The 144,179-nt window shown below is 39.1% G+C and overlaps 1 long non-coding RNA gene across 2 annotated transcripts; it reads left to right on the top strand.

Annotated features, from left to right (window-relative positions):
- The first annotated feature begins 35,662 nt into the window (after nucleotides 1–35,662).
- On the top strand, nucleotides 35,663–112,118 carry LOC103464986 (uncharacterized). 2 transcript variants are annotated; one of them, XR_014087626.1, is made up of 7 exons: nucleotides 35,663–36,054; nucleotides 42,704–42,773; nucleotides 43,764–43,897; nucleotides 106,361–106,417; nucleotides 107,648–107,973; nucleotides 109,560–109,775; nucleotides 111,939–112,118. It is a non-coding gene; the product is annotated as an uncharacterized LOC103464986 (long non-coding RNA). The 2 variants fall into 2 exon arrangements; XR_014087625.1 differs by lacking the exon at nucleotides 111,939–112,118 and having other exon boundaries at nucleotides 109,560–109,938.
- The last annotated feature ends 32,061 nt before the right edge of the window (nucleotides 112,119–144,179 follow it).

Here is a 144,179-nt window from a genome sequence, read left to right as displayed (position 1 = left end):
CATGATATATCAAGTATTCAAACTGCACAACTGCAAACCTCTGTGGACGTCCACCTACATCAGTGTTTCTCAAACCTTTTCAGCCCGAGGATCATTTGCCCCATTTAACAAACACTCATGGAGCACATAACTTGAAATTTCTACAACATCTTGGCATATACAACCTGAAATTAAAATATCAGTTCCTTAACACATTGTCTTTGTTCCGCCTAAAGTGAAGGGTGACGTTTTGTAAATGTGACTGGTCACGTTAAAACCATTAATACGTCTACTTGGGGCGTTTCGAGTTATTTACAGATTCTGAAAGTGTGGCTTATAAGCTTTGCAATGATAGAAAACACATGGAAATCAATAAAGTTATTTACTAATAATGTTTCAGGGCTATTTGTAATTTAGAAGCAAAGAAAAATAGACTTGCGTTGGCAAAAACAAACCTTTTCTTTCAGCCAGTAGGTAGCTCAACCTGAATCATTTTATTTTAGCTGTTAAGATGCAGTTAGCCGGCGTGGGGCACAGCGCTGTTCACCACCTCGTCACCGCCTCGTCACCGTCATACCATATTCAGCACAACCCCCTTTATATGTTTTTTTACACATTAATGTTTTTAAACACAATCCTGTGGTAAGCTAACTGTAACATTTTCGCTCACGTCACGGCAAAAAAACGGTTATTTACATGCATCCCATTGACAATTACAAAGCCCATTGTTTCGGTTCTAATGCATAAAATTCACTCTTCAGTTTGTCGTCGTGTCCTAACAAAATACAACAAACGTTTAAGGAGTATGAATACTTTTTGCAAAGCAACGCATCAGGAACTTTTCTCCTAATATTTTGTGATGTTTCATGAATAATCAACGACTCTCCATCTGTCACATGGTGGAGGATTTTATTGCTGTCACAAAATTGGGCTAAAATCAAACTCTGCATTACATTTACCCAGAATGCCCGAGAAGGTCCTGGAGGGGATTTATCTGCCAACCAGTGATAGCTCATCAAGATTTTTCAAACCGCTGCAGGGAAAGAGATGTTTGAAGCAATAAGAAATTAGACAGTGAAATAGAATGACTCAGATGCACAGCAGATAAACTGTATGAGCCGAGCTTTTCTCATTAATTCCAACTATTGGCTCCTCCGCTGCATTGATCATATCTTCTGTTTATTCCTGTACGTTTTAAAGGATTGAGTGATTTGAAATAAAGATGACACCGCCGCTCTGTTCCCGCACGGCACCAAAGCGACAATAAATAGCTACATTAACAACAATATATGGCATGCGACGCTCACCACATCATCCATATTTATCTCTGCCACGAGCCTGGGTGGTGTGAAATCACTTACACGAGTTGTTCCCGCTCGCATCACTTCTAATCAAGTTGGAAAGGTGTAAACGGTGAGGGTGGAGCCTATGAGAATCCGTGCCTAAACATGTCCACTGTGATCAGGGCTGAGCCTGAGAGTAATGAATGCAGGCGAAGGGCTGATGATATGGAAGTGGAGCACAGCAGAGTCAGCCTTCACAAACTTAATAGAAAGTTATGAGTATATCAAGATATGGCTGATGTGAGTCCAGCAAGGGAGAAGTCAATATTCATTCAGTGCTGATGACAGCAATCAGAAGGCAAGCACTCCCAGCGTGCTGGGAGATTTTGGTAATGGTCTTGAAACATGTATCAAAAACCAGTGGGGGGGGGGTTTATGTGGTTTAGTACACTCTACTGTTAGTCTCCACAGAAATAAGCTCATATTTTAAATTTCTAAAACAAAGGCAATTTGACAAGGAGCCTGGATTACACTGCAAATCACAATGCGTTGCATGCTTTTGGATACAACGTACTGCACTGGGTCTACATCCTTGGTTTTAGATTTTAATTATCGTCTTTTGTGGTGAAAAAATGACATGAAAATATTTATTCACGCTCTACATATTTTTTGGAGTTCTTCAACGTCCCTGACTGAACGGCTGCTAAAATTCTCAGCAGTTTCTGAATTTTCCACGTTTTTGTGTGTCTGTTTAATCATGCAAGCATAAAAAGTTCACATTCGCTAATTAATTAATTAATCGGATTATCTGCTCAAAGCTCGCTAACTAAGGAGAGTGACGTTGCTACTTTGGTTTTCAAACATTGCTGAGTGGAAACAATCCCAAACAGGTAAATCTGACTTCCTTCAAAGCAATGGAAAACCTTCCAAACTTTCTTTCAGACAGCTGACGAGCAGCGTTCACTGATGTGTTGATGCTCCACACGGCTTTTACTGCAGGGTGAGTTTTCATGCTTTGATAAATGAAAGCATGATTTGAAAACAACATTTTAATTGCTGTTGTATGGAGCATTACTTCAAAAGCTTCTTTTTTATTATTACTATTGAATACCGCGTGTGTGTTTGAGTGAACAGTGAATCAATTCATAGCAGACATTCAAGGAATCAGTTTATTTTTGCAAATTACAAAAATCCATACAGCACAAGAAAGCTCAGCTTGTTTTTACTGATGACCTAGTACAGACCTCCGAAACCATTTATTTAAAATAAATCATGCATTCATCACTGCCTCTTCATACAATAATTTTTTGTTTTCCAGCCTCAACATTTTGACCTATTTTTGCTCTTCCTTTTGAAAGGTGCTCTCTCGCATGTTTGTCTTGAACAAGCCGACTGTTTTTCGCTTGCGTGAATGCCTCGGTTGCGAAAGAGCACGGCATTGAGTGCTGATAATTAATTTTGCTGCTATTCACTCACGGTAAATCAAGCTATTCACTGCTCATGCAGTGTGAACATCAACGACATATTAGCCCATTTTGGCAAAAGTAAATCCAGTAGTGTGGAAGTGCGTTAGCGGCTGCCAAAGCGCTCTGATGGATGCAGCTCCCAGCTAAGCACTTTCTCCTTAAGGAAAAGTTTGGTACATTTGGTCTTTCGCTCGCCTAGGAGTGATTAGATGAACAAGTTAATTGCATGCGGTAAATAATATCAACAAGCTGTGAACATGAGGCTCTTTGCTGCAAGAATAATCCTGTGGGGTGTTTTTTTTTTTCTTTTTCTTTTTCTTAGATTAAATTAATCCTTTTTGCAGACATTCTTCGCGGTCAAAAATTGTTTACCGAGCTTCTCGACGCATCTGGTAATGAAGGAAGCGATCTGATTGAGCGGGTGAACATCAGCAGCAGGCCTGATGTGACTCATTTTTAAAGAAAACTTCAGACTTGTCTCCCGTGGCTTCCTAAAATACAGGAAATTTCAATGTATTTTATTAGGATGTTATGTGATGCATCAACATGGAGTTTAGAATTATGAAGTAAAAATAAAAAAGACAAATAGCTTCGCAACTGTCCAGCCCCTAATACTCTGGTGCCACTGAATAAAATCCAGTGATGCCAACTTCCTTCAGAAGTCCCCTGATTAGTATAAAAGGACCAGCTGTGTGTGATGTGATGTCTGCAAACAGGAAGCTGTTCTGCTTTGCTAGAAAGCTTTATTGAACATACAGTACACATAAAGACCAAGGAGCGCAGCAGCACAGATATCAGAGAGAAAGTCATGAAGTTTAAAGTTGTGTCATAAGAAAATCCAAACATATAAAAGTCGCTCAGAGCTTTCTAATCTGTCACTCCAAAATGAAAGGAGCACGGCACAAGTGGAGACGTTTTGTTTAAAGTTTTGAGGGTAAAACTCCCAAAACTTTAAAATGTAATTGCAGCAAAGGAGGATTCTGCAAAGTGCTGACTGAGTTCAAGTACACTCCACATTTTCATATGTTTAATTGTGAAACAAATATATATATTTCCATTGTCTTCAGCACACATTGAAGCGTCTGGTTAGTAACATGACCAATCTGGAGAAATTCTACTTGTGCAAGTCCCAGTAAGTTTGTTTTAGATTTTCAGCTAAAAATGTCCTCTATTTGATTTCATTCATGCAGAATACTGAAAAACTGAATGCGAATTTATCACTTGGGAAAAAATGGCAGTTCACAAAGGTTCAGATGGTGGGTTGAAGACACTGATAATAACCTGCCAAACTCATAAAAAGACAGATTCGAGAGGGGGTGGGGTAAAAAAAGTTCATGTGGGGAAAATAACACTTGAAATCTGAATGTTCAGTTGTGTAGCAACTGTATGCTGGATAGTGTACCACTAATGAGCTCATGAGATGAAGAGGAAATGAGTCGGAGAGAAACGAGAAGCAACCAAACAGTAATAAAAGACAATAGTCGGAGGACCTTTCCCCCTATATGGTGTTTTCACTTTGGGAAATCCAATTTCTGACTTAACCGAGTTGGGTTTTCTGCTTCAGTGGCATGAACAGGCATGGCCACTCACCTGCAGTGTAATTAAAGAAAAACAAACTCCATCAATCAGCTGCCATTACTGCAAAGAGGAAGGAAGGACAGAGGTGGGGGAGGGAAACGAGAGGCAGGATGGATTCAGACACAATATTGTTAGAGAGAGAGAGAGAGAGTGAAGGAGAAGAGGAAAAAGAAGATGGAGGGCAGACATGCGAGATGAGAGGAAAGAGAGGGAGGAATGAGGGGCAGGAGCCAGGAAACAGAAAACGAAACAATCTGGCCAAATCAGGTTTGGAGTGGAGGGTAGTGAGCAGAGTGATTACAGCAACTAGACTGACTCACCCAGAGAGAGGGCCCCGGGGAGCTGACTAGGTGTACACAGTCGCACACACACCGACGCGGAGAGAGCGAACAGCGCACATTCTGTAGATAACAAACCCCGGTCACATACGCTCTCTGTAAAATTCACAAAACACTCTATTAATGTCAGAGGCGTTTTACATTTGTAGCACCAGTGTTTCAGTGTTGCAGGCTTTGTACCGGGCATTCTAAACACAAACACACACACACGCACACATTGTTTTGTTCAGTTTAGTGTGTGTTTGATATTTTCGGCTCTCCCCTCGGTGCATCTGCTGTCGATGCAATGTGGGGGTGTCACAAACTCTGTCAGCAGTCCAAGCCTCGTCTCCCTCTGAAGTGTCAAGCCTCATCTGTGCTCAGGTGTTCCACAGTTTATCTTCTGGCTCTCCTCAGCACCCCACTGATAGATGCTATCTTCACTGTTATTGCCCCTCCAGTAATAAAACAACACTTCTCTTCCTGTTTCGGGGTGTCAGAGTCTCCTTCCCTACAGGGTTTCTTCAGCTTTTCTTTCTTTCTCTCTCTCTCTCTCTTTTTTTTTTCTATCAGCAGTTGAGTGACGCAAATTTGCAAAAGCAGATACCATCGGAAGCACAGGTTTTGCAGTAAGATCTAGTTCAGAGTTAAGAAGATGGACCATTTTTTTGCAACTCATTTGAATATCATATTTCACTTAAATTACATTTGGTCAGGTCAACATAACGTGTATGTTTCAAGACTTCTGGAGGACTAAAGTAGTCGGCTTAAGATTCTGAATGTTGTTATGAGTCGTTTTTGACTCAAGTTTCTGTGTCTTTAGTTAGGGGTTGGATATTGATTTTGTTCTCTGAAACAGAAAGGGAACTCTTGATAACTTTACAGTAATATTCTTTCTTCATTTATGGCCTAATATAAATGTGATTACTGGAAAGCTGTCTTCCCAGTTATTGTGCTAAAAATGGAAACTATCAAGCAGATACAATCTACAAAAAAATCATACATACGATTATAGTCTCTCTAATAGCCCATGGGAGAGTAATAAGAGGCTGCTGCAAACCCCTAAAATAAGTTTGTTTACAACCCATATTATGTATTCACAGCACCAGAGTAAATAGAGCAGGAGCAGCAGATTTACTTATGGTTTGTTCTTGTGATGCGTAATGCATTCCTTCGCAGCGGGCCCCAATATGTTTGCATTTGTTTAAGTGCAACTAGTGAAGAAAAGAGCATTTAAATTAATTAATCTGCGTGGTACATAAAGATTCTCCTCGGCCAATTTGCTGTTTAATGTGCCATCATTCGAAGTTAAAACGAGAACGTCTTCATTTATTTACTTGGCTGATGCGGAAGTTGTTAGGCATTTCCTGGAAAAAGAGAAGAACCGAGAATGTTTTTGATTTCCCGTTGTCACGACTCTGGCATTGAGGGTGTCAACAGAAATGAGGGACATGAATGTGAACGTTAAGTTACATTAAGCAGGTGAAATTTCATAACATTCTAAGCTGCAGGACTTGCAGTAAGAGAACTGACTCCAATCAGTTCTCTTCTCCCTTCAGTGCTCCCTCTGGGATTTCCGCCATTGAAGGCGTCGATTTTCTGCTTATCCCAGACCTGCGGGTTGAAGTTTGGGAATGGCAGCAGAGGAAGTGAACAAAACCAGTGAGTCCATGTTGGCCACACTTCCAAATATTGAGCAATTAAAGCTGGAGCAAGAGGAACTCTGGCAAAGATGTTGTCGCCCTACAGGGGGTCGTTTACAGCGGCGAGCTTCATCACGCTGGCAAAGTACATACATCACAGCCAAACATTAGAGATTGAGTAAAATCAAATATAGTTGTTGAAGACTTCAAATGAGTCCACGCATCCAGCAAGCGATCGCTCCACAGCCAGATCAACTAATCGAAGCAAAGTGCAGAACAAGAGGCTGGTTTATACCAGGCTAACTATTCATCTGGTCACTGATAGAACTACGTCCTTTTCGAAGAACCAGATCTGTTTAATTGTGACTCAGTGTTGGGTTCCCACTAACACTGAGTTAGCGGAACCTATAGTTAGAGAGGTGCATTGCAAGTATTTATACTCTGTTTTATTAGGACATCATCCAATAGAACAACACAAAGTAATATGAAGGAAAAGGTAAAGAATAAATTGTTTTTTTTTTTAAGAAAAGGATCTTTTGGCTTTTACTTATTAGTAGCGTGACAGGAAGAAGGGCAGAGGGAGAGGGGAAGGCTATGCAGTAAACAGCCCGGGGCCAAGAATCCAACCTGGGACAGCTGCTTTGAGAACTGTGGCCCCTGTATGCGGTGCGCTTTCCCTACCACTGAGCCACCTGGTGCCCCCGTCTTATTTTCTTCTACTAATAAAAATCAAAAAGTGTGGCATGCACTTCAGAATATTCTATATATATATATATATATATATATATATATATATATATATATATATATATATATATATATATATATATATATATATATATATATATATATTTTTTTAGAAACAAAATGTTGCCGCAGTTGCAGCTGCAAATCTTTTCCTAATTTTCCTCCTAAAATGTCTCAGGCTCAGTCAGACAGGAAAGAAAGCATCTGTGGAAAGCAACTTTCAACTTAAATTTTTAATTGGATTTCAGTCTGTTTGGCAGGTTATTTAGGAATCTGTTGCTTCTCTGGCTTAATGTTTGGGATTGTTGTCCTGTTGCAATACTGAACAGCTTTTTGAAAGGATATCTGGCTAAATAAAAACTTCCCCATATCACGATGTTGCCATCTCTGTCTTTCACAGTAGGGATGGTTTTGCAGTGATAGTTTTCCGTGAAACGTACAGAGATCAAAAAGTTTTGTTCTCATCCAAACAGAGAACATTCTTCCTAACTTGACATCTAATACTTTCCAAAAAACAAATAATCTTTCTTAATTGGACTTATACTGAGAATGAATTGCACAAAACATGAATTCTGTTTGCAAAGACAATTATTTGCAATGTAATTTAGTGGCATCAGATAAAAGTGTCACACAATATTTATATTTTCATTTGCAGAGTAAAATTATGCAGTAGATTTTTGTGTCAATCTATTTTTAAAAATCCCCAGTAGAATACATTTAAGTTTTATGTTATGAAATGTAAATCTAAATGTCTGAGGGATATAAAAAATGTTTGCAAGTTGATGTAAATGGTACATGTGAAAGACAATTATTGTTATTTTTTGCACTAGATAAGTGAAGAAAAATGTCCATTTGCTCAGGGCGGACATGCTGAACATTATGGATTTAAATGACCTCTAATACATCTCGATGCTGTTGGTAAATTTTGGATAACTTTGTTCGATAACAAACAAAAACCTACCATCGATCTTAATGGGACGTGAAAGTAAAAACATCAGTCATGAAGTTGCTGAAGCTAAATTGAAAGCAGACGGTTTGCAACCGTTTTCCTTTGCGGTGCATCCGTTTCAAAACATGTTGACTTCTCACAGAGTGCAGCTCGGTGTGTCGGATATGTAGGTGAGAAGATGGATGCTATGTTTGTACTAAGAACAAACCCGGCTCGTCAGGACATGGGGACAGTGACGCTAGCATTCTGGGCCGGGTGACAGCCAGCCTTGACGGCTTGCCGTAATGACCTGAGCTCCTGTGCTCTCGGCAGGGTGAGGCTTACGGGGAGGGAGAGCGGACGGGAGGATTGTAACTGTGGGTGAGATGGAAAAAGAAAAAAAAAAAAAAAGGGGGACAGATGCCAGCTGAAACTGTGGGAGGGGAACGAGTTTCTCTCCAGCCCTCGGGCGGCTAACACTCAAACTACATTACTGTCATACAGGAGTCCTGCTCTGGCCAAACATTGGCCCATCACCCGCTTTGACTCCCTGCTGTCGGTTCAGTCAGACAGTGACAGAAACCAAACAGCGTCCACTAGGGGCACTTTTCCCAGACTTAAACTCTTTGCCACTGCGTTCGGCTCTAATACGGCTTTCATTGTTTGCACGTTTTTTCGCCGCTCTTGATCAAGAGCAACGGAGAGAAAAGTGCATATCCATTAAAAACGCCCTTGAGTTGCAGAGGCTCACACAAAGTGACAGAGAAACAAAGTGAGAGGAGGGGATGTGAGCAGTTTAGAAAAAAAGAACAATTAAATAAATAAATAAAATAAAAGAGCAGGATGTAGACCAAAGAAGCTGCACAGGGAAAATGAGGGGAGAGAAGAATCAATGATGGAGCACCTGATAGATGCTGTCTATGGGGTCATTATTGGCCATTGTGTGTCTTTGGCACAGAATGGGAGAAAATGTGACAGATAATTAGAAGGTGGTGATTTAAAGGGAGAAAAATCCCCATGGCTATGGGGAAACACAGTCAATGGACAGAACAAATAAGTCAATAGAATAAACACAGCAGCCGTGCTCAGTGTACATATGCACCACTAACTTAGCAGCACAGCATGCGAGGGGTTATCCGCGTGTTGCATGCTCCAACTGTTTCTACATTACACATATTGAACTATGTCACTGATATGTGTGCATGTTTTGTATTCATAACAAACTTTTCTGTTGATTTAATCAGTTGCCAAGATAGTAGTGGAGTTTTTTTTTTAAAGCCTAATACAGTAGAACATTGCGGAGGATGAACAGATGCTTAAATGTCTTCAGATTAACGGAACATAACACTCTTGTAAGTTTGAAATGTCGATAATTTCCATTGTTTTTTTTAGGGCAGGGAAGTGATTACAACACTCACCTTTCAAACACAAACAGGACTTTTTGAATCAGACCCTCTAAACACATAAATGGATGATGACAAAGCATCTGCAATAGGACTGAACTAGATCTTGTCTTCCTCTATCCCTGTAGACAGAAATTGATTCTTTTTGTAACTGGATTGATGTTTTTAGGCCTAAAAGCAATGTACAGAGTGTTTTAGCTGTGCAGATCATCTGTGCAGAAAAGGGTGAACATCGAAGAGAATTAACAAACCAAAGGTAAGGAAAAGGATGCAGATCATGCCCTGACTAAAACAAACAGCCCCGACCACCAGGATGTTGTTTAAGCATAAAGACTATCAGGAAACAAAATGCATGGTTTTATGTTTCCTCAGTCATTACAAAATGGCAGCTGATGTCAACATGCCATGTTAAATAAGTAACCTCTTTCCCAAAGCAATGCTCCTGTGCGTTTATTCGCAATAGTCAGTGGTAGGTTAAAAAAAATTTTCTTTGTGTCTGAGCCAAATAAAAGGAGAAAAGATTTGACTTCAGCTGCCTTCTGAGGATTTTTACTTCTCCCTAAATGGGAAGTAGCAACTTGAAGGAACTTTTCGGGGCCAAACCTCGTGATGTTGTTGAGTAAAAAACTGGGCCTATAGCAGCCTAGTAGAGTAACAGATGGTGTCTTTCGGATAGGGTTTTTTTCTTTTTTTTTTTTACTACATTAATGTAGTGCAGTTAAAGTTTCACATGTGAAACACAAAATGATTATGCGGAGAAAAGTGAGATTTCAACAATCTACTCGTGTCTGTAAAATACAGCTGTCAAACTCAAGGCTCACAGGCCAAATCTGGCCAGCCACAACCTTTAACGTGGCCCTCTAAATACTAGAGGGGCTTGAGGGCCATATATAACGAATTTAAGACAACAGTTGTGTGCTTAAATATTATTTTGTAAGTCAAATCAGTTCAGTGTTCATTTGAATAGGACTACATTATACCAATGTGAAAAAATGTCAAGAATTGTTACTGAAAGCAGAGAAAACTACACATATATCTGACCTTGATTCAGCCCGAAATGAAAAGGTGTTTGATACCAGTTCTCTAAAATAAAGTGATGCTATACAGTGACACTGAACAGACGAGCTTGTGAACATCAGAGTAACAATGCTGGTCATAACCTGAGCAGAGACTGGAATATCTAACCAGAATGTTGCAAGATTTGTAGTGTTTTGAATTTAAGGCTTTTGTTAGAAGCTTTCATTGCCGACTTCATAAACTACAGACAAACTGGGTCCAGCACAGAGCGCTTTTAAATTCCTCCCTGGGGTGCTTGTTTGTTAGATTTTCAAGACATTTCTCCTGACTTCCTCCTCTCTCTAACTAAATAAATGTACATATAAATCTTTACTTTACTAACTCACAGCAATTAGACTGACATTTCAGAAGAGAACTTCTCACATTTCCAGAATGCAGCAGTGTACAGTACACAGCAGAATAAATTTGTATACAAAAACAGAGTGCAAACAATGTAAAGGTGGGAATGGGTGACTGCCTGTCATTTCAGATCAGCCACTTCCCATATCTGCCCAAGTGCAGGTTTGGGATGTGTCTGTCTGTCTGCTTATCTGTCTGTGTGACTGTCTTTTTCCTCCATCCAAACAGACCTGGCACGTTGCCTGTCCTCTGCCACATGATTGGCCTGGAAGCGTCTGGGGTAAAAATTGATTTGAAGTGGCTTCAAAGCAAATGAAAGATTGATGCTTCGCATCATCTGCAGGCACTTCAGTAGCCCCTTTCCTACATCTTGAATGTCTCTCTTGTTCTTGCTCTGGTACAAACATCCAGATTTGAACAAAGACAAAATACTTTTTTTTTTTTTTTAAACAACAAAGGATAAAGCAATAAAACGTTCATTTTAAGAAACAAACACACTAATAACAGGATTTACTTTGCCAAATCCTGAAGATGTATTTAAAATATCACACAGGTTCACATCCACCTTTTTGGGGGGGGATTCTTAAATATTCCACCTGCCTTATTATGTAGTCAATTTCAGAAGCAGTGTTGGAAGCAGCCTTTGGCACATACATATTCATGAGAAATCAACACAATTAAAATAACTCTCTTGTCTGTATAATTAAATCAGTTGCATCTGACTTTCTTCTTGCAAAAGAACATAGCAACAAATATTCTATCATTTCTCCTCAGTGAGATATAAAGCAAATATGGTGAGTTAAACCTGAAACAATGTGGTTTTTTATGTACATACATATATATGCATACCTACATATATATGTATGCATAATTTATTCAATGCTGAGGATATAGACTTTGCAGTTTGTGGTGTTTTAAAATAAAAATGTATAAAATAAAAATGTATGCAAACATATTGAATCTGAAATAAAAATAAAAATACTGAGGTGACATTTAGGAGCAACGCTCCACTATCAGGAAGTACATTAACGTTAAGAAGGGCAGTGTTCTGTATTTTCCAGGCAAATAGTGCTATTTTATTGCACAATCAAGTAAAAATAAAATGCTGTATATATATATATATATATATATATATATATATATATATATATATATATATATATATATATATATATATATATATATATATCAAACACGACTTTAAAGAAATTTGACTGCATCTGCATCACTGAAGACTCTCAATGGTGGAGGGCTTTCCCTCCTATAAACACAGTCAGTGGTGCGACATGTAATAGTCCAAGTTGTTTTTAACAGGGCCCTATTCTGAGTAACACTAAACCTCGACTCTCCAATGTAATACATGGAATATGTCTGGGCTGCTGTTCCACACAATCTTATTTCAAAAAGTTAAACTATTCTTTCAATCTCCAACCTGAGTTGTTTGAACATTTAACTATTTCTTTGTTCTAAAGGATCTTCCCTGTAGCACAAACACAAACAGCTGTAGAGCAGAAATAATAAAATAAAAAATGAGTGTGAAGAAAAAGAGGAGGTTTTTTTCACAAGGATAAGAACATTTGGAAAATGTCAGCTCACACAGGTGCATCTTAAGAAATAAAAAAATAAAAAATCGTAATCAAAATCAAGCTATTTACCCAACTGATCTACTAAACACAAAGTAATATATTATAAGGTCTTAATTTTTAGCTCATGATGATTCAGGGCAGCAGCTAAATAAAATCCCTAGGTTCAGTATTTGAGAAATTTAAAATATTACCCCAAAAAGTAGTTTTTTTAAAATACAGAAGTGTTAAATTATAGTCTACATTGGGGATGTCAAACTACTACAACACACCTAAAAAGTATGGCTTAAATACTTATTCACCTTTCAGTCTATCAATTAAGGTAATTGTGCGTATGTGTATTTTTATTTTTTTTATAATTTAAATATATGACTATGCTTAGTACGTGTTTATTTAAGTTACATTAAACAACTGGGTGAGGTTTAGGAGACAAATTCTAAAAGTTTATTTATTAATCTAATTTGCACAAGTGTCTTTGCAGAGTTCCATAAAACACGTAGAAATGATAAATATTTCATTTTACTCTTTTTCTTAAACACCCAGGCAACTCTCTGGGTATCTTTGTCAAAGATTTCCCATTAATGTCTGTGTGATTATTGCCAGAGGAAAATTCACACTCTTCTTTTTTTTTCTTCTTCTTCTTCACCACAATGCAATCAGAGCCACTTAAAAATGACATTTGGGGCCCAGGCCTCAATCTTTGCCTAAATCATCTCACCTCAAATACACCAATCAGTGCGTCTTGTTCAATGCCGACTAATGGGACTCAGGCAAATTATCTCCAAGGAAATTAGACTAGGAATTGCAAAAGACAAAAATAAACAAATGAAAAAAACAAAAAAAAAAATGTTTGCTAGTTTTGACGAGGACACTGATTGTGCCAATTTGCCAAATGTAACAATGCCTGTCAAAACTCAGATTGGAGCCGGCAAAAAAAACAAAACAAAACAAAACAAAAAAAAACTAAGAAAATAGTTAGTTTTTGTTGGAGCGTTCGAGGAGCAATTTGCTGTGACACTTAAAACTGTCTTTCCATTAGCCAAAGAAATGCCCTTCACTGGAACTTTGAAGATAATTAAACACATAATGGATATCACTGTCACTCTCTGACTTGTTTGCTCATTTGTCTGAGTGTGGCTGCTGCAATTCAGACCCTATTAAAAGGGAATAAATCGCCTGGTTACTAAGTCATTTCACCATCTAGGAAATAAGGCATGTGTGTGTGTGTAAGCGTATATCTCGCTATCACGTATTAAGTAGCTCTCTGTATCATGAATAATTAATTCCCTTTCTTCTTCTGCAGTTGCTGTTTGGACAAGTTGCTAAAATGCCCATTTGATTTGACAAGCCTAAACAGAGTGCGAGCCTCTATTATTCATTCTCCGAATTTCTTTTATAAAATCTGTCATCGCAGTTTTGTTGCCGTACCAACATCTGTGCTCCGTGTCCATCAGGATTTACTGTTGCCGGCGTCCTGCGCTCTGTCATCACCTCTCACGGTTTATGTTTTATGTCTTGCTTCCCGTTTTGTCCCCCCTCCCCCACCTGTTTGCGTAGCCTGGCAATCAGTCATTTTCAGTTTCTTCACTTCACTCTGTCTTTTGTCCTCCATCTATAGAATACCGGCGACTGTCAACGTCATTTCTCAGAAGCTAATGGAAGAAATAAATCCTCTGGTCGCTCCACAGGCAAACCGTATTTGCTGTGTCTGAGTGAGTAGCGAATGCTTTTGTATATTTTACAAGGGCATTTTTTATGACTCCTCTGCTCATTTGTTTAACATATAACTGACAAGGAGACACTTTGTGCTCAAAGTAATGATCTCAGGGCCAACTTGTAAAACTTTACTACTGCCATTATGTGCACTTAAACAAAGGATGGGGCCGCTGCTTGTAGTTTACAGAAGGCGGTTTGAACCGGTTGGGGGGAAAGCAGCCGGTGAGTCTTCCTAATTGGCTTTCGAATGCAGAGCCACTATTTGGAAATAATACTTTGCATTCATCGCTCTGTTTAGTCATCGGGCTTAATGCGCTGAGAGAACTCAGATGATGCAGAGTGGGTTGCTATTAATAAACCTAATTTAGTCTCTTTTTTTCCCCCCCAATATTTGATCATCTGAAAGACAGCGTTATAAAAAATGGAAAATGAATGCGTGCGGTTGGCTGGAAGGTGAATTTGGAGCTACTCATATTTGCAGAATAATTATGTACCCGGTTCGTGTCCATATGTAGCAGGATAAAAGTAGCAGCGTCGTTTGAGTGTCTTTAATAAAAACTCATATCCAGCTTGTTAAACCCATGAATCCTGAGGAAACTGTCCCTCATATACAAGTACGGTATGTAATCCTGTGAGAAAGTTTTCTGCTATAAAAAAGTAAAATGAGTTTTTGCATTGGTTTTTCCTTGTGAATTATTGCTAGTAATATTTTGGAAATTTAAAGGTGAGTCACTTTTGATAATTCCTTCTTTAATTCATATTTAAAATTAATTTAGTTGAGCTCTAAATATGAAAACGTACCGCCTCCTTTCTTATGAACTATTCAAACCTTTGCATTTCGCAACGTCGCAATAACATCCAATGTATAAAATAAGAATTTTATGGGATGAATCTCATCAAAAGGCTGTGTTTTTGTCTGACAGTGTGAGCTGGGGACAAACACGTAGATAATGTGAGCATTTATAGCTAATGAATAATAAAAATAAAGTTTGCGTTTTGTGGAAATGTAATTGTATAAAAGTGACTATATTCAGTTTATCTTAGGAATTATACAAACTGAATTAAGCTCGCAAAGAAAGACCTGGGAAATAATCTTTTATTCACAACCACAAGTCAAAGTTATCATATGCAAACATTACCAAAGTATTGCTGATTATTACTATTATTATATGTCAGTTTTGGAGATTTTTTATATGTACATAGAGCTGAGAAAAAGCACAAATCCGGTTTGACTTCCACCAGGTAATGTTTGCTGTCTCTGTGTCCCCACCATTAAATCCATATTAATATCCAGTTCTCTTCTCTGCCCACAACATAACCCCATCCTTCTTTGTTCTTCCTACCAAACGTGTTATCGCAACGATGCAGCCAAACGGCCTTGGGATTTTGTTTTCAAGAATTTGTCACTCCTTCTTTTCATCACTTTCATCTCACCTTCCTCCTTAGCACCCAGCCCCCTTCTCCTCCCTGCCATATCCCCCTCTCCCCCGCACTCCCTCCCTGGTTTTGGCCTTCTATGGTTGGACGAACAGCGTGAAGCTGCACTGGCCTCAATGCGGCTCACTGATTATTGTAATTCATACACTTTAATTAGCTGCACAAACCATTAGCCACAATTAGAATATTACAGAACGTTTTGTGGCAGGAGCCAGCCCCGAGATTGGCTTTATCTCCTGAAGGAGAGGAGGATGAAAATGGAGAGAGAGTGAGAGAGAGAGAGAGAGAGAGAGAGAGAACGTGGCAAGAGGGCAAACTGAATTTAGATTTTAGTGTTCGTGTGTGTTTACATCAGCGTCATTTTCATCCAGTGAGATTTCAAAAATAGTGAAACTAGATGGGGTTTTTTCTTTAAATGTCCAACACAGTTAGAATGACCAAAGCTATTTGCATTTGCTAACTGCCTGATTGTTTGCTGTAATTTTAATTCATTCCTCCTGACAGAACTGCTGAGTCATTTTTAAAGAGAAAATGTGGGATCGGGTCATGGGACCGCATCGTCCAAGCAAAAAAATAAAACGATTCACATTGGGGAAGTAGAGAACATTTTTGATATCAATTGATAGACAATAAGTTGGACAAAGCCTTTGCTGATTCAGATGTTCTAGGACAAGTCCCATAGAAATATCTCTGTGTGAGCAAAGACGGCCCTTAAGGTAATAGCAGACGTGACTCATTGGATCGTCATTGGAGTCTGACAATGTCGAGTTGTATGGCTGGGACTTTGAAACCGTTACGGCACGCCTGACACACCAACTTGATCTCGCAGTAAAGACGGCAAAATGTGTGCATCACCGACATGAGGGCTGACATTACATGGCTGGATGGACCGTAGAGATGAGAAGAAAATACCGTTCAATGATTTTTTTTTATTTTTATGAAGCCTATTATGTTGGGGCGACAATGCGCAGGTGATTATGCAGCGGTGTTGATGTATATATTGGAGTGTTAATAACGTTGCAGCCATTTCTTAAGGCTACACTTGAATTCAGACGTAAATTGGATGTGCAAATGCTTTATTTTCCAATCACTCTCTTTATAAATCTGGATCATCATTCCAATTAATCATTCTTTGCGATTGCACAATTGTTCATTCAATATCGCATGCTTCCTTTATACACTAACAATCTTACATCACATACTTAGGTATATGCCATGTTATGAAGGCTGTAAATAATACCACAATGGTCGGACTGATGGCCATTAGATACAGTGAAGCTAATAAGCTCTGTCATGTGAGAGGCAGCAGCATGGCTCAGTGCCACCTCATTGGCTCTGTGCTGTACGTCTTAAAAAGGGCAGAAATCCTCAGGGATAAAATAACAATACTAATCGGATTTAAAGCAGCACTCCACTTCATTAAAAGTAGATCATGTAAACAAGACGATTGATCTGTAAAAGTGTAACTGCATGGCGTTTTTCACTTTCTTTCTTTCCTTACATTGAGAAAAAATAAATACATAAAGACTTTTTTTGTTCTAATACCTTAAAAGATTGCTCTTTTGACTTTGGGTTTTTCATCATTCCAACTGTTGGGTAAGTTACTTTTAAAAAGTAATTAGTTATAGTTTCCAGCTATTTAAAAAAAAATCTGAGTTAGTTTTGGGTCTCCTCTTAATGAAGGAGACCCAAAACTTAAAAAACATGATTCAAATGTTTAATATATATATGATTAAAGCTATAGTATGTAACTTTTACAACAACAAAAAAAGTTTTTTACACAAAGCTGTCACCGTGTCGTAACGATATGGTATGAGACATATAACCTGAAAAAAAATCAAACCCCTCCTGTTGCCTTCTGCAGAAATGCACCAATCCTGGTCAGAAACAACCGCTGGGAAGAGTTGGAGGTGATTGATTTGTTTCACAGATATCTGTCTCATACTATGCTGTCACGGCAGAGTGACAGTTTAAACAAACATGTAAGTAAGAAACAGATTAAAAAAAAAAAAAGTTACATTCTGCAGCTTTAAATAGATGGAATTAAAACAGGAAACACTACACTGATCTAAACTATTCAAAGGCCACTTTCTACATACATATTTGTGGATCAATGAAACGCAATAGAGGTTTTAAAACCTTTGATATTTTTTGCACATCAAGAGGTTGAAATTTCCTATCAAAGGAGCATGAAATGAAATTATACTTGTCAAGCAACGTAGTGGAAATGAAATAAGTCGAGATATAACTTCAGATCCCTGTGGTTGCATAGGTATTGTCTTCCACACAAACGTAAACAGCTGAAGCGGTTTCTATGTAATGCAGAGAAGTACGTCAAATGTACAACAAAACAGAGATAAAATGTAAGTAGGTAATAAGAAATGTAAAATCAATGACTATCTTTAGCCACTAAATTTATCTAAATGCACATACTAACTGTTCTCACAGTAGAGGCCTACCTGTGCTTTATTTTCCTCTTCTTATAATTAAATATGAAGCCATATTTCATATTTATTATGGCTTCATCAAACTTTACCTTCATTCATCCAACCAAGCAATTAGAACAATGATCGTATTTGGGTTATGTTACAAAATTGGCATGTTTGAGCTTTATATCACGTTATAATATCATTCCCTCCTCAAAAAAAAAAAAAATATAGATTGTTGATTTGATTCATTCATGCATACTTGAGAATTAATCTCTAGTGGCAGCCAATCAGAAAGCTGTCCAAACCCAAGACTGTTTGTACCGTCTGCTTTACAAACAAAGCTTTTGTTAGCACCCGCTAGCATCAACGTTGTCATTTAAACTTCTCGATAACTTTCTCCTTGACCTGACTACAATGTCCTTGATCTTCAACTTTTCATTCGTATTTCAATGTTTACTCAACAGTGCACATGGCACAGATACACTTATTGGGCATTTTCTGAATCAGTCTAATACATCAATGCCTTCAACACACCCTGCACTTTTATTCAGCTAATTAACGGCCGTCATGATGCTGTTTGTTCACAAATACATTTCTAACCAACTGAAGAGGCCGTTATGCTAGCTTCTGCCAATGTCCCTCCTGCAAATGAGATCTGGATCTCTATGGGGTTTTACCTGGTTAAATAAAGGAAAGAAAGGAACATTTCTGATTTCCGAGATTACATTTCTCGCAAGTGGACTCTTGATTTCTGCATATTTTGAAGGTAATAGGCTCCACTGGACTTTATTCAGGTATTATAAAAGAAAATTTAGTTTGCAGATTTAAAAAAAAAATTGTATTAGTAAAAACTTATTTCCTTCCTCTTCATAAATATGTGTTATCTGTCCCAGGAATTCCAAATGAAAGACTTTGAAGTTTGGGGTTTTAATGTGACAAAATGTGGAAAAAGTGGGCATGAATACTTTTTGCCAGACACTGTAGCTCATCGATCATTCTCGCTGATTAATGTTCACCTACAAACCCCCGTCATTGATGCATGCAGCGCACATGTTCAGACACATGGGTTAAATGTAATTTTAGCAGCAAGGAGCATCCCCACAGCAGGCGTTTCAGGACCTTTGTGGAGACTTTGTACGTGTTTGTCCAGCCCTCGGCACAGTGTCTTCCCCTATCAAAACTGTTGGGTTTTCTATGAGCCGTCAGCAAAAGTGACTCCATCTCGCCCCGTTCTCACATGGCTACATTGCAATTGTCTGCTCCAGTGAAGCCTTTTGCCATGTGGGAAAGGTCTGCTCTTTTCATGGACACACACATGCACACGCACTTACACACATACTTCTGCATCTGGTTGATTCACTTTGCCGGAGCCTACAGACCTCCAACTGCACGATTTATCTTAGCCAGCAAGTCAGAGCATTCAGAGTTGTTGTAAAATCATTTCAGCTTTTCCAGTCAAGAATCTTTAAGTTATTTTTTTTTTCGTCCCAGAAGACATCAGCATTTTAAGCTTAGTGAATGTTGTTTATTTTATTTTCTTTTTTTGAGATGACAGATTTTTAGAAACAGTTTTAAACGATGAAGACGATGTAACAACATTTAGATTAAATGCTCAATTATTTTCATGCAGTTGAGCATTGTGATAAAAACAACTTTTGTGGACATCCGAATATCCTGTGCATGATTTACCTTCACAGTATTAAAATGCAGCATTTAGATTTATCGTATTGGTGTCAGCAGAATAGTTTCAGTGTACCACCTCTTCATTTCACCTATTTAAGAAAATATTTGCATTGAGCAAATTCAACTGTTCAACTTCTTTTGATTGCTTCGAAAAGTCTGTGTGGAATAAAATTAAAACTTTAACCTAAGACACGTCTTCCAACCCTGCATACATGCAGAAAAATCTACATGTGGAAACTTCAGGGTGGACTTCTATATTTCACCTCACAACTTGAAATTACCACACAACTACATATTATGGAGCGTCCTGGCTCCATAATATCACTAGAATCTGCAGCTTGGGAGTATTACAGTTTTCCAAAACCTGCTAAGATGAAGAAAAAAAGGTGGATCAAACAAAACCTTTTTGTTGGCATTGTTCAGTATTATCAAAGTAGGTAGCTGACTCTGTTTAATTGCTGTTTTGAAGCATCTCTAGTCGAATGGACAAAAAAGTTGAATGATGAATAAACAAACCACAGTGAACATCCTCCTGCCTGCTGCGTTCAAACGTTCCTTCACTAACACTCCAGACCAGGTCAAAGCCACAGCAAATACGTTTAACAATTAACTAATAAAACAGCTGGTGATTAGCCCTGACTGGTCTGATTGGAAACTCCAAAATCCAATTCTTTTCAGACCAGTGAAGGTGTTATGCCTAGCCTTTTGAAAATATCAAGTTTAATGTAAGAGTTTAAATTCTTTAGGGAATGCACAGCAAGACTGCTGCTTCAGTGATGTTAATCATGCTAACTGCCAATATATGACACTAAAAATGGTTTGACTCCATGATTATTTTCTTTGTTATCAAAGCTTCCCAATAGCATTTGCAGGTCAAAGCTCTGCGAAATAAAACATGGAAATCAGTCAAAAGAAATTCTGATTTGCAAACAAAGTAAATCTGTAAATCCGATTCTGAATAAAGTGTAGACTGATGGGATAAAAACACAAACAAACACATTTAAATAATTACAGTGCAGGTTTGCAAATTTAGGTATAAGTGAGCATAATGAAGACTGCTAGACAGCAAGAAAGTGCTTCTGATATCGTCCTTTGTACAGAGTATGAATATGCATCAGCGGGCAGCAGTGTGAGATGTCTGACCCCTCAGATGTGTGGTGGTTTGAGGTCAATTTACAGCAGTAGCCCGTGAGAAGTTGCAGCAGCCGACAGGTTACAAAGTTCCTTCTCATCAACTTTTTAGCCAAAAAATTATGCAAAGGACATTTAAAATGGGTGCTTTGCCTTCACCCTGACTATTTATTGTCAGGCTAATTTGAATACCAGAGCTGTGTTGCTAAGTTGTGGGTCAAATTGTGAAAGTGCACTTGAATGGTTTAAATTATTTTCTGAATTTGCTTGGTAACATTTGTTTTCGGACTATTTTTCACTTGTTGAGGCTTTTTATCCATGGATCCTTCACGGCAACAGCCACTGCTTTAGCCACCCACCTGGTTTTGTGGCACAGTTGATCACAACATTTCTCTGCACCTCCACATTGCCTTGACAGTTCCCCTGTCTTTGAGTTGATATTTTGCTCTGTGCAGCCAGTGAAGCCGCCTAGGGGAGTTTGTTGGGACCTACGTGAAAGCTGCGTACTGCTTCACTGCTTCTTAAACATAATTCGGCCTCCGGTCTTGAGCAAAAACAGTGGTCACTCTAACAACTGCAACACCTCCTCTGGTCTTTGCTGCCCGATGGGCTCAACAAGGCAGGCCGGAGCTGAGCTGCAGAAGGAGCTGGTTATTTCTGGTACGTGTCTAAGAGTCAGAACTGTCACATGTGTTATTATTTGTGAGATTTAAACTAAGTTGAAATCTTTGCATCACCTTGAAGTCTCCATCACCAGACATCAGGGAAATTTCATAGATTGAGCTTTGGTTTTCAACACAATGGTGGGCTTGCCACACATTATCTATGCGGTCGTGTGAAGGGCAGATGCTACTGAAGGGGAGATAATTGGTGGCAAACTGTCTGAAATGTATAATTAGAAAGGACAAGACACTCCCCCTCTTTTCTTTTCTTCCCAGCATCTTTCCCTTTTCGGTGGGTGATCTGAGTGCCCAAGTGAGCTTTGATCTGGGCTAAGGTTTTCTGAACCCTGTTAGATTGGATCAATTTGCTCCAACACGCATCACTCTTTTGGTTTCTTATCTGGCACAGCGCTGCTGTTTGCAATACATCGGATCGCGTGCAAAGCCGCGGGAGATGTTGCTCGTCTTAATTCGTGCCTCCAGCTTTTCCGTCTCATGACTCTTTCAAAGGTGTGATGTCTTTGTAGTCTCTGAACTGCGTCATGAGTGATCTTCACTTAGCGTCATTATTATTCCAGAGCTCACCAGGACATATGTGTTCTGTCAAGACGCTCCTTGACTTGTCTGTTTTGCGTTTGTAGCTTTATCCTTTTCACGGTTTCAGGCCACAGCAAATGCAGAACTTCATTCAGCTCACTTGAATGCTAACAATCGTTTATTGGTCATTAAAAATGCAGTCTTGCTCATTGCTTCTCAGTTTTAAACATGGTGGTGAGTTTGATATTGGCAGATGTTTTTTTTTGTTTTTTTTATCAGCTGGGCTCACAAGGGGTTGATGTGAGAGCCTAATGTCATCGGTTGCACCTCTTGTGCCACGCCACATTACCATCTCAGCCTCTCCTCAGTCCAATAACCTGCTGCTTGACTGTAATAAAGGAGGGTTAGGAGAAGTGGAGGTCATTTTGCCTATTACTGGTGGTTACAACAACACATAAGGGACCAGAATAAGGAGACACAAATCCCGCAGTAACCGAGTTTGTAGTAAAATCTTATAGGAATCACTTGGGGCTCACGGCTCCTAGACAGAACGACTGTTTGTTCTGCAATAACCCTGTCACACTGCTGCGTCTCTGTTTTGCATTTTAATTATGTTGGAGAATAATGCTGTAAGAAACGGTCGTCTTTGGCCATCCGAAATGTCTGTCTCATTCGTGCCAAAGCTCTCACACACTTTGTATTCTGTTTAACTGCAACCTAAACACGCGGCTGCAAAGATCGAATAAAATCACTGAGTCATACGCCATGCACACGATTTGTTCACCTCAACATGCCGGGTGCTTAAAACTAAAACTGAAATTATTTTCTTGTCTACTTAATCGCACTTGGGGGCACCCGTAGAGCAGTGAATTCCTAGGCAGTCAGATGATTCTTTAAGATAAAACTAAATAAAATGCAAGATGGCATCATCTCAGCAAAAGTAAAGTTCTCGGTTCAGAAACAACAGAACAGTTTAAATCTCAAGCATATCAACACAGAATAACATGGCAAACTAAGTGGGGAGAACTTGATGCTGCAAAGACTCCAGGAATCCACAGAACCTGATTATGTAGTGAGAAAAGTTACCCTGGATCTGACTCTCAGATGAAAATAAAACCATTACTCTGAATTTGATAGGCGTGCTATCATGTTTGATTATTGTAAAGGTTTTCAAAGTGTAAAAAATCTTCAATTTTTTTTTTAAGAAATGCTACTCCTGTAAGCTTTAAGCAAGTGTGACTGAAATGTTGCATCCATGAACTGGTAATGACATTACTTAATGTCATGAAACATTTGCAGACACTCACCTCAGAGTGCTGATTGCTTGACGCTGCTCCAACAGGAGTCAGACATATTTTCTGATTAATAGTATTGAAAATAATTTTTTGACCACTTAGGGCCCCAACTCATTTTGCACTGAACCTTCATCCAACGACCATCAGGTGTATATTAGTACCTTAACAAATATCCAGAAAAAAACAGCGTACAAATCTCTTCTCTTCTCTTCTGTCAGCAGGGTTCTGTTACAATTTCACACTTAAATCTAAAAAAGGGTGTGGCAGTGTATATTTTACTTTTTATTAGTGTACCAATCAAAAATCGTAGTGATGCTGATTATGAGCAAAGGTTTTACATTTGAGTTCAGTTTATTAAAAATACCTTTCTAGGAATAACCAATGGTTCTTTTTGGATCCTTCACTGTTTCTGGGGGAGCTTTTAGATTTAAATATAAAACTTAATGCCTTGAAGGAAAGTGTCACAATAATATTTTTGTTACAGTTGTCTTTATTTGTGCATCTCTTGAAAATGCTAACCGAGTCCTACGTGATTTTTTATTCTTCATCAGCGTCAATGAAACGCCGCCTCTCTAAACTGTTAGTCGTACAGTAAGCCGACAGTTTCGGCCCATACATTTATTATGAGCCTCTGAAAAAAGGAACTATTTCACCACCCTCCCCTGCCTCGCTCCCCTCTCTCCATCTGTTCCTGGGATGAGGCAGGGTAAGGAGCCAGGGAGGGCTGCGAGCTGGAACAAGTCTATCTGCAGCAGCAGGCCTGGCCTCAGCAGCCACAGAGGGACTCAAACTGAATGCAAGAGCCCACTTTTCGTCCGTCCAGATGCAGATGACTTCGCTTTTCCTCTGCCTCTCCACCGCACAATAATACCCTTTTGTAGCACAAGGGCAGAATCCAAGCTTTGTCCAGTCAACCTTAATTTATGGCACACATATTTTCCAGACGCACATATTGTTGCGCGAGCTACAAAGGCATAAGCTTTCAAAGAGGTGGAGAGGAAGTGCTGGCAGGAAGATTCTAGCAGTTTCTTTGTTTGAGAAATGGTATAAATCATTCACCAGAACATGCAATTCCCAGATTCAACAGTGCATTGATTTTCAGAACTTCAAAGATGTGAAGGGAGTCGGAGGTGATTTCCTCCCACCCCCCAGACCCCCAAACCACCATCGTCTTATTACATTTCTATAACGCTGTATTTTACCTGAGGGGCCACTGCTGATCATGTTTTGTGTGGCCGTATGTTATGGTGACCTTGATTTATTGAACTTTGTAGAACATAACATTTGATGTAGATTTATGGAGGTTTATTTGAGAGGCTGGGCTGATGATTCCTTATCGCGAAACATGTTTTCACGTGAAACCAGGTGTTTACATACAGTGTCTTAGAGACGAATCTTATTTTTTACTGTCTGATATTAAATCAGACACACTTTCTTATTTTCAGTGAGTAAGAATCACAAAAATGAATTGAAAAGTTAATTTTTTAGATACTTTTTAAAAAAAACTTTATTGGAAAATCACATAAAATCAGGAAAAACACCCCCAACAGAAGTGCGGACCTTGACATGGAACAATTTTCAAATGCTTGAAGATGCCACATTCATCTGTTCCAGCAATTGTAACTAAATATGAAAATCCTGGGACTTTTCAGGCATCATAATGTTTAAGTAGGAGGTGATTACCCACAGATGTGTTTTGGTGTTGAAAATTTGTTTCAGACCCACAACAAAACTGAAAAACCTTGTAAATACTTTTGTCAGAAATCCTTACAGGGTTGACTAAAAACATCAGTCAACAAGTAAAGGTATAAAGGGAAATTTCAAAACGAACAGTAAGCCTAAGATTGTTTAAGGCTACCAAAAATGTTTGAATCAATTGATAATTTAGAGGCAGTTCTGCTTATTATTCTACTTTCTATCACCAAAGAATGCAAAACATCCCTTAAAAATTCACTCTCTCATTGTTTTAGCATTTAGAAAATAGGAATAATTTTGATTACGTGACATAAATCGGGAACATTTAGTATCAACTGATGTCGGTGAGAAAAAAATAACTTATCTGGATTTTAATAGTATACATAAACATCTTTAGTATACATATTGTTATCCATTTAAAGTTCACACATCTTTCCCCATGGCCTGTTTTGATTTATTTTTTTTTTCAGATATATTTATCTCAGTCACCTGAAGTCAACCAGAACTGTGTTCTTCTGTTCTATTTGACCTGCCATCCGTGGTCTAATCAGAAGTGACTGGTCGCCCTCTATGCAGAAAACATCCACCAAGACCTTTTCGATTTCTGCTTGAACACAAAGTCAAACAAAAGGCTCCTGGAGGGGGGAAACCCATACCCAATAATGAACTGCTGGGCATGAGCTGTCATTCCTGCAGAGATATCTTACTGAAGAAACTTCACCCAAAACTACGATTTCTGAAGAACAGCCTTTGAATACATTTACGCCCCGGTTTGGATTAGAGGCTGTGACTGAAACAAAGCTGGACACGACCACTTCGATGTGTTTTATGTTGTTTACTGCATAATCCCTAGCAACACTTTTAACTGTGTTACTGAACTACATCAGTTATTTGCGCTAAAAGTCATGTTGAGATAAAACCTTGACATAAGCACAGATAGATTCGAGATTTTTGGTTCAGTAGAATATTGTCTCGCTTTTAAGTAATTAAGTTTGACTGCCTACGTAGCAAATCAAATATAAAAACAAAACAATAATAAAAACAAAACAATAATAAAAGCTGAGCCCTCCTGCAGTAAGCAGTAAGCAAGAGGGCTCAGTCACAATCTGTTCTGATGAGGCTCGTTTGTCAGAATAAAAGCACCTTTAGAAAATAAAAAACTTTTAGGCATGTATTAAGCATATTCTTCATGAAGCCCACTTTTCTGTGTTAAAATGATTTTTTTTTATTGCTGTGTTCTAATATTCCAATTGTGAATGTTTGCAATAAGTGTAAGAAGGAAATTTATTCTAATTAACAGGAAAATAATTATAGTAAAGGCTTGAAAACATCAGTTGCTGTGTAATTAACACGTATAATGTGGTAACTTAATGAATTAGCTTAGTGAAATATCATCTAATTCATTGAACATATCCATAAAATTCAAATTAATTTGTACATATGTTCTGTTTTCTGATTGTTTATTCACCCACAAGATGCCAGGATGTTGATCCCTCCCCCTCAGCTTTTTGCTGTCATGATCCCCATACAATTACATTACATTCAGTAATTACACTAACCTGTGTTCAGTACCACTTCTCTCAGTATATATACTCTTCTGGTCGGCCCATCTTTGCTGGATTCCTCCATTGTACTGTTAAGTTGCATTTTTTCTGTGTTCCTCCGATGAGATTTTTGTACGTTTTCTCTTCCGTTATTCAGTAACTCCAGTAAGTTTGCCTTCATTGTGGCTGCAATCAGGTTCTGCTACTTTACACTCTAGCTAATTTTTAGCAAAATATTGAAAAACTATTTTACAACCATGTATCCATCCATTTTCCATACCAGCTTAATCAACAAAGCACTGATTTGGCGTTTGCCGTTCTGCTTGGCTGTGTTTAAACCAGACAAAGCGTCTTTCATCCTATAGACTTTAAAACTGACTCTTAATACCGTGCCATATGAAATTTGATTGCCAGCTAATCCAAGTTGCTATGGATTTATGAACATGGACAAAAAAAGGGTGGCATGAGTTCCACAACTTGGACGTGGCACATCCACCAGCGCCTCACAGAGCTGCCGCTACAAAATGTATGTATGCTTTCTTCAACTGCAGGCCTCGAGGGCCAGTGTCCTGCAACTTTTAGATGTGTCTCTTCTTCAACACGTCTGAGTCAAATAATCAGGTCATTAGCAGGACTCTGGAGAACTCGACGGCACACAGAGTGGGTAATCCAGCTTTGTGATTCAGGTGTGTGGGCCCAGGAAGGGACACATCCAATAGTTGCAGGACACCGGCCCTCGAGGTTTGGATTTGAAGATCTCTGGTACGGTCAACTCAAGAAGGACAGGTGATCATTAATTATTACAAAACATATTTCATCTTTATGTGCTAGCACAGGGAATTATAAGCAGCACCTACTGTGTTCTTCATGGACTTGCATCTGAAATGTTTTACAAAATGTGTTTAGTTTCTTCACATTTCAGCCTGCTTGCAGTGTTTCTTTAGAAACGTGCACATTATAACAATTTGCAGTCGTCATAGCAATACCAAAATTTGCATTCAAATGGACTGCTTGGGTGGAATATTTGGTCAGATATTATATTTCAAGTTACATGCAAGCAAATTGCGTGTTGTAATATACTATATCTGGTCTTTAACCACACAGAGTGGTGTAACACTGTGACGAAGGGTGGAAAGAAAAGAGTTGGGGAAATTTAGGTTTATTGTAGTTGATTGAGCAACAACTTTGCAGTTCAACATTTTCGAAAAATGTTGCAAACTGAACACCAACATATAGACGGCCGGACAGAAAACAGTGCAGCAGCAGACTTACTGATGAAAGGTTCAGAAGCAAAAAAAAGAAAAAATATCTACTTACCTGTAGCTTGCAAAAATGTACAATGGTAGATTTTTGTAGGGTGCTGACTACTTTGACCCTTAAGCTTTAATACAATTTAAACAGCCAAAGCACTTAAAGATTTACAAGAAGGACTTTTCATTTCAGGAACCCTCCGTGACACAGTCCCCAAGGTTAGACGCATTCCCAGATTTATGTACGAAAGCAGAATGTCATACGGGTTGTTTTTATAAAGGGCAGAGAAGACTAACAAGGTTTACAAGGAGAATTTGGTCTGACAGCCGGAGCAGACACAGTATTCAACATTAAACACTACCCAAGAGCAGTGCATTAAGTATGTGGGTTGGTTGCGCTGGTGCGTCTCGGCGCAACTCACCGAGTTTCACTTTCAATCACATATTGGCCTTTTGCTGGAAACTTAAAAATCAATGTTAGCCTTCAAACCAAAGTGCATACATTAAATGATTCATGTTGGATCAAATAGCTCTGTCAGAGAGAGCTGTGAAAATATGCTTTTAGCTGAGCAAAAAAACATATTGGCTTACCGTACCTGTGGAGACCGTTATTCTGAAAGTCACTCGGGGAACATTACTTTTATCTGGCAGACAGCTTCATCCAGATAACCATCTGGAATAGGCTAATACATACTGATGCATACTCAACATAATCCAATTTCACCAAATAACAGTATGAAGTTCCAACAAATTTTGTTTGTGGCCACAGGTGTATGTAATTGTGACATTCCTTTGAAACAACTTTGCTAAACTTGGAACCAAAGTCCTCATCTCACTGTTTCGAGTCATTAATTTGATGAGATAACTGCAGAAACACTTTCCAGACTGGAATTTGAAGAGATAAATAACATGTGAATAACACCATGAGTTATTATTTCATCTCCATAGTGATCTAATGGCTACCTAGCATTAATAAAGGGAGGGAATTATACTGGAGCAGATGGTGAGGGTACATCACTGGCTCAGGAGCTATTTATTAAATGCATTATCAATTATTTTCAACATGATGGGCTCAGCTGGCCTCCTTCTGGATCTACTGCACCAAAGAGTTCTCTAACCTCCAGCGTCATTAGGCAAGTCTGAACACAAACCATCACCGACCTGCTGTCAGGGTATCAAGAAGGCTATGTGTTGCACTTAAGGTTTTAGCTTTTTTTTTGTTACAAAAAAAGCCTTTCCAGGAGCAGTTGCCAGGTGACAACCAGGCATCCGTATATTAAAAAGCTGATTTCCTAGCTGTGATGTTACAGTGTGGGTCTGAGAGATGTGGCCCATTGCACTGGAAGAAGCTAATGTGCTATAAAATGCTGTGAGCACACAGTATCATGGACTCTGAAGCACAAGTTAATAGTAACACATTTCTCAGCTGGCACATATCTGAGCATGACTTCAAAAAGAGGAAAAACAAACAAAAGCACCTTCCCACACCCAGCAGTAGCTCACGTTTTGCTGCTCTCACGTGGCTTGATGTCGTGGATATCAGTCGGGTTGAAGGTCACAATATTTTCATCTGAGGAGCTTTTTGTTACACCCATAGTCCTTGATTAACAAACATGGAAATGCCTTAGCAAATCAGAAAGATGACGTGATTTTGTTGCTTCCTCAGACAATGTCATTTAAATGTCGCATGTTTTGCTTACAGTTATTGTGTCGCCACATGATATTTCTGGTGGTGGGATCGTGCTAGTTTTGGAAATCCTTTTTTTCAGCTGCGACAGAGAAAATGTTCAGAAGAAATGGGACGATAGGAGAATCTAAACAAAGAAAATTCTTTGAAAAAAGTTAGAAACAAGAAATGGTTCAGATCAACTAAATACTACAACACACACGCTCTGATCCCGGGTCAAGACAATCCAACATGTTAAAGATAAATACATTCCATTAAGAACCAAGATTGAGATTTAAGAAAAGTTATTTATATGTTTAAGTTATTTTTTTATATTTTTATTAAATTGATTTTTGGTTTCTTTCTACTGCAGCTCTTAATGGTCAGGTGGGAATAATATCTCATGCTGTAAGTCCCACAAAATTTCTGGTAGCCTATGTCCTAAATGGTTCTTATGAATAAAATGTGCAAAACCTACAGTTAAGGGTGCTGTACCAGTATTTTTCAACCAAATGTACAACATCATTTTAAAAGAATGGGGGACATCAGCATTGTGAGTGATGTTGGGAGACTGTATGATTTAGGGTAAATAAAGGTTTACATGTTGAGATTTTTTTTTCTCTGAACACTTAATATAAATTATATAGGCCAAGTCACATACACAATTTGCAAAAACACCAATTCAATAAAAACATCCTTCACTTTCATTCACCTTTTCTTATCATGACTGTATTTGTTGTTTCTTTTTTATGAACATGTCATTGTTTAAATTCTGAACCTGCTTGTGACATTCTGATGGCTTTGGAGGTGAAACATAAGAGGATCTTCAAGAGAAAGAAAAACAACATCAAATTAATATTCTGCACCAAAGTCATTTAATGAAAGTATTTAACACTTATTTCTGTGCATGCATATGCCTAGCATAATTACATAAAACAATGTATTTTTTAACATTTTAGTTCTGAATTCAGCACTGGTTAGTGTTGGTCTGCTACCCAAGTAGCTATTAAAACTCATTTAAGTTCCTGGCTATACATGAACTAGATTTAAACCACTTCAGTGTTTAGTTCAACAGATTCTTTTTTTGCGAGACATTGCAGTGAACAGATCCTTCTGTTATTATACATTCAAGACTATAGAGATATTCATGCATTGTGGATGTACCACTCTGTACTAATAAAACGTAGCTATTCTGGATTTTGAAATAAATCAGAACGCTTCTTCCCTGAACAACAGCATCAGAGTTTGGGGACGGTTTCGCTTGCAATTGTGGGACAAAAACAACAGTTATGGAGCAAAAAGGCTGGACTGACAAATGATCAAATAGGGTGATGAATACTGAACACATCTCCTCAGTGATTCCTCCTCCATCCCTCTCTGTCTTCCCTCTCACTCTCTCTTGTTCCCCTCTCCCAGTCATGGCCTGAACTGGAGTTGAACCGAGTCTCCTGGGTTCTTTAGTTGGACAGATCGTTAGTTGCATGACCCATCAGGAAAGACGAAAAGAAGCTAAGGGTTAGCGTGGAGAAAACAAGCAATAAAGGGAGCAACGGCAAGGGGGGGTGGGAGGTGGGGGTGGATGGAGATGCGCCATGCAGTCAGTAGTGCACAGTGTTGGTGGTACTGCATGCCAATTTACTTACCCAGGCACAGAGCAAGCTGTGACCCCCCTGATGCATGCAGACTACAGCGTAATAAAATTCTCTCAACTCGCTCTGTGCCTCACCTCATTTCTTTCCTGCCCTGCACTTCTTCCAACTCATAAATAAATAGCTGATTGTTTGGGATCGCCAAAGCCTTTACAGCCTTTGTGCATATACACCTGCTTCCAGACACCGTGGTGTAATCATGATCAGATTACACAAATAGCACAATTATTAGGATTCTTAAGCCAGCATGACACTGAGAGACACTGAATTGATAAATTTGCTACACAGGCATCTTGCAATCAGTCAGATCTGCCTTTAATTTGTACTTCAGCAGGAATGCAGCAAAGGGTCTGGCAACGAGACCACACCGTCCACTTAAACTAGAAGGTACCAAACTAGTCCTCGGAGCATAACGGCTTGTGTTGCCTGATGATCTTTTTTTTTTTCCAGAGATGCTTTTCCAAGCTCGTCAGAGAAAGCTGTATTTCCTCACTGCTGCTATAATGAGCATAAAAAAGCAAATCTCAAATTTAAAAAAGTCTTTGTGTGTGTGTACTTGTTTTGCTCTCCTATTTAGAGCCATTTCTGGCATATTTGGGGCGATGAGGGGGCCAAAGCCCCGTCCTAACACGGTGGACCGACTTCTTTAGGATGAGGAGTCTTAAACTTTAGCTGTGAAATAGCTTTTGGTTAAGATTAGGGTTAGAAATGACTAGAGGTAGGGGAAATGTCTGGGTTAGGCATGAATGCAGTTACTAAAATGAGTGGAAGATGATACAAAGTTGTAATATGGGTAGAAATACATACCTGTGTGTGTGTGTGTGTGTGTGTGTGTGTGTGTGTGTGTGTGTGTGTGTGTGTGTGTGTGTGTGTGTGTGTGTGTGTGTGTGTGTGTGCGTGTGTGTGTGTGTGTGTATGTCTGTCTGTCGATGGACCTCTTCAACCAATATTGTTCCAATATTCTGTCTGCTTAAGGAAGAGAGTTTCCTTTTGGTTTTGGAGTAAGGACAACTGTCACCAGACCAACCAAAACTGACCAGTTTCTAAACCTACATACAAAGTTGCATAAATGTAACTTTATATTGTGCTGATAAATTCAAAAGAATACTTTAAGTGAAACGCAACATTGGATTATCTTATTTTTACCCTGATTGTATCAGCAAGTGTTTCATGCACCCCGGAATGGCTGGAGGCCCAACAACTCTTTGCCATTTTCTCTAACATTTTATTGAAAGAACTTCAAACCATTGGAAAGGTATGACCAATGGTTTTGTATCAGCAACATTTTGAAACCATTGAATACCTGAAGACTGGAAACAATCTCAGCTAATTTCTCTGTTTTGAAAACCATGGCTCTTGCAGCTTGGAAACTGGTTTGAGGACATTTGAAGCCGACTAAGACAGAGTGGAACCTCAACATATGAGCCAATCAACATCTCAGTATTTTGAAATACGAGGCGTCGTTCTGTCAATATTTTTGTCTGAAATAGGAGCTATGAGTGTTATGAGTTATGAGTGGAGCTTCTGGATGCCACTGGGGCAGCATCAACTGATACCGTTGCTTGCTGATCCACACAAAGAAAAGGATGATGTTTATTGAACAGAACCAGGAATTCCAGTTGGTGACAATAAAAATCTTAAGAGAATTTTAAAAAAACCTAAAAGAGGAAGAAGAAATGTAGGTTGGAGATGTTTTACAAAACTGGAACGGATTAAATTTATTTGAGTTATTTTAAATGGAGAAAATTAATTTGAAACTTGAGCAGATTAGCTTGTGAACTTGGTCACGGAACGAATTAAGCTCATGTCTCAAGGTTCCACTGTATTAAACAGGTGTCTCCGAGCTGACCTCTATTCTATCTTTAAAATGGCCATCGTCAGTCGTGCTCTGTTTTAGATGGATAATGAAAAGAGATTTATGTGTTAAGGTGGAACTGTAGCAGTCACGTCGTAAGTGGGCACTCTGAAAATTTCTGAAACAAAAAGTTTCATTAATTTAATTAACAATGAGGCGTGTGTGGCAAACATAGATCATGTTTCTAACTTCTTCGTAATTTCTCCTCAAGTCAGACTTTCTTTCCCTGCATCATCACAGGTGGCAGAGTCAACGCCATGTTATTATGTCTACTGTAATTTACAAAGAAAACTTAGTAAAGTGCAGACATACATCCTCCTTAGTGTCAAGCAACTTCTTTCAAAGTAATTGACCAGTTTAAAAACAGAACTGTAATTTTCTTCCAGCTGCGCCCACTTATGACTAAATCTATACACTGCATTACTGACGGCTTTCTTGCGCAAGTGAAAAGTAGCGTTCTGATAATTATCAAACTAGAAAAGAACTAACTGGCATTAGAGCTGTACTCCTGTGTGGTAGACATAAAAAAACATTTTGTCATGGTCTTTAATTAGTATGTTTGGTTAATTTTCTCTTGCAGATTTGTCTTGTAATCTAATTGAAAATTAAAAAAAGCAAACAAAATGAGCTAGCTATGTAATGTCACCATCTTTTTGTCCCCTCTGGAATATAGAGAATTATTTTTACCTTTTCCAGAGTAAATAAGTGCAGGTTAATGTTAATATTTTCTGATCCCGTTGCTCTTTCCTCTGCCCTTTAGAGGCACAGATCTGGGAAAGGAACCAGCCAACAGAGCGTCATGGTGAATGTTCCAGGAAATGGCTGTGGGCGATGCTTTTCCTCTGATGTGACAGTTCTAGGCTTCAATCTGGGAAAGCCTACTGTTGCCTTTCTTACCATATTAACTGGAAAGTCATGTTGCTCCTACACTGAGAACTTGAAGTCACGAAGGCATTTTGATGCCTGGTGTGCACCAGTATTCCTCCAAACTGCATCAAGTGAAACTCTGAAAGATACTTCCGTTAGACTGATACGTGTTATTTAAAGATGGGTTTTGAGATAAGATGCTGAAATATCTGCTGAAACTGAGTCAAAATGTGTGTGCACGCTAACAGAAGTTTTCTTTAAATTTTTGAAATTACTGCAGAAAAATATTTAGCTAGTTGTCATGTGCATGTTCCAGAACACGATTCTTCTGATTTGACAGTGTGGTAAAAAGCTTCATTCCTTCTTTAGCCCAGCTTGTATTTATTTCAACTGGGGCTGTTGTAAGAGAATATTTTAGTAATTGAGTACTCTATCGATTATTTTTATGATTAATTGAGTAACCAGAGAATTTGAAAGTAAGAGCATTCTCTGCTTGCTTTCTTCCGCCTTCTCTGTACAGTAACTCTGTTACCTCTTTCTGACTTCCTTGCATAGTGCCATTTTTCCCCCTACCCCTTTCCCTGGCAGAGCGCTTGGGGAACACAGTCCTCCTCTGTCAGCCCCCCACACCACCATCTTCTGCTTCACAGGTAATTAAATGGATTTCCTGTCTTGTAGTCGGTGAAAGAACATGACCCTGCACTCTGCCAGAGCGTGTCCAAAGGCACTCCAGGGCCGGCTCCCTGCACCATCTGCATCTCAGTGTCCAAGCAGAGCACTGGCCCTAAACAAACACACTCCACCCTGGGGACTGCCAAGCCACGGGCTCCCCAACTAAACACACTCCACAGATACAGTGAGCAGTAATGAACTTGGGGAAAATTGAGCTGTAAGCACCAATACCTAAACTACAGCACAAGTGTGGTGTTTGAAAGAAATAACTGCAGGTTTTGTCCAGGTGACAACAGACAAACAAGATGCATATTTAGTCTTAAAACTAAATGAAGCAGTGTTTGCAAAAATATGTCGGACGGTCGGACATCACCAACATAATTCGATGATGTGAGACAAAAAAACTTAAAGTTGTTGGACGTGTTGATCGACACGATTCTCCTCTAATCTTGCAAGTATATTTCAATCAAAAAAAAATCTTGAAAACCGCAGAGCTGTACAGTGTGACAGATATTGCATATGCAATGAAAAAAACTGTTTGTGTAGAGTGTATAAATAATTTTCCACTAGGTACCCAATGGGTGTTAAAGCTTTGGACGATGGAGCCCTCCCAGATGGTTAAACCAATCCACCAAGTTAAAGGCGGAAATTATGTGGAGGAGCTGGAGATCTGCCTTGGTTTTTCTCCTGGACCTGTCACCGCCAAGACCCAATCCATCCATCTTGATGGCTGGATAGAAAAATATACTAATATGTTTCTTCATGACATGCATTTTCTGTCAGGACCTGTGCAACCAGTAAGTACAAGTCCTGATATGAAATATGCACAAAGTGTCGATTGTGCATATTTCAATATAGGATATAACTTGATTTTGAAATATCTCGTTTTATTTTTTGATTCCCTCAGAAAAAGCAAGAGACTGCTGTCAAAGCTGGTGGCTCCCAGGAGCAGCATCTTATTGTCTTGCCTCACGCTGTGATGTACTCATCCCATTAGTAGGGCCTGAGTTCGCTTCCAATATGGGACCAAAGATTATCAGCATGAGCAGATATTTTTCTTTTCTCTGCTCTACTTCAAACATCTTCGAGATAACACTTCAAAGTTATGCCATTAGAATTACCCCTGACAGTCTACTTATATGCATGGGAAAATATGTAGGTGTGTTGGAGTCTGTCGAAATGAATGCAGTCGTTGAAAAAGCATGACGTGTGTTGTGTCGTGCTAAATCACCCCAGGCCACTAGGTGAAGCTGCCGACCAGGAGCAAATGAGAAACGGTAAAAAGAGTGAGAAAAATGACGATGTTGAAGAATACATTTAAGGTACTGTGCGCCTTCGTTTAGTTCGTGTCTCATGTACTTACGTTAAATTAATGTACCGAAGTTATTCAAGAACGTGCCTTATTTTTCGTGGGGGGTTTTTTTTCTGCCGACGTTTTTTTTCTTCCTGCTGAATTAGCATGGCTGCTAACGTCCATCCACCGCCCTTGTTTTTACCGTGACCAGGAGAACCTCCTCCTTCAACACCTGGATGTCCAACTTGCTGGTGATTAATTAAACAGGGAACACTTGGCCTGACGCACAAGAGCCGAAGGATAACGAACTTTCTACTCCTTAAACACAGGTGACACGTTTTTATTCTGCGTTTGCTGTTCTGGAAAAACACTGTTCACACCATTACAATGTCTAGTAAATAGCACTGAAAGTTTATTTCTACTCCAGTTAAAACAGAAATGTGTCAGATATTTTTTTCTTGTAAAACCAATAAAACAAAAAATTTCCTCATGTTTAGAGAAACCCAAAGACTGTGTACTCGGTACTTCGCTATATAAGTAAAGTTGAATTAGTTGGGCATCAAGTTAGTCAATTATACATTCATTCTTATGAGTTCTTCAATTAAATTATACGTCAGTTCCTCATGTAACATCTAGCAAATGACTCCATCACAGTACTGCAAAGTATCATGACAATGCCTTAAAATAAAAACGTCCAGAAATCAAAGGCGGCTTTATTTTGTGAGGCTAAAACGTGACTAATTTGTGGAGTAATAACTATAGTAATAATACATTTTGCAAATAGGTGCCATTCATGACACTTCAGGAAACTTTGCTACATTACAAAACAATACAAGGAACATGTGTGTTAAGTTTACAGACAGTGTGAGGTGGAGTCATTAGTGTGTACATTCATGCTGATGAGAAACACCTGTTACCTGTTAAACATTATCTAGCTTAAAGGACTGGTGGCTCCAGTCACACCTCATTAGTTCACTAGCTTAATTATTATCAGTGGTAAAGTATTTAAATAAAGTCAGTTTAATTTTGTGTAACATTTGCAAGATCAACACATTTTTGTCTCTCAAGAACAGATGATCGTTCCACCTCAAGTTTGTCAAAAAAATCAAGGATTCTGTCCTGCAGTCTGTGTCGAACAGACTGGTAATTATTAAACTATAAGTGACTGTCGTGATAGACGTTTGTCTTCCATCGGGTTTGGGTTTGTATTAATTTTAAGTCACAATGCTCAAAATAATTTTTATTTATACATATACCAAAATGCATTCATATTTTCATGAGGTTTTAACTCCTTAAGATGCCTTAGCATGTGCTTTGATCAGGAAGGTTCAGATGAACTTAAAGTCCCAACAACACTGGAAAGTGTGTATTCCCTTTACCTGATGAACTTATTGAATCAAAGCACTAAAGCCAGGCTTTGAAGCACCTTGCTTGTTTGCGATCAGTGGGTTTCACTGTCTGTACTGTCAGCAGGTGAAATACAAAAAAAGAAACATCCAACATCTGAACAGTTAACTGATCAAAGTGTCAGCTTGCAGTAACCACCCCAAGAGACTGGACGTGGACTTTGCTATTTCCCTGGCCTAACGACCCTGCTATTAACAGGCAATTGAGATGAACCAATAGAAATCAGAGCTCGTGCTCAGAATTCATTAGCCGCAAGAGCGTGACGAGTCACAAGAAGCACAGTAATGTGAAGCAGGGTAGCACTGCTTGGCGTTTCTTTTTCTTTGCCTCCCCCCCCCCAACTCCTTCACCATGTCTGGTGAACATAAATCAGACAACGAGACGGTGTCATCGAGACAGAGCACCCCTGGAGTCTTTGTACTAGTCAGAAAAAGAGTATGCAAATGAAGACCTTGACCCAAATCAAATTCCAGAGCCCGTTCGTTAATTGCAAATTACAGACCTCGGCACCCCAATCAACGGCCTTTTAAGGAAATGATTTCAGACTCATTTTGGCAATCCTCAGAAAAATATGAAAGGGCAAGAATAAAATGCAAATGTCCCAGTTATGTGTAGCATACACCAATGTAAATGGAGCCTCTTTTGGAAGATCCAGTTTGTCTGTGCAACAAGTAGAATGGACGAAATCATTTATTTTTGACAAATCATGATCTTTTTCCAGCTTCCCACGATGCATCTGAGACAAGAGTCAGCTAATCTAAAGGGAAGGTTGTGAAGCTGACAAAGCTAGTGGAAAAGATGGATTATCTTACCTGGGATGGGGGTCAGTCTCTGCATAAAGCAAAGAAGTTGAAACTGTGCCTGGTGCCTGGTTCAAGAGTGACAGTTAGATGTTACAGATGCACAGATGGCTTTTGGTCTCGTCTTTGGCAATGTGGGCATTGCTTTGCTTGGCTGCACTGAAAAAAGAGCAGGACCAATAAGTACATCTACTGGTCTATGTTCTGACCATTGGCTGTGGTTAACAGATGCGACTCATGACAGAAGAACCACATCCCAAGTGCAAGCAGCTGAAACAAGCTTCGCTGGAGAGCCACTCCTGCTCCACATTAATGGAATTAGATGAGGCGATTCAGAAAGATGATCAAAATGCCCCTTTCGAGATTTTCTAGCCAAGTCCCAATGGGAGTATTTACCTTTCCCTTCTGACCTGGGGATGCCTTTGGACCCCCTAGAATGATCTGCAGAGTGAGCCTGGAAAGAAGCATGTGTGTGTTTCCCTCCTGGACCTGGATAAGAGGACGACAATGACGAAGAACACCAGTGGAAGTGTTCTCGGCTGCATTTCCAACCAGCTGAAATCTTCTGACCCGTCGTCCTCCTTCATAGTTAAACCCCGACGTTTTGTGTAAGCAGTCATGTTATATTGCATGAAAAGAGACAATATCATGACAATCCTCCGTTAGATTTAATATATTATGACAAACTAGGAGACATCACTTTGTTAAATGCAAATCACTGCTGTGTTTCTCTATGTCTCCATCAGTGTTTTGTCAACTGCCCTGCAGGCCCAAAGACGGCAAATCACTCCCAATTCCTCTTTTCCTTTCTTGGTTTTTTTTACACCTCAGCTGTTTTCTAACAAGCAGCAAATAAGGGAATACAATATACACAATTTACACAGTAAATGTAAATGTAAGGAGAGGCAATTTGCTTCTTTTAATTTGGGATGTGGGACTTAAGTGATTGTGGCAGGTATTTTCCATGTATTATACTGTATCTATTACCTGTTAGCTTGGTTTAGATCCTCTTAGGTAACAATTAGGACAAAGAGTATTGTGTTGGAAAGCATTCAACTAGTTTTTAGCCGTAATAAACCTCTGAAGCAGTGATACACAAACAATAAAATGCATCAGTTTCCTTCTGGTTTTCACTGTGCACTACTGGATCCCTCCCAATGATCAGCAGTAATTATAGTCATTAGAATTACGCTTATTTTTGTGACACAATAGGGAATGCAATAGTCTTAACATAATCTACCGAAACTTATAAGTTGAAGATGTAAGCAGTTCTTTATTGGAGTTTAGAAATACAAGGGGAAAGAAAGATTTTTTTTCATGTAAAATACAATTTCAACAGTGAATTTTAAATACAACAGAATCACATAGCAAATAAAAAGGAACACAGTAAGTAAATTTGCCAGATTTATTTATTTATGTATATATATTTCCCACAAGGATGCTGCAAGTGGTATGGACTGAAAAACGTGACTTAATTTATATATTTACCACAAAGAGACTAAACACAAATCCCTCAATAATATTTTAAAATAGATCTTAATCATATTCACAACTTATAACTACATAACAAACAATGAAAAAAGTCCTACTTTAAACCAATTCTAAATACTTTATAAGAAAAAAAATATTGTCTTATACACTTTTGAGTTAACAGTGAGGAGAATGATATATTATTTGTAAGATATATTCTTAATTTTATATATGCAGCCATGAAAAGGAGATTTATTTTGTGATTATTGAGAAAGGAGCAGATTTTTATAAGGTTTTTCTTCGTCCTGCTCCCTTTCACTCATGTAGATGAGAAGACGATGTTTTTGTACGCTGGTGATGAAATGTGTTTTGTTTAGGGCTGTTGTAAACGATTATTTTAGTAATCGAGTAATCTATAGATTTTTCTTACGATTAATCGAGTAATCGGATAAAAACAATTATGAAATGAAATATTGGTAAATCTTCCATAATACCAATGTTACTATCGGATATCAACATCAGTCTATTTTTTCCACATTTGAGCTTCCCTACCAGTTACTTTTTTGTAGACTGGGGGAGCAATACGGGATATTTACGGCTCCTCCGTTCAGAAACTCATCTACCAGCCATGTTCCGCCTCCCGTTTGTTCAGACCGGGATGATATACGTTTATTGTGCGGTTCGTAAAGCTGCTCTTACCCTGTAAGCATCAACCCTCAGCCGCCCGCCGTGTTCAGTCTCTCCGCTCACCTGTATAAATCCTCCTCAGCTTCTTCCCGCCGTTCAACCAGCAGCTCCGGAGCAGAAAGGCTGCCGAACTCCCGGCATCGCGCCGGTCATTTTAAGGATGTTTATTGGTCCCACAAAAACTATGAAAACCCGGAATTATCCCCAATCAGTAAAATCCCCGCGGGCCGAACTTGAAGATTGGACGTTATGCCGCTAACACGTAGCTTCCGTCAACAACTCGGAGGCGGAAGTCAGAGCTCCGCGCAATGCAAATAATGTTCCGGCTGAAACACGGTGCGCTAAATGATAAAACATAAATTAACGAAGCTTCGAGGCAGGTCAATTTTCCTCGAGGAATTTTAATAATCGAGGTACTCGAATCACTCGAGGAATCGTTTTAGCCCTAGTTTTGTTGTGTGAATAAACTTATTGATTGATTGATTAATGGAAAGCAGAGGAAGCTATGTGTTCACACAAGGAGCATAGAGAACACAACTTCAATCCCATAACTTTAAAAAGAGCTATTCATTAAAAAATTTAATTCACACATTTATAATGCAACATAGACAGTGGGGTAAAATACATTTTTAACTCGTACACTAAATACCTCAATGAAATGCATTTAGATTTGTTTTTGTGTTGTGATACAATGTGAAAAAATGTACAAAACCTTTGCAAGGCATTGTAATCGTTCCCTATTGCATTTGGCCACCAAACTTTTTTGTGTCATCCTCCTGAGCAGAGACCTCACACAAACAGATTTATTCTGACACACACACACACACACACACACGCACACACACATCCACTTCTCTACAAATGCTTTTACTTCCCTGTGAACAAATGCCCAACATACACACCAACACATACATTGCTGAAAACCAGGCAGTTGGAAGCTGTGAATGAAGCGATATTGTAACCTCAACCTATGCGGCACTTCCCCACTGTGGGTTCAGCCAATGAATTATCCCCTCCAATAAATCCTGTTTGGAGGATAATCCCTTTCCCATCTTCCGGACAGACACTTTCTGTAATGAAATGGCCCTGGGTCCTTCCCTGTAACCCAGTCCCATACCGGTCCTCTAACTCTGTCTGTCTCAGGGGGGAAAGAAGGGCTTACAGTGTGGCTTCAACCCCACTCAACCCCTGCTCAGCTTCAATGGCTTTGTCACCACCCACCTGCCCCCACAGCTAACCCAGCTTCGTGTCGCTCCTTCCTCCCTTCGTTCCCAATGCAACTTCATTTCCTGCAGAATCCCGAGTACAGTAGAGGCTTTACCTCTGCTGCACATCTCTCCTGGTTCAGCAGCTCATCCCTCTAATTCATCCAAGAATTGCTTTCTTCCTCCATTTTTTCCCGATCCTGTTCTGGCAAAAAAAAAGAGAGAAAAAAAACGGAATCAAGAACAAATCTCTTCTTGTCTGATGACATGAGTGAAGGCAAACAGCAGCAAAAAGTCTTCTACTGCTGTAATGAGATGTCTCGCTGTGTCATATACTTCGTCTCTATTTCCTAGTAGCCCAGTTTTACTTGTGGATGGCGTGCTCTTGATCAGCAGGGGGTAGCTGTAGTTGGCAGCGTGCAGCAGAGGGAAGGCAGACTAAGCCAGGGCGGAAGATGGAGGTGTAAATGACACCGGTGGAGAGCGGAGAGGAAACTCTCCAGGGCCCGAGACGGATGCAGGATGCGGGGCAGAACTTGGGGGGGGAAACTAAGCCAGGGTTTTACTCAGTAATTGGGTTGGGGTGAGTGGCTGGCAAGCTGAGAAAGAAAAGATTTGTAAACAACGCTGCCCACTAGAGCATGGAAGCACCAGTGGAAGTGTTCTTTGTGTAAATTTTTACAGGGTTTATGTCAAACTAGATCACTGAGAAACTGGAACGTCAAAACTGAATGACATGTTTGACAAGCATTCTGCAAAATATCTTTTTAATATGACATGTCAGGGCTGCATTTTCATTAAGAAAACAACAAGTGTGTCATGTTTTTTAGTTTATCTGTCCGAGACTCGAGCAAAGAGAACAACGCTACAACAAAACCAGCTGCACCATGATTTCTGGACTACTGAGTTCACCTGACTAGAAGTCATACCCACTAACCAAAGTATTTAACTTTTATTAACAAATATTAACTTTTGATTAAATACGTTTCAGTAAAATACACAAATATGTACCATAAATGCTTTTTCTGACCAGCACATATAAGGCAGCTGCTTAAAAAGGAAAGAAAATACTATCGTCTACCAGGAATGCCATCGATTGCTATCTTCCTCCTCTGCACTACCAAAACCAAAGTCGTCTTTTTCAGTATCGGAACTGAACAGCCTCACACACACTTCCTGTGTCTCTTTTGTTGCTGCTCTCAATGTTGTTTTGCTTTGGTGTGTGTGCTATCCTCTTCTTCCAGCCTTTCAAAACCTTTTCTTTAAAAACCCAAATATTAACCACATTGCAGTTTTCAAAGCGTGTGAAGTAGCACCTTATCGTCCAGACGTTATGATGTATAAGTTGATTTATTTATTTATTTTTGTTAACAGAGGATATAATGACTTATAATTTACTTGTCACACAGAGTTTTCTGAGAAGAACTGAAGGAAGTGAAGCTGTTCTACAAGTCCTGGCCCACAGACAAATGGAGTGAGGTATGAGAAAATAAATTTCTCTAAAAATAATGATCTCTAAAGAGTGAGTGCCATATTTCCTGCTGTAGCTGAACTTGGCTGGGTGCAACATGGTGCCAGAATTTACTTGGAGATTTTTCCCAATATATCCTTTGGTGGGTGTGTGAGGGGAGGAGGGCAGATGTCCAGGTGTGTGACAGTCCAGGAAAATGATGGAAGGAGCAGTGAGGTAGACGGGAGAAGCTTGCTTTTCTTTTGATGTATCTAAAAAACCTCCCACCATCTAACACGTAACACTGCTTTTGAACCAGTGAAGGGGTTTTTCAAGATGGTTAAGCAAAAGGAAAACACTAGACATGAATAGCAGCACAATTGCACAAATATCAGGGTTGCTATGTGATTCAAAGACATTATTCTCAGCAAGGTGGCAATATAAAGGTAATGCAAGTAGACACGTGCACATGTGAAGCAACTATTCCACATGGCATGCATGACACACCACAGAAATACAAGCTGCGTAAGTTGGTCGAAGAAAGCTATGCAGAAAGAGCTACACATTGAAGTCTGATAGATGTTAACAGTTGAAATGGATGCAGAAAGAAAAACTACATTCTTTTCTATTTGTGTGCAGAGTTTTATGTGCATATGATTATCAAAAGAATTTCCATCCATCCATCCATCCATCCATCCATCCATCCATCCATCCATCCATCCATCCATCCATCCATCCATCCATCCATCCATCCATCCATCCATCCATCCATCCATCCATCCATCCATCCATCCATCCATCCATCCATCCATCCATCCATCCATCCATCCATCCATCCATCCATCCATTTTCTTTACACCCTTGTTTGTCCCTTAGTGGGGTCGGGAGAGGTGCTGGTGACTTGAATTTCAGACTACAAAAAAACTGCTCATCTTGCTTTGGTACATGCTGTCTTCTTCTCCCACCCACACACCCTCTCTAACTCCATCACCTCACCCCACTCCAATCTTCCCACCCAGCCTGCCTTGCTCACCCTCCTCACAGTATCTCCTTCGTGGACACCTGGCTGATATGGACGCTTAGAGGCAGGAAGCGTCCCTCACTTATTATCATCTCTGTCTGGCAGGCAGGAGCCACACCCACAAGCCTAAGAGTGAGTATGCCCTTTTGATTCCCTTTCTCTGCCTCTGGAACACTGTCTATGCATGTGGAATGAGAAAGGTGTGCATAATAATTAAGGGTAATCTCTGAGAAAGTTATGCAGCCTTGAAAGTTGGCTCTAAAAGGGGACAGGCAATTTAAATTCAGATTTGTGACAAATCCTAAAATTCAAAGTTAATTCAAAGTGTAGTAAAACTTACATTCACACATTCTATCCCAAAGTTTTAAACATCAATGTGGAACATTTCCCTTGTTTGTTTAAAGATATTAGAAAGATAACGTGACACAATCTGGACTGCTTGTCTCCTCCACTCCTAAGCAGTGCATTTACATTCTCTTGCAAGTCATCTGTTGTCTTTGATTATATCTGTGTGGTTTCTAATTCCACCCTCTGTTTAACCCATGTTTCCTGCTAATCACCAGAATCCACACTGTGCACCAATTGTTTAGGCTTTGATATCTACGCTAAAGCCTAACACCTTCCCCTCTCTCCTCCCTCCCGTTGCTTCATTTACCAAGGAATGTTAATCTTTGAGATGCACGAATGTTTCCAATTAATAGGTGTCATTAGTGAAACGGTCGATCTCTGGTGCAGAGAGACATGATAAATGGGCAGGTGGAAGGGCGCATGCAAGTAAAAGTGAACCCTTGTAGCGCGGCATGTGGATGCACGCCAGAGCATGCTGGGTAACATTATTCTGTGTTTACCAAAGCTTGATGTTTAATGTATTTGGCATCTACAGATCAGAGGTGTCTTTGTCAAAATTGGACACAGATTTAGGGAGAGAATTAAATCTGTTGACAATGGTTTCCTTCACCAAATGTTGCTCATACATATTTAATTTGAGGGAAAAATACAAACAATACCTTTAACACATAAATGGAAAAAAAAAAGTCATCTTTTGAACAAAACAGGCATGACTCATTTATCCCCCTCACTTTTGTTCGTTTTTCATTTTGTGAAAAATGTTTTCAGGTATGAAACGGGGCTGCACATTGGCACAGTTGGTAGAGCTGTTGCCTTGCAGCAAAAAGGTTCTGGGTTCGATTCCCAGCCCCGGTATTTCTGCATGGAGTTTGCATGTTCTCCCTGTGCATGCGTGGGTTTTCTCCAGGTACTCCGGTTTCCTCCCACAGTCCAAAAACATGACTGTCAGGTTAATTGGCCTCTCCAAATTGCCCCTAGGTGTGAGTGTGTGTGTGCATGGTGGTTTGTCCTGTGTGTCTCTTTGTTGCCCTGCAACTGACTGGCGACCTGTCCAGGGCGTACCCCGCCCCTCACCCGGTACGCTAGCTGGGAATAGGCACCAGCAACCCTCCCGACCCCACTGAGAGACAAGGGTGTAAGAAAATTGATAGATGGATGGTATGAAACGGAGCTACTGGATTTTTCATTCTTCGCTTGTTTTATTTTTTATCTGGCTGTTTTACAGTACAATATGAAAGCAACTCTCATCAGACTTAATCAGAATTGATCAGTCTATGGCCTTGAAGTGACCTGTATGTGCAGATGAAGATGTGATGAAGATGGCATCTTCACCACCATCTTGTTTTCAGAGGCAAAAAAGTCTGACTACAAGTCAATCTATGATGTTTTTTCTCCCTATCATTTTTAAATCACTTCAACTTTCAAATCCCATAAAGCTTGATGCTCGTACTAAGTAAAATCCTTATTTTGTTTATCTCTTTCATGTTTTTATGTACCGCCATCTGTCAAAATCCCTACTGTTGGGGTGATTACCATTAGCCGAGGATGTCAGCTAATGGCAGACGAGAACTCTTCACATTGAGATCAACTTTGGAAAACTTTCAAACATAATGCTGATGTGTAGACATTTGTAGCAAAGTTGATCGTGCACAAAATAAGTAGAAACGATGTAGGAGCGTCGAACTTCTGAAAACTTAACTTTTGTTGGACAAATAGCATCCCTGTGTAGACTACATGGTGTAGAAAATAGCAAAATGCAGAAAGTGAACAACACAGCAGACTACTGAGGCCATCGAAAGTCTGGTCAGCTCTTAATTCTGCTCAGCAGTGTTTATAATATGGTCCTCACTTCCTTCTTCTTTTAGATTATATGAATAGCCTTGCCAAAAGATTGATCAGCTGATCTTACAAAGACACACACTGGGTGTCATAAAACAGTGGGAGATGGATCCTTGAAGCTCAGGACTAATCTTTGTGTGATGTTCTCGACCCATAACTTAACCAGGATTGGCTGTTCTCTTTAAGATCAAATGCAGCACCCGTTTCTTCACAAAAGGGAAGACCATCTGTGCTGAGCTCCACAAAATCATTGGTGCATAGCAAGTCGCAACTTCACACCTGTAGCTCCATCAAGTCTTTCTTCGCTCTGTTGGGAAACACCCACAAATACCTGCTGTCAGAAGATCTACTGACCAGAACCTATAAAAGACGACCAGAACAAACTGTTACCACTTAGTGCAGACTTGACTCCTTGGACTGTAATTTTGTTCTCAACATGGAAGGTTTTACATTTGCTACTTCTTCTCATCAAGAAAAAATATACTCTTGTTAAGGAATATTTTTTTCACATCGCTAGTCACAAGAGTTTTACTTCAACCCATTGGGTTTGTCAGCATGAATGATGAAATTAATGTATTGTGTGCTTTAAAAAGTTCCTAAAACATTATGTCTAATTTAAAAAATGCAATCTACATCAGTATCTTGACTTTGTCCCAGAATTATTTAAGTACTTTTTTTTTTTTACAAAGTCCCCATCAAGTATCAACTCTCCACTGAAACATGAAATGTATGTCATGTAGTCTGTCTAGTGATGTGAGATAGAAGTTTAATCCGGCACCTTTTTCCTTTGGGCCTAATTTGCCACATGAATATTTAACAATTACAGCCTGATCTTAATCCATTGTTAACATTTAATTCAACACGCAGTTTTAAGTTCCTTTATATCATTTTGAAAATTGATAAAAGTGCAATATTTATCCCATTAGAAATATAAACAGACATTCACGCTAATTAAAGTAAAACCTGTTACAGTTGACTTTCTGAAAGATTCAAACAAAGAGCTTTCTTGTAATGAATTAGTTAACAGCTTTTAATCTCTGTGCACATATTACAACTCCTGCACTAAATACTGCAGTGTTTCTGCAGGGTTTCCCAGAATGGTTTGAATACATTACCAAAAAAGGTTTTCTGCTTCTGATCTCTTGTCTGGCTTCTCCTGCTTGTAAACTTTGCTGTCATGTGGGGAAATCACAGAAAACGCATCAGTCTCCCTTCCCTGTAAATATCTTCGTAAAGAATCTGTAACATGTACATGGTACCTTAAATAATCACGGTAATGAGTACGGTCATTATACAGGTTTGCAAGCAAAGCTCAGGAAACTTGTGTAAACGGCAGACCACCACCAAAAGGGGACATGAGCTGACCCCATTTAGGGATTATTAATATTATTATGATGATTTAGAAACACCATATCCAATCAGATGTTTGTTGTCAACATACTTTTAAAGTTTCCAAAATCAAATAAATGCACAAGTAAATATAATTTTTTTCACAATGAAGTATTAAACTCCCATAGTCTCTGACAGACACATTTTCACAGTATGATAATAAATAGATCACTTTTAGATGCGAAGCCCTGATTAAATAATGTAGTTGTTAAAAAATAATGTGTATACAAGCTAAAACTCTGAATCAGAACAAATGTTTAAAAAAATACCAAAATTAATTAGTAGTTAATATCATTTAATTATATAGGAATGCACAGTGAAATTGCAGAGCCTCCCTGTTGATTTTCATTCATATTAATGATTTACCAATTATTTATCTATTGATATTTATGCATGAGGAAGATTATTCATGAAAGAAATGTCAGAATTAAATAGAAATCTTTTTTTCCACTTCCATTTGACATGGGGAATGTTTTGACAGTCCCTGTCCCGTCTAGAGATACTTAAAGAAAAGAGCAGACGTCTCATGAATATTGACATTCTGTCAGTGTGGAAAATGAGCAATTTATGACTAATTATTTCGCCCCATCAACTATTTACGTTGGAACTGATGAAGCCAAAAAGATTGTCCAATACTCAAGAAGGTCTTTCTGCTCAAAACACGACTATACTTTGCTGTGATTTTTATAAAACAGATGGTTCTCCTTATCAAACGCCGTCTACTTGTTCTATTTGCGCATCTCACTTCAAATTAAAAACCCGCAGAGGGTGTACTTGCAAAAAACAAAAAACGTTCTATTATTTATGTGTTTCTATCTCAGCACCTTTGTGTTAGGAGGGACCCACGAAATACCCTGAAGCTGCCTCATAAATACACATTTTGATCCAGTTAGGCGTCTCATCGCAGTACGAGATGAGGGCATATTGTAATTAATCTCCGATGTGCTACCTGGTTGTTGGATCTTTCCTGGCTAATGTTGTCCTGCTGGTCTGATTGGAGGGAGCATCAGATGTTTTGTTTTGAAATGTATCATGCATGAAGAAGCCATTAGCATCTAAGACCTGTCGACTGCCCTCTGGCACACTGTTGCACTTTGCTGCTACGTCTTTGAAATCCTTCCTCTCTGTGTTTTCAATATTGAACAATTGAAAATGGACAGAAGTATACAGATGAATAAATACCCGAAAGTTCTCTGTTTTTTGGATGAGAATAAGTATTTTCTAAACTCGAAACAGGCTGAGCATGAGTAAAAACACGTCAACATCCAGAGATGGAAATAATACAGCTTGATCAAGCTTATATTATGAGATGACACCCAAAATATTTTTTCTGTTGGAGAAAGGGTTTATGTATTTAATGTTTAAATGTTTCAAATTAATACAACTTAAGCCAATAGTCGCTAGCATCACTTTCCTTATTAAACATGTAATCTGATATGAGATGCACAGCAATAGTCTCTCATTTTTGTATAAAATCCACATGCCTGCGTATTTGTGCATCAGTGGGAATGTGCTTTTTGTTTTCTAGCCAACAAATGAGCTTACCTCAGTCCTCCAAACCAGGAAAAGACTTCCTAAAGTGTTTATTATCCAAGTGTCATCACCACCCAGGGTAACTGTGGGCCACATTTGTAGTTTCTTTACTCATCTTTCCTTCACCGTAGGCTATTAGCTACATAGAATCCCTCAGGGACCCACTGTGGGTGTCCATGTGGTAAAATATGATTCAAGCAGGACGATATCTCACCTTTCTAAAAGAAAATTATTTAATAAGAATTGGGTGAGAAGGCCCAATGAGGATAAAAAAGTGAGGCAATTATTTTTTTAGAATCGAAGCTAAGAATAATACCTCTCCATTTTACCATCTACATCAAATTCAGAGCATTAAAAGGACACTTCAGGGCAAGACCATAATTTCTGTGTGTGTGGCGCCCACAGTCTACATCTGTGTAATGGTCTCGACTGGCAACTGGTGAGTGGAAGGCTGCACTGGTGTGTATCTGAGAATGGGGGAAAAATAAAGCAGAAGTAAGAGTGAAAAAGCAAAAAAAACAAAAACAAAGTTTCTTTCCAGCATTTATAAAGTGACTTTCTAGTCCTCCCATGTCCATGATGTGCTTGTTGCTCTTTTCCGATGTGTGTAGCCTTGGGGGAAGCACAAGACAAGGACGGTGCTGGGGCGGCTGCTGATGCTTTGGCAGGGGAGATACATCTTGTAACACAGCATGGTAAATGACAAAATGATATCTCATCAGAGGGCCCCCCATTTATATGTGTGTGTGTGTTTGTGTGTGAGTGTGAGAGAGAGAGCTGCGTCCCTAGATATCACGATGTGTTTTGCTCTTGTGGAGGAGTGTTGCAGCCTGCTGTCTGTAGAGTAAACTTTGAAACAGAGTGTCGAGTTCCGCTGGCAAAGTGAAGATATTGCAAGATATTTGCACCGTGGCGACGAACTGTCACACACTTCAACGTCTGGATAGGTGCTAAAATGTGTTTTAGAACACATTATCACTATTTATGCCTCTGTTACTGTAAACTTTTACAATGTGTAAAATCGAACTCATCTAACACCGGATATTACATATTTAATTAAATGAGCGAGACAGAAAGCATTACTTTTGCATTGTAACTATAAACTTTCCATTTTATTGGGACTTTGGGTGGTAGACCAACAAGAGACAAAGTAAAATAAAAATCTGAAAGGTGTTTCCAACACTGTAATTCACTTCATCTTCAAGTTGTTTATCTATTTCACACCAATTTGTATTAAGTCGTGCACTTAGGCATGCAGAGTGCTTGTGCAAACATTTTCCACAGAATTGATTGTTTGAAGGCATTTAGGCAATTTCAACATGGTACCATGATAAACTATTATCTTCTTGCAATAAGTCCAAATCTCAAAATTAATATCTTCTTGTTGCAGGGATAGAAGCTGACCATACTGAGATATTTTGACCAATTTCTAGTGGGAACAGTTTTTCTTTTTCAATATGGATGTGAAAGTTTTGTAAGGAAAGACTTGACTTCTGACCTAAACCAAGGAATAGTTCAGATTGTTATGGATTCTGTGTTTTCCCCTCTTTTATGTGCTTACACACACATATCACTGCTGCTTACATAACCATATCACATAAGACTGGCGACAGTCACACATAAACAAAATGAAACTGATTACACCACCGTCTAGGGAGGGAACAGAATGAGGACAAGAATAAAAGCTAAACTCATGCTACAATCTTTGCTTCACTTGGTGTCTCTTCTAATGTGAGCTGAGTGAAGCCCAATGCTGGACGGTGAATGTCACTCTGTACCTGTTCCATTTGTATGAACATTTAATCATTTTTGGCATTGATCAAATCTCATTATGTCTCAAGGTAAGGACACTGAGGGGTTCTGGTCGGGTCCCGGAACTGGTAAACAAACCTGGGGGATTTATAGAAGGAAAAATGAATAAACTACAACAAGAATATGAGCCAACCTTTTTTGTCCTCCATCACTGTTGGTTCAGAAACGTCCCTTTGAAAATATTGTGAAACATTACGATGCTGCCACCCCAAAAGAGTCGGAGCTACACAGGTTGGGTGAAACATCACAATGAACCGCAATACACTGAAGTCTTTGTCTGTAACATAACAGTGAATGCTTTTTCAAGGCCTTGCATGCGATGTGAAATTCCACATCGACTGTCTTTTTCAGCATGTGCCGCTGATTACACCGCCCGCCCAACTGTGAGGGTGGTTTTTGTGAAAAGACCAGAAACACCTTTTTTGTGACACCTGAAAGCTCCACAGAGCAGCCAGGGCAAAGGTACTTGTGGGGCGGACAAAGCCCAAATAAAGCTTTTAATGCGCAGGCTATTGATCCCCTCACTGAAATAAACTCGGGAGTATTGGCAGGCCCAGAATCCCACTTTGAAGGGACTCCATAATGAAGCTGGTCAATGCTAAGCTGTCCGCAATCAATCCCCCACATAACAGTTAATTACAAGTGAGGCTGCCATCAAACAAGGAGAGAAAGAAGGAGAGAAGCAGGCTGAAGCCAAAGAAAAGGTAGAGCGGAGGGGTGTGGAATGGACTGCAAGGCAAGAGAGATTGAGCGGTTAAGAGCAGGAGATATGAAATTAAAAGCAATACAAGCTGAAGATGCTTACATATGCATGCAGGTGATATTTTTCCTCATATAGACTCCTACTTATTAGACCTTTCACAGTTTCTGTTTTTAATAACACTAAGATGTGCACAGCAACCTGCTGTATGTTAGTCTGCTCCCCTTACCACACATTCAGTCACCTGTTAATGAAGTGAGACCAAAATCCTGCTTGTTGTAAGTTTGTTTATATCTTGGGTCATTTAAGTGATAGATGCACGGCATAGGAAAGACACTGAAGAGTCTTGACGTCTTACTGAGCAGAAAAGAGATGCAGCTTGCAAGTTGCAAAAAATATTTTTTAAAGAGTAATGTAGCATAAAACTGTGGGACTGGAGTAAATGAGACTTATTTGATGTATTGCTGAGGATTTAGTGGACTGAAGCGGTTAAATTCTAGCTTTTGGCCTTCATTAAAGCAGGTTTTTTATTGTTGTGCTAGGAAATCTTTTGTATATTGTGCCTTATTAAAAACAAGTGCAATTATGCTGTATGCTCCACTTATGCCAAATGTTAGTGTAATCACCTCATAATGCGTTCCGATCAGACAATGTAAACAGTTGATGTATCCATAAGACCAATTGAGAGCTATCTAGGAAACCAGGGGTCCAAACACTGAGAGATCCTCTAATGGCTGCATGTGTTGTGTGGGTCTCCCAGGCTAATGGATTTACTGGAGATGGCGTCAAGTATTTATTACCATGTGTAATTGAATGCAATGATTATCGTTGTTGTGTAATGTGATTTTAATGTGGCAGCAATGGTTATGTATAAGGCCTAATGACTTTGCCTCCAAGGGGGTATGGTTCCCAATTAAAAAAAATCTAAATAAAAATGGGAGCAAAAATGAATCTGAGATTTTAATTCCCCTTCTCAGTCTTCTCTCTCTCTCTCTTTTTTTTTTTCCTTAGGACAAATAAATCTAATCATTTAATCAGCGCGCCACTCATTTAATCAAAGTGTCTCCTCAGTAACGAGCTTGCCCTTTTTCAGTCTTTGTTTACATGGGCAGTCATTAAGTCAAAGACCTGTGCACACTCCAGTGTTTGGAGTTTAAAGGTACAAAACTCACATCAAGCCAACTTCATGGATTATAATTAAATATTTTGCATAAACTGATTTATTTATTTATTTTTTTTATCTGATAGTTTATAACACGTAATTGCAGCAACCTTAGTGGTATAAATTCCAGTTTGACCTTTTCATAACATTTATAACAGAGCACAATCACTCCGAACTTTACTGGATTGCAGCAATCCTGGATAACCTTATTCCAACGTAAAAGAAATCACATGAGATGGGGCGCATGTGAACGGAGCCTTGTGTCAGGCTTCCACGTTTATTTTTTGCATATTTTAGTTCGTCATCCGGGAGTTTCTTTGCCCAAACATAAAAAGCAGAGAAATACTCCAAGCAATTGTGGGGGCAGATTGGTACAGTGTGGCTTATGTAAGATAAGTGGAAGTAACAAAGAAGTAGAGAGATGACATACGACTGTATTTAATGTCAGCGTCCAAATACTTTGATTCATGTTCTTGTGTTTCTGTATGAGAATGATTACAGCTTCCTCACTCTTGTGTGAAACTTTTAGTTATTTTCTGAAATCAAAGATGTGTGTCACAGCCAGCTAACTTACGAGTCGAATTGAAAGCTTGAGGGCAGTTTGACAAGTTCAGAAATGGACAGAAGTATTGATGCTGTTTTGAGAGGAGTTATTTTATTCCTCATCAAATCCTTTTAAAAACGTTTTGATGTCTAACGTGTAGTCATTAAGGTGTCTGCACGTAACTGAGACATTGGGTGAGAAGAGAATAGAAGCATTTATAAAGCAAGACAAAGAAAAATATTTCTCTCATGCAGAATTAATGAGCAATGTTCAGAAGTAAGTGAAGAGTCAATATAGACTTTCTGAATTTAATACATTTGCTTCCAAATAATTTTCATAATAATTTGTTGATAAACTTACTTAACATAAGAAGAAGTTTTGAACAATTGTACTTTCCCAAAAAAAAGATAATTCATGCTTTAAACTAAGGCAATAGTTGCATCTTTGTAGCCTGTTTATCTTTTCGTTCTCTTTTCAGGAGTCTTAATTAATGACTTTGTGTGGGGTCATTTAATCTTTGGGATTCAATCTGTGGACAGGTACATTTTCACACCGTTTCCAAAAGCTCCATATTGTTACATGTTCCACTGTAACACCCACAATGTGTCTCAGACATTTTTCATTCTAAGTCCCATTGCTAAGTCAGTGGTGAAACGAACACAAAGTAGACCTACTCTTTCATATTCCGACCAACACAGGACCACCACTCCCTCACACGACCACTCGGAGACAGAGGAGAGGCCAGTTGACTTCCACTCCCCTCCACTGGTCCATTAAAATAAATTACATGAAGACAGCACAAATGCATCTCATTCCCAGGTTTAAGCGTTTTTGACAGTTGCTTAAGTAGACTAGACAAATCAGTTGCGTCCAGTTCCCCATAGAGGAGGCTCATTTAAATACATCCATGCAATGCGAGAGTTTGCGAGAACCCAAACTGCTACTGTGATCTTCTGTGTTATTAAGCACTTAGTTATCTTCTACAATCCACTGACTCAATCAAAAAACTCTAATAAAAACCTCAAGTTGTTAATCAAACGCCATGCGCAGCCATGGCAGCGCTGCACAGGCTCTTACTCTTTCTGCTCACTGTCACCTGATTCTAAAGCTTTTGTTTTACACACAAGCCCACCCACCTGCACACATGTTTATGCATCATGGAGTTTATGCACGGCACAGAGCTGAGCTTTGCCTGACATTATTAGTTTTGCATTTGGGCCCCCTGCCCAGAGTAACAGTATGGATTTTTGCCTTGGTTTCCTATAATTGGATGAGTTAAATTTCTCCATTCATTACATGTGCATCTGACCTCTGGACCTCGGTAGCTCCAGTGTTTTATTAGCACTCTCATCCCCTGATAATAGGGAAGCCTTTCTCTCACACACATTCCCCGCTCCCCGACAAATTAGCTCTTTGTGTTGAGCGTTCACGTGAAAGGCAAAAAAGATATGCAAACACGGAAACAAAGTAATTTATTTAATGCTTTTATGTTCTTGTTATTCAGAGGTAAATATTGAGCTCTGCAGAGTAAACAATCCTGTGAATCATGGAAGTTTTATTTAGTTGTTGCCCTTGTTGTTGAGTGTCATTCACAGCACTTTGCCTTGTTTTCTCATGGTTTTTTGACACATTACTAAACCAAACATCAGTGACTTTTATTGGGATGTTATTTACAACCAACACAAACTCTATGTTTAGTTACTTGAAGGTAGATGTGTACCCCAATTTCAGTTTTTTCTAATGAAGAAAAAAGCATCTCCACAGCATGATGCTGCCTCTCAGTGTCTTCTGACTTCTGAAGGAACTTTTACTATATTTGAGTTAGTGAAACGCCCAGTAATTAAAATTTTCCTACACTGCAATGTGTCTGTGCAAATGGCAATACATTCTATTCTACAGCGAGGCTGAACACACGTTTCAGATTCATATAGTCCGATTTGGCCTTGTGCAACTTCGCTGCGATAATTTTGCTTGAGAGAAGATGAAACGTGGTCAGATATGATCACCGTGGTTCAGTGGGACGCGTGTGAATTACATCTTCAGGTAACTAATCCGTCCGGCTACAGCGACAGGCTTTGCATGCCTACTCTGGTCATGTATATTTCATAGGAGCATGTATTTTTAACACCGCCATCTATACCATATGTGGATATGATGTATGGGTACTGGCAACAGTCCTTGACATTATATGCACAATTACTCTTTGGCCCTGCAGTAAATTCTCAGGTTCAGTGGTAGTAAACAAAAAAAGGAAAAAAAAAAGAGAGGAATGTGTCTGAAGGGACTCGAGTTTGGCACAAGGTCAAAGCCATTGTGGACTTAATCTGTGACTTTATACAAATAGCCCAGACTGAGAATCCATTTGTCAATGAATAATTTACAAAGATAATGTATGCAGCAACAAATGTCCCCACACAGCAGAGCAAGGCGCCTGAATCAGAAGACAAGAAGGCTTTTTTTTTCTTCTTCTCCTGAAATCCTGGCTTTCACATTCAGATCTTCCCCATCCCTAAGTGACCAGGTGACACCTTCTTGATCACAACCATCTTTCACAGCCAAGAACTTAAAGCCTCACGTGGCAATTTCAACGACCTTTGGAGACAGTAATGTCGTTAGCAACGGTTCTCTGAGGACCCGATGAACAAGTATCCGTCTGGTTGCAGGCTTTTGGATAAGAGTTTCTGACAGCTGCAGAACAATGCTAATGTCCGCTCTTTTGCTGGAGCTAATGTGTAATCAGCTCAGCACTCGGCTGTTAAAACTTTACTACAGTAATGCATGCAAACATGAATTCCATTTATTCCCCCACCAGGTCCCAACAGGCAGGCTTTAAAGCTGCAAACTGTCTTACATCACAAATTACTCTGCAGGCACCTAATGCATTTTATATCACTCATAATCCTGGTGTTCCACACTAATTAGCCGGACTTGCCAGCGTGCATATTTCTGCCATTATTTGGTAGCATCAAACTCTTTTTTTTTTTCCCTTTCTTTTATTTTTTTCATGAGACAAATGTGCGACCACAAACTCCTCACGGGTGGCTGAGATTGCCCCAAACCTACCCTGAGCTTGCAGTTTTTCCCACAGAGCAGGTGAAGCAATTTGAAGGTTTTGGATCACAAAAGCTGTAAAAGAGTTTCATAAGTAATTAAATTCCTTTCAAGCTGAACCAAACTAATCAGAATTTCACAAGCCCTCTGTACTTTTGTCATTAAAACAACGGTGCCTCTAAGGATTGTTATAAATCTGAATAAAGATAATACATGGAACTAAAAGTCTCCCTGTTTGCCAAGAATAAAACCACAGGTAGTGCTGTAAATATGTAATGTCCCCCCTATTGTCTGTAAATAATGTTTTGGATTTCTTCCTGGATACATTATAATTAAAGTTAATCCCACAATGAGAGAAATGTTATAAATTGTGCTGTGCAAAAGCATTTTGCACTGGAAAATGCAACCACAAAACTCTTATTTGGCTGGGATACATGATGCGAAACTGGTTTTGCATTTTTTATTTTTGACAAAAATAAAAAAGTACATTTGTAAAACCCAGACCCTAACCCTTTTGATAAAACTACTTTTTAACAAATTGTTAATATATTAACAAATCGCTGCCACAGTAATACACAAACGGCAACAAATCTGATTGATAAAACAATATTCTGCACCCTGTTGTTGTTTTGAAGGTTCTTTTTGAGAGGCCCCTTGCAGCCTAGAGAGCCACATAAAAAAGTTATGACAGGGTGTATTTGGCCGACAAGCCTCGAGTTTAGAGGTTTGCTAGAGAGCATTAGCAGAAAACTCCTGGGTTAAGCTGTAGAGGGGTTGAAAGCAGGGTTAGATTATAAAACAATATATCAAGCTACATTCACCTAATGGAGTACTGCTTGATCCATCATCTAGAAATGGAAGGAGCATGGAGCAACTGCAGAGTTACCAAAATATCCACCTAAACCAATAGACTGGGCAAAGACAACATGGATCAGAGACGTAGAGCATCCTGGTTAAGCTAGAGGAGGGATCGGTGTAAAGTCCACACATCTCACCTAGGAGTCTAACATCTGGTCATTGTTTAAAGAAATAACCAGATGTTAGATCTAAGAACTACTGACTCAGGAGGGGATACATGCATTTAAATGCCACATTTTGAGATTTCTTTCCTCGCAAACAAGGTTTTGAAGACGGTATTTTACTATCCTACCAATTCACCGCGATGTGCTTTGTCTTGATCCATCACAAGAAAACTTCGCAAGACTCATAAGTTTGTTTTTGTAATGTAACAAAATGCGAACATTTTCAGTATATGTGAATACTTTTGCAAGGTATTGCACGGTTCATAGTTTATTTTATAGAGTACCTGCGAGAGATTGCTTTCATCTCTCTACAGAGCTTACTGTTTCCTGTCAAAATAAACGTTGAAAATGTGCAGAACATCTAGTTTTCTGCATTCTTCACTGATTCTAATCTGAAATAAATCACTGCTTCAAGAACAGTATTCCCCTATATAGTAAATAGTAAAAAAAAAAAAAAAAAACATTTGAAAGACATTGCCTGTGAACTTAAAATGGTACCTGTGAAGCTTTGTAGTTTACTCCATCAGAAACTTTAATGTCAGTTGCTGTAAATCTCATTAGTTCCGGTGGATTACAGTTGTGTCAAATTGTCATAGCATAAATACATCAACACCTCCATAATATTTTTGGCAAAACAAAACTGAGGAATTTATGCTCAGCTCTGAGCTCGTGATTCTGTCAAGCACATTTGGGTCAGGTTGGGCTAGAAACAAAGCAGTTCTTGCTGTAATAATAATAATAGTTTTCTCTCTTCCCACTTTGACCACATGCACTGGATTTGGGTAAAACACATGAGTACAGTTAAAGCACTTAGTTCATATCTTGGATATATTGGATAGCAAACAGATTTTTTGTGATTATTGCTATTCACAGTGGCTTTTTGTTGCAACAGATTTCCTAAGCTTTTTTTTTTTTTTTTACCTTTATGAGTTTTGAACCCTCTAAGAGATCAGGCTGAAATCCTTAAATATTTTCAAAACGCTCCTTGGTCAGATGCTTCTCTGACAACTGAGACGGCCAACAACCAAGTATAATTATTGTTTCAATTACACCTTGTTTGACTGACAGAAACAAGAAGCCGAAGGATGTAATGGATCTTCACTGAAAAAGAAGAAAAAAAACATGGCTGATGGATTCACTGTGTGAGAAATCAAGAGCTGAATCAGATGCTGACCTTGGAGATGCAGCAGATGTCAGGATGTCTCGCGAATCCTCATTCGCATTCATCTTATACCACCAACAGCACACACGTGATATGTGATGAGAATGGAATAAACACAATATCGATAACTGAAATATGCCTCGGTGTGTGAGTGTGTGCGTGTGTGTTTGAATCTGCTTATTTGAATTAATGGCTGCACATGCTACACTGCAGTAAATACAGAAATACTTTGAACTGTTTTCTGGGAGAGATACCGCTAGTGCAAACAAAACAGTCTAAAAGCAAGAGCATATTTTCAGCCATAAAAATCTCTAATAAAAGTAATACGATTATCTTGTTTGTGTAAACACTCAAGAAGGATATGAAGAAAAGTCATTTCAATTGTTGACAGCTACGGAGATACTTCAACTATGTTTTTTAATTAATTTCATTAAAAAGAAATGTTACTTGGTTTATTGTTACTTTCAAGTTAGTTGACTTAATTTTGTTCAGTTAATAGACTCGACATCAAAACCCAAAACTAATTACCTTATCACAGTCTTGCGTATCTAGGATACTGACATGCAACTTGCATCTCAGTCGCTCCAGTGTCACCTTTTCATGAAAATATGCCCAAATCTTTATTTTTGGACAGTTAAAAAAATTTGACACTAAATATCAAACTTTGACAGGTGTAAGCTGTGCTACTTGTTCATTTGTTTAAAGTAAAATATTTTAATTAATTCTAATACTGGCAAGAGAAACCGATGGAGAAAAGTCAAATAAGGCAGGTTTTGATCATATTTACATGCTCTGGTTATAGTAGCCTCAGTTAATCATGTTTTGCTATGCAGTCTCTCAATCTGCACAGTGGAAGATTCCGTCACCTCTGCATGCCAGGTGCTTGCACATTGATGTCACGGCAAAAAGAAATGGAGTGTGCCCATAGAGGCTGCTGGATGTTTTCCAACCTTCATTCTAAGATGAATGCATAAACAGGGAGATGTCAACACATGTACTTCATAGGTATAACTTGACTTACTGTTTTCCAACAATAATTTTTTTTAATTTAAGGTTCAATCAGCTTCTTAAATATGTTAATTTAAATGGCAGCATATAGCAGGAAATGTATATTATATTTACTTTTTTCTTTTAAAATGCTTGGACTAATTGTGTGTCTGGATAATCAATTTTTTTTTTTTTGATACGATTATGAATAGGACAGTAACTTGAGAAACTGAAAGAAGAAGTTTGCAAGTTCTTGATTCGTTTTCTACTTTCTCATTCTGCCACAGTCTGACGAATAAGTGAAGGGCAGCTAAGGGCAGAGAGCCCTTGTAGGCAACAGCTTACATTTGAGAGAAACTACCCAGTTTCTTTGACAGATCTGAATTTACCTCATGACATATGTGACTCAGAAACAGACCAGAATTGGAACCTAAATGTCTTGACATTTAATTGCCACTTGTAGGTCACTGGCAATCCAAAAATCCTGCAGTAGATCAGCTCATCAGAGGGCTGACAGATTCCCAGCTTCTCTCCCCTCACCAGCTTGTCTCTCTTTCTCCTGGCACCTGATGTCGGTGCGAGGTTGCTGTGCAGGCAGTGATGACCTGGTCAATAATCAGTAATAAAGATGGTGTGCTGAGCATGATTGTAGAATGATTGGTCTGTCGATAGTGTATCGAGCCGACACACCGAGAGCCAGACAGATGCACATTTTGGAAGCAACTGAAAGGCAGCACAGCATGGGCTAAAATATGGTAGCAGTATTAGGACAATAACAACACCAAAGCACTCAAGGGTTGAGCTTATAGACCAGGGGTCTGTACACATTACATTTAGACTATTGGCACAAAAAGTAAAAATACAACAGTTGCAGTATAATGGATTTGTTGTTTTGCTACCTTAAGTGCTGGGGAATACACATGTTTATCTTATGGTTGGTTTGATAGAGAATAATCAATTAACCCCTGAAATATTTAGTCTGTTTTGATTACAAATTCATCATTCAGCTACTTTCAATACATGATGAAGACATGCTGTGTAATACAAACTGCAGTTTTCAACAGTTATCAAACACTGGAGACATTTTTGGTAAAACGCTCTTTTTATTAAAGTTGTTGTAATCCAACTGCATTGGATATTTTTTTTTATCAAAGACTTTTTTATAGTCTTGACACAACATCTCAGTTTGATATAAGCTCCTGACTTTGACTAGGACTATATTAAAACAGAAGGCAAATATGACCCAAAACCGATTAAAATTTTATTTTTTTTATCCCATATACTTGACATTCTGTCGGTCGTTGCATGAACATGTGTCATTCTCATGTCTGATCCATATTCGACTTCTTTATGGCACTGAACAGACAATTATAATCTTTTCACCCCCCATACGCATATTTGATCATTTTAAGAGTCTGCAGTCAAACTGTTTTGTCATATTTTAGCCATGTTTTGCACCATTGACATGAGGCATGCGTAGTTCTTTACCAGAAGAAGCCAGATGTAATCATTTTGGATGAAAACAATGGCAGAAGTCAAAGGTGTGCCGTGACATCCTAAAATTACAAAATGAGTTTGTCAGTGAAACGAATCACAGAAGTTGCAGTCAATGCTCCACTAAAGGCCTACTGCTGCTAGCTGTGTTTGTTCCTTATTTGCTTCCTTCTTGTTCTTGTGCTCTTTTTTCAGCACAGTCTGCATTTTTGGGATTGGTCATGTCAGTACATGACAGCTTATATGTCATGTACTGTTGAAACACTGACACTATCTGAACCTCTCACCTCAACACATTTGTTTTCATTGATCATTCTCTAGCGAGTGGATCCTCTCTCTGGTTTTTCTTGTTCTTCTTCCTCTTTGCAATTGCAGATTCAACAGGCCGACATTTTACATGCGCACAAAATCGTGTGAACAGTTGGATTGCATCCGAGTATCAGATTTTACAGTGTGCATGATTTGTGAGCTGTGGATCACTGAACCCCGCAACGTAACCGTGCAGTTTGAGCTGGAGCAGAATAGAACGATAGTAAATATTGTCCAGTGTTTGCCCAGTATTGTGTGTATCAGGACAATGTCTAACTTTAAATTATGTGTTAAAAAATAAGCCACCAGAATTTTGTAAACTAAATAAATACTTTTTCCATGAATAAGAGATAGATAAGTGTCACTTTGGTTCAGCTCAGACAGTCAGCAGGACAACTTTAATGGCAATCAAACCAAGAACACAGACACCTCATCCTGACGGCGAATTACTATTCAGCTGCCAATAAAATGAGTCACCCTGCCATCTGGGTTTTATACGTCACTGAGAACGAGAGATGTACATGAACATTAATTCAAACTAATCTAACCTATCCAGTTAAAGCTTTTATAGAAGCATAAGCTGTAGATTAAATTTAAATAATTAAAAATGGCTGTTTCCATCATAAGAGTAAACGCAACCTTGTACATGCTTTCATTTCATTGGCAGTCTTCACAAAAGTTAATGTTTTCACATTTGACCACTGTTATCTTCAATCAGCATTCAATACACATCTAAAACTGACTTACCAAACAGTCAAATGTTATGTTTATCTTCAGCTAAGATTTTAAACCACTCGCAAAATTGGACATCAGTGCAATGATTTTATAACATTGCAGAAAATAATTTATGGGCTTTTTGTGTTCTTATGTGTGAACTAGTCTGATAAAATATATAAATATAGAAACATTGCCTGTTTCTATAAAGTGTTGTCATCTTGCATCATCTGACAACATGTTGAAACATTTTTTTGTCTGAAATATCTTCAGAGAAATAAGGCAATAGAAATATAAATTGTTTTGAAGCAGGTCTTGGGTTACCATGACGTGATCATTAGTCAAGCTTGAACAGAACCACCCCAGTGATATTGAAAACTCATTATTAACATAGCCAAACATTTCTTTTCTTGCCAGAATAGTAGAAACAAAATAAATTTCAAAAAGTTTTTCAATCACTTAAAAACAAGAATGAGCAAAAGAACTGGGAAGGAGCTGAAGGGCAGGTAATAAGTGTGCTGTGAGGGTTCGAACCAATGACAATCCACAGGAAGCGAGACTAGCCCACTTCATTTCAGATTAGTTTTCAAATTTTTTTTTCTAAAAATGCACATGCACTCACCTTATTCCCACCTTAAATTGCTACTCAGGGTTTTAAAGTGTGTTTCCTCTGTTTAAACCTCAGATTGAAAGATCTTACCAGTGTATTAGTCTAATATAGAAATAATTTAAGCTCAGCCATTGTAAAATAGTCTACAAGTGGATGACATTCAAAATGCTGACTTCATTTCCTAATCTGGCCTTGCAAGTAAGTCCATCCTAAAAGCAGATTGTGTGATGCTAAAAACAGTCTCTAAAAGCCCTAAAATGCAATCATGGGCTGCTGGGACGATGGGCATTAGTGGCCTTTTTCCATTTTTTTTTGAACGTAGAAGATTCATTCATTGGAGAGCATAATACAGGAATCATTTGCGCTCTTAGCAAAATATGGAGATCAGAGTAAAAATGTTCAGACATTGAAGAAGGCAAGGAGCCAGGAATCTGGAATAAATTTACTTGGACAGATGTCTAAAACAGAATTATGTGGACATCAAAACAGGAGACATGGCATCAACCAAATACAGTCATCCAAAAAGATCCAAAAAGACCCTCACATGAGTGAATCATGGAGGTAGACGTGTCATGCTTTGGTGGGTGACCATCATTGAATCCAGCATTCTTTTTTTAAATTTATCAGTGGGTACATGAGGAAAAGGTGAGACTATCTGTAAAAGATGAAAGCTGAAGCATAACAATACGACAGTGACCAAAACATAGCAATAAATCCACAGAGAACTGACTGAGAATTAGGAAAAGAAAAGTTTTGCTCTGAATCAAATCTTGATTTTTACTGCAATGCTGTGAAGATTACCCTAAAGCACACTTATCTCTCCATCACATAGGGAACCTTTGAATTGATTAGTCAATTACACTGTCTTTGAATACAAGATTGGCTTTCTTTAAGTGGCACTAGGTATCTAAAATCTTATAACCGGTCTTTTTTCAGGTGTCTATCACATAAAGAAGTCTGCATTAAAAGATTATTTCACAGCATTACCAGATCACCAAATCAAGCTGCTCAATTCAAATGAGAGAGACAAAGCTCCGAGGAATGTGGTCGCTGTCGTTAATGGTACTTAGATGAGCCACAGGGTTGCAAATTTTCCCCACTGCACTTCATATTCCCCAGAGGAAATTGAACATTGTCATGGATGGATTAGCTCTGTAATGGTGAGACACATAGCTTGAGCAGGGGAGACCAGCTAAAAAACGTTGGGCAAATGAAGGAGGGGAAAAGGTATGAAATTCATTTCATACCTCCTCAGGCACACTCACTTCAGGAGTGCCTTCCTTCCCACAATGCTAAGCCAATACATAGGCAACTTTTGAAACGCTTGTAGATTGCATAATGCAGCCTTTAAAATTCATAAAATGGTTTTCATTTTCTGATAAGAACTAAATCTCTTTCCACTCATTAGCTTCAAAATATGTAAGCACATAATTCTCGTTATTGCAGAACATAACTCCTGCAGTTTTTCTTCAAGTCTGCCAGGCTTAATGATCAGACTCACAGAATGGGAAGTGCATTAGTTGTAGTCAGACATGGTCTGATGTTGTTCTTCAAAAAGTTGTTAAAATACATTAAAGTTTGTTCTAATGTATTCTCATGTCATGTCCTAAAGTATGAGCTGACAGGCTCAGGCTTATGCAGATGAAAATTTGAAATAAAGCAAATTTAAAATACCACATTTATTTTAAAGTCACATATGTCACTATCTGTGTGCTGCAGTTCTTGACCCAATAGATGAACTATTTCCTTGAGGAAGTGCCTTTTATTTCATAAAGAAAAAGACAAAGCATGTAATGTGCAGATGATTTATGGCTCCAGTAAAAGCTGTTTCCAGGACAGTACTTCAGCTTCTCGAAACCCATTATTTGCTTTATGTTCCATATTGACAGTGCCATAATAGAAAACCATGAAAACAGGATCATTTGAGATGCACAGATGTGCCATGGATAATTCACTACAGTATACTTGCATACTTGCTTTACTCTAGCTGGGAATCAAATGTATTTACTGCTAAAATGCTAACATAACATATAGCCACAAATTGCAGCAGCATAACCGTAGGTCCTTTTGCGTACATATAATCCGTTTTTTTCTGGCATTAGTGGCCTTTTTCCATTTTTTTGAACGTAGGTAGACAGTAAGGTGGCAGAGAAAATAAGGGAAGACATGCAGCACGGATACCGAGGTCAGGAATCAAACCTGGGACAACCTCAGGTTTGATTTCTGTGTTATGCTTTGGTCTTTTTGCTTAGGTTTTCTATGTTTGGCTTTAGTTTGACTCTTGGCCAGCTACACCAAGATATAAGTTTATTTTTCAAAACTGTGGGTGGACTGGGGCAGAACCGGTTAAAGCCTCTGCCACGGAGAAGCGGCTATAGAAATATCTAAGACATGAAGTCCAATAGCCTCATTCTTGTGTTGAGCTACGTTTGAACCAGTGACGATGTCAGAAGTTAAGGAGCTTCTGACATTGCTCCTTAACTATGTCAGAAGCTCCTTCAATGGTCTGTGGATCACTGACCACTGAACTGTTGGTCAGTGGTCCAAAGTCTTGTTTGCACATAAAAATAAATTTGAGCTTTGGGGATCTATTGACGACAGTCATCAACAGCAAATTCACTGTTGATGATAAAAGCCTACAAAGACAAGACTGTCCACCCAATCTAAGAAGCAAGACAAGGGGAGGAATAGTCAGTGTGGCACCTGAGAAACAAATATACTTTCAATTAGAGATGTGCCGATCAGGTTTTTTCCTGCCGATACCGATCACCCATGAGGGCCGATCACCGATACCGATCACATAATTATTATAATTTTTTTTTTATCATAAACACTACCAGTTACATTATGTGGAAAAAGGAACCATGAATTCACCTTAATTTAGACAAAAACTTGTTTTTAATAACTTTTTCCAAGAAGAAAACTAAACAAAACAGGCATTCTGCAAATTGTACTGCTATCGGTAATACTATCTTTAACAGACTGACTACATATGAAGGCTCTGAAGAGGCTAAATAATGCAAAGAGCCAAAATAAAACCTCTCAACATTGCCAAAAACATTCAAGTATAAAACTTAAAATTCAAAGGCAAATACAGGTTCCATTACAATAAACAATCCTGAGTTACTGAATGAAAACTTCCTGATAGCATGGCGGCTAGCTGATTACTGCTAGTTCTGAGTGGCTGTTTCTGACTGAGTACTTATGCAGAGCAGGGAGGAAATCGATTCTTTTTTCAGAGATTATCTGTCTCATGTTAGGACAGCGAAAGTTTTAATACGTATGTAAAATGTAATTTTTAGGTTAGATGCCACAGCTTTAAGCAGAGGTTCGGTGTGAGAGTCACTACCAGGTGGAGCAGAAGCGGTGCTCCGTCTGTGAAATAGACCGCGTAGCAGCGGTTCAACAGCGAGAGCAGAACCAGCGTCTTACAACGCAGCTCGAAGATTTAAATAATTTTGCGGGTTATTTGTTTAGCTTTCTGACCGTCATGCTAATCTGGGTGAGTGTTTGTAGCTGCTTTACCTGCTATCTGATCCTCCATATGTCTTTTTTACTGCAGTGAGCCTCGATGTAGCCAAACTCCGTCAAGTATGGCATTGTTTTTATGTCGTATTAGTTTCGTTGTGTTGATGCATTTTGACGTGCTTCAATTTTCCGCTGCGACACGCAAACTTCCCCATCCACTCAGTGCGTTATAGTTCCACATCGCTTAGGATTTGTTGCTGAGACCAGCTGCACAGGCAGGCTGCGAAATGAGATGCAGGTAATCGGTATCGGCAACAAGACCCAATGATCGCCGATCACCGATGATGCACTCTTTCACGAAAATCGGCTGATTATGATCAGTGACCGATCGATCGGCACACCTCTACTTTCAATGCTATTCTAATGTGTTACACTTTTAACACTCTGAATAAATTACAACACAAATTAAAGCGCGTAGCTTAAAATACAAAAAAATAAAACCATTTGGATGGGGCTTTTTTTCCTCTTTCCTGGCTCTGATAGGAGTTTTCAGTACACATATCTGTATTCCCTTGCATTGTCAATCTAATGATTGATGTGTATTTTAGTGTATGCGGGACAAACATAGCGAAAATGGCAAACCTAAAAAGTGCGAGAAGTTGTTCTACCCCACCCCTCCTGCCTTGCTTCTATCTAATTCATTTACTGCAGTGTCTGGTTTTCTGGCAGAGTGGTCAGAGATAATGTTAATCTTGGTCAGCAGCAGTGGGAAGCGGTGCAGTTCCACACAACACAACGGATTGGGATGATAACACAAATATAGTCAGAGGCAGACATGGGGTACTTATCTGCACGCTGAAAAAGTTTTTGGGACTGACCATGCGTGACAGAAAAATTCTTGACTTTCTCCAATAAGTTGGGGTTTTTGAAGCAGAACAAACACGAGAGCACCGTCAGCTCATCCTTTAACCATTGTGTCAACCGGCGTCGGGTCCTAAATGAAGGAAAGGGGAAGACGAGGGAATAACAGTTGGCAGGTAATAGTTGCCGCTGAGTTAGACAGAGCAGGAAATTCACTAACCTTTTTCTCATTTTCAGTACAGGGATCATTCAAGTTTCTAATTGACAACTCATCAGACTCCCCGCTATTATGACTTCATTATATCTGCAGAGATAAAAATTAATGAGAAGCAGAGACACTAGATGGATATGCCAAACTTAGAATTCATTTACATTAAAGAGGGAAACTCTCTATTGGCCGGAAGCATATCTGTAATGACTTTAATCTGCGAAAACTTCTAATTTAATGCCATAGTTCATTCATTGTTATTATTCTTTATGACCTTATGTATTTATGACTTTGAGCTCCTGTCACCAAATTCCGCGTGATAAACCCTCATTACATGTGTTTATTTCTGATGTTTACTTTCCTGAAGTCATTTCCTGACCAACTTTCAATGATGCATCCCCCATATCTTCTCCTGTGGCTTCTCCTTCTCCTCTGACAAGGATAGGTTTCATTACTGTAGTCAATCTAGACCCAGTGGACAGCTCCTCTGCAGCACTGTGCACCTCAATATAATCCTTTTAATTAAAGGCCTGCCCCCCACCGCCGCTGCCCTGCTCCCGCCTCTGCCCTTTTCTCACACAGCGCCAGCCTTTTGTTCACCCAGGCACTCACCCACTCGCTTCATGTCAAGCCACGCTCTTGCCATTTCAAAAGAAGAGACGTCACCTTTGTCTCTACCTCTTTCATTTGGCTTTAATCTCTGCTGCAATATTGCGAAAAGTGTTTTGTGTGCTTGCGTGCGTGTGTGGGTGTGTGTGCGTGTGTGCGTGCGTGCGTGTGTGTGTGTGTGTGTGTCAGGGTGTCTGTGTGTGGGTGTTCATCCAAGGTAGGTTTCATCAGGGTTAAATCAGTCTTTAAAAGAGCTTGATTGCCTGTGATTGGGTGCTGATAAGAGGGCAAAGGGTGTGGTGGCATTTAGGGTGAACTCGGTGTAGAATTCTCTCTATTGATTTGCTATTGTAAAAGTGCTTTTCACCTGTTATTCTTCTCTGTGGTTCTTTGAATAGAAAGAATCATCGTCAGTCATGTTGCTCTAACTATGTCACTCAGTGGTTAACTTTGGCTCATCAGACTAGGTTGTCAACAGCTCTGCTGAAAGGTTCTGCAGAAATATAAGAAAAAACTATTACGATTATTATTTTACTGACTTATTTTAACTTTTACACATCTTGCCATGTTGAAAATAATAGTGGAAAGAATACACGAATACACGTCTATACACGTCTATTGAAATTAATTCAAAGAGACATATCTAAAAAGTGTGCCTGAACTCTGATACCCCTAAATTCAGTGCAGTTATTACTTCTGTCTATGTTTGTATTTAAATAACAGATTTTTTGCCGGCCTGTATGTCCCAAAACTGAGGACTCAGTCACTGACCACAAACTCTCTTGCAGTAAAACAAATATGGCGCGATGTAATATATTTCTGCTTAGATACTTTTGCTTTCTTCTCACCTTAGAAAACACATTAACTTCAGTCAGGCTAGTAAAATATGACCCCAGTGACATAGACCTAAAGGGCTCAATATTCAGGATATTTACTATCACGAGTCGTTCTACCCTTTCCACCTCCCTGCATCTGGTTCTCTTTTTCACAGCTATCAAGGAAGCTTTATCATGCCGCCGCAACCTCAACCTCTAACAAGCCCAGCTTGGTGCTTCTCTTCTTGCATTCCCTCAGTGACTCTCTGATTGATAAGAAAAACTCCCCTACCCATCCTGCCCTTGACCTGTCTCCATGCACTATTCATCGGCATTTTAAAAGTCACATTGGACTTGCTTGGATTGTCCGTTGTTTGAAGCAGGGTGGGGATGGGGGGCATTATCAATCTCTCCACTCCCCGGCCCCAAACCCCCAGGGTTTTATGCATGCGAGCCGGTTTGTGAGAGTGAGTGCACCCTGTCCCAAGTAGACAGGGCATTTATTCACTCAACTTTCAAAGTCTGTCGGTGGTCGGCGGCCATAGCAATAACGGCCTCGGTCTGTCTCCCTCCCTCTCTCCTTCCTGCTTTCTGTCCCATCTTTCAGGCCGGTGTGTTAGCATGCGCAACAAGCATCCAAGGCTTTGGCCCTTTGACAGGCAGACTGTGGGGAATAAGACGGGCGAGAATGGGGAGAGAAAAAGAAAATAGAAAAAGGAGCAAGTCAGAGCAGTGCCCTCAAAGGGTCAAGTCGGCTTCTGGCATTGCCTCATTGAGAATCATGCAGCGTTGAGCTAAATGACCATGCATGGATGAACGGTAAAGGCCGGACTGATAAAGCACAGAGGACGGTGTGACAGAAAAGCAATCTGATGAGTCAACTGCATGGTATCACAAAGAAAACCTGGGAGAAATTCCAGAGGAGGTGTCGGTACATCCTACATGTGTTTTGACCTTCGGTGTGACTTGCAAATAATGTTGGGCTCTTCGGTTTGTGTTGTCTCTCATTGTGTTGCAATCGATTGAGGGAGCACCACTTATTCACGAGCACCACTGGAGGTCAAAACAGTTCTTCCCATCTGCCTTCAGTGAGAGACAATTTTATTCTCTCATTAAACTGGACTCAACACTGTCATTCCATTCACATTATTCCCATGACAGCTAATTAATGAATGTTTGACCAAGCTGAGGAATTGCCCCCTACAGTAACCCAGACAAAGGAAATTAAGGCCTTCGACTGAACGTTATAGCTAGCACTGGTGTTTTCACACTATCTTCCTGAGCCATAAAGGGTTAACTTCCTATGGCTACATTTTCATTTCCTGTAGTGGGCTGTTCATATTGGTTGGAGGTGTTTATGTGAAAGTCTCCTTCTGTGTTTATTACACCACAAATGACAGATCAGGCTCTCTGACCCCTCTGGCTAGCTTTAAATAAAAGCAGTTTATTCCAAGGCAGCAGTGCCACTGTAGACCGCTGACATGAAAGAGCCTGAATAGTGCTAGGAAAGCAAAAGGCCAGTTAAGGGGAAATTATATTCCTAAACAAGGTTTGACAATAAAAGCATGAGTGGGACAGATAAACAAAAGGTACTGTACCTCCTCTTATTGCTTTTCAACAGAGTGCATGAAAAGGCACAGGGGATTTGGTGGGTTTACTGTGCTATGTTTACTGGCTCCTCTGAATATTTTTTGCCCGCCGTTGGCTTTCCTCTGCTACATCTGACTTCATAATATGCGGCTTAACGACGTGCCTCACATTGTTCTAGAAGAACTATTACCCACACTTTTTCTTAGCATCTTTGTATTTTAGGAAGGTTGTTGTTACAATACTGTGAAAAAGTGATTGTCCCCTAGGAGATTTGATGTTTTTACTTTTGTCACACTTTAATATTTCAAATGATCAAATTTATCAAATGTAAATGCAAGAAATATATTTTATTAAGGAAAAAAGCTTTCCAAACCAACCTACGCCTTTGTTAAAAAGTATTTTTTGATTATCCTTTTTCTCCAGGTTTTGTGAAAGTCTGAAGAAGTCTGGATACCCATTTAGATAAGTGTTTGGATAACAGTCTGGATAACTGTTGAGTAATAAGATTGAAGGATGTTCATTAATTGTTTTAGAAGTTATTTTTAATTATCTTCAGCAGAAGTAGCTATGGGTTACTTCTCTTATGTTAGCCCTTGTATTTGTTGTTATTTGGGTTATTATCAATTTATACATTTTTGAGAGTGATTAATTATGCAGTGGTAACTTAATGCAACAGTATTACCTGTCACTATTACCTCGCAGTAAAAAGCAACAATAAATCCATTTGGGCACCTGGTGTCATGAGGTTCAACAAGTTCTAAGAATGATTTTTGATGTTCCGTTCTGTCACTCAAGAGCATCCATAAGGAGGTGAGTTAATGTTCAAGGAGGTTCATGGCAAATCTTGAGGAGTAAGAGCTAAGCGTGGGGAGGAGAACATGCAGGTCTTGGTGGTGGAGTGGATTACAAGGGCAGCCAAGGCGAGGTCAAGGAGTCAAGTAACGTCTTGGTAGTATTTTTGAGACTGAGACTTGGTGCTTGACAGGATAGATCTATGTGTGAGGAGCCTAGATTCTCTTGACCATCAAATTGACAAAGGAATGTTGTTGGAAACGTAGCGCTACCAGGTTCTCGTTCTTTTTTTCACAGCTATCAAAGAAGCTTCATCATGCTGCTGCCATGATAAAACTTTGAATGCTTGTGTGAAACTTTGAAACCCAAGTTGCCTGACTGTCAGGCAACTTGGGTTCATATGTCACAGTGAACCAACTTTGGAACCAGTTGGTAGATGTGAGTGCGAATCAACATTGTAAATCATCTGGTTGCCCAAGATGAACTATATGAAGGGAGAACCATTGCACTTTGTGTAAAACAGAATTTTGTGACAATTGACATGGAGATGAATGTACTGGACTCTTTGCAACATGGCTTCAGATGATCTATTGTTGCTGGATGTTAACCAATTAATGTCCAAATCAACCCTTTGTTCACATTTAAATGAGTTACTTTCTCTTTTTTGTCTGTAAATGTATTTGTTTATCTTTTACTTTTTTTATGTATGTGTTGTGCAAACTTCTGGGTGTGCAAAGACTTTTCCAACACTTTTAGCAAATCTTACAATACACGAACACCATAACCAAACAAACAAAAACATATATAGTTTGAATAAATAAAAAGTAAACTTTTTGAAATAACACTGAGGCACAGTAGCCTTTAAAGTATTATGAAACGCTGTGTAAAACGATGGACAACATTTGGGAACTCAGATATTTTCTATCATTACATGCAGGCATTATGTCAGGCACTAGTAAGCATGCTCTGAGCTGGCCAGAGGTCCATCGGGGGGCGTTGTTATCTCTTCAGAGTTGTTTCACTCTCCATGTTCCTCTCAAAGAGTCAATGTTGCGGCACATCAGAAAGAGCCTTTGCCTCATTAAGCCATTGATATTCTGTGATGCTGGCACCCTGCTGAACACCATATATAGGGACGACGGTGCCAGGAGACGGACACAGTGTGGGTTTTATGGAGAGGCTCTACTAATACTGAGAAAAATACCATTATCATGTGGATATGGTTTGTGTGTAGCAAGTGAATGCGTGTGTCTGTGTATTTGTGATTAGTGTGTTTGACAAAGTGCGGGCGAGTGTGTGTTTGGAAGGCAGACCCGCAGCCCGGGGCAAACCCACTGTTATAAATACAGCATTCTAATGGTGACTTTATGGTGTTGCTGGCGTAAGGCTATGGCCCCCGAGGGACCACTTCCCCATAGCCTTTCTCCTCCCTCATCTCCCTCTCCCTCTTTTCTTTTTCCCCCTAATATATTCTCCCGTTTCCCCACATTGAGAATTTACAACCTGACTGAGTAAGACGGGAGCTGTAAATTCTCTGCCCTCCCCCTGCTAAATTATTTATCTGCAGGCTCTGTGACACAAGCAGCAGATGAGAACACTGCTTAAGGAGATAAAAGGTGGAGAAAGTTGGGGCCTAATTGACCATAATGATCAGGTAATGAAGAAATATACCAAGCATGTTAGGGCGGAGTGATTTTACTACATGCAAATGTGGTGACAGCGTGTGCTTAGTAAATAAAAGTAGGCTTGCGACGTATAGGTGCAGTGAAATTTGCATGTTTGTGATGCACAACAAGACTACTAGATGAGTGCCATCAGTGCTGGAGTTTAGAAAAAGTTTAGGGTCGGGATGCAGCACTATAAGATTTTGCATCATGATCATTCTGTGCAAATTCATTTACAATGACTGTGAATATCATTTTTGTTAAAATGTGGTGAAAGCGTACCGAAAGAATCTCATTGGTCACCGGTTTGAGCCCCCTACCCATCTGTGTTGTGGACATGACACTTCATCCAGTAGGCCTGCTGGTGGTGGTCAGAAGGGGCGGTGGTTCGATGTGGCTGCCCTGCTTCTGCCCCAGGGCAGCAGTGGCTGCAGTCCAGTACCTTGCCAACAACCGTGTGTGAATGGGAACCGTGTCTAAAAGTGTTCTGAAAAGCAACATGTAAGTCTATTTTTAATGATAGGATTTGTCTTAAAAAGGAGACACCATGTCTCAATGAGATTAACTGTGTAAATAAAGCTAAAGTTGGAAACAAACTGTTTTATTTACTTCTTACTAAGGAAGACTCACTGAAATCTAAAATCTCATTTATAAAAGTTTTAACACTATGGAAAGTTTTAGGTTAGTCACCAATTACTTTTTGTTAATAAATCTTCAAATCTTCATATTTCTCAACAATCTATTAATCAAAGAAATGCATTTTTTTTTTGTCCGAAAAGGAATCTAGTTATTTTCTTTCAATAAAAATTTGCATTTGTTGTACATCACAAGATAATTGTAAACAAAGATTATTACTTTAAAGCAGTGTTTTTCAACCTTTTTTGAGCCAAGGTACATTGTTTTAATTGAAAACATCACGAGGCACACCACCAACCAAAAATGTAAACAAAGATACTCTGTAGCCGCCTATATTACATACATAGTCATTCTTATCAAAGTGTCTTGAATAGGAATCAAATAAACACAAAAATTAATTTTTATCATATTTTACATTTCTTATTTCAAATTGCACTTAACATGTCCACTTCAAAAATACACCTGAACAGTGCCACAACACTGTGGTGTGATGCATGGCTGTAGTAACATTCATGCATCACACGAAATTTGGCTTTGCAGGGTCTGAAAACATACAAATAGACAATGTGTCTATGTTAGTGCCTTACACAAGTCAGCTCAGCTTTGACAACCTTGATTAACCAGTCAGAGACGAAACAGCAGCAGGTAAACTGCTGTCCTCCCTTAGCCATTTGACAAAACACACAGAGATGACATCTAATCCTGCCTTGAAATAATAATGTTATGCATTATTATTGACTTCTTTGACAACTACAAACAGAACCCATGTTACTACAGCGCCAGTCCAAGAAATCTGACCAACACCATTTTGAAAAAGACCACACATATCTGGCTAAACCTTAACTGATGTAGCGTTAGCTGCTAGCCAACTAGCAGACATGCCGAAAGTAAAAGAATAGCCAGACCATTTCCTTCTAATGAGGCCAAAAACATATTTTTGAAAGCCTACCTTGTGCAGATATGAAGTCCAACGCACAGCTAAATGTAACATTTGCCGTTCTTTTGTGGCTGAAATAGCCCCACTTCATTTTTACTGTACAGCTTCCATCTGTGACAAAGCATTTGTAATGATGCTTTTGAGAGACAGTCAAATTTTTAATAGTGCCGTAATCAAGTGCAGCTTAATGGTGACGTCCTTTCGAAAACGGTAAGGCTAACTATTGGAAATGTCATCATCGAAATCATTAAAATCTGGTAACAGTTTCATCTCTGCGTCAGGGACAACACGGCAGCGTCAATAAATCATTTGTTTCATTTTGTATCTCCCGATAAAACTCACACCTAAAACAGAAGGAAAGAACTTTTTAATTAAATCATCTGAGTTTTCAGCAACGCCCTCAATACTGTAAACATCTCTATCTCGCCTTTGTTTTCCCTCTAATGATGCAGCCTCCTCCTGTATATTGCACTGCTCACATGATAAATGGTGATAAGAGCAGGCCATTAATACACTGCACCACAGAAGTCAAAGGGGGACAGAACAGAAAAGTAAATGTGATGTCCCCCTCCCTCCCCCACATGATCCTCTAGATCTAATAAGGCTGCGGCTTCTGTAAGGGCACCCTGATTTCTAACCCTTCAATGCACTTTATTAAGCAATGACATGGCTTGGTTGTGTTGACCCCAAGGTGTCAAACATCCTGTTCTGATGACTTCCACATTTCCCCTCACCAAATGCCTCTGGCACAGGGCCAGGGGCATCTATAGAGTCAGAGTATGGGACAAGAAAAGCGAGGGCGAGGGAGGTAGGGAGAAGGATATCTGCAACACTAATAGATCGTTATCTTCCCCAATCCCCCCCTACCACCACCAGACAGGCAAGCACACACGCACACACACGCACACACACGCACACACTCCTTCCCACCCCCTACTCAACACTGGCCTGGAAAAACACCAGGAGCACCATGTCTACTGAGATAAATAAAAGAAAGCCTCCGGATCGATCCCCTTCCACCCCTTTGGTTTTCAGGGGGCCTTGCGGTGACCTTTCCACAAGATAAGGTGGTCACAAAGGTCACACCAGCTTTACGCCCCACCTCCACAAACTTTTCCTCCCAGGCAAGCCATCAGGGAGGGATGGAAACTCAAAATGTGGATTCTTGCACGCAAACTTTTCCCACCTGCCTCCAAAGGGGTCCCAGAGAAGAGTGACGGAGTCACAACAGCGGACTGATGCGATGATGACTGTCAGATTGACCTTTTTCGAAATGCATCAGGGGGTCAAAAAGATGGGGCGTCCTCCCCCTCAGTTCGATGCAGAGGTACGCAGCGGCACATCCCAGGCGTCGCTGTCTTATTTGCTTCAAGTAAAAGCAAGGGAGCAATCTAAAGAGCAATGGTGGCAGGATCACGTCCCTGTTATTCCTCAGCAGAGAAAGGTTACAGAAACAGTCTATAGGAATTTAGATTCAGTGCCTGTCATCAGCATTGCTCATAACAATCCGCTCTCTGGAGGAGGAGGAATTCACATTTATTCTTACGCTGAAGAAGATGTGCTGCCACAGGAAGCCTATTTCAGTTAATGTGTACCATTACCTGGCAAAATGTATATATCTGCTGGCAGTTGTTTCCTTGATAGTCTTTATTGTTCCAAGATGAACAAAGAAAAATCATTTGTTCGAGCAAAGAGTCATCAAAAGCCTCTTCGTTTGTGTCAGTCTCATTCAGTCTTTTAGAAAGTATAACCTTCTTTTGCAGTGTCTACCAAGTGCTCATGTCTTTCAAACTTTGTCACGTTTTGATACTTTGCAACCACCAATTTTAATGTATATTATTCATATTTTATATTAAGTAATGCAACAAAGAGCCTACTACCTACCTACATGGTTTTTCATCATAAAATACCTAACAGGTGTGTCATATAGGGAATTACCAATCCAAAAGGTAATGTGGCATAACCCGAAGCCTTACGTATTGGAGTGTCTTTGTTGCTCAATGTAGCTCTCTTTTTATGTCAGCTTACTCAAGCTCAGTCAGATTTTATGGAGTGCGTAGGTGAACATAAATTTTGGAGGTATGTCACAGATTCCCAATCGGATTTAGGTCTGGACTTTGAGTCTTTCTACCACATGAAAACACTTTAAACCACCATGTTTCTGTGCAGGTATGGCATGACATTTTTCCACAAATAACATTTTAGGTTTTGACCAAAATGTTCCAAGAGATGTTTGCTGGGTTTTTATAAATAATTATGCCACTTATTCCCAGATTGCAGTGTACAGCTAACACTCATTATGATTGTGAGGTGTAGATCTCTGGGCATCTTGGCTGCATCTGTAATTAACGCTCTCTTTAACCAGCTTACCAGATAAGGGGAACGACCAAAATGACCAATCCCCGCCCCGAAAAAAATCTAGATTATAAAGCCATCCATACGCACACCAGCAAGCAATTTTCCATTATAAATCACAGCTCTAAATCAAAGCTTGTGCACACGGTTCTACCTCGGGTTCTGCCCTTTACATGCCCACGTTCAACCATAAATGGTTGATACTTTATGAATTTCAGTGTGCATTTGAATGAGCTAGCTGATCACGTTATTTCATGATTAACAATGGCAGCTGAAGAGAAAAGAGAGAAAAAACACAATTTTGCTGAGGCAGGAAGTGATGCGAGGGTGATGGAGAGTTGGAAACGTATAATTTTGGTCACCACAGCGAAATAAAGTTAAAATAAACGTAGGCTCCCGTTTTGGTCCTGGTTGTGCTATATTCTTTCCAAGATAAGAAATTGAACTGAACTGTGCTGTCTGAAATGTGCAACTTTAGTCATTGTTTTATAGCCTAACTCTTCTTACTCCGAGATTTTGATCTTTGGATTTTATTTAGAGTTGTCATGGAGAAACAAGAAAAACACAAATGCAAGTCATGTTTTGCCCGTTTTGTATACCACTTAATATCTACGCACCGATTTTTCTCAGTTTGCCAAATATAAATCCCAATGGCGGAAACTGAAAATTGTGGTTGAAATGTGACAAAATGTCAAGAGGTCCAAAAGGTGTGAAAATGTGTAAGGCACTGTGAAAAAGGGAAGAAGATTTAAAGTTATCTGATCAGGTTGAATGACTTAGTAGAGCAAAGATTACCACCGAGTGAGCAGTAATACTGTACATGAGTGTCAAACAATAGTTTGGCTCACACTGTTATTAAGAACACTTGCTTTCTCCTTGCATTGACTTTGCAGAAGTTGATAGATTAAAGTCAAAAACCTTCTTCACCAAAAAACATGTTGTTTATTTTATTCTTCTCTAACTCTAACCCTGATTTACTACACACTACGTCCGTTTATTTTTTCACTTGTCCAACTTCACATTGCATGCTTTGATGCTTTGATGGCACAGGCACCAGCTCATAACCTTGATGCAAGTAAATAAAGACATAAGCAAGTGTCCAGATTAGGTCTTATCTTGGGTAAAGGTGCTACGTGAAGTCGGGTGCAGGTGATGGAGATAATAACCTTTTTTTCCCACCTTCCGGATGGTAGAGGACACCTTTAATTCCCTTCATGTTTGTGTGAGAAGAGAATATCTCTCAATGCTTTATCTTTGCATTATCTCTCGCTCGGACACATCTTAGAGATAGAGGAGGAGCAGCTAGCGATTTCACGCCAGTTCATATCCAATCCCCGACTGCAGCTACAGATACTAAAAACGGGGAAAAAAAAAAGCTTGTGTTTCACATTTCAATGCACAACTTCACGGTGCATAATGAAAGGTATTGCTCTCTTACCCCAGCTTTGGTCTCTGCACGCCCATGTTGCCAGTGACCAGAGCTAAACACTTAGTGTAATTGAAGAAGGCAATGTGCAGAAATCAAGACGGATTGGTGCTGCAAACGGGGGCCACCTCCCTGGAGCCTCAGTCTATTAACACTGTCACTCTGCTCATCAGCCCTGCACCTGCCCGCTCCCCCTCCTGGTTGGCTTTAATCATGCTTCCTAATAAAAGCCAATACATCACAAAGCCCACTGTACCTCACACAGTGTAGCAGCTGTTGGTAACATGTTAGGCTCATGCACAGTTTCCAAAAAGATGCGGAGGAACTATCACCATAACTTATGGTTAATTCGATCAGTTTCCTGACTTTGGACCAACAGGATCTCTAAGGTAGAGATCTCCCTGCCACCCTACCTGTGTGTGAGAGAAAAAAAGATTGCCCATGTGCATGTTTAGAGTGATTGCCTGCAATAAAGATGAATTGCTCCTCTGTTTTTATGACTTGGCGTCGGTGTGTTGTCACAGCAAATATAGCAGAGATGGTAAACAGAGACAGGTGCATTTGTTTACCACTAATGGGAGCTAGTAAAGCTACAACGCTAATGTCCTCTTGAGAAGCAGACTCTAGGCACATGTTTTCTGGTTGTCAATAGGGGTTTGTAATCGGACAAAGCACTTACGGTCATTAATATGCGTCTTTGACGTCTAAGAATGTTCTGGAGTTCAATAGGTCTACGCTAGGTTTCTTTTTACCTGGCATAAAAAGAAACCTAAGTACACTATGTTGTGTAATTTTCAGAGCAGTTTCTTTTTATTTGAAGATTATTTATTTGAAACTGAAACCAGATATTTGCAAAGAGTGCAGATATTATTTTTGTTTGTTTTTTTCCTTACTGTCTGGCCATAAATCAGGTTAAACTCTTTACTAAATGTATTTATATTTGGTAAATGTCAAAATAATGACAGAATTCTTTGGAGTTTTTTTTTTTTTTTTTTAATCTTCAGGGACATAACTCATATTTACTCACTATTTGATAGACCTGCCATAGAACTTGGGTCAAATAGTTTGGATGTTGTTGGAACTTTGCTCCAGAACTGGTTTACCTGAATCGGGTTAAGAAGGTCACCTTGCACCGTTTCAACAATGCTTAAACATTTTCCATGGGACTGAGGTCGCTGATATATCTGATACATACTCAAAACTGTTTGACTGTGTTGTCTTTGATCCACTTTGTAGTTAATTCAGATTTATGTGTACCCTCGTTGGCTATTTGGAAGGCTAATTTATACTCGAGCTTTAACTTCCTGGCTGTCTTTAGATGTTGATTCAACATTTCCAAACAATGTACTCCCTTGTGTCATCATTTATTTTGCAGTTTGTCTTTCTTGAAGCAAAGTACCGCCACACAACAACCACCTCATGCTTGAAAGTTGGGATGGCATTCTCTGGCTTAAAAGCTTCTATTTCCTCAATGCAACTTATAGCCAAACGCTTGAATTTTTATTAGATCTCAAGACATGTAATCAATAATGCCTTTGTGCTTGAATGAACTGAAAAACTTTAAACTGTCTTTTTATGCGGCTTTTGGAACTTCAGCTTATATCTTTGTCTTTTGCTTTCGTTCTCGGGTTAATGCACACATTCTGCACCAAAACACGTTCATCTTTGGGACACATCCTCTCTTTCCTGAAATGTATGCTGTTATGGATTACTTAAACAGTATGTTGCACCTTCCTCATCTGGAACCTGGATCCAAGGACGAACCAGACATATTTAGGTCCAGAGTTCTCCCCCTAATATCTATATATTTATATATCTATAAATAGAAATAGAAGCAATAATGATTGTCAAAATGTTGTGAAATTCAGGTGTAACACCAGTAAGCTGCAGTCGAGGCATGTTGGCTCAGGCAAAGAAAAAGTCATTTTGTTGAGGACAAAATTGCAACACAAAGTACTGTACAGTAATCAGAATAACATACTCCAATTCAAGAAATGTATAACTGAAGTTGGATGTAGTTTTTTATTTTTATTTTACAAAAATGTGCATGCATTTTTGAGGATTAGAAGACAACAGATTATTTACAACTTGTAAAATCTGGTCAAATAACAGGAATATGCAAATAACAGCAGAAATGTAATTTAAAATGATAAAAACTGTGGAAATCTTGGACGAGTTCTTTAAAGGTTTCCTTGATATCACACAGAATTAAATTAAATGAGATCCATACAGCATGCTTGAACAGGTAGCTGACAAAGTTCTGTACAAGATGACAGTAAACATAGACAATTAAGAAAAAGCAGTATTTTGAAAAAGAAATAGTTTTAATTGCCTCTCAAAAACACTCAATAGACTCAGAAGTTCTCAAACTCAAAGGGGCATAGTTCCAGAGTCTATAAAATGTTTACAAAATTACGCACAAAGTAATCGTTTGGTCTTTCTCAAATTGATCATAGGCACACAAATTTTAATGTAAGAAAACATCTGCATCTGAAGATGGGCATAAGAAATATCCAAAACATTTTCTGTCACATTGTTTTGGCACTTTGTAAATGTAGTTTTATTCTAATTATTAGAAATCATTGCAAGTTGCCTAAATCATAATTTATTGATGGCAGTGAGGTTGTAAAGAGTATCTGGATACAACTGTGAACACTCCTGTACTTCATATAACCACTCGTCAGTATATTATGTGGAAGCATTTTAAGGTAGTAAATCTTTTCCAGCCTGTCATTATGGTGTCAATGACCTCATTCAGACCTGATAATAAGTGATCAGGTGGTCATTCTGGACACCATCACTGTGTTAGCAAGATTTGAAGGGTGAGAGATGGTACTCGTGCTTTCCTTGTTTCTCCTGATTGACAGCTGCAACTTGCAGCAGATTTCCCTGCTTTTCTCACAATATGCTGCCTTGCCCTGCTCCACATATTTAAAACTTCTGCAGCAGCACCTTTTCTGGACATTTGCATATTTATAGCTCTGTGTTTTGCCAGCTTTGGGTACCAGATTTAACCAAATTTCTTTTGAATGCTGTTTAGCTTTGACTTGTTTATTCCAGATATATCTGGGAAACTAAATTATCATTTGGAAACTATTGCAAATAGATAATTATGTCAATGCCTTTTGCACAAAAATACAAACCAACTATTAATAACAGTATGCACATGGAGCTACTTTTATTATCTCTTGCTTTTTAACTTGTAACGCATGATTTCTTGTTTGTTATCCAAACTTTGAAGAATCATCTAACTTTGAAACAATCTAAAGGAAATTCCTAGTAGTTGCATAATCTTAAGTGCCTGCAGTTGTGTGCATACCTAAAGTGGTGAAAGTTTCTTGCTGTAAGATGTCTGTAAAAAAAGATCATGAGTCTTATAAAACGTTTTGAGAAGTTTGAGAACTGCAGAGTCAAAGCCGAGAAAAGACAAAGCACAGCAAACCATAACTTGAAAGGTAAAGTGCTGTAAAAAAAACTGAACAGGCAGAGCAATAAGAGATTTTATTATATCACATACAAATTACAGACAATTGATTTCCTTAGGGGAAATAGATTCCAACAGATGCAAGGAGCTTTATCCTTAGAAAAAGCAAAAAATAAAAAATAATCCCCCCACTGATTGCTTTGTTAGCAACATTTTTCTCTCACTTCATAGACTTCTTGGAGCAGTTGACCAATAACCATTAGTGTTTCATTTATGTTATTGTAATGTGGGCCAATCAAAGACCTCCCCAAGACATGGACATAAAATATCCAAAATCTGCACTTTATAGCATGATGCAATTTAGCGTTTTGTCTCAGGTCAAACTCAGTATAACTCCAGCAGTGGCTGAGAAACACGTCTGACCTACTTTTCTTTTACTAGTAGTTAAATAAATTGGTAGTCATAATGAGAATCGGCTATTCCTCTAGTCAAGAAATAGGAAGTATATGCTAAGGAGTATTTAAATAAATTTAGATATTAAGTGTGTGCTAATTGAGGCTTTCATGTTGAGTCAATTATTGTGTAAAAAGTGCTAATTTTTAACAGTGAGTGGGTTTCCCACAGAAATGATCTTTGTACCTATCACTGCACGATCTGTCCCAGAAGCACAATCCATACCGTTGACTCATTAGCGCATGTGCTAAATGAAATACTTACAGGAGGGTATTTTTCTTTTTTTCTTTTTGAAATTCATTGTAATAGTAGTAATATTGTAATAGTGCTACTGTTTCCAAATCAGTAACCAGGAAAAAGTTACTTATTCAAATCACTCTTCGTTACCATTTTTGTCATTTTACGTTGTAAGGACTCATGACTAATACCACGCAGAGACACAAACCTAAACAATGGAAAGAGGAGAGGTGCGCATTTCTCATTTGCTTGCTAAATTTACAATGTTTACTGTTCATTTCCACTCTTTACCAACCTACTTGTAGACTCTTTGTAGTTAAGTATTCAGATCAATTGTGAATAAAACAACAGCCCATCTGTAGCCTCAAAAACAAGTTCTATGCAATAGAAAATGAGCTAATAAATAACGAGTAATAATCTTAAGAACTAATTTGAAACAAAAGCGTATCTAAAAGGATCTGATTCTCTCTTGAATAGCATGCTACGTTTCCCAGATGCTTTTCAATCTAAGGCTGCCAAACGTTTTATATAAAGTGGAGAACCCATAGTTAAAGAAAAGCACAAAAGTCATTTTATGTCCACAGGGTGCTGCCATACAACTGACAGTTAATATATTTTTCTCATGACAGTGCTGGATTCTCATGAGATTTGCAAGATCTTGTCAGTCAGTCAGCATCCTGTTCTGGCAGTCACTGGCCTCATTTCAGGGAGAAGACAGTGAGAAACCAATGACAGCTTCTAAACAGGGATCAGCAATACATGCTGTCACAGCAAAACAGAGTTGGATTGTATTTCTTTATTAAACGAACAGCAAAAATGATGCAATGGTATCTTCTACCTAGATAATATATTTCCTCATCATAATGTCCCTGTTCCCAAAATGTCTGATGAATCATTAATTCAGGCCTCTATTGATTGACGTGAACAATTCTTTTTGTGGTGGACCCATAGTACAACATACAACTTCCATTGTTTATAAAAACAAACTAATTCACATATAGGGTCAGACGTTTATACACAGTCTTAAATTTATACATGACCAACTTTTGGATACTTGCCTCTCACTACATTATAATAAAACCACACTTCTTGAAGAAATAAAAAGTCCTGACATGATTTTGGTGAAATATTCAACCACTGTTCGTCTCAGAAATGGCAGAGTGGGTTAAAATTCAATAAACAGATATTTTTTTATTGAGGCTAAGGCCAAATTAATTATTGGCTTGATTTATAGTTTTCATAGCAAGTCTGGATTTGTGTTTAGGATTATCATCTTGTTGGAGCAATCAATTGTTCATCTTAGGTGTTGCTGAACAATACGGAGGTAATCCTCTCTCGTCATTATTCCATTTGCCTAGTTAAGATGTGCCCTGACAGTAAAACAAACCCGCTACATGATGCTGCCACCACCATGTTTTACAATTGTTAGTGTTTATACATTTTAAAGCCTCTCTAAATCCCAACCTGTTCACATAATCCCCGTTTTAAAAAATCAGTGAAGTTGAGCACAAATTATATTGACATTAAAAGTGGTTTTAATAAGAATTGTGTACAAAATGGCCACCTTACAGTTTGCTTCAACACCAAATTATTATTATGACTGAACATTCCTCCGCTTTTACTTGGAACAAAGAGTCAAAGTCTTGGGAGTTTTCTTTCCTGCCAAATAGAAAACGTGTATGAACACTTTGAGAGAGACGTTTCACTTTATAGTGACCCCACTAAAAGCAAAAGTTTACAGTTATTTGTGTGTTGTCAGGGGGAATGAGTTGTCAGTGCCTGGGGTCGACAGCGAGCCAAGTGCCTGAACACAGGCCTCTGCTGCTTTGATGGATGTAGGGAAGAATACAGTGAAGTGATGGTGGAGAGAATCTCTACATTTCCAACTCACAGCTCCTCTATAATGGAAAGTGCTTTCAGAGAAAGTGACGCCAGACCAGGATGTCAGACTTGGGTCTCAGGGGCAAAACAATAAGAAAACACACACACACCCACACACACATGAGCAAACAAAAGAAAACGCTATGAACTGAAGCAGGATGAGCTGCCAGTGAAGTAGGTTGGTCATGGTTCAACCCAAATCCTCAGATGCTGCACAGGCCAAAAGAAGAGAGCAGCAGGATAGTGGAGGAGGCTGGAAAAAAATGGAAATCAATATTTCCACAACATGGCTGCTCTCACCACTGTCAATGACAGCAGGCATCATAAAAAGATATGGGAGCAGAGAAGGGGGAAGAAATGAAAGAGATAAGAAGAGAACAGTAAAGTAAATGACATCTGAAGCTATTTCCTCCAGGGCCCTGGCTGGTGTCGAGCCTGGAGGACTCCGCGGAGTTATGGGCAGAGTTAAATTTCTATTAGCTCTGAGGGGAAATTTAAGTCCGCTGTCTCCAGAGGAGGACTCGAGTGCAGACACAAAGTGCCCCCATTGTCATGTGACAGATGACAACAGCACGACCCTAAAATGAGTCAGGAGGTTCACCACTAAATAGTTATGTCAGTGAAAATGGTTTAAAGTAGGAAGGAGACATTTAGGATCATGATGTGTTAATTTACAGCAGTGAGCTTGCAGAGCTTTAGAGCGGGCCGTTCATGGACACAGGCCGGCGTGGATATCATCTGCTGATGGAAAATGTAGTTCCAATGGACAACCAACACCTGATAGCAGGATTTGTGATGATTGTGTTGGCCGTAATAATGACTGTAATTATTCTCCCGGTTTTAGAGCTTATGGGTTTGCAGCTTGCGGTTTGGAACGTTCTCATTTCACGGCTGTAAATGCGACGCGTCCCTCCGAAAACATGGGTCAAATACATTTCTCATCCGTTTTGCACAGCGCTCTCCCACTTAAGTCAAACCAAAGGTTTCCTCAGTTAGGATCATCTGAAGGGAGGGGAAATATTTTTTTACACCAACTTTAAAAATTTATCACAGGCATCTATACTTTGCCAGTGTTTCACGTTTACTGTAATCTGGATGTCGTGTTTTTCTCACAGTAAAGGGGCACATGCAGCAATAGAGGGAAACTATTTATGGAGAATTTATTGTTGTTGACGGTGTGTACCCCCTGCATCTTCTCCCACCTCCCCCCACCACCACCGCTGCTTTGCCCAAAGGCATTCCCGAAAAAGATAAAACATCTCGACTTAAAAAAAGACTCTGCATAAGAAGCCTAAAAAAGTTGCATGCTGTATAATGCTGTTTGATGCTTAAAAATAAGCATGTATAGCTGAGTTAATAGACTGTGTATGTGTTATCAATTAAAGCAAAATCTAAATACTTACATATATGTATGCAGCTTACCTAAACTGATTATATTTACTGATGTCTATAGGACCCTAATAAATGCATTTGATGTATGTTTTCTTATTTAATGTACAGAAGTCCACATGTTAAGAAGCACATGCACCAACATTTACAGAAGATCACGGTATTTATTTTTATCTTGGTTGCAGACACACTCTGTGAAGGCAAAACCCCAACTCTTACAATTTTTTAACATTTTGAAACTTCCACCAAAGTGGGCAGCGTGCAGGGTGTAAGTGAGGCTATGATCTCTCTTGTCAACTTATTTATTTTGTCACCATATTTATCAACTTTTCAGATTCCTCTAGCAACTTTTTTTTAAACCCAGTAGTGCAACTCTTTTTCTGTGTTATTGGAGATTTTTATGGTGACAACGCTCCTGGTGCCTGCAATGAGCCCAAGCAATGCAGGTTGTACAGCGGCAACCAATAAGAAGATTCAAATATCTAGGAACTATTTGACCAAAGGAGGTCAATAATGGGATGGTTTTAGGTAAAATATTACCAAACTAAACAAATTTACGCAAAAATGATTTTGCACAGAAACATAAAGATGGAACGCTAAGAAACCTATTTAGACAGTTTATCAGCAAAGGGTTAGTTACACTTCAACAATCACTCATTTTTCACAGTGATTCCCAAATTTGGCCTCATAACAACTCTCCCATTTGTCTATTAGACATTTCAGTCACTTTGTTAAATTGAAAGAGGAAAATTTTGTTTTAGTGCCTTTCTTCTTCCAACAGTCACTTGTTGCAGATGTCTCAAAAGAACTTTAAAGAAAACCTTGTCTCTTTGTGGTCTCAAATATTTAAGCTCCACAACACAGCAAGATATTCCTGGAGCTAAGATATTAGTAGCCTTTTCATCCCGTGCAAAGTAAAGCTTGCTTTGATTCATGTAATTAGGACGGTAATGCAAATTGCCCTTATGCAAGAGCATGCAATATATTATAGACTGCTACATCTGTCAGATTTCCATGTACAAATACTATGTATGGGACCAGAAATAAGAACAAAAATAACAGTAAGTAATAGGGAAATGCAATCAAAGTATCTATTAATCATTCATGAAACTATAAAAGCACAATTAAAGCATTTAAAATGAAAAGTAGAGGTCAGAACCAAAGGATTTATTGCTTTAAGGAGAACAATATGTCAAGCTTGGGTCTGAAAAGAACAAACTTTAAAAAGCACTAGGCAACGTAAAATGTTTAAAATAATAAGTACATTTAAGATGAAAAAAAAACAAAAACTTCCTTAAGGATGAGCCACATAAGCTTGTAGTAGACCTCAGTAATTAATAATCAAACTGATTTCAACTGATATACAGTTCAGTTGAGTTTAATAAATTAGTTAATGGTCCTTGTTCAACACCTAAAAACTCTGAACTACATTCGTTGCTCATAAAGTGAATTGAGTGAAATTCTGACAGAAAATTGCCCAAATGTTTGTTTTTGTCTTGTAATAGCATTCTGTGAGTGAAAATAATAGTTTCCCCATTTTCTTTCTTTTTGCTCAATTCTTTACCAAGGAGGAGGAGGCAGGAAGAATCTTAGTAGGCCAGAGAATTCTGGGATCGTTGCTCCACATGCTTCTGGTTTGGTAAATGTTAATTGAATTTCTGTCCTTTTCGTTCTTCAATTTCTTTAGATCGTTACATGATGTGTTGCTTTTTGAGATCTTTTAGCCTACTTCACCATGTCAGACGGATTCCACTTAAGTGATTTCTAAATTCTGTGGCAGAAAGTAATGAGACCTGAGCATAGGTGATGAAACTGGACCTAAAAAAGTATATTTAATTGTGATTTTACAGGGGGGCGATTACTTTATCACATATTCAGCCCAGATTGGTTGGAATAAATAAATAAAACCATTTGAAAACTGTGTTTTATATTCACTTTGAATATGTAAGTCTGTTGTCAAAAGTTGTTTGAAGCAAAAAAGATAAGACCTCTGTCATCAGGCAAACCTTATTTTATAACTCTCTATTTTAGATAATATCAGAAGAAAAAGAAAATCTGTAGATACGGATTTACTGATGAAAGTTCAAAATTACAGAAGTGAAGATTGTAGGACCCGAAAAAAACAAAGATATGGAGCAAAAGCAGTTTCATAAAACACTGTGATCGAGCATTTGAATAAACCCCCACCTCCCACAAAAAAAAGCGCAATTTCCCAACCACCTGCTTTGCACTGAGCCTCCCAATCCTGCGGCTAAATAAAGCTAATGTCTCCTCACAAATAATAAAGCACACACCATCTTATTGTTTCCCCTGCTGTTTTCCTCGTGCGTTTTATGTTATAGAGGGGGGCCTGACTTTGATGGAGCAGGTGATTTTAGGCTGCGCCGTTGGCAGCGGAGAGATAGAATATCTTCCTAAGGCCTACGGATAGCACTTTTTATGAGCTGCTCATTGCTGGAACTACATCAACCTGTCCAAGGCCACCATTGCACCGCGGTCTTTAACACTCTGCCTCCATTACCCACCTCTATCATTCCTTCTATCATACAGGCTCAGTTCTTTTTCTCTGCATGTGGAGGAAAAATACATTTATTAAAATGGACAAATGAGATAAATTGGAAAGAACTGCTTGTAATTGTTTTCTATTTTAGGATGACCACAGCAAATAGCCTTTATGAAACATAACGAGGAGTAACCGTGATCTATTTGCGTGCAGTCCCAAACACATAGTGCTGATGTGACATAAAGCAAGAGGATATGACAACTTTCTTCGACAGCCTTCCGCAGTCTTGTTAGTCTGTGCACACAAAAGACACACTCCCAAGGCGTCCAGCCTTTAATCAGTGATCAGTTTTGGCATTCAGCATCAGCATCGTCCCAATCACACGACAAACCACTTGGCAAAATTCACAACGCTGCGCTCACTGACCTCAGTTCACTACATGAGTGCTTTCCCCCCGCCCCCTCCTATCAACACATCCATGATAAGGCATCTGGGGTGGGGTGGTGGATAGATGCGGGGAAAAAAAAGATGTCACAAATGGGACGCTGGTATCAACAGCAAAGTCAAATTATTGCCAATCAGATTTTATTCACAGCTCAACTGCTAGACAAATTGCAGCTCATGCCGTTTGCCATGGGTCAAGGCACTGACTAATTTCATTTTAGTAAGTCATTTTCCAGGGTGGGATGACAACACAGCATAATCAAGTAAACATGCTTGGGCACACACAGGAAATCACACATGACCTTATGCCTAGGTTTATCAACACATCCCTTCAACACCATGTAAACAAGAGGCACTGCTACCATGTCTTCATGGTTGATGTTTCATGAGGTGAGAGTTCAGGATACGCCACCAGAACGGTCATGGAAATGTCTGGAGGAAGAACATTAGGAGCAATTATCTCAAAGGTTGAGGCATACTTTGTCTATTTTTAGTTGTAGAAATCAGAACTTGACTGTTTTTTTTTTGTACTTCAAACATAAATACAAATACTTCCTGTTGCATATTTTATACACCTACTGAAGTTATAGTGAAATCCAGAGCCGTACAAAACTCTTCATACCATTGAACTATTTATTTTCTCACATTACAAAATGAAACTAACCTATTTCACTGAGAACTTATATGATGCACTAACACTACATACATCATGAAGATGTGGATTTGCATGGTGTTCATATGCATTTAGCCCCCTTTACTCTGAAACACTTAAATAAAATCCAGTGCAACCAAATGCCTTCAGAAAGTAAGAATGCAGCTGTTCTGTGAAGGCCTCAGAGGTTGGTGAACAAACGGCAACATGAAGACTAAGAAACATCAGACAGGCCAGAGATAAAGTCATGTTCAGTCCTCAGAGTCAGAACTTTATTAGACAATTTTCATTGCAAAATACCTCAAAATTAGTCAGATGGAAAAGAGAGCATGTTGCTATACATTCAAGTCTTTCAGTCTAGACTAAAGTTGGACGGTTGTAAGACATAATATGATTTGATTGAATCATTCTAATGTATCTCTGGTTGCATGTTTAGGGTAATTTTCTTGCTGGAGAGCAAACCTCCAGGTTCCAATATGTTTTGTTGCCCTGTAGCGTCCTCCCCAAAACAATTCACACTGTCTTTTTCTGCCCCCACCAAGTGCCATTGTGAAGATCAGCATGTTGGTGTGATGTGTATTTTTACTGTTTGTGCAGTCATAGCACTTTGCATGTGCCCTTAAAAGTGCATCCATAGGAAGTCTGGAGGTCCTTCATCTCCAGACTTCCTATGGGTGTTTCCATTTTTCCATTGCTGATTTGATCTGTTCTTTTGGAAAAAAAAAAAAAACAAAGCTGTGTCTCTACAGCAAAGGGTAAAAAGTACTGAATAGAAATGCATGCGTGCTGAACATTTTGCTATTTGTTATTGTATTAATCACATAAAATTCAGGTTGTGACTTATATATATATATATATATATATATATATATATATATATATACTTTTACTTTGTTTGCATTTGGTTGTTTGCATTTGGTTTTGTCCAACATTTACTTTGTTTGCATTTGGTTGAGAGCAACATTAAAAAGCAAATTAGCATCATGTCATAAAACCACAGGTAGGCCGGTGAATGCACAAACAGCAAATTATACCCTTATTAAGCTCTCTAAAATTCTGTCTCAAAGAATTAGTTTTACTCCAACTAGTTTACTCTTGCATCAGCTCCATTGCAATTCATCACAAGGTGTGAGTTGAGGCAAATTGATTAGATTAATACATATCTGGGCAAATAAACAAGTCGTGCCTTTAGGGTGCTTTCTTCGCAGCATTTCTTCAGAACTCTTCAGGAATCAAAGGCGCTAATATCAGCGGCTGCCATGCGGAATAACATCACGCGCTCATAAAAGTACAAGTCCCATAAACATCAACATGGAGAAGAAACCTGTGAGAGTTACCATGTCTACGGCAAAGTATGTAGTTAAATCAAATTCCTGGTGCTGCAACGGAAAGAAGAAGAAGGAAAAAAAAAGAAATCTCTCCAAAATAGAGCATAAATTCTTGATAAAATGTGCACTAGATTCAAAGGCTGTTGCGCCGGCTGCCTGTCATGTTCATAACTGGCTCTTTGAAGTCAGCTGTCAGTGTTCGATGCTAAACCATCGTCAGAGGTGCTCTCTCTCCTGTTCTTTCAAGTTCCCCTCCAGCGGCCGGTTTGCGGGGCGATGTTCATTTTGAATGTGCAGTTGCTGCTCTGGAGATAGGGTTGGTCAATCCTCCTGTCAGAAATATTATCCTTCCAGCTAGACATGTTTGCTTGGCATCCAGCCATCCTCAAAGAGAAAGAAAGGCATATTCAGCGGGGTGCAAAACACATGGTTGTTTTTTGTTCACAGAATTTCAATCCACTCTATTTCTGTAACTGTTACTGGAAAAAGAGAGGGGGGGGGTGGAGAGAGGAAAAAAAAATCACAAAATGTCACGATTTTGCCTACACATGGGAAAGCGGTCCGACAAGGCTCTTCAAATGTACAGTGTGCAATCCTATATCTGCTTTCTGAGCTCGGTTCTCATATATATTCAGAAGCCTATGGGCTGCAAGAATCTAAACAGGATATTTGATCTTCAAGTGAGAGAAATGGGGTGTACACAATCAAGTGTGACGGCCAGCAGAAATACCACCAAGTCAGAGGGATATAGTCCAGCGTGAGGAAGAGGAGATAGCGGCGTAACTAAAGATACAGCCGGCATGTAGAGAGCAACAGCACTCAACAGATAGCGAGCCCTGGGGCGGGAAGATAGGCCCCACAGCAGTAGAAACATTTGAGACAAAATAGCTGACATTATCTTTTAATTAGATTCACACTATTTACTAGCTTGTTTGTACTCTCATTTATACATTACCTGATATGGCTTTCTTTTATCTCGTGTCGGGGGTTGTAGAGGCTGTTGATGATGATGGTGCTGGAGGTGGAGGAGACGGTGCACGTGCCGCGTATTTCTTCAACAAAACCGACACCGTCACGTGACTCGCCACTGTTTTGCATACCGATTGAATAAAAACATCGGTGAGTTTTAACTGTACATTTCAAAAAAGAAGAAACGGCAAAGACGACCGATTGATCCTTCCAGCTGTAGTTAAAACTTTTTACTCCTCTGGCTCCTCTGGCTCGTTTGGTATATTCAGTAACGTGATGTATGCACTCATACATCAGTTTAATGGAAGATGCAAATGTCCTCATTAAAGACGGAAGCACAAGTCCCTTTTACACACAGTCGATCCATAATTAGCTTGTTCGCTGCACTGGCCCTGAAGCATTTACCATAATACTGTCTGAGGCCAACAAGCACAGTTAGACTGACTCTGTGCTTGTACAATGATGCAAAGTGGGGCAGCGAGGCTTCCAGCAAAAGTCTTTGGCAAATTAAAGACAGAACAAGAAAATCTGATTTCCACGTTTGTGTTAAGAGTTAGGCTACAATGTTAACTAATAGATATTGAAAAAGACTTACTATAATTACCGGACTATTGAACGTACCTGGGGTGCAGCTGATTATAAGCTGCACCCCAAACTTTAAAAATAAATTAAAGTTTCATACAGAAGCCAAATTCTTTCACAAAAACTATGTTGGTAAAAATTAGTATATGGGCTGTACTTGTCTATAAGATGCAAGTGTCCAAATTGTGCGATCCTTGAGGTTTTCCTTTGTGTTTTTTTTTATACATATATAATTATTTGACTTTTTTACAGAATTGTGTAAAATGTATGTTTCCTCATAAGAGGTGGATTTTTCTCAATGTCTTCCATGTGCATCCTATCAAACTTAATACTTAGCGTCATGAAGAATTATGTATTGCCTCCCATAACAACTGGTTCAGTAATATATACTTTCAATTTTATAGACAAGACTTGCATATTTCAAAATAAAACCTGGAAATGATCTGGTCAACACAGTATTAGAATAAATAATATGTCACATTTCCCAATGTGTCAGCATTTATTTTCTTGAAACAAAACCAAAATGATGGTACAAATCAGAGCTGGTTTTTTTGCTTTTATTGTGCAAACGTGAAACAGAATAATGTTTCAACACTCATTGTATCTTCATCAAAGCAAAAAAAGAAAAAAAGAAAAAGTTGTTTAAAGTTTGTAAAACGTGAGGTGAAATTAATAAGCAATCTCCAGCTCTCTTTTGTATTTTCAAAGTTTGATATCCTTCAGCTTGCGGCTGCTGATTCAGCTGCAGTCTGCAGAGAGATGCTCAGACTCCTGAAATGTAGTGTGGGTTGTTTCCTGATTTGATGTCCCATAAAAGGAAAGACATCAGCAATGATCACACGCTGCATGAAAATCTGAAAAGAAATTTTAGTTTCTTTTTTTTAAAATTATTATTATTACAATCAAAGATCATCTACAACTACAAAACATTAGAGGCAGCTGTCTGTCCTTCAAGATATGCAGTAATGAACGTCTAATTTCTCACCACATATCTTATTTTGGAGAGCTGCCTGAAGAAATCTTCTTTCTTTTATAAAAATGTTGACTACCGTGCCTCATATCACTTTGAATTTTGGTGTTTTTATAATATAGAGCACTTTGGACTGCCTTGTTGTTGAAATGTGCTATACAAATAAACTTGTTCAATTTACTAATTGTAAAATTCAAAAACATTTACAAAGATGAGCAATTATACAACAAAATTAATCTTTCCTATGTGACTCATCACAAGTAGTTCATAACATTTATTCTGCCCCACTTGTTGATCACATAATATCCACAGATGAACAAGGTTACTGTCAGACACACTCACAACTACATATTTCTTTCAAAATGTGCGCACCAGTCACAGATTTGCAATCTCTTTTTTTTCTCTATATTGCTGAAATAAAATAAGATGGAAAAAACCCCAAGATGGTAAAAAAAATTATAAAAAGACTTGCTGTTATACTCTCTTTTAAGGCTATTCACATGTCTTCCATATTTACGCTGATTACATCTGCCCTTAAGGCTCCCTCGTTTAGTATGTATCCCCACAGGTTGTTGTGTGATTGGGGCAATCTATATTACTAAGACACTTCAGACCTCTTACTGACAATATCTTTGTAGCTCTGCCATCTCATTGCACCACTTTAGGTTCCCATGCCACTTAAAGTGCACATTAGATTTCTAATGTAAACCTTCACTTACCTGTCAGCCACTACATCAACTCTACACTCCTAATGTTTCATCTTCATATCCTACAGAGGCTCTGCACTCTTATATTGGTTCATAAATTTAACCATTTTTTTGTTTTTACATTTTTTCATGTTATAGCCACACACTTCTAAGGAGGTTTATTGTGAGTTTAAGTAATACATCTACAGATAATTGTAATTGTGAAGTGGAAGGGAATGTTTTACTACATTTTTTGTAAGTCTGGAAATGAATACCTATATTCTTTAATGAAAAAAACACTCAAGGTCAGTCACATTGGGCAGAGATTATCTGCGAACAGCAATTCTCATTTAGATTTAGACTTTCTAACACAAATGGAAATGGATCTAAACCATTTTATTGGGAGCACTGCCTGTTTAGGTTTGACGAACCCCTGTATCAGTTTGTAGTATTTTGTAAGGTTTTCTGCCAAGATTGCTCTGCATTTATCTCCATCCATCTTCCCATCTACTTGGATGGACTTCCCTGAGCCTGGTGTGAAAAAGCCTTCCCCACAGCATCATGCAGCCACCACTTGTTTTTTAGTAGGAATGGTGTTATTTAGGGTGTCTTGTTACTTTTCTACAGCAGTTGTTTTTGGAGGCCAAAATGTTGAATGTCATTCTCATCAAACCAGAGTACCTTCCTAAGCATATCTGCTGCTTCCCAACATGGCTTGTGGAAAACTGGAAACAGGACTTTCAATACTCTAGTTTTCTTTTTGCTGCTTCACCAAAGGTCAACTACGTGGGAGCATAGCTAATAGTTAAGATCTGTTAAGGTCTGCCCACCTGAGCTGTACATCCCTGCAGCTTATCCAGAGTTATGGCAGATTATCTGATTATTGCTCTCCTGGCCTCGGCCTACACTTGTGCCACACTCTTACCTTTTGAACGACTGATTATACAGGGCAATGTGACGTGTTAAATGCTTATGAATTGATTTGTAACCTAACCCTACTATAAAAACACTTATTCCCACCTTCTTCCTGACCTGTCTGCTGTCCTCTGTCTTCAGGATGTTCTCCATTAAACTCCTGACTTCCTTGCAGAACTACTGTACATATATTGAATACAACGTTTACTGGCAAAGAACTGTCATTGCTGGTGTTGCAGTAAATGGGGATGAACACCTACACAGAAATATCTTTCAGACTTTGTAAAAACAAAAGATGTCTATTTTTCCTTGCACTTGACATAAACTCCCTCAAAAATACCTTGAAATGTTTGGTTGTAGAGAACTTGATAAATTTTGCAATCTGTGTTTTATACAGCTGAGGTTTTTTTTTATGTATGCTATTGCTAAATTAATAACTGATACTAAAACTGTTCCTTGCAGTGTGACTCTTTATACAACTAACTGTGAAGACAGGACAAGGTCACACACCCACCGATGCAAGCAATACTTTTTTTTGTGACAATGAAACATTTCATTTAGCACTCTCTCTTCCTTTTATGAGATCAGTTGTTTTTACATCTTTCGGACGGAGGTTCCATTTGAATCCTTGCCTTTTTATCTTTGTCAGTCTCAAATTCTTTGGCACACCTAAATAATGCATGCACCTGCTTTTGGAGGAAGGATAAAGTGGCTTTTAACTTTCACTAGCACCCAATACAGAGCTCTCCCTGTCAGGGGCCAGGTGAGCTGCAGTTGAGCATTCCACCATCGCTGTGGAGGTAACTTTCATGCTCCGTTGGGCAAACATTTTCCAGGTCACATTTTTCAATTACTCTGAGAGGCAGGTCCCACAGGCAACCAACCTCCCCCTCCCCCAGCAGCAACCACCCCAGCACACTTTGACTCACACACACACACACACTCACACACAGCTCCACCCATGCGCTCATATAAACAGACTAAAGCCCCTTCTCCTACACCAGGCCATCTCTACATGCAATCTTTCCGACTATGCAGCGAAAAAAAAAAAAAAAAAAACAGCACAGCATCATCATCTCCCCCCACCTTCTACTAAAAGCAGACAAACAAGGCTCACATCGAGGAGAAAGGATAACTAATGGTGAAAAGGAAACAAAAAGAAGACGAGGAAACTTGCAAATAATTTTTCAAAAAAAAGAAAAGAAAAGATGCATACTAGTTTATTTCCATCACAAATTGATCACTTGTTGACCAAAGTAAGATTAAAGTAGGAGCAAGCAAGCTTTCGACACACAGAACGCCCTTCCATTATTAAAATTGTCAAGGTCACTCAGGTTCAGCATGAGGTGTTTATCTTCTTATCTGAAGACTTTGAAGTCTCTCCCTGTGTGATTTGCCTCAGGCATGTGGGGAGATATGAAGAGTCATCTGCCTAATGCTGCTTCTGCAAAGCAGTCATGTCTTTATGCATTTATGTACGAACCCATCAGGACGATGCCAATGTGCAAATGCTTCAATTCATTCTCACTTCGGTTTTGCTGCCCCCTGCTTTCAGCTCCCCAGTCTACAGCTTAACATTCGTCTATGGGGGAATTTTCCCAGTTTGTACCTCCTTAGTTCCTGCATTGATAACAGTAAGTTTCCCCACAAAATATCTTTTTTAAAAAAGCTTTTTTTTTTCTGCCATCCTACTACTTTTGATTGCAACAGTTGCCTCTTGTCAGATGTGATTTTGCTGTTTTCCCCTTGCACAGTAGATCACACATTTAAAGCTGTTGCTTAGTTCTGCTCTGTACATGCACTGTACTATACAGAGGGACCTGGAAGAACATCATATACTGGAATAGTTGATTAAATTCCCAACACACAAGTTGTCAAATATGTCGAAAAGACAGAGAAACCCTGAATTTGTTCCTTCAGAGAGGACAGCAGTTCTGTCAGGCCAAGTGTTATTTCTTGTGTGTCTGATATAAAAGTTAAATGTAGCGAAAAATAGATTTTGAAAGCAGTGTTTTTTTATTATTATTTTTTATTCACATTTAGTCGTAGTTTACTTCATGTTTTAGTTCTATTTTTTCTTTGCTTGTAGCTACACAGTTAGGTTAAAGAACCAAAGACATTAAGCTCAATTACAGAAAAGATCTTAGGTTTGTTCCAGGACACAAAAGTAAGATCTCAACAGAATGACTCCAACAATGGATTTCACATCTGTTGTGTGTAAGAGAGGTCAGTCTAATCTGAAATAAAAAAAATAAAAGCAAGTCCGACCACCACCATTTTTCACTGTGCTGATTACATGTTTGGGGTGACGTGGAGATTTAGTTTTCTGTCATACACAATTTACATGCGAACCAAAAAAAACATAATTTTGGTCTCCTTCAACAAAAGCATTTTTTCATGTATGTTTGCTGTGTTCCAATACACTGCAGCATGTGGGATACAGTAAACAGGACTTCCTCTTGCCACTTTTCCACAAAGGCCAGATGTGTGGATAGCATGACTAAAAGATGTCCCTTTCAACAATTTCCACCAACTGAGCAAGGAATCTTTGCAGCTCCTCCAAAGCTACCATGGGCCTCTTGACTGCTTCTCTAAATACATGATCCACACAGGAAAACTCTGTTTACCAATTTAACTTCTTATGCCAATTAGTTAAATTGTTTTGGCTTAAAACTGAATATTAATATGTACCCCGCTTTTCACATTTTAAAAAAATGTGGAGAAATGTGTGTCCTTTTCCTTTTACTTCACTATTATAGTTTATTATAATTATTATTCTCATTCGTCTATCACAACAAACCCCAATAAAATAAATTAAATTTAGCGATAGCATATATATAAAAAAAATAAAATTATATTTATACATACATACAGATATAGTTTAGAAGATGACAAATGAGGATAAAAAACAGTTTTTCAATATATTGTTGCATTTCAGCTCATACCTACCAATAAATAGTCAAAGGGTGTGAGAGAATAAACTTAAACCTTTTTGATTCTTCACTTCTCACTGACATTGACACTGACATTGAAATCATAGCCTGCAGCTTAAATCCCTCTTGGAGCAAACCAAAAAGGACATTGTTAAACCACATCGTGGCAGTGCCTGACATTTTGTTCCTTCATTATAAATGACATAGACAGTGTAGTATATTCTAAGTGAATTCCAAACAGATTATCCTGGTGCCAAAACTCCTCATTAGTGCATCACATCGTCAGCTGAAAATAGCCCCACGACAAATACACTATTTACTGCATCTTGAGTAATGTTTGTCTCTGCTGACAGGCTGAGGAAGTGAGAGTTTTACTGAAAGGCAGACAGCACATGTTTGGATTGGACTTTTTGTGGAACATGTACACAAGAATGAGATTGTTGAAAATCACCTGACTTTATGCTTTTAATCCATGTGTAGGACCTGAAATCTCCATAAATGCGCCATCTGTTGCCAGCTAGATATCTTTCAACCCCCAAATACCTGGCATGACTTTAAAAACCTCAGTCAGGGCCTTTTAAATCCTGATTACAAGATGACTGCATGGAGCTTTCCTGAAGACCTGCTGTATGCCATACGTGTCAGATATTTCAAACCACACACTGGCTCAAACTAAATAAAGTAGTAGATAAATTGGGATTGACGGAAAGATCAAATATCCCAGCATTATGCTTCGGGAATGCTGTTCCTCAGCGTGGCGTGGAAGCTACTCATGATTGTTGGGAAGATGGATGGAGCTGAACAGAGAAACACTGAAGGAAATGTTGTTTGAGCCTCTAAGAGCAAAAGAACAACAACCATAAACATGCAGCCAGATGTTTATAGGTTAGAAGGGTCTAGTCAAAGTACAGACCTAAATCCAAGTGAGAATCTGTGGTAACAGTTCAACTCTTATTCTTATGGACACTCTAAATGTAATCTGACAGAGCTTGATCTATTTTGTAAAGCAGAAATGGCACAAATTTAGGACTTATATGACCAACAAAGTAAAGACATACCTCAAATGTGACATGCAATTCCTGAAATACGATTACATGCCACATGTTGTTATCTGGGGTTTTTTTGCCAAATGTATAAGACTCATTTGTGGGAGGGAAAAAATTGTAATCCACTCATCATTTCGCATCCATTTCTCAATTACCAACACCTTTTTTGGACTTATCACATAAATTCAGAATAAAGTAAACTGAAGTATGAGGTTGCAACTTAAAAAATGTGGTTGCTGCATGATGAAGTGTTAATAAATGTTTGCTTTAATACGTTCGCGAGGCACTGTATATATGCAGATGTGGGGACACATTGAGATGCATCCAGTATGCAGATCTATATTCATTAAAAGACACACACATACTTTACGCAGATTATAACTGTACACTTGCAGTTTAACAGCAGCTCAATAAGTGTGATGAATTTTGCTGTGGAGTGTAAATGCAAATTCACAAACACCCTCTTCTGCAAAACACGTCGGCAAGGAAACATCATTATTTTCCTTCGGCAGACTGAGGGGAACATTTTTTAAAAGAATTTACATTAAACCGCCGACAGACCTTCGTTTCTACAACCTGCCAGACGTGTCATGTTCTGATCCATCTGTTTCTGTGTAGTATTATGCATGTGGACCCATCAATGTGAGCAGCACCCCTGGGCATGAGCATGTCATACCTGCTGAGTCTCCCCCGAAACACCTGCTGCCTCGCGTCTTAACACATGCAAGACAAATGTTGAGCATCTGCATTTTTATTCTTAAAAAAACCAAAAAAAAACTGCTCTCCTTATGAAATTTGAGATATTGTAAGTTTTTTTCTTTTTTTTACAGGATAAGCTCGGCACAGGTAGTGCTAAGCTTTAGTACAGCACAGGGGTGTTAATTAGACACACCAACAATAGCATCAGAGGTGCTGCAAGTGACGCATGAAACCCCCAGCATGATTAGCACACACTGAAACATTTTACTCTGGGAAAGCTCCTGGTCGGCAACTGCTGTTCTGGGTTTTTTAGTGGTTTAGAAAACAATATATGACGCAGAATACAAATAAGAGAATAGGGTTATATGGAGATTTGGAAAGCTTGAGGGCAAAGTCATCTAAAGAGAACAAAAAAAAAAGTCAAAGCAAAAGCTCGAATCCAAAATCAGACCAATCACCATGATTTAGCTGGTATGAAGTACAGCAGCATAAATAAATCACAGTTGGTCTTTGCATTGTTTTCTACAGTGAATAAAGAATTGAAAACCTTTGGTGATGCATCCTATTGAGACTCTAAAACAGAACACAACAGCGTATGGGTAACGATGCGGCATCTGTTACCACACTATCACTGTGGCAGTCCCAAAGTTTATATCCTTTCTTGACAGAAACAGGAAGTGGATGTGACACTTTGGGGACAAAGATCATCTATGCAGGAAACAGAGATGAGCTCCATGTAAATGAACTAGGTTGATATATTTTCACTCACCAGAAACAAACTCTCTGTTAATCATGAGAACAACTGATTATGAAACAGCTGAAACGGTTTTAAATACCTCATCTCGTCATTCTGCACCCATTTCTAGTGCTTTGTGTAGTTTTAGTAATAGACTACAAATTTGACAAATGTCTGTGTAACCTGGACTTGAGATAAAACCTCAGGAAACATGAAAAATACCACTCCTGTGTCGCCTTGTAAGGTAGGCATGGATCTTATTTCACAAAAATAAGATGCTTTTAAACCTAATAAAATGTTCAATTTGTGTGCACTTTACCAGTGTTTTATGTAAAGAAAAAAGTGCCAGTACTCCCCTTAATGTCATATAAATATGGGACAGAAACATGGGTGATATTTTCATGTATTGATCTACAGATCAATACTTTTTTTTCAGAAATTACAAAGTACAAAAGAACAAAGCCAGTTTTCAATCAAATCCATGTCAACCAAATACAAACCGTTGTGGAGCCACTACTATTAAATTTAAGCCTCATGGCTTTGACATCGACATGAATAATACCGTTGAAAAGATAAAGATATAAAATAAAAGCTCCTTAAAACCATAGCCAATTGTTGACTTCGCCATAGCAGGAAGTATGCGCTTTCAGGGTTGACAAAGTCTCCTTTGTTGTGAACAGAACATGCCAGCTAAAGCCCTGGAGTGAGCTATAAGGGGAAAAACATATCAAATGAGAAACTCAACCAAATAATGTCCCGGTATGAACACTGTACTGAAAAAAATGTACTGGTACATTGAGAATTAAAAGTACATACCAACCCACTTAAAGCATTGGTTCAAAACCATATAAACTGTCTTAGCACTACCACATAAGCTAATTATTACAATATTCATTATCTTGGGGTACAGCCAATCAGCATGAAAGAAAATAAACAATATTAATGGATTTACTGCTTAGCAAGAGGCAGCCCTTAGTGTGTCAAGCAGCAATGAATGTTCTTTTGGAAATTATAGATATGCTGTCCAAAAAAAATCTGCAAATGGGTGAATCCTCAAATAAAACACACAACGCATCTTTCCCAAGTTGAATAGCAGAAAATGTTAGGCTAACGTCTGATTATGCTAAAGTCTACAAGGCAACAAACTAATTAACCTACTCTACTGACGAAAGACATACTCATGCAGGAATCTAACCTCAGCATCAGACGTATTGATTAATATTGCAATCTGTAAACAGAACACTACTTTGTCTGCTTACTATTCCCAGATTTACAGACATGGTTTGTCACGTTCATCTTAAAAAAATTTTTAAAAATGACATGCGCTAAAAAGCAAACGTGTTGCAGTGTGTCAAAACCAAACATTAGTACGTACAGATCCAGAAAGCGCTAATTGGTTGTACTATGTGAAAAAATAAAAAAATAAAAAATCTGGGGAGAGAGGATATTTAATTAACCACCACCACGTCTCCATGGTTACGTGGAGCGGGAGGACAGGACTCGAACCGAGGGGTTGAGATGGAGATGAAGGAAAAACAGGAGAAGGAGGCATTCTCATCTGTTTCCTACTGCTGAATTGATGTTTGCACTTGGGTGTACAATCATGTTTCACACACGATCGCACATGCTGAGACACACACAAGTTATCCGCTGGGATCAGATTGAGCACAGAATTGTGCTGTTCGGGCTGTGATAGTAGCTGGCCTTAGTTACATATGAGCTCCTGCTGCCGTTTTCCTAACATGCTTTGGCAGAAAGGACCGTAGCCCTGCTGGTCTATTTTTTGCTGGCAGGGTGTTGGGGAAAACAACTAGAATGCTTGTTGACTGCTTTATCATAGAAAATCATTCCGGAACCAAAGCGCTGTGATGGGATGTGAGGCATAAAAGCCTTGCCCTGTTTTTTTGTTTTTTTTTTCTGAGCACTAATCCAGTCAGTTAGTTCATCTGCAGATGCTAATCCTTTTTTTTAACCCGAGCCAAATATGTAAAATGCATCGCAGCAAAATGCACTTACAGTATTTTTATTTATTTAGTTTTTTTGTGTGTCAGTGTTCTTCTGACATTCAGCAAGCGGAGAGAGATTGTCTCACCTCTCTTTTTTTTTCTCTTTTTTCTCCGCAACTTGTTCGCATCAGGAGAAAAATGAGCAGCAGGCCGAGTTGCTGTGATCTCTATCCCATGTGTGATGATTTTTCAAATTCTGCTTAGCCATAAAATTGAATCTATCAAATCTCTTGTGCGCCACCTGCCCCCTACATTTCTTACTCCCAGCTTTCCTTTTTTTCCCCTGAGCTTTATCGTTTTGCACAATCTTAGTCCCTCCACGCAGCCTTGAGGTCGGACAGCGTGATTATCGATGGGGGAGATTTAGATAAAGAGAAAAAATGACTTTAGCTCTACCTAAAATGACCTTAGATATTACTAGCTTACTTTTCAATTTTACAAATTCAAAACAAGCGCAGAGTACCGATGCACAAAAAGTGCATTGCAGAGATGTGAAGTCTGAGACGTAAGATAGAGATGCCCTGTGGTGACATTTCTATCTTACGTCTCCCCAGACTCCATATAGTCTAATCCCTGCTTTAGATTGAAAGCTTTATACAAGGCTAAAACTGCCTTTCACTCACAGCACGGCCGAGCACAACTCGCCAGGGTTAGCTCTAATTACAAGGTCCACAACTCCATATTTCTTCCCAAACACTTTCAGAAGGTGTTGCCTTGCACTTATTGAAAGGTGTGCGTTTGAATGGCTTGAAATGATTTCTCTGTTCTTAGCACTGAAATCATTTTTGGCTTCACAATGGCCTTCCCGACATCACCATTATTGTCCTCCCCAAACCCAATAACCTCAGAGCCGTGAAAGGACTTTGTAGCTCTTTCTTAGAGCAGTAGAAAACTAAATCTTGAGAAACTATATTTTACAGTAATCTTTCATGCCCAGCTGGAACCTGTGATTAATTGTTTCGGGCGTTTTTAAATTCCATTATTTTTCTGTTAATGATGAAAAATTCAACAGCTTATTAATTCACTTCAACGAGTTTATTTGGGAGCAAAACATACTTCAATGTCTTAATGAAAACAGTCAAATGCAGGTAAGAAGTACTTATTTGTCACACTCATTATAAACAGTGTCTTGGAAAAGTGTTTTTTTTTTGTTGTTATTATTATTTTTATTTAATTAAATTCAGTGTCACAACTGACAGGTGCTTTGGTTAGTCACGGCAGCGCGCCGCTTTCTTCCACCCTGCGCCTCCTGCACCTCCAGCCTCCGTCTCATACATCCTTCATATGGGTTAATAGGGAAAATACAGGAGTCTGCTAAGCTTTGGAGAGCATTTTCATGACATGTTTCATTTAGAAAACCTAATGATAATGGTAAAAATGAATCCCATGAAGGCATCAAATAAATCTGATTAGATGGGAGATACGCTTGTGTTCCTTTAGGGTGAGGATTAGCAGGCTGCTGTAGTGCAATCCATACTTGTCATAAACAACACTCTGACATGTGTTGCTGAGGATGCCGAGATGTGCATTAGCACGGAGGAGATTATCATCGTTGAAGGATGGCAAGATGTTTTCCTCGACAAGTTTGTCATTTAGTCACTTGTGCATTCAAAATCTCCCACTTGACAAATCACCTCTGTTTCATAAACAAGGGATGTGTTGAGAGGTTCTCCAGAAAAAGTTCAGAATAAGGCTGTCCACTTTGGTGCCTCTTATGAGACTTAAAGCTGCACTCTTTGGATTCTGTCCAAAATGATGTTTTTCTATGGTCCTGCTGGCATGATGGGATTGCATAAGGTTTTGAGAGATCGATCAAATAAAGCTTTATAAATCAGCTTTTTTGTATGGATAGAAAAAGAATAAAGCATCTTTAATATTTAATTAAAAACCAGCATAAATGGTTACTAGCAAGCTGGACATCCTCAATATTCAGCAGAAAAATAAATGCTTTTGCTAAACTTGGGTTTTATATCAACAAGTACAAATGAAAGGAGCATGTGGTTGGACACATTAACTGTTGTGGAGAAATACTTTTTGTTAAGCTGTTGTCTCCTTTTGTCTCAGATTACATTCATGCATATGTAAAAAAAGAAAGAAAGAAATGAAGAGCATTTTCTAAAACATTAGGTTATGTCAACCTGAAATGTACAGTGGTAGTGCAGTGTGCATACTTCTAGTGAAACATTTTGAAGTTTTTGAGAGTTTTAGTTTCCTAATAAATTTGTAAACGTGATTAACCTTAAATGTCAAACATATCCTGGGAATTTTAACTGGGGTGTTGACTTCCACTACCTATAATTTATGAAAAACTAACCTTAGGATTGTTTGCATCTGTATAAGGACGAAGGAAGTTGCAGTATAAGACAGAGAACGATATCTTGGGCTGTAATGTCAGTGTTCTATACGGAGTCAACAACTGTGATGCAAAAGTGGTCAAATGATTATAAAAAAAACCCCAATAAGATCAAGTTCACTCCTGTGGCAAACACTTTAACCTCTCGGCATTGAGAGGTGAGTGGATCTTCATCAGAGCATTGGGGAAGCGTAACAAAAGATTACGTAGTATCATTATCAGGTCATTGCAAAATTCTTGTGACATTTTGCGTCGGTTTCATAGCAGCAGAGCGTTATGTCCAGGATGTTCATGCCCAGAAAATTACAACATAAAAAAAGTCCATGTAAGATCTTGAGATCAAATTACATAGTCGCAATTGACGTCTTGACACTGTAAGGACACACAAGGCAAATATGTGTCATGCAGAAAAGGTGTCTTGATGACAGCGATGTTGACAAGAAACGGCGCTCAAAACCTGATTGCTTAAGCATCAGTTGTGTATCAGTGAGCCTAATTGTCGAGGTTTATTCCTATAATGCCATCCCTGCTTAATGAAGCGCGAACTCTTTGTTGTGGCAGAATAATGTAGCCATGTCACCCTAAGGACTCTATCCGGTAATGCACTGCCCTGTTCTCTGTAGATTTCAAAGATATTTTAAGTGTAATTGAAAGCTGAATTTGCTGAACAGGCAATTATTACAAATCTGGGAAATTACTTGCAACAAGCAGCGTACGTGGAGGAGGGCAGGAAAGTCTCTCTTTGGTGCAAAGAAAACTACCACAACTTAAACGCAAATCAAAGAACAAAAGATTCATGGACCTTTGGAAAAAACAAGAAAATACAACTGCACTCAGTATTGCACTGGCCAGGAGGAGATTAAGAGGAACTCCAGCTTGAAATTCCTATGAGTCCATATATCTGAGGAGCTCATCTGAAGCCTTAATACCTCATGCAAGAAGGCCCAAAAAGCACCAGACTCCCACAAAAGCTGCTCATTAATTTCCACTGCTGCACCACAGAGAGCATCTTAACTTATTGCTGCACAGTCTGGTACTCCCATTGCAGTGCAGTGGAAAGTAGGAAGTTTACAGCAGGTGTTTTAAGAACAGCCCAGTGGGCTGTCAGGTTTCTGTAATCATTTTACACATTGCATCATGGGAACAAGAACCTTTACGAAGCGCGAAAACTGGTCAGACGACATTTCAAGCTCGCTAATCGGACCCTGGAACATATATCTTTTGGACTTCGGTTGGATTAAAAGATGGAGTTACCTTTCTGCCACCTCACTGGCAAAGTAAAATAAATAAAAACACATTCTTTTCTGTAAATAATGTTTTGAAATATTTGTAGTTGACTTCGTGAGACTCCCGGCACAGTCTATAATTGCAAACTATTTTGCAGTCTTTTTTTTTTTTTTTAACAAAAAAGGTATATATTATTTTTTACAATGCTGTGTTTGCTTGTGTATTATAAAAGTAAAACGCGGTGACTGCTGTATTACTATTCATGTATTTTACCGAATTCAAAATACCGGCCATTTTTACAAGTCAAACTTAACTGGGCGCGTGAAAGCTAACCGTTCATGGCGTCATGCTACTTATGTCTCAATCCTGCTTTTTAAAAATATCAAGCTGCAGTTGTCTTATATGCTAAACATGATTTGATGTCCCGGTTGTTAACATAAAAGCAGGTGGCCATTTAACTTCGGTAAATATACTTTCCTTGTCAAGTTGGGGTTTTAGAATATGGGAAATGTAGCCTGGAGTGGGGGATAGTTAGGTGGTGGTGGGGAGCATGTGGGCGGGGGGAGCGGGAGCAGCTGTTAGACCAGGGGACAGACGAACGAACGTAATGTGGGGGCGGAGGGAAACCGTTAGACCAGGTGACGACGGTAAGACTGGGGTGGCGACGGCTCCTGTTTCAGTCAGCCTTAAATTTGTTGCACGTTCGGTGCTCTAATCAGGCATGTTGAGATTAGGTTATGTTGATAAACCTTTACAATGGGTGAGAAGCTTCTTGCCTCATATAAATTGTAAGTCAGTGGATTGTACATACAGATAGTTAGTTTTCCTATTTCTGAAATAGGAACAAACATCACTGAGAGTAAATAAAAGTGACGTTTGCAAAAAAAATTCTTCCAATTGGGAGTTTTTACTGAAATGCCTGCTTGTAAACTCATTATCGGTTATTTTAGCTTAGCTTAAAGCTATATAAATATTACTGTTCTAAATTTGTTGTCAGAACAAATGATTTCATTTTATTGTAAAAAAAAACAAAAACTAATTGATTTAATTATTGGAAGACTTGCATGTTTTGGTTTTTATATTTCTTTCTCCTTATATGGTTATTTTGTTTTCTCTCCTCAACAGCTGCATCCAGACACTCCTGAACTTTTCCTGGAAAGCAACTAGGCATCTTTATAACAGGTGTGTACATTTGTTTTTGTTTTACTCAACCTGTTAAACCTTTAGTTTAAATTAAGAAGTGTGTGGTGTTTTCTACAATAACATAGACATAATGTTTTCTTATGTGTCTTTCTAATAATGTCTAATGCAGCACTGTAACTTGTGATATTTTTTTTACATATTTGTTGAAGCTGTCACTGTGTCGTGATATTGCATGAGAGATAATCTGTGAAAAAAATGTAGCTCTTCTGTTAGCCAGGGCTAACTGGATTCAAACAGTCGGAGCCACGAGGCAGGTCTTAGCGTGTCAATCACAAACTCTTGTGGTGCTGCTCATCCCACTTCACCCCGATCTCTTGCGTTTGGCTACGCTGCAGCTAACGGAACCTGTCATGAATGTTAAGGATGAATGTTAAGGCTAGCTACCATGGACATCGATGACGGTGGATAAACGGTTTTCCTGTAATGTTAAGTTGATTGACAGCATAAAGAGGTTGATTGACAGCGCTAAGACTATCCTCCTGTCTCTGATTGGTTGGTTTTGGTTGGGAGTGATGGATTTCTTCAGATGGAAATAGTAGCTCAGGGCGAGTGGAGGAGTTTTTATTTTCACAAATTATACGTCTCATAACAAAAAATCATGACATGGTGACTTTATTTTAACAAATATGCAAAAATCAGTGTATGTTTTTATTTTCTCAAGAGAATATTTGTGTATTGTGTATGTTAGGGGTGCACCAATAAATCTTTCCCAAATCCTTAATTTTGAAGATTGGTGATCCACCAATACATGTGAAAGTGATTTCATCCACTGATCTTATCTACCTCAGCAAAGATCTAAAAATCAACCGCTTTCCTCTCCTGTTAGAGACGTTTGACTGATAGACCGGCCCACCAGGTCATGTCTCCATGTTTGCAGTTATCAATAGTCACCCCACTGTTGCCAACCCACTGACGTTTTCTGCATTTAGCAAAATTCAGACAAGACGATCAGTATCGGCCAAAATCAGAATTGACAAGTCAGATTTTTAAAGATTGGCCAGAAATCTGCAATCGACGCACTCCTAGTGTAGATTTTTTATCAAAATTACTCAATGTTGTTGTTTGTGAAAGAGCTATTAGCAATTGGTGAGACGCTGATGAGCAAGGTGATGTGCTGCTGTAATTTAATTTAGAAGTGTTTTGTAAAAAGTATGATTATAACATGAGGTGTTTCTGTGTTAAACTTGAGTATCCATTCTCTTTGTTTAGAGATTTTCTGGGCTCAAACCCTGAACGAGGTCGACTCACACGATGCAGACGAAGGTGAAGAAGCAGCTTTGCATTCCACCCAGATGGTTCAAGTCCCTTAATGAACTGAATGACTGGGAATCCATGGGAAATTTGAGCCTTTGGAAGTTTAAACGTGATTGAACATCTCATCAAACCTGGTGCACCAAGAACCTTTGCGAAGCACAAGAACTGGTCACAGAACATTTCAAGCTCTTGGTAACTGGACCTAAGAGTTGGATTAACCTTTTTTTGCAGAACATAAACATAAAATAGACTGTTTTGTTTTATGTTCACAGCGACTAGAGGTAATGAGAGCACACATTCATAAATCCAGTGTCTTCCACCGTCGTTGGCATTAGGCTGTTTATGTAGCATTTGATTTTTAACTAAATATTTATACCTGTATTTCATTTATTTTTCGGCATTTATTTTGAAGTATGTTGGTCCTGTTTACAACTATGATTTTCATGTTCCAAAGCAATTTTTTGTATGTTCCATCTTATAGTAATTAACAAAACTGCTTGACTACAAAGACTAGAGTCAAGACTGCTTTACATTTAATTTATACATTGAAATTTGTATAGTAAAATTCAATAAATTAGTTGTGATGTGCAGAAGATAAACATTAGCAAGCTCAAGAATATGTTTAACTCTTAATATATAATAGCAAAGGTTCGTTATAAAGACTAGATGACGTCAATTTATGGTCTTAAATTGCAAAATAAAATCTGCAAATTGTTTGTCGAATGGTTTTATTTTTATAAAACCATTCGACATTTTTATCACTTTGCATGAGCTACTTTCAAACTAAGTGTTTTGTGTTCTACAATTTCATGTAGACTTAGAATTTAGTTTTGTTTCAAAATTATGCTAAGAATATATTAAATACATTAACTTTAATATATTTTACACTATAATTAATATATGGCATAGAGTACAGACTTCAATGGTTTGGAAGACAAAAGTATTTAGAAATGTCCAAGGTTTTTTTTAAAAAAGTGTGACTATATCACAAAAGACAGAGTAAAAAGACAGATAATTTCAGTTTTGTGTTAACAAAATATTAATATATTTGACAAACTGTTAAATTATGGAAAATATTTTGATGGAAATTCTGGAAGAAAAAAAAAACAGAAAATGTCCTGGTAACTTTTTACCAGGATATTTTCTTTTCTTTCTTTTTTTTTTTTTTTTTTTACAGAATTTCCGTCAGAAGTTTCTGGTAATTTCACAGTATTTTTTTCCAAAAATGTAAAAGTTTTCTATGTTTAAAATTTAACATATAAAAGCTGTTAAATTACGGGAAAAAAATCTGTTAAATTACGGAAAAAATTCTGCTGGAAATTCCGTAAAAAAACTGAAAATGTACTGGCAGAAAATTACCAGGACATTTTCCTGTTTTTTTACGGGATTGTTTATACTGTGTGGCGTAGTGTCCGGACATGTTAAAAGGTTAAACTTTTTACCAGCCAAAATCCTCACCACTTTCAAATAGTTCCCCTTTTTATTTTATTTTGTTCATTTAAATCAATGAGTACAAACAACAAGTTGATGAGCATTAGAGACCAGGTCACCAGTCTGTCGCAGGGCAACACCGAGACACAGGACATAAAACTATGCACACACACCTAGGGAGAATTTAGAGAAACCAATTAACCCTGAGAGTCATGCTTTTGGACTATGGGAGAAGCCGGAGTACCCGGAGAGAACCCATGCATAGGAGAACATGCAAACTCCATGCAAAAAGACATGGAGTCTTCCAGGGCCGACAATCGAACCCTTCTTGTGCAACTGCACCACTGTGCAGCCCACATTCCAATCAAAGTACATAAAACTTTTTATAACCAGTACCTGCAAATGAACCACCCAAATTTTTTTCTCTTCATTGCAGGAAAGAAGGTCCAAAAGACCCAGTAGACGACGTCCAAACAGAAAGTCCCAAGACCCCAGATAAGGACCTCACTTTGAGGAATCAATTTAGTCTTTTCTTTTATCATGTTTGTATTAATTTTGTCAGATCAGTAACCTTTCTCCTCCTTTTTTGCAGGAAGACAGCGAGGCTTACCCAGCGTTTCAGTTTCCACCGAAGAAACAATGTAATGCCCAGGTAAGTAAATCAATTTCAGGGAATTAAACAAAGTAAACAACTCTGTTTTACCCTCCACAGGTCAGGCAAAACAAGCGAAAGTGAAAAATTATCTGTAGAGTTGTTGGTAGAACCTCCTCATCCTCAAAGGATAACAAAAACCTTTGTCCATCCATTCATTTTCCTCTGCTGTTTCTGGGTCATGGAGCAGCAGCTTCAGAAGGTAGGCCCAGATTTCCCTCTCCCCAGCCACTTCTTCCAGCTCCTCGGGAGGAACCCCAAGGCGTTCCCAGGCCAGGCGAGAGACATAGTCCCTCCAGCGTGTCCTGGGTCTTCCTTGGGGCCTCCTCCCGGTGGGACGTGCCCGGAACACCTCACCAGGGAGGCGTCCAGAAGGCATCCTTACCAGATGCCCGAGCCACCTCAACTGGCTCCTCTCGAAGTGGAGGAGCAGCAGCTCTACTTTGAGTCCCTCCCGGATGACCGAGCTTCTCAACCTATCTCTAAGGGAGAACCTGGACACCCTGCGGAGAAAACTCATTTCGGCCGCTTGTATCTGGGACCTCGTTCTTTCGGTCATGACCCAGAGCTCATGACCGCAGATGAGGTGGGAACAAAGATCGACTGGTAAATCGAGAGCTTCGCTGTGTGACTCAGCTCTTTCTTCACCACTACAGATTGGGACAGCACCTGCTTCACAGCAGACGCTGCCCCAATCCGCCTGTCGATCTCCTGCTCACCTTTTCCCTCATTTGTGAACGAGATCTCCAGATACTTAAACTCCTCCACTTGAGGCAGGAACCTCCCAGAGACATTCCACGTCCCAAGAGCCAGAATCTGCAACTGAAGATCATCGGGAACCCCCTCCCACAAGCACCATCCATTTTCATGAGTGTTTACGAAAAGAGTTTGTACACACCCAGTGCTATTCCTGCAGCTGTGCCAAACCCCAACCCAAAAGTAAAGCCGCTCATGAAAGACTCTCCGCAGTCGGACAGGAAAGTCCACATACTCGAGGATGGTTGCTGCTGCTGCTGATGCCTCACTTCTGGTCTAAGATGTTGCAATACAGCCTCTCTCATCTCTTCTTCTTCCGACTCGTCCAGATTATAAAATCTTTTAATCTTCTGCATTAGCTCTGCCATTTCTTCCAGTAGCTCTTCTGCATTTAAACTATGTAATCTCCTTCGTTGTACCCTTATGTAAAATTCTTCGAGTTCCTCAAGAAATTGTGGATCCTCCATTGTACACGTTTTTCAAGTTGTAAGTCTTTAGTGCTTGACTGAAAGAAAGTTCAAGTACTTAAGACTGTTTTATGATGTCATAACAAGAGAATGGTATTATGACATCACAGAGAGAGTGATGTCACAACTGACATATACTTGCATTTGCATATATTTATGCATTTTATGAAATGTTAATATGGTTTTGTTTTTTGCATACTGTTGAAATATGTTTAATGCTAGTTCTGCTGTTATATTGTTTTTGTCGTGTTTTAGTTCTTGAGAAAGTGTGGTGGGAATTTCACACACAGTAACATTATAGCTCCTCCTTGCAGGAACTTGTTTTTTCCCAGACACTGACCTTACCTCGATGCCCATTGTGTTTTACCAAATCTCTTTCTTGTTGTTACAGATGGTTAATCAAACTGAGCTTCACATACACAGTTTTATACAAATATGGTTCATTTGTTCTTGCATTGTTCCAAAATGCAAGTTTATATAAACTAAAATATAAAAATGGCATCCAGTAAATAAAAGGTCAGCATTTTATTTTCAGAACATTTTAATTACTTGCTTTACTTTCTTTGAAAAGGATAACAAGGATGATCATGTTTTATTTTATTTCTTCAGCTCACTTCCACTGGATGCAGGATTATTGCTCGTATCTTATTCTGAAGTTTGGAATTTTAATTGTGGAGTCACTTTTTTCATCACATTCTTTTATTTTCTTTTTTATTTCTTTATTTTATAACTCAGTTTTTGACATGAAACTTGGTTCCGCTTTTATGCTCACTTCTGAGCCCTGCCAAGAGCTGGAATTGTTCACTCAGATGGGAACTACAAACTTGTCTGCCACTTTTACCCAGAATGCACTGCAGTTAGTAGATTGCTTCTCTGGAAGATGAGTGCTGTCTTTAAAACTCCCCTTTTTCACAGAGCTCTTTTGATTCTTTGTTTTCAGACTCCTTTTCCTGATATGAGGCATCATTCAGCTTTTAACTTCACTTCTGAGCTTCTGCTAACAGCTGGAACCAGCCAGGAATTCTGGGCCTCCTGACAAAATATTAGATTGGGTCCCCCTGCGCAGCTGCTGTTACAATTTTTTGAGTCTTTTTTTGACCCATAAATTTTTTTTACAATTTTAAAGGCTTTCAACTTGCTTTCTTTGTTTCAATACCGATACTAGCACAATATTTACTGCTCATCAATTTTACATGCAACAGTCCACATACAGTATGCAAGTAGATTGCTTAATTGTTTTCTATTAGTTTTAGATTACTGAAATATCTCTCCCCACGAGCAGCAGTCATAGGCAACGTGCAAAATACATCTGAAGCAATTCAGACTTTTCAAAAATGCTATGTAGTTGCATTTTATTCAGGCCGCAGTAAATAACTTAAAATAAAAAATATGTTTTCTCCATATTTGTTAAAGCTGTGTCACCATGTCGTGACAGTTTGTTATGAGACAGATAATCATTGAAAACAATGGGTTAAGTATAGGATAAAGGTAAGGTTTAGGCTGTAGAAATGAATGGAAGTCAATGGAAAGTCCCCACAAAGATAGCCACGCAAACGTGTGTGTGTGCAGGAAGGATGATCTCACCCCTCTCTGCTGACATGCTCAGGCACAGTTTAGATGCAAGGACATCGAATTCAGGGAATCAGTATAAACAAAGATTCACTGATCTGTAACAAAATCAGCTTCTCCTGACATAAACTGACCCGTGTGGTTTTTTTTTTTGTGGTTTTTTTATCCCCCTCCTTGGTGTTTCTGTGTGCATGAGTGAGAGTCTGGGTGAGAGCAAACACTTGTTGCTAGGTAAAGATGGATTATACAGCCGATGCGCTGCGAACCTGTTTGCACATGACCAGATGACCAAAGGTAATGACCAACAACTCACTCTATAGAGAAGCCACACCTCATTAAAATGAAAACTGGAGTGTCTTTTACTACAATAGCAGTGCTTGTGTTGTTGTGCTCCATTGTTACAGGTTGATGCTGTTCCTTTGCTGTGCTGTGTGACTGTTGAGGCCTCTGTAGTTTCGAGGAGGGTGGGGAAACACAGCCGTCCCTCCAGTCGAGCAGCGATCTCTGGATCATTGCACTCATTTAAAACCACTGACACAATGTTTCCATCAGTAAGCAACCTGAGCTCGGCGTTACTGTTTCCACGAATAACTGAAATGGTCACAGTTTGACGAGATAGCTAAATGAGAGGGCACACTGCGTTATGATGTCCTTTTATGAAAGGAAAAGGCTGTTCAATAGACTTATTACACTGGTTAACAGCCAAAACATTGTCTGGGGTTTCTCAACTGTTTTAGGGTCATTTTGATGAGCTGAATCCAAAAATCACTTCTTTTTTTTTGCTCAATCAGGTCAACTTTCTGAATTATGAATGCAACATGAACATGTCACAAAAATGTCATCAATTTAGTCCGGAGATCAGATTTCTCTAAATGAAATTAGAATAAAAACCTGATGTGATTGACAAAAATGGATGTCATTTTTGGATTCAGCAGTGCAAAATAGTCCAAATTCAGTTGGAAAAAACATAAGACAACTTCCAAAATATATTTTTCTTTGTAACCCAGTGTTATTTATCTAATTAATCTGACTATTTGCATCACTTTTTGATTGGTAAAATTAGTATGAAATTTTTAATATCGTGATATAACACAGAAAAGCTCTATTTCGGCTCGCAAAAGTTTCCATCCCCCTGAAACTTGCAACCACCAAGTTTGGTGCAGTTTTTCTTTTTCTTTTTTTTTTTTCTTTTTTGGTATTCTGCATAATTTTATCAAGTGATTTAAAAAAAATCAAGTCTGTTGGAACAAGGTGCACTGATCAGATTAAACCAAAAATTGAAACAATATAGATCATTTTTGCTCCACTGTGAAGCTAAAGAAAGATGAGACCAATTCTTTAATGGGCAGTTCCATAATTTTAGGATGTGACAAATGCGTCTGGGATGAGGGAACATCTATGAAGCGATCAGAAAACTGCAGTTTGCAGATGCCACTCTTCAAATCTGAGACAGTCTGAACAATCTGCTCAGGAAGCGTGTGCTAAACCACCTGTTGACAAATGCAGATGGCTCACCGTAAAGTACAGGCGGTGCTTGTTGGTAGTGATTGTTACTGAAGGTACAGCCACAAAAACAATTTAAGTAGTAGTATCTTTTTTTGCTCCAATACATTTTTATTTGATTAATTCCATGAACTGTATAATTAAGCCCATAATCTAAAGCAAAATCCAGTTTGAGTGATATATTAAACAATAAGAGTTTTTTAATCTTGTCGAAATGCACTTACTATATTTTGCCGATAACGCCAATGATCAATATCTTTAAATTGCCGTAGAAATAATGAATTTGGGAAGGAATTTCCAATATTTTTCAGAATTTCTCAAAGCAGAGAAACTGAATATTTCCCCTGGCACAGGAAGTCAAAATACACCCAACCATCCCGCACTGCCTTTTGGTTGACATGTTGGAATTAATAACATATCTATTCCAGTTTGTTTTTCTGGTTTGCATCTTGTTTGTAGTGGGAGTTTGTTCACATGCACATGCAGTTGTGTTGAGACAAGCATCGATCTGCAGAAAACCTTCGTGCTCTGTTGCATTTGTCTGAGTCTCTAACAAAACGACATAGAGGTTAATCAGGCAGAACTTAACTGTGGTTTTGTTTTTGCAGCGTCTCTAGATGTCCAACCCCTGCTAACCAGGACTTGCATACAGAGGGGGGATTTCACACAGCTGTGTAATCTGCTGCTTATTCAACAATACTTTTTCATCCTCTATTTGCTTATTATTTTTTTTCTTTTTGCTCTGGATTCACAAAGCAGAATGTATAAGACAACAAAGACACCAACAACGGGAACAATTTGAAACTAGTTTTGATTTGACCACAATTGTGTTAACGTGATTGCATATAGAAACTTGTTTTACATCAATGTAATTAATAGAGAGGCAAGTTCAGACAGACAAGGTGTTCCTCAAAACTTCCAGAATGGCACCAGATAAGTGATGCTGCAGAACCTAGCAGACACGTCTTCACTGGCTTTCAGCGGCTGGTATTTTTTTGGCCATGATCTGCATAATGCAAACAGCTCTGGTCTTTTATAATTCAGAGCTATTTGCTGTGTCTTTGTTGTCCATAGACGCACAGAAATGCAGTTCGTCTTTCCCAAAACTGCACACATGTTGCCGGATTTAAATTTAAGCAATCTGTGTCAGCAGACAGAGAGAGAAGCTTTTCATTTATTGGTGTTATTTTAGGAGCAGATCCGTGTTTGTGTCTTTGAGTCCTGCACATTTCGAAACACACACGCACACACACACACACGCACGCACGCACGCACACACACCTTCAGAAATTTGCCCCCGAGTTTCTGAACAGCTAAAGCTGAAAAAAAAAAACAAGTCTTTGCTAATCATGAGAGAATTCCAGTGTGTTTCTGCAGGGGTCTGATGGCTTATGTATATTTTTGTAGTTGTGCATTTACGTAGGTGTGTAACAAGGCCACGGTCATTATTATTCTCACTGTGTAAGCAGGTTTCCCACCGGCACTATTATCTTTGTGGAAAAACAAAATGACCAGCACAATTCGTTTCCAAAATGGCCTTGGCAAGGTGCAGAGGATAATCATATAATTTGCAGATTTAATTGGAAATATAAATCCCAGTGCGCAAACCATTACAGGCAGCTTTGATATATACCTTTAAGATTGATGCATGATGACACCTCGCAAATGTGGAGGGTCACCCGTGTCACTTTTAAATATCACAGCACCCTGAGAAACCTGATTGGAGCTTCAACAACACATTTAAATAGCTGTCCTTGCATATTGATGAGCACAATTACCTCCTCAACTGTCTCTGTCTGCCGCAGATTAGATTGACTATATATATTTTTTTTTCCCGTGGTCCTTTTTCTCTGTTTGACAGAACACGGCGCAGCTAATGCTGTTGTCACTCGCTCTTTTTTTCCATTTTTCTCCTTTAAAAAAAAATAAAAAATCATTAAATTTCACTAATACACTGGGCAAGTTGTATTCTGACATGTCTTGTTTTATATAGAGTATGTGATAGAGCCATTACAACATTATCATATTTCATCTGAGCAGTGCTTTGTCCACCTGGAAAGGCTGCAGGCTTCGTGTACATTTCCATATAGTATTGCAGCAGAGTGTAATGCTTTATCAATAAACCACTGGACCGTGTGCTGTTTTCATAATGGAGTCGTGAAAGCCTGCTCTGGTTCCTAATTACCGCAGCAAACAGGACCTGGCAGCAATTCACAGGCAAAAAATCGGACAAGGAAAGCAATAGGAAGGAGAGAGGGAAAAGGACACAACAAGAGCAATGATAAAAACAATACTATTTGTCAGTTTATCGCCAGCTTTAATCAAATTATATCTGCTGGAGAAGCATGAAGGTCTGGTTTTGCCCGAAGGACGAACCTAAGAGTTTCTAACAAGATCTGCGCTGCTGTTCAGTGTCTGTAAGTTTGAGAAATTGTCTGTGAACCAAAATCCACAGACAATTTTTGGCGGCCTATTCATTTTCCAATCAGCGGTCCCACCATATCTAAGCGCTTTCAGGTCACCTTACCAACAACGCTCAATGTGGAAATTATGACGGCAGGAAGAAACGGCAAAGTTAGCTATTTTAAGTTCAGCTCTTTAACATCAAGTTAGAGGAAGCACTGCAATGTCCATCCATCCATCCATTTTCTTTACACCCTTGTCCCTCAGTGGGGTCGGGAGGGTTGCTGGTGCCCATCTCCAGCTAATGTTCTGGGCAAGAGACGGGGTCACCCTGGACAGGTCACCAGTCTGTTGCAGGGCAACACAGAGACGGACAGAACACACAACCATGCATGCACACACGCATCTAGGGAGAATTTAGAGAAACCGTCATGTCAGTCCAAAAACTGAGGAAGCCGGAGTACCCAGAGAAAACCCACGCATGAACAGGGAGAACATGCAAACTCCATGCAGAAAGACCCAGGCCGGGAATCGAACCCAGAACCTTCTTGCTGCAAGGCAACAGCTCTACCAACTACGCCACTGTGCAGCCCGCGCTGCATTGTAAGAAGCTATTTAAAGCTAAACTGTTTTCTAAAGCAACTTGAGGCATGTCTGCTTTAAATTGGGTTGCAGGAGAGAACAATACTTTTGACACAATAGGAAGGTTAAATAGAGCACAGAAAATGAGCTGTTTTATGTCTTAGAAGATGCTGGGTTTGTACATTTTGGCAGCCTTTAGGAAATCTCAAAGTTAGGTGGAGGCTTACACAGATTTATTCACAGAGCTTTATAAATGATACCTGTGCAAACCAGTCTGATAAGAAGTTGAGACCAAGGCCAAATATCAACTTGAGAATTGTTTTTGTTGTGGTTTTAAAATGGTAAAACCCAGCTTTACAGCAACTCCTCTTCCAAATATGCCATTATTTGCCACGAAAAATTGAGGAGCTCTTGCAGCAGGAACAGAACTCAGAAATGGCGAAAACAATTGCGAAGATTTACAAAAATCTGACCCAGAATTCAAATGAGTGCATTCTAATTTTTAGTGGAAACCTTCGTTCAGACTGGAAATGCCGTCAGAGTGACTCTTAATCTTTGGGGATTATTACTGATGTCCTTTTCAAGAAGATGACAGATTTGTCAGCCATTTCCAGGTAAGCGGCTTGAAAACAGAAAACTCACGTTGGGTTTAATGAGTAGAGAAATGCCAACGGTTTGCTGCAGACTACCCCTAGCCTTAGGATATATTTTTCCTTAACGTACGTTTGATTATGCATAAGGCTCCCCAGACATTATAAAAGAATAAAAAAATAAAAAAAACGCCAACAAACTTTGTACTCTTCTTAACTTACTTAAAAAAAAACCACAGTGACAGTTTTGAGCGGCTGATAGAAATGATGTGGACCCATGTGTCCAAATCGCACTGAGCCTGTCGGCAAAGCGGGACAGGTCTTCACCCGAGGACAGCTGCAAACTCTAATGAGTATTGACAACAACCTGAGCCTCTTTGACTTTCAACCTAATTCACTCTTGGAGAGAAGGAATCGCTGCCTTAAGCTAACAAAGGATGAAGAAAGAGAAGCAAATCTTTTCATCCTCAATTTGGGCTGAAAATTGTGCCTATAGTTTAACTATATCTCACCTTACATCGATCATTTTCTGTTATTGGATTTTTGAGGAGATGTCTTTTTGGCTCTGTGTGTAAACACTTCTCTCCCAAGCACCTACACTTAAGTGACTGTGGAGTTTGTGTTAAGAGAATATTGATCCCAGAGGCGCTAACGATGGCACTTTACTACACCACAACAATAATAAAAAAAAAAAACTTATAAGCTGTCACCCCAAACAACTTCACAATAACCTGAGATAAGCCGACATCTGTTTTTGTTTTCTTATTACTGACACCGTCACAGGAAAATAACTCTTACTACAACCTCTGGGTCTAAACTTTAGCGAAGTTTAATCCACTTTGAGGCTGGACAGCAATGGATGATCAGAAAAGTATAGATTTTTTTTTTTTTTTTTTTTTTTTTTTTTTACATGTGCTGCCAAAAACATTTTCTGTATTGTCTTTCGTTTGGTTTCTTGCCACATCAAAAAGTTTGACTTTACTACACGCAGTGCCAGTTACAAAATCACGAGTCAATAACTTCAGTTTTAGCAATTAAACTGACGTTAGCTCTGTTAGTAATTATGATAAACATTGATTTTCTTTTTCCAAAACAGAAATTTGAAAATTGCAGTTTCCTTCCATATTCAGACCCTTTTACTTATTCCTCTAAATAAAATCCAATGAGACAAATTGCTGTCAAAAGTCACTTGTTTAATAAACAGAGACCACCTCTGTGTTGGACCAGAAACGCGTCTAAAAGTCGCATCAAACTGGCCCCTGAGGCCTGGACTAGGAGAATTTACACATTGTGTGCGTGCGTGCGTGCGTGTGTGTGTGTGTGTGTGTGTAAAGCATTTGCATGTCAGTATTGTTGATAGTAGCATGTTGTGCCTTGATCCAGTCCAGTTGAAAACACAATATTACACTGGGAGTTTGAACAGAAAGTGTCTGAAATAGTTGAATTTGTCTTTACATAGGCACCCTAAAATTCGAATCGGAATCAAATTTATTGCCGACATATTTTTACATAACGATGCAGCATATCCGTCTCTTTTCTTGCGTTGCTTCTTTGAGTCTTCCAGATATTTTAAGGAGAACCAGTGGCGTGGACAGAAGGGAGAAGAGGATAAGTAGCGAGGAAAGCTGGCTTCCTTGGACTATTAGGCTGATAGAGGACAGTAACAAAGAGAAAGGGACACAGGCAGAGACCGGCTGATTCACATTCCCTCAGAAAGCAGCACTGAGTGGACAACAAACATCTGAGAAACCCGAGTGTTGTCTTCTCCGAAGCAAACGAAGATGTGAGCAGGAAGTCTTCTCTGATGTCTATTTGCACATCTGAAACAGAAAAACTCTTCGGTGTGAAACCTTGAAGCATGGGCATGTGAAGCTAATCCCCTTTTAACCTAACCAACACGCAGCTAATGAACAGATTAGCCTGTTTTGAGTTTTGTAGTGCTGTTTCTGTATGTTCTGAGGATAGGCTGACGTTAAAGATGATGATGATTTTTCAAACGTGTCATTGTTTCATGATCGATATGTAAACGCATAACTTGGCAGTTATCTGCGAAGGGGAAAAACAAAAAACTAGAAAACTGAAAATACAGATCTTCACCCCCAGTCTTTCCCTTTCCATCTGTCATAAAGCTCCATCAAACAGCTAGACATGATCATTTATTTGAACCACCATAATCACTGTTATGATCTTGTTCCTGTTGGGCTGCATGGCTGCAATTCTGTGAAAGTATTTCTTCCATTTTCTTCTGAAGCCTTTAAGGACACTATTTTGTTCAAGCTCTTGCTAGTCTTATACTTTAGTTGAATTACAGACTGCATGAGGGCACGGCCGATAGCTACACAGCCTGATCAACTACCAAAACACAAGTTGATCAGAAAAAACAGAAAATGTGTAAAGTTGTAGGTAAATCCCACTGTTGAAATCACAAAATTGTCTGCCCATCAAGTTGCATTTTTATAAGTTAGAAACACGACTCACATTAATCTTCTAAACCTTTTTGCCTCTCTTTAACTCTTGCCCCGCTCTCTTCTCTCTGTTTACTTCTCCTAATGACACCATTATGAAAATGCTACTCAGTCGTCTTATGAAGGCGTAATAAAACCGCCTTATTAGTTTGTGTATTTTTAATTACTTTTTCATTTCGGTGCACTGAGAAATGACCTAGAGTCTGTTTTCATGATCTGTGCCACTTTAGCTGATCTGGTGGCCCAACAAAAACACACAAGCTCCCAGTTCTAACAGAAGCCAGAGCAGCTAAAGCAATAAACACGGGCTAGCTTACCCAGAGTGGCAGATCTCCTCTTCACAAGGCATTAGATGAAGCGGACATGATGGGGCCTACAAGGGTGGGCAACTCCAGGCCTCAAGGGCCGGTCTCCTGCAACTTTTAGACGTGTCTCTACTTCAACACACCTGAGTCGAATAATGAGGTCGTTAGCAGGACTCTGGAGAACCAGACTGCACTTAGGAGGTGATTCAGCTGTTGGATTCAAGCGTGTTGGACCAGGGAGACGTCTAAGAGCTGCAGGACTCCGGCCCTCCAGGACCAGGATTGCCCACCCCTGGCCTATAACCACATTAATTATAGGTTTCGCATTTAATGGGGTTAATTTGTTGGTTGCTTTGAAAGAATTACAAAGAACTGAAGTAACAATTAACTAAACTTTTGTTCTGGACTAATAGTGATGTAGTTTAGGATGTATAACAAAAGAAAAAGTTAATTATTTCAGTAGACGCTCCAGTCGTAACTTACTATTAATTTAGAGTAACTTTCAAGGCATTTTAAAAGAAAGTTCCTGACAGTAAACCCGACTTCAGCATTAAGGGGACAGACATGCCTCATCTCGACACGAGTCCATGTTCAGTCTAAACATAGTCATTTGATTCAGCACCAATTATCTAATTAAATCCATTTTTCACTTCCGATATTGTGGAAATCATGTCAATGTGGAGAAACAACTCGGTACTTTTATCTATTTGGGAGATTAAAAGAACTGAATAATTGAGAGAATAGTGGCAAATACGATGACATATTGTCCTCTTGCTACTAGTGGGCAGAATTAATACAAATCTACAAGCTTTTATTTCCAGACATAACGGGGGGGGGGAATCATTTAGTTTTCACAGAAGAAAAATTGTCTTTATTCAGCATGAATTGTAATTTTCAACCAGAACTAATATTCTCTCATACAATGTCTTACTGATTTCAACTCAGGGATGATGACAGAATGACACAGACAGATGAGAAATAGTTTAATTCGTATTGCAAAAAAACCAGAGTAATTATTATTACAACCCTTCAATAAAACCGCAGTACACATGAACAGACCTGGAGTCATATTTTATTTATGCGCCACAATCTGTGTGATTGTGTAACTCATCTAGTAAAGATATCTTAGTAATATTTCTATTTTGTGCTTGCCAACCTTCACCATAGCAGCTCTTTTTTTTCCAGTCAGAATCAGATGAAAATCCATAAACGTGCACAAGAAAAAGGTTTATGAAACCGTAATGAGAGGCTTTACTCCTTCACATCGTAGAATTTCTTCTTTTCAAATTATGAAGTGAAACTGCTGTTCAGGGAAAAGCTAACAAATGGTTTGTTGGACGATATTTATATATATGTATTTTAGTCGTGGAGTTGATCTGCATTAATCTAATAGCTGTTTGATCAAAGCGTTTGCTTTTGTGTAATAATATGTGTATTACTGAGCTGAGAAAGTATCTGTGTGGTATTTTTTTTAATGAAGGGGTGATGGAGGATGACAGCTTTCTATTTTTAATTGCCATGGATCCTGTTGCCTGGTTGCCTCTGGGCCACAGTAAGGGTGCAGACACAAATATTCTCTAATGAGTATTAATCTAATCACTGTCTGATATAAACAAGGCTTCTGTAATGATTTCAGACCCCCACCGTCATCACTTCCTGACTCTGGCATTTAGGCCGAGGGTATTTGCATTAAAATTAGATTTAAAAAAAATAAAAAAAACTCTGAACAAATTGAAGGACGTTCTTGAGGCGAGCAAGGCAGGAGGGGGGATATTGATAGCTGGAAAAATGACCTCTCTCATTTTGTCTGAATTTGACTCTTAAAGGAGAAACGGGTCATTCAGATGTTTGTGAGAATCAGGAGCCAAACTCAGAGAATGATCACACACTTACATGTAACTAAGCATTCATTAGTGACAACCCAAAATGCAGTTTTTTCAAAATAATAATAATAATAAAGAATTATGATCTTGTCAGGATTTTTTTTTTTATTCTTAAGGCATAAAAAAGGTAGGAAAAGATATTTTTTTTGTGTGATCAATTGTAATTTTCTCCAAATACAAAATTGTTATTTGAAAAATACATCAGTAGTGTTGTTCTTTAGGGGTTATCTGATGACACAATATTTTTTTTACTTGCAAGTGTCGTCTACAGTAGAAGGAGGGACCGGGTCGGTTGGCATGCTTTTTTGTCTGTCGGTCATATTGGATTTAACAAAACTAATTTCTTGCATTTGCAGCTGATGGTCAGTAGTTGATGGTGTATTTTATGATGCATTAGTGTCCACTTCTGTGGTCTGTGTGCAGAAGAAAATGGCTTTTAGATAGCTGTTCACTGTAATGACTGATTATGTATGAAAGGGTTAAATACAGAAATATTGGCCTATTGAAAAGTAGAGTACTGTCATTTTCAATAACTGAATATTATCCAACCAGGGTCACTGGTCAGATTAAACGTTTGCTTGGAAAATAACTTTAAGCAGGAAATAAACCTGCTTTTCATTGAACTCATATTTATGTTACATTTGTGCTCCTATTTAATTTTTTTTTTATTATTTTAATTAGTTTTAAGCTGAAACTCAACATAGTTAAAAGAAAGAGGCTTAAAAAAATCCATCTGTATTTAATCAGTACAATTTGTTTCACTTAAAATAAACATTTCAATAATGTTCTATTTTATTTGAGTACATCAATACACACTTCTTCTTTTGAATGAATTACTGCATGTCGTTCATGTTACCACAGATGGAGGCAAAACCTTAAAAACGGATGATGGGTTCGTCCTAATGGGAGTTTATAAACTGAGTAAAACATTGAGGAATTTTTTTAAATGACGCCAACCAGAACATGTTTCTTTTCCTCCACTCCTTTCCCCAGGCTTAGCATCAGTTCTTGACAAGAAGTTCATTTAATATTTGACATTCCAGCTTGAATGTCATTTGAACATATGAAGCATTCAAGCAGCTAGGAGATGTTTGGCACGCCTCGGGGATGAATGGGGAGACTGTGCGCAGGTGCCAAGTTCTGTTGGAAAACGAAATCAATGTCTTTATAAAGCTTCTCAGTAGAAGGAAGCATGAAGTGCTCTAAAATTTCCAGATAGACGGCTGTGTTGCCTGTGGACCTGATGAAACACGGCGGGTCAACAGCACGGCTCCACAAATCATCAGCAACTGTGCAAACTTGGATTTCTGATTTTCCTCTCGGTTCTGGAATTTGATTTTCATTCGAAACGAAAACATTACCTTCAGATTTGGACCACTGAACAACGGTTGTGTCCTTCTGACAGACTACACTTTGTATTGGTCATTCAACAATGAGAGTGTGGGTCCATATTCTTGTAGCGAGTGCCGTCAGCACTCTTCTCTTAAGTGTGTAGGACATAACATGGAGACGACTTTGTATTTCTGTAGTAGAAATAGTTTTTACTTACCCTTTTCTAATATTCTAAGAAACCTCTTGGATTTTGATTAGCTCTAACCCAGAGTCAAAAAAATAAATAAAAGTAATCACTTGAAACAAATCCTTCAGTGAATTACTGAAGTAAATCAGCTTTTCCATGATTTCTGAATTTATTGTGTTGGAACTTGTTCCAACTTTGTGACAAAAAAAAAGAATATTTCTCTCAAAAAGTACAAACGCTACTACATCAGCTCAAGAAAAATGTGTGAGTGTGTGTGAAAGGATATTGGCATTGGGAGGGAAGATTACTTATCATTTGTCGCCACACAAACGTGGAAAGACTCTCCACCACCAGTGGGAAATATAGCTTCTTGTGTGCCTACCTTAACAAAGAAAACAGTGAAAACTGCGCCCCTGTCTGTCTTGTTTACCTCCCTAGATTGAGAGGGTTACCTCCAAGGGCAAGGGGACATGAATAATGCCCACCACCTGCACCTGTTTCCTCTGGATGCTGTGGCTTTAATTACCTCAATTAGCATTTGGAAGATTGTTTGTAAGGATCTTTATCTACAGTGATGGAGCATATGCTCAGAGGGGATGCTAACTCATTGGAAAACACAGACAAATTGTCTTCCACTATAACCTTCTGCAACAGCCATGTCTCCAAGCGCACTCTGAATGAGCTCTGCGCTCTGCTCAGATTGAGATAACACAATGACACGTGATCAAATAAACTATACGTGAGTGTGACACATGGAAGACGACGGTGTTATGAAAAACTAAGCGGGGGGGAGCTGAAATCTTTGATCTGCAAAGCAACAGAAAGGCATCATTTGTAGATACAAGATGGCATAATTGTGAGCTAACGGATGTCTCAGGCTGTCCTCCTCCACTCTGGGAGTTTATTAGAAGTCGTTGGGAGAAACTGTGGCTGTTTCCGCCTACTTTTTGTCCAAAACAACACACTCCGAAGTGCACCGTAGCATGATTTTGCTTCTCCTTTAGCCAGTGATCTGTAACATGTGATTTGTCCCCTTTCATTTCCATAATGGCTTCTTGAGCTCCCTCATGGAAACGTATGGAGACGCCCCCCCCCACCCCCCCTCTCACTGTATAGGATTTGTCCTGCACTAATGGAGCCGAGATTGGATTCTGGCACTTATGTGTGCCGAGATGATTCCTCCTTTTCAGTGCCGTTCTCTTACTCCTCATACATAATACATAGGTTTAAAGCAGTATTGCTTTGCCGGCGAACTCATTTATTAACATGGAAGTCTCAGAGGGATCAGAAAGCTCAGCATCAAGGTTTGCTTAAGCACTGCTCTCATTATCACTGGAAACCACAAGGGACTCCCTTCCTTCAACAGGTGAGGGGAGAATAATCATCAGTGTTTTGTGACTGCATTTTTTAAAATTTTTTATAATTTTGTAACTGTCGTCAACAGCCTTTTTTTCTGTCGTAAATGAGACTCGATTTTTTTTTGTAATGTTCTTAAAGTCACATATTCTGTTTCAATTTTAGCTTTTTTTGGTCTTGATGTGAGGTTTTGAAATATACATCTGTGGTTCTTTTTAACACCTCGGCACGGTATGGATCACCTCCGTACCACGGATGCAGTATTTCTGTAAAACAAACCCAAACCAAATAATATTCAGTGCAATCTCTGTGTATTAGTACACAGATGTACATTTTAGTCAGCTGACTTAAAAATCCTTTTTTTTTTTAAATCTTTTGTTATATTTAAATTTTGGGAGAAGCAAAATTTTGCCGTCTTTACTGAGACATAACCATCTAAACTGACAGAAATAAACACTTAAGGTGCATAATTTTATGTGTAATAAATCTATATATTCTATGGGTTTCAGTTTAACTTCAGAGTTTGTGAAGTTAATGCAAGCTACTCTGAGTTTAATATTAAAGATGTAGACTTCTGTTTCCTGAAATAACATCTTTACTTGAGTAAACGTATGTTGACACTGTAGTTTTACATTTGGCTTGCATCAGATGTCCTTAATATATAAATGTGAAATGGTTCATTTCATTTTTTGGAACTGCCCTGAAATCATCAAGCTTGGCAGTCGATCTACGACCACATTTGCTTTTTCTTTTGCCAGGAGTCACTTTTTCTGAAAAAGATGCTGGAGCTGGAGAAAAAGCATTAGGGGCTGATTGGACAAACGTCAGTTTCTTTGAGCACTTTGAATCAGTTTTCAAAGGACCACCAGCTCACTAATCAGAGGCGCTGAACAAAGCGAACGAGAACAGAATTACTTTTGAGAAAAATTACTGGCTTAGTGTTTCATGAGAGAAGTCTGATTTCATGTAATCCAACACTATGTTAGAAGATGTTTGGGAAGCCAGTGCCAAGTATCTGTTGATTATATTCCACTTAAAGGTGCTTCTGCATTGGTTTCACGTCTGACAGCAGATGGCTTCATCTAACATTTATGCTGTCTATGGATATTACCGTCTGAGTCCAAGTGACTGTGGTGTTAACAAGGCATTTGGTCCACACATCTGTCCATAAAACTTTTACATGAAGCAAGTAAGGAAATTATAAAATGCACTTTTTATGGCACAAACTCTGACAGGTGTGAGTGGGCTCCTGTGAGCTCTTATAGAATATGTAACACATAATCAGATAAGACACAAATTCAATATTTAACAGAAGCAGAGAAAACATATCTCTCCACCCTTCAGAGATAATGTCTCCTTGTTGAATGTTTTTCTATTAATTTGTATCCAGCAGTAAAAAAAAAAAAAAAAAAAAGTCTTGTCTTATCTGAAGTAAGGGAAATTTGGACATTGTGCAGTCGTCTTTTTAATGAATGTTGTTCTACACCTAATTAATCTTTTCTTTTATCTATTTCCTCATTTATTGAAGTCATGCTTTTTGTAAAAGTGCATGCAATAATTTGAGCTATACAATCACAGTTATCGCTTTTTCAAGCTGGTGCATTACATATGTCACAACTCAATATGAGCGATAGGGCAAAATGTCAAAATCTGATCTCGGAGTTTACTATGCAGATGCTTTGTCTTCACTGAAGAAGGTTCACTCACCTCAGTCTGCCAAATACTTGGGTTTCTGATATTGCAACAAACTTTGCATAATTGAACAAAGTATTAGGACTTACAGGAATCCATTCTGCGTGTGATAAAGAGATACATGGTGATATTGCAAATAATCGAGGAATTGAATAAACTATGCCCAGTAACACTTGTTTAAAAGCTGATTGTCTTAGTTTTGGTTGCATTAAAATGCTGTAGTCTCATTGATTGATTGATTTAATAGAAACAGAGGTTGTTTTAGGTTTTTTTTTGTCAAGTTTTTTATCCAAATCAGAACATTAAATTTGTTTTTGAAGTTAGAGAGCAGGTTAATATCTGTTAAATGGTTGCAGTGAACTCGAACAATGAAATATTCAGCACTCAAACAGTTAGAAGTGTTCTAATGATTCCTGCGAGAATCACTGACACGAGCGGAGTTTCAGAAGAAATAATCATTAAAACCTCGCAGGGCTCCAGATATTTAGATATTCCGCTCGACTCTTTGGTGGGAGATGTTTAATGGCTTTCGAGTGTCATTAGGATGCAAACAGCAGAAATTAACAAGGAGCTGTTGAATGTGAGGAGCTACACAAAATCATCTCTTGATTGTCTTATAATGTAGAGTAGGCAGTTTTATTGTAATTAGCGATACTTAGTAATGTGTGGAAGACAAAACTGTTTTCTCTCTTTTTACTTAATGCAGCATCATTGTGCATTACTCTAGTAGAACAACTGCTTAAGGGCTGTTATGTGGGAAATAATCCATCAAAACAATCAAATAATCTAAAGTTATTACTTGGAGTTCAGGAGAAGAAGTAAAAAGTATCGACTAAAGCCGAGTTTATACACTGATCAATTTTCCTAGAATGTTCTATTAGTAGTTTTGTGACGCCAATAGTGCGAGCTAAATTGTCATTGAGGAGTGTGATGGGTATGGGACAGCTTCGGTGTGTGTTTGAGATGTCATTTAGGGAATGCATATGCATGCTACATGACCGTGTGAGAGAGAGCATGTGTGCATGCTGCACGGCTGTGAGCGTTTGAAGGTGTGTGTTCCTGCATGTCTCCGTCCTCTCCTGGCCTGATTCTGTAGTGCTTTGATTTGAGCGCGGTGATCCAGCTAAGACTCGGAGCAAATACACGGATTAGGCCGCAGCAGTGCAGATAACACTCTGATCAAAGTGTCCCGGCTGCTCCTCTGACAGGCACAGAGAGGAAAATAAGTTAAAGGAAGAGATTCTGCACTCCCGCAGCCCGAGTCGCACACTTTCTGTATCCACCGGGTAGCAAGACAGACAGGAGGGGAATGTCCTGTTTCATCTTCCGACGCCTTTGCTGTCAGTTGCAGGGGAGAGAAATCACTCTGGTCGGTCCTGTCAGGGTCCATCAGGGTCGCCGAGACAAAAAACAAAATCTCCTTTATCCAAATGGGGGAACACTCCTCGCTTTTGTCGGGCTTTTTTAGTTCAGTCTCATTTCTGTCTAACCAATCTCAGCAGTTTTTAGCCTCAAGATGGTATATGATGTACATTGTCATGATTTTGTGATTTCTGACACAGTTAATTGACTTAGTCACGTTGCTAGTTGTTTCTAAAGATTTGCTCTCCTCATCAAATCTTCACAAAAAAAAATCAAAGTCTACTGGGTTTTTGGAAGAGGAAGTAATTATTTTTTCTTCTTTGCTAAATGTTGCAATCTTGTTTCTCTACCATTGCATTTATTCTTCACTCTTGTTTTTCTTGTTCTGTTATTCCAGTTAGATTTTGCTCTCTCATTGATTTTGGTCTGTTCCTACTTGATTTCTGTCAGTTAATAGCAACTCAACAGTCCTTCGTTCATTATTAGTTTCCATGGTAAATATTTTTGCCTCGCTCTCGACTACCATCCCTTAGCGGTAGAGAAGCTGCCTCTTCTACTCTTTTCTTACAAGTTAAATGTATATTAAAATTAATCCAACTAATAAGTGTTTATTTAAAACTTCTTTCATTTAGCAGCTGTGTGGTTGATAATAAAAATAATGTAATGGTAGAGATGGTCATCATGATAAAGAATAGAAAGTAAAGATGGGTCATTTTTATAATTCTATTTATTTGTCTTAGAAAAATAGGTATACTGCTTTTAACTTTGTTGTGTCAGTCCAGTAAGTCTGTGCATATTACATGCATACACGCGCTTCACCATTCAGGCTTTTTTATATGAAAGTTAAAATGAGAAAGCACTTTAATTTGAAACTTTGCATTAAGTCCTAAGTGCATAGTTACAGCTTCACAAAGTAATGCCTTGTTTTTGACATACGTGTGTGCTTGGTTCCCCGGTTATGCTATATGTAAATATGAATCTGATTATTCAACTTAATGAAATGCATGTCTTTAGTAATGGATGAGAATTTCACCCCGGTGATGGGAAGACTGAATTTTAACACCTTTTTTGCCCAGTTTTGTGGATATGCAAAAGAATGAATGCTCCTAAAAATGCTACAAGCTACACTGAAGCAGTGATCTGGGTGGCTGGTCTGCCTGGTGGTCACTTTTGTTCAATAAAATATGATCCATATTTTCTCTATATGGCTTTCTATTCTTCCTATCCAACTCTTGGTTATTACAAATGTTCACTATTTCCATTTGAATGTATTTGAATGTTTTGTTAAACTTTGCAATATCATTTCTTTAATGAGCTGGCCTAGTGTCGCTATAATTATTCTTTGCAAAAGTTAAATTGCACAGGGAGTTTTATAGACATTACCATTGAAAAAAACACTTCCTAACTTTATATTAACAAGTTACAAAAATAACAGTGAAAATCATCTATTGGTATTAAGAGTTACGTTTTGTCGGGAACTCCCAAAACGGATCTTAAAAAACTATTGAAACACTGAAGCAGAAACGGCTGAATTATGAATTACTATGAGCTCTGATTTGTCCATGACGTTCTTAAAAAGGGCCGTTTTTCCAGGGTGCATTAGTCCGTCCAGATTTTCTCTCATCATTGTCAGCATCTATTTTACGTCTCATGTCCTTATTTTTTACGTATCAGGATTACAGGTTTCCCTCTGACCTCACGTCAACACCTGTAAGTACTTCTTCCCACATCAGCAGCTGCTATGAAACCATATTTTCTGTATCAAGACCAACATCAGACTATTCAGTTCACAATCATTCTGAAGTCCTAATGCACTATTTTAATACAGCCTTTGGAAATGACTGCTGGGGAATTAGAGTTAATTACAGCTGATTCAGAAGGCTGCAGACAGCATGTTGACAACAAAAGCAGGCACAGGCTGAATCAGTTCTATGGGAGAGATTTAGTAATTTGGCTTTGTAATAAGGTTGTATGAATATGATTGCTATGTTTCTCTTTGTATCAGGTAGAGAATTTGCATAATTATTAGTTATTGTTGGGGTTTCTTTTAATTTACAACTACTAGGATTTTGGCTTTTAATGTGGTATGTTATTAATGCCAGTACTCCTTCAAATATTTTCTAATTCATTGACTAGAAACATCCTCAGCCACCTAATGGGCATTCCTTCCTCTCAGAGACGGAGAATCACACTCAACAACTTGATCTTTATTTTGTAATTTATGAACATATTCTGGGAGTTGGAAAACATCAACTTTTGTCTTACTAACATTAAACCATCAGAGATATTTTTCCTCCAGCAGTACTGCAATTGTAATTTCGCAAAATATGTACAAATATTAAGAAGCAGGACTTTCAAAAATAAAAAAACCTGAGGATAATATCCGTAAATGTTTGATTTAGAATGTAACTCTGATGTATCAGAGCTAAATTCTATGCATGCTGTGACATAAAGTTATGGTTAAAACAAGTGGTGATTAGGATAATGATCATCTTCAGATCCTTTTCATGATTTTAATTTGATTAATTTACAAGCATATTCATCTCTCATACTGCTGATTTTACTTAAACTTTGTCATCTACCAGCACAGTAAAGCCAGAAACACCACAAAATGCATAAACATGGTGGAGGACTGACTTTTATGTAAATATCAATTTAAATGTATTTATAAAGCACTTTAAGAACAGCAGGAGCTGCACCAAAGGACTTAAAGAAATAGAAAAAAAAGCCCTGAGCTCATTATGTAGCAGTACTCTGTTCTGCAGACTAACACCTACTGCGGCGTCTCAGACTCACGTGCGAAGAATTAATGGCTGGTTTGTGGTAAGAGCATATTTTATTATTGAGGTAAATCTACAACAAAATAGTAAAGAAAACAAAATGTTATATATTTTGTTTTATAGATGGTGAACTATGTGTTGCTTAAGTTTGATTTTCAGTCTTAGTCTAAACTGTTTATTCATATTAGACACAAATGTGATTTATTTTTGAAATAATTTTCCATGTTAAGGAGGACATAAATATGCCGTCTCTTAACTTGTATGATTTTAGTGTTTTTTTGGATGCTGTGAAGGTTTAGATTGTTTTGAGAACAATAATTATTTTTCTATATAAATGTTATTTATAAAACGACCAAAAGGTTCAACTTATACAGAAAGTTGTATAAAATATTCTGTTATTATTTAAAGTCCTGAAAATGACGTTGGAATTGACTCGAATCAAAATCGGCAGCTGAATAGTTTACAAAATCAGTGATTGGTCCATGTCTGCCGAATAATGAACAAGTTGACAATCACAACACGAGCCTGATCCTGCCTGCATGTCCTCCGTCATAACAAAAAGAACATCTTGTTCCTGTGATTATCACAAACGACAAAATTGAGTCTGTGCTTTTTCCTAAACGTAATTTGTGCAAGCACCTCACGACCAGGACGAGTTTAAGTTCTTTTGCAGTCAGATTTGTTGTGCTGCCACACGCAGATCGACATTAAACCCGACCAGGGGAGTCCCAGTGCTGCTAAGCAGAAAGAGCTGCAGAGTTTAAGGGTTGAGGTGCTCTCCCTCCGTCGACACCAGCTCATTACTTATCCATGAAGGACTGTTAACCACCCTGAAATAGAATCAGATCTATTCACAACAATGGTTTTAATTAGATCTGTGTGTGCGGGTGTCCGTGTGTGTGTGTACTTACACTACCATCGCGTCTCTGTGTGTACAGGACTGCACGCTTGTCAGTGGACAGCAGCAACCTTGAAACCCAGGAGTCCCATGTGAAACTCGATGGTGTGCTTCTGTGTGTTTATCACCTCAGACTAATTGATTAATGTGTTTCTGATGTCGTCTAGAAAACAAATTGCTTTCACCACACACACACACACACACACCCTCACCCCTACACATGTACACACACATCGTTGAACTTTATGTAATTAACGCCTGAATAGACCATGTTTTTCAGATGCGCCAGTGCTGATGTGGAAAATAAGAGGGGATTAATGCAGCCTTCTGTTAATTCCACTGCCTGCTTTTACACAAAAGACAGACCAGAGATAGACAGTCAGTTCTATGTAGTTAATAGGGTAATTAATACTTAAGTCCTCTTAGCACTGTACCATTTTCTACGATACTGTGACACAACACCGTAAGGCCAGGCAAGACATTAAGGGATTTTAATTCAAATCTTCATTGTTAATATCCAATTAGAGAGGTCTTCAACACCTATATGTTACAGAGTCCTACTTAGTGTTTCAACAGGTTACTTCATTAAGAGCTAAAATGCATCCAATACTTTAATATCCCAGACCAGGCTTGCCATTTGTATATGTGTATGTATGTATATATATATATAAACTTTTACACAGCATTTCGTCTTTCATGGTGAGGTTTGCAGAAAGTCCGATCTGTAAGCAAGGTTAAGAGTGACGCGTGAAGGACTTGCATGAGTGAGACAGAAGGGAAAGGTCTCCCTGATCAAACACAGAGAGATGGGTGACAAAAGAAAAGCGTGGCGGAAAAGACAGGGAGGGGAAAGGAGGTGAAGCAGGGAGAAAGAGAGAGGAAAGAGAGCTATTTGCTGGGCGACAGAGCCCCACAGCAGACGTGTCGGGAATAGCAGGAAAGCAGCTCTGTGGGAAGAGGCAGAGTGCTGTTACTTTCTATTTATTTCATCACTTTACCCAGAGAAGCTCGCTTTGTGGATAGATGCATTGTTTATCCAGAATAGCTGGCAAAGAATAAGTAGGGTAAACTCTTTTATTCTCGCCGGAGTCTTTTCTCTAAGTGGGAATTTACTGATCAGACCCAGGAATGATTTTGGACTGTCGGCTTCATCTGAGGCTTTTCAGGAAACAGTATGCACAATAGGCTACCACACCAGCAACAACGGCCTTATAATAGACACCCTAAAAACATCCAAACACTTTGTGTTGGGAATCAACCAGATTCATCATTTTCTACTAATAGAACAGGCAGCTCAATAAGAAACCCTTCAGATTTCTGCGGTTTTACCGTGTAAACTAAAAGCTCAGGCTTAAATGTCTACACGCTCCTTAGATTGTCTATTTAAAAGTATTCATGAATATTTTATTGTGTGTTGTTCTTCTCTTTCTAATCCCCACAGGTGAATGGTTAAATATTCATCGCTGCATACTGACTGGATTACATAACCTCCTGGAGGTTTCTGGAAGCAACATGATATCTATGATTAATTTAACTTTGTCTTTTGGTGCAGGAAGATGTATCGCTCGATTAGATTGTTCTTCAAATATCTGGACCTATTACTACATCTGTTCTCCAGGTTCTGTTCGTTGAATGCTCCTCAAATCCATCAACAAAAAACGTCTTTACTTTTAATAAATCCGGAAAATGTTAAATGGCCTACACTCGAATATCTTTGTCAAGAAGAAATTTCCACTGTGATCAGTCAGCTAGATATTCCTCACACTAATAGTCGCAATTTGAAGCCACAGAAGCAAGACTGCCATTCAATCCAGGCCAGGCCCTCGTTTCATCTGATCTAAACCAGGTGAAGCATCTCGGCCATGGACACAACAACTGAGACGGTTGTAATCGGGGTTGGAACCAGCAACCCACCAGTTACAAGATGAATCTTCACCTGCTGAGCTACTACTGCCCCTGTGTTTGTAGTCATTCATTCAGGATGTGCGTGCGTGCGTGCGTGCGTGCGTGCGTGCGTGCGTGCGTGCGTGCGTGCGTGCGTGCGTGCGTGCGTGCGTGCGTGTGTGAGGTGTGTGTGTGGGCGGTGGCACTTGACGGCTTGTGGGTAGAAGCTTTTGTTCAATCTTTGTGTCTTTGCCCTGAGTGTCCTGTCGCGTTCGCCAGAGGGGCGGAGGGAGAAGAGTGAGTATCCAGGGTGTGAAGGGTCTTTGATGACACAGCTGGCTCTCTGCTGGAGTTTACCGGTGTAAATGTCTTTCAGGGGAGGCAGTGCCGTCCCAATCACCTGCTCTGCCGCTCTCACAGCCCACTGCAGTTACTTCCTGTCCTCTGCTGTACAGCAGCTGTATGTTGGGATGTTCTCGATGGTGAAGCAGTAGAAGTTGTTCAACAGCTGTTGGAGGAGATGAACATGGCGAAGCTTCCTGGAGAAGTAAAGTCTTTGCTGTGCCTGGTGAACATTGTGTATGGAACAGGTGAGGTCAGTGGAGATGAGGAATACAGGAAAGAAAGCTCTCCACCCTCTAAGCCTCTTCTCCAGCAATAAAGAGGGTGGCGTGTTCAGAGTGCATGGATCTCTTGAAGTCCCTATCCTGGAACGGTCTCCGGTCTGTTTGGCTTTTACTTTTACGTTCAAACCGCTCCAGAGTTCAACTAAATCAAACCGAGACCCGTTTGTTGGGCTGCATCAGAGCACAATTACACATTCATACCTTCCCAAACAAAACACCATTTCTAGGCAAACGAACCAAAGCTTGGTTAAAGTGAACTAAACAGGACTGGTGTGAATGCGCACGTAAAGATGCAATAAGTAACTTTAATAAAAATGTTAGTTTTTTACAACTGTCCCTATGCCGTGACAGTATGGCATGAGACTGATGATCTGAAATGCTTGAGCTCCTGTTCCCCACAGGACATGCTGCTCACACCCTCACCTTTGCTCTCTGCAAGGCCACAGCTTCCTCCGGACAGCTACTACTTCTCAGCTCTGTAACTGAGAAAAAAAGTAGCCTCGACTAGACAGCATGGCCACCGATGATGGCAGATAAATAGTTTTCCTGTAATGGCAAGTTGAGCGGTGCATCAAATAGAGTTTATTTTCCAGTAAAGTAATGTTTTGTAGGAGAAGCTACAGGTTAGTCCAAAAAAACCAGGATAGATTCTAAGATGAAGATGGACGAGTGGATGAGTTGTGCAGATGTAAGTCAGGTGATTGCCCAGAGGAAGATGCTAATTGAAACTGGCCCTGAATACAAATGCAAGTGACCCTTTTCAGGTTTTCATTTGCAAAACATTTCGAAAGAAATGCATCACCTTCCTTCCACCTCACTATCTCAACAAACACATTGACGTTTATGGTTCTACTGAAAATTCTGCTAGGCATTTTATGCAAATGCATTAGTAATTTTCCTGAACTGAGTACGCCAGTTTGGAGAATCTGTGCAACATCCTTAAGTGAGTCACTCGGCTGAGAAGAAATTTAGCCTCGAGTGTGGAAATTATGACAAAACTCAACAGGCTTTGTGAAATAGCTCTGAAATTTTGCCATTTGCAAAACCGTGTTGTGTGCTGAAAGCAGCGTCCCACTGAGGATGACCACAGATGTTTGAGACGTGATGAGTCAGACATTTAATCCCGCGAAAGAGAGCAGCTGAAAAGGCTAAGGTTGTTAACGAAATGGCCACAATACTCGCGCTGTTCAACATCGGCTGCCACGTGTCTGGGGAGCCGGAGCGTTTTCACCGCTTGAATATGACACATCCAAGGAAAAGCTTATGAGACAAGTGTGACCACTCTCGATTGTGTGTGTTGCCTCGAAATGTGATGAGTACACACAAACCTTGCAGCACGGCAGTAAGTAGCATAGCTGGGTCCAAATTATCAGCTGAATGAATGCATCTTTCAGACCCCATTATTCGGATTTGGCGATGCGCACACAACAAACGTACCCCACAACAAACTGAGGCATCTGGAGAAACGGAGGGAGAGAGCGAGGGGGGGAAAAAAAAAAGTTCCTTTCACTGAGCTGGCATGATAAGAGCGTCTGTATTTCCACTCCCTTTATCACGTCTCATCCCAGACAATGGATTGAATTTCAAAAGCCAATAAACAAGGGAGATGTCCATTCTGCATGGCAGTTATCACAAACCAGCGCCCCGCTCTCATTTGCTCACCCCTTTTTTCTCCCCTTCTTTTCCTTCCTCTTTCTCTGAAATAAGCAGGAAAAGAGAGATGAAAATTAAAAGTGGGGAGGGAGAGCAGAGAGAGAAGAAAGGGAGCAGAGGAGATGAGACGCCTTCATGCTCCGGCTCTTCTTTCATTGGACTGATAAAGGAAAGCATCAAGGCCAGGGGTGGATGTGGTATTTTTTTTTTTCCTGTTAACTGAATGAGGCTTTTGAGGGTGATAGTGAGGAGCCGCTCCCCTGAGAGATGTTTGGAGGAACGGGGAGTGGTGAGCCAACATAATAAATATTCTTATCTGTTATTGTCATTGTAATGGGACAGGGCAGAGGGAGGGAGGAGGCGACAGAGGATAGCTCTGTTGGCGCCAGGGGACCTGACAGTGTTGACATGCGGAGCTGAGAAAATCAAAGGAGAGACAGAAAGTGAGAAGGGAAGACACAGAAAAAGAAAAGATTTTAAACCAGAGGGATTTGGAGTGTAATTATCTGTGGTTCGTCCTGGTAGGGAAAGAAGATATAAACAAGGAAAGGTGACAGCGGTGCTTTACTGTATCATTCACAGCCAGATGTTCGTAACAGGCAGGAGGAAATGTCTTTAACTTTGAATAGATGTCCTACCATTATTGAAAATCCTAACCATTTTCCTCTGGGATCACAAGAAGGAAACTTCAGCTGGAAAGTTTAAGTGCAAAGGTCTGGGGATTTTTTTTATTATTATAATGATTACATTTGCCTGGAATAGGCACCAATAGACAAGAAGTGAAATAAGCTTTGACACTTTGACTACTTATGATTACTGGCTGATTTCTTGGTGCATCTATTAAAATAAGAAAAAGTGCTCAAACACAACACCTGGAGCTAATTAACATAACTTGTAGTGAAAATACCGTTTAACAGATTCATATATATATTACATACATTACATCTAACAATGCATTGTGACTTTTGAACACTGATCTCTGTTACATGAGTTTGACTGTAATTGTCTTTGGCTTGTAATAAATTAAAAGTAGAAGTTACTGATTATTTAAGACTTTTGTATTTATTCATACAAATTAATTCAGTTTGTGACATATTCTAGGAGTTTGCAAGAAAAATAAAATCAGTCCATCTTTGTTAGCTGTCATTGTAAAGATTTAAATGAACAAAAACCAAATCAGTTCCAAAATGATGGCATGTTCCAAATGTTGAAGTTTTAGTTCTTTTTTTAGAAGTGTGTTAAGTGTTAAAGCTAAAATCAAAAAATATTAGACTGGGCCTTGATTTTCCAGTCTAATTTTATCAAATTTTTGTGAACCTGTGTTAATTGTAACTTCAGTTTTCTGTCTTCTGCTGCTGGGGCCCGTCGGGTGTTTTAAAGTTTTAGAAGTATTACTTCTCTGTATGTTTGTCAGGACACTAGAGATGAAAGTGGCAACTGGAACTTTTCTGCTTGGAGTTTGAAGTGGTCCCTGTGCATACATGGGTACTCCAGCTTTCTAGCACAGTTTAAAAACATCAGTGTTTTGGGACTACGGTCACTACAATTTGTTCTTAAGTAAGCATGCAAGCGCATGGTTGTTTTGTTTGTTCTGCATGTCTCTATAGGTGACTTTCTTCTGCATTGTTTTTTTTTTGTTTTTGTTTTTTTTACCCAACTACTTTTGAAAGTTTGCAGGACAACCATTTATTACTGGTTAAATATTCCTGTCATCTTTTTCAGTCCAAGACTCTGCTTGACTTTAACAAGATGATGTTTCAGTCAAGAAGCTTCGTCAAAGAAAATGGTCCAGTTTCAGATCCTGCTGCTGAAACCCACATAAGAAACATCCTGTGTAGTTAAAATGGTTCCAGGAATTAATACGTGTTTGTACCCACATTATGTGCCTTCTTTTGGACATGTGAACCAGCCCCTAAATGGCTCTGCATGGCATAAAGCAGAATAGATGGATGCATGTCTAAGGTGACTAAAGACCTGCAACTCATTTCTTTCCCATCTCTCTGATATTTCATTGTTTTGTCCCGAAGCACTTTCTGAGTTGACCAGGTGATAATGAACGTCAGGGTCATGAGCGTTGTGTGGCACTGAAGAAAATTTAAAAGGACCAACCCACTAATGATATCATGACATACGAGTTCAAACGAATGTAGTCAAACACCAAAAAGGTTCACTCCAAGGAACAATGGAGGGGCAGTTGAAGAGTCATGGGGTAGATTCATGTAAAGAAGCTGGGAAAGACCCTGGTGATGTGCCCCCCAATGAACAGTCATTTTGCACATGTTCATACGTTACCATCCTATATATTGATTCGTCATTTGTACACACCACTCTGCAAGATGGCGCTCTGTCTCCCCGTGTTAAATGGTCAGCTGTGGACAGTTAGTGTGAGTTATCAGGGCAGGTTTCCACATATAGACTCCACATACTACCGTCTCCAAAGCCCAGTGGACAATTACGGTGTCCCGCGCGCAACAATGTATCCTCGGCTAAATGGACTCGCTGTAACGTATAGTTTCAGCTGTGGGACTTAAATGTACATTCTCTTAACAAGTTCTTGATATATGTGATGTGTATTCCATTTAAAACAAGCCCTAACTCTTGTCTTAATAGACAAGACGTCACGTGGCGCTTTTAAAACACAGAACAGCCTCGCAGACTAATACGCCGCCATGTCAAAGCTCCACCTGGGGACTGCTTTCCCTCGTTTTCCGGAAAGATTGTGGTTCGTTGGATGGATCGGAGAGAAAAAGTCCATGTTTTCCTTAAGCTTCAAAATTTATATTGCAAACAAAACAAAAAAAGATCTACCTGTGGTACTGATTGTGTGGTCAAACTCCAGAACAAAGAGTCCCGAAACAGACATGAACGTGGAGTGTTGTATCGTGTGATTTCCTTGTTGTTTGGGGCGAGTCGGCTGCCAGGCTCCATGCTCAGTCTGATCAATTATTTAAGCTACTCTGAGCATTCTAGGTTTTCCCCGGGATTTATGACGTCCAGCTGGCGGAAGTGTGGCGTGAAGGAAAAAAAAACAAAAAACGAGATGCGTAGGGAAAGATAAATACCAGAAGAGACTCATCATTTGGGTCGTCACCTAAGGCCACACTGCAACAGCATGATGGAGGAAAGTTTTGGTGCGTTTGGTCCCAAGTTCTAAAGCGCGTGGTGGCGCATTCGATATGACAGCAGGCTGTATGTATTAGAGGTGTGCTGCTTTTATCTGGAAAGATAGAGATATGAGGAAAAATAGACAACCTTTGTGAGCCTGCTTGCTTGCCTGAGCACAGTGTCTGTGAATAGATGCGAGAAGAAGCTGCTTAGCATTTGTATGCGTGCGTATGTGTGCACATATTTTCTCCCACGCAGTGGCAGCCTGCAGCTGTAATGAATGGGGCCTGGGGAAAGCTGAGAGGATGGGAGGTGGCAGATCATAAATAATCATTTATCCCACCGTTTCCCCCGCTTCGCCGCCTGACAGACCACTGGGTGCAGGCAGGGAGCAGACAGCAACGCGAGCCGAGTCGCAGCTGCACCACCTAGAGCACATATGTGGCCTCTGTGCTTTGGGTCAGATTTTCCTTCACAGCAGGTCCATCTCACCCATACACCAGTGAAATAGGCAAAAAAAAAAAAAAAGAAAAGAAGAAGAAGAAACTATTAAATAGTAAAGATGGGTTGCCTGTGGAAAACAAGAAAATAAAACAAAACAGAGCGCATTGGCGAAGAGAAAAAGTGCAGGAAAACAAAATCAGCAAGAGAGGCTTCCTAGAACTTGGAGAGAGTATAAAGTAATGAAAAGAGAAATGAAAATTAAATGCCAGCCTATATTGTTATGTGTGTTATTTATCTTAAAGTCAATAGCCTTCTCACCCGTTAACTTTTAATGTGTACTTCCAATTGGAGCCTGAAATTAAACAGTGCTGGAGGAAATCAGCAGCACATAATGATATAGCCCTGAGGGGAAATTCACTCATAAACAAAGGTTTGCTGTTCCTGCAGAGGGGAGTGTGTGTGTGTGTGCGTGCGTGTGCGCATGTTTGTGGTGATGCTGTGTGTTTGCGTGTGTGTGTGTGCGTGTGGGCAGGGGGGGTATTGTAAGTGGCAAAAATTCATCTGAAACAGAGCCGATACACTAAGCATCTGTGTTGCATTCAATATAATTGTTAAAGCGTAGTGTTATCAGTCAAGCAACAATAATCTCACTGTGCCTCGCAGCAGCATGTACGCCCCTTAAACTTCTCTGCATTTTGTCACTTTGCCACGACAAACTTCAATACATTTTTCAGGACTTTTAATGCAAATCACCATAGATCATATCACTGTGAAGCAGAAGGAAAACCAAATATGGTTTTTAAACCGTAATACAACTAAAAATTTAAATTGCTGTGCGGTGGACACACAACATTTGTGATAAGGTGGCATTATGCTGTTGGGTTGCACTTCTTCTGCAAGATCAGCAAACCTGTTGAAATGTAGAGTTTAATGGGAAGAAACACTTGCTGAAGGCTGCAGAATACTTAAGATGGCACTAGAGGTTAATCTGCCTAAAATAATTCTTTACCAAAATAAATAAGTACCGTAAATAAATAAATCCCCACTAATTTATTGCCAAAAGATAATTTAGGCAAAAAAATAAATAAAAAATGGTTATTGGCCCAAGTCAGTAATGACTTGGGCTCTTATTATAGGAAGGGATGAAACCCAAACATACTGCCCCCTCACATAAGGGCTGTCCAAGTCCAGTCCATGAGAGCTAGCATGCTGCAACAATCAGAGGCATCCCTTCTCCAACACACCTGAATCAAATGAACTGCTTGTTACCAGGCCTCTGCAGAGCTGAACGACTGCTGGTGAGGGAATTCAGCCATTTGATTCAGACACGTTGGCGCATGGATCTATCTAAAAGTTGCAGGACTCCAGCTCTCCAGGACTGAGGCTGAGCAGAGGTTTAGATCAAAGAATAATCATCCGTCGGAATGACCGAGTCAAAATCCAGGCCAGATATGGTTTTGAAAATTGCACAGTTGTTCTTCATCGTCATTGGACAAGAGCATAAGCTGTTTAGGAATTGTCAGAAAGTCGGTGTGAAGCTGATGGCGACGTACTCCAAAAAAATTGCCGCTCTGACTGCTGTGAAATTCTCTGAGTGAGAGTTGCATGAAGCATTAACTCTTAATCAGGCACCATTCTCTGCTGGGCCTTCCCATGAGATCTCGATAAATACATTCATGTTTGTGGTTGTAACATGACAAAATGGGGAAAATTGAAAGGGTAAAAATGTTTTTGCAAACCTCCGTACACCGTCGGTCAAGAAAGCGAAGTGCAGCAGTGAAGCACGCAAGTATGAAATTACACAGAATGATTTGTGGAATAAACTTCTTTTTCTTTTTTCTTTTTTTTTTTTGCTTAGCTTTAACATTTAATGAGAATGGTCTAGGGCAAAAACCCAAGGATGAAAGTTTTCATAGAAAATCACATTAATTCAGACCTGTATAGACTTCATCTGGCACACTGTTTTTTTTTGTTTTTTTTTTTACAGTTCGCTTTTGAATCTAGATTTGATCTTTTATTCTTTGTTTTCTTTTTATCTACAGTCAGACTGACCCCACACAGAGACATCTGCAAGCTCTTACTAATACATAACACCACGACTGAGCTCAACACTCAAAGAGCAACATTCATCACAACTCCTGCACCTCGGTCCTCTCCAGCCCAGCAGAGTAAAACAGAAAGAATTTGGACAAGGAGAAAAGACAAAATGGCCGCGGTTTAAAGTTCTGTTGTGATTACACCACAAGCGTTGAGGTGGAACTGATTAAGTGTAACATTAGATCGCAATGCAAAAAATGTTTCCCCATTTTCAGTTCTAGCTGTGCTTTTGAAGCAATAAACTTTAACCTTTAACCCAAGTCTGGATGATGACTACAAATGAGCTTTTTGTTGAAAATGCGGCTTTTGTGTTGCATAAGTTTGAAAGAGACGTCAATGGTATTATGAAAGACCACAAAAAAGGCAAACCCCATATTTATTTTGTTTAACTCTGAATACTGAAATTTAAACAGCGAAAAACTGGACATGTAAGTGTAAGTAAGTAAAAATTGGAATACATAATGTGTAAAGTACTCTTTGTTGAGAATAAGTCCAACTGGGAAAAATCAATCCTCTAAACATTTTCTATTTTGTAAGTTTGTCTGCATGAATTCTAGCCCAGGGATTTTCTTCAGGCTTTTTCTTAGCGAAACGTTTGTGTTTTTTGTGTACAGTCACACAAAAAAATATTTTCAGGTAAGTGGAATCAAGACATAGCAAAATGGAGCAGAATACTCAGATCACATTCATCATCAGGCCCTCTCCAAATCCTGAAGAGGGCCTGGAAACTTTCTCTACCCAGGAAACGAGGCTTGAGGCCGGTGTTGGGAAGTTTGCCCCAATGAGTCAAAGGGTTTTTCTCTGAGGAACTCCAGGTTGTAACGGGGACGTTTCTGACTGTTGCCCGTGGTTGTGAACCGACATCGTCTTCTTGTAGGTTATGGACGGTGTCCTGGATGGGAAGCTGTCAGGATTCTGTGGTGCTTCTGAGGGACTTACTGTGTGTGCCCACGTGAGGAACAATGAAGTTACCTGGAAGGGACGGCCTCTCTGATCTGACTGTGGCAGGATCTCAAGGTATACTGGAGGAGCAGGAGGAGGAGGTTCTGATGTGTGGTTTCAGAACCTCCAGATCTCAGCTTTGCTTGTTGGAAATCATGTAGGAGTCTGTGCATTGTTCAACCATCTAGTTATGCTCATGTACTTACATTTCTGATGTGCATGCTGTAGTTATTTTAAAAAAAAAATGTATATGTTTGACACCAAAATCCAGACTTTTTGTATAGATAAATGCAGACAGTAAGGGGATCAGGGGCTATTAATGCATCGGGCAGCTATGTGCCTCAGCTATAATCAGTTCTGATTGTCTTCTTCTGGATTCAACTGAAGGGAAAAACATACACATATATTCCAGGATTTGTTGTTTTGATGTGTGTTAACGTGTCAGCTTTAGATTTCATAATTCGGTTTTAGTTGGTTGATGTTTGCCTACCATTCAAACATCAAATCTTTAAGTAACTCTTCATGCTATGAGGGGCAGCATGTGATAAATTTGAACAAATTTCTGTTTGTAATGACGCTTCTTGCGTACAAGGATTGTCATAAGATCTGCTTGAAGTCAGCCTACAAATTTATGATTGTAGTTTTTTTTTGTGTGTGTGGATAAAATGTAAAGAGAAATTATGAGACAATGTGTGTTGTACAGTTATCCAAGTAAAACTAATACTTAAGTACTGTCTGTAAGAATTTATGTTTTCAGCTAAGCAGGTTCCTTGATTTTTTTAAAGGCTCTTTTCACCTTACAGAACAGATTCAAACATTTTGAAGTTGTGTTTTTGTTTGTTTTTGAATAATTTAAGTAAATGAATCATAATTCTAATAGAAATGTGTGTCTTACTCTTCCTAATTTGGATAATTTTGTGATTTAATTTTCATTTGTACAAAAAAAAATTACAGTATTAAATGTCACAGAATAAAACTAATCCTTACAAACAAACCAACTAAAATAATATACTTTTCTAACTTATATTGCTCTGTTGGTAGAAATTAAAAGTTTTTCCTAGTGGTTCAGGTTTCTGTTTAAAACTAAATGTAAGTAATTCTCACTGGTTTGCATCACTATTTGGCGACAACAGGTGACTGTCACCGAACCCTAATTAACAGAGATTTTGCTCAACGCTTAGCGGTGACAAGAGGCGTTAACCTTGGGCTAAACTTCACCCTGGCTCTTCCGATCTGAATAATGAGACTTTGTCTAATCCCCCGTTTCTAATGCTTGCCCTCGTTTCTCAGTGCTTGGAGTCTTCCCTCCCTTAATTTACCTGTTTCTTAATCTTGTTCCTCTCTGGTTTCTTTCGGATGAAAATCTGCTGAGTAACTCCTACGCTTCCCCTCCCTCTCCTCCTTTCTCACTTGAACTTCTTTCCCTCGCGCGCGCACACACACCGAGCGCCCACAGTGTGTGATGGGAGGAAATGGGGAGTGCAGGGTAAGGGCGGGGTTGGTGCTGGTGCTGCTGCTGCTGA

This window comes from Poecilia reticulata, chromosome 5 (genome assembly GCF_904066995.2).
Source record: "Poecilia reticulata chromosome 5, P_reticulata-male-v2, whole genome shotgun sequence".
Lineage (NCBI taxonomy): Eukaryota > Metazoa > Chordata > Actinopteri > Cyprinodontiformes > Poeciliidae > Poecilia > Poecilia reticulata.
The sequence above is the reverse complement of the archived record's forward strand: the minus strand, read 5'-3'. Positions and strand labels throughout refer to the sequence as shown.